Below are 144,179 nucleotides of genomic sequence, written 5' to 3'. Positions count from 1 at the left end.
TTACATGGGGTGGACCAAAGTTGCAGAAACATGTTTATTTCTGCTGAAAAACACGTTTTGACACTTTTTGCACACTGGGGTAAAAGGCTGACTCAGTGGGCTCTTCTGAGCCAGCCAGTTACATAGGGATTCAACAGTCTGAAAAAACGTGTTTATTTCGGGCTGAAAAACACGTTTTGAAAAGTGTGCTGTTCCTGACCCATAAGTTACATGGGGTTGACCAAAGTTGCAGAAACATGTTTATTTCTGCTGAAAAACACGTTTTGACACTTTCTGCACACTGGGGTTAAGGGCTGACTCAGTGGGCTCTTCTGAGCCAGGCAGATACATTGGGATTCAACAGTCTGAAAAAACGCGTTTATTTCGGGCTGAAAAACATGTTTTGAAACGGGTTCTGTTCCTGACCCATAAGTTACATGGGGTTGACCAAAGTTGCAGAAACATGTTTATTTCTGCTGAAAAACACGTTTTGACACTTTCTGCACACTGGGGTTAAGGGCTGACTCAGTGGGCTCTTCTGAGCCAGGCAGATACATTGGGATTCAACAGTCTGAAAAAACGCGTTTATTTCGGGCTGAAAAACATGTTTTGAAACGTGTTCTGTTCCTGACCCATAAGTTACATGGGGTTTACCAAAGTTGCAGAAACATGTTTATTTCTGCTGAAAAACACGTTTTGACACTTTTTGCACACTAGGGTAAAAGGCTGACTCAGTGGGCTCTTCTGAGCCAGCCAGTTACATAGGGATTCAACAGTCTGAAAAAACGTGTTTATTTCGGGCTGAAAAACACGTTTTGAAAAGTGTGCTGTTCCTGACCCATAAGTTACATGGGGTTGACCAAAGTTGCAGAAACATGTTTATTTCTGCTGAAAAACACGTTTTGACACTTTTTGCACACTGGGATAAAAGGCTGACTCAGTGGGCTCTTCTGAGCCAGCCAGTTACATAGGGATTCAACAGTCTGAAAAAACGTGTTTATTTCGGGCTGAAAGACACGTTTTGAAAACTGTGCTGCTCCTGATCTATAAGTTACATGGGGTTTACCAAAGTTGCAGAAACATGTTTATTTCTGCTGAAAAACACGTTTTGACACTTTTTGCACACTGGGATAAAAGGCTGACTCAGTGGGCTCTTCTGAGCCAGCCAGTTACATAGGGATTCAACAGTCTGAAAAAACGTGTTTATTTCGGGCTGAAAAACACGTTTTGAAAAGTGTGCTGTTCCTGACCTATAAGTTACATGGGGTTGACCAAAGTTGCAGAAACATGTTTATTTCTGCTGAAAAACACGTTTTGACACTTTTTGCACACTGGGATAAAAGGCTGACTCAGTGGGCTGTTCTGAGCCAGCCAGTTACATAGGGATTCAACAGTCTGAAAAAACGTGTTTATTTCGGGCTGAAAAACACGTTTTGAAAAGTGTGCTGTTCCTGACCTATAAGTTACATGGGGTTGACCAAAGTTGCAGAAACATGTTTATTTCTGCTGAAAAACACGTTTTGACACTTTTTGCACACTGGGGTAAAAGGCTGACCCAGTGGGCTCTTCTGAGCCAGCCAGTTACATAGGGATTCAACAGTCTGAAAAAAGACGTTTATTTCGGGCTGAAAAACACGTTTTGAAAAGTGTGCTGTTCCTGACCTATAAGTTACATGGGGTGGACCAAAGTTGCAGAAACGTTTATTTCTGCTGAAAAACACGTTATGACACTTTTTGCACACTGGGATAAAAGGCTGACTCAGTGGGCTGTTCTGAGCCAGCCAGTTACATAGGGATTCAACAGTCTGAAAAAAGACGTTTATTTCGGGCTGAAAAACACGTTTTGAAACGGGTTCTGTTCCTGACCCATAAGTTACATGGGGTTGACCAAAGTTGCAGAAACATGTTTATTTCTGCTGAAAAACACGTTATGACACTTTTTGCACACTGGGGTAAAAGGCTGACTCAGTGGGCTCTTCTGAGCCAGCCAGTTACATAGGGATTCAACAGTCTGAAAAAAGACGTTTATTTCGGGCTGAAAAACACGTTTTGAAAAGTGTGCTGTTCCTGACCTATAAGTTACATGGGGTGGACCAAAGTTGCAGAAACGTTTATTTCTGCTGAAAAACACGTTTTGACACTTTTTGCACACTAGGGTAAAAGGCTGACTCAGTGGGCTCTTCTGAATCAGCCAGTTACATAGGGATTCAACAGTCTGAAAAAACGTGTTTATTTCGGGCTGAAAAACACGTTTTGAAAAGTGTGCTGTTCCTGACCCATAAGTTACATGGGGTTGACCAAAGTTGCAGAAACATGTTTATTTCTGCTGAAAAACACGTTTTGACACTTTTTGCACACTGGGATAAAAGGCTGACCCAGTGGGCTCTTCTGAGCCAGCCAGTTACATAGGGATTCAACAGTCTGAAAAAAGACGTTTATTTCGGGCTGAAAAACACGTTTTGAAAAGTGTGCTGTTCCTGACCTATAAGTTACATGGGGTTGACCAAAGTTGCAGAAACATGTTTATTTCTGCTGAAAAACACGTTTTGACACTTTTTGCACACTGGGGTAAAAGGCTGACCCAGTGGGCTCTTCTGAGCCAGCCAGTTACATAAGGATTCAACAGTCTGAAAAAAGACGTTTATTTCGGGCTGAAAAACACGTTTTGAAAAGTGTGCTGTTCCTGACCTATAAGTTACATGGGGTGGACCAAAGTTGCAGAAACGTTTATTTCTGCTGAAAAACACGTTATGACACTTTTTGCACACTGGGATAAAAGGCTGACTCAGTGGGCTGTTCTGAGCCAGCCAGTTACATAGGGATTCAACAGTCTGAAAAAAGACGTTTATTTCGGGCTGAAAAACACGTTTTGAAAAGTGTGCTGTTCCTGACCCATAAGTTACATGGGGTGGACCAAAGTTGCAGAAACATGTTTATTTCTGCTGAAAAACACGTTTTGACACTTTTTGCACACTGGGGTAAAAGGCTGACTCAGTGGGCTCTTCTGAGCCAGCCAGTTACATAGGGATTCAACAGTCTGAAAAAAGACGTTTATTTCGGGCTGAAAAACACGTTTTGAAAAGTGTGCTGTTCCTGACCTATAAGTTACATGGGGTGGACCAAAGTTGCAGAAACGTTTATTTCTGCTGAAAAACACGTTATGACACTTTTTGCACACTGGGATAAAAGGCTGACTCAGTGGGCTGTTCTGAGCCAGCCAGTTACATAGGGATTCAACAGTCTGAAAAAAGACGTTTATTTCGGGCTGAAAAACACGTTTTGAAAAGTGTGCTGTTCCTGACCCATAAGTTACATGGGGTGGACCAAAGTTGCAGAAACATGTTTATTTCTACTGAAAAACACGTTTTGACACTTTTTGCACACTGGGGTAAAAGGCTGACTCAGTGGGCTCTTCTGAGCCAGCCAGTTACATAGGGATTCAACAGTCTGAAAAAACGTGTTTATTTCGGGCTGAAAAACACGTTTTGAAAAGTGTGCTGTTCCTGACCCATAAGTTACATGGGGTTGATCAAAGTTGCAGAAACATGTTTATTTCTGCTGAAAAACACGTTTTGACACTTTTTGCACACTGGGGTAAAAGGCTGACTCAGTGGGCTCTTCTGAGCCAGCCAGTTACATAGGGATTCAACAGTCTGAAAAAACGTGTTTATTTCGGGCTGAAAAACACGTTTTGAAAAGTGTGCTGTTCCTGACCTATAAGTTACATGGGGTGGACCAAAGTTGCAGAAACGTTTATTTCTGCTGAAAAACACGTTATGACACTTTTTGCACACTGGGATAAAAGGCTGACTCAGTGGGCTGTTCTGAGCCAGCCAGTTACATAGGGATTCAACAGTCTGAAAAAACGTGTTTATTTCGGGCTGAAAAACACGTTTTGAAAAGTGTGCTGTTCCTGACCTATAAGTTACATGGGGTTGACCAAAGTTGCAGAAACATGTTTATTTCTGCTGAAAAACACGTTATGACACTTTTTGCACACTGGGGTAAAAGGCTGACTCAGTGGGCTCTTCTGAGCCAGCCAGTTACATAGGGATTCAACAGTCTGAAAAAAGACGTTTATTTCGGGCTGAAAAACACGTTTTGAAAAGTGTGCTGTTCCTGACCTATAAGTTACATGGGGTGGACCAAAGTTGCAGAAACGTTTATTTCTGCTGAAAAACACGTTATGACACTTTTTGCACACTGGGATAAAAGGCTGACTCAGTGGGCTGTTCTGAGCCAGCCAGTTACATAGGGATTCAACAGTCTGAAAAAAGACGTTTATTTCGGGCTGAAAAACACGTTTTGAAAAGTGTGCTGTTCCTGACCCATAAGTTACATGGGGTGGACCAAAGTTGCAGAAACATGTTTATTTCTGCTGAAAAACACGTTTTGACACTTTTTGCACACTGGGGTAAAAGGCTGACTCAGTGGGCTCTTCTGAGCCAGCCAGTTACATAGGGATTCAACAGTCTGAAAAAACGTGTTTATTTCGGGCTGAAAAACACGTTTTGAAAAGTGTGCTGTTCCTGACCCATAAGTTACATGGGGTTGACCAAAGTTGCAGAAACATGTTTATTTCTGCTGAAAAACACGTTTTGACACTTTCTGCACACTGGGGTTAAGGGCTGACTCAGTGGGCTCTTCTGAGCCAGGCAGATACATTGGGATTCAACAGTCTGAAAAAACGCGTTTATTTCGGGCTGAAAAACATGTTTTGAAACGGGTTCTGTTCCTGACCCATAAGTTACATGGGGTTGACCAAAGTTGCAGAAACATGTTTATTTCTGCTGAAAAACACGTTTTGACACTTTCTGCACACTGGGGTTAAGGGCTGACTCAGTGGGCTCTTCTGAGCCAGGCAGATACATTGGGATTCAACAGTCTGAAAAAACGCGTTTATTTCGGGCTGAAAAACATGTTTTGAAACGTGTTCTGTTCCTGACCCATAAGTTACATGGGGTTTACCAAAGTTGCAGAAACATGTTTATTTCTGCTGAAAAACACGTTTTGACACTTTTTGCACACTAGGGTAAAAGGCTGACTCAGTGGGCTCTTCTGAGCCAGCCAGTTACATAGGGATTCAACAGTCTGAAAAAACGTGTTTATTTCGGGCTGAAAAACACGTTTTGAAAAGTGTGCTGTTCCTGACCCATAAGTTACATGGGGTTGACCAAAGTTGCAGAAACATGTTTATTTCTGCTGAAAAACACGTTTTGACACTTTTTGCACACTGGGATAAAAGGCTGACTCAGTGGGCTCTTCTGAGCCAGCCAGTTACATAGGGATTCAACAGTCTGAAAAAACGTGTTTATTTCGGGCTGAAAGACACGTTTTGAAAACTGTGCTGCTCCTGATCTATAAGTTACATGGGGTTTACCAAAGTTGCAGAAACATGTTTATTTCTGCTGAAAAACACGTTTTGACACTTTTTGCACACTGGGATAAAAGGCTGACTCAGTGGGCTCTTCTGAGCCAGCCAGTTACATAGGGATTCAACAGTCTGAAAAAACGTGTTTATTTCGGGCTGAAAAACACGTTTTGAAAAGTGTGCTGTTCCTGACCTATAAGTTACATGGGGTTGACCAAAGTTGCAGAAACATGTTTATTTCTGCTGAAAAACACGTTTTGACACTTTTTGCACACTGGGATAAAAGGCTGACTCAGTGGGCTGTTCTGAGCCAGCCAGTTACATAGGGATTCAACAGTCTGAAAAAACGTGTTTATTTCGGGCTGAAAAACACGTTTTGAAAAGTGTGCTGTTCCTGACCTATAAGTTACATGGGGTTGACCAAAGTTGCAGAAACATGTTTATTTCTGCTGAAAAACACGTTTTGACACTTTTTGCACACTGGGGTAAAAGGCTGACCCAGTGGGCTCTTCTGAGCCAGCCAGTTACATAGGGATTCAACAGTCTGAAAAAAGACGTTTATTTCGGGCTGAAAAACACGTTTTGAAAAGTGTGCTGTTCCTGACCTATAAGTTACATGGGGTGGACCAAAGTTGCAGAAACGTTTATTTCTGCTGAAAAACACGTTATGACACTTTTTGCACACTGGGATAAAAGGCTGACTCAGTGGGCTGTTCTGAGCCAGCCAGTTACATAGGGATTCAACAGTCTGAAAAAAGACGTTTATTTCGGGCTGAAAAACACGTTTTGAAACGGGTTCTGTTCCTGACCCATAAGTTACATGGGGTTGACCAAAGTTGCAGAAACATGTTTATTTCTGCTGAAAAACACGTTATGACACTTTTTGCACACTGGGGTAAAAGGCTGACTCAGTGGGCTCTTCTGAGCCAGCCAGTTACATAGGGATTCAACAGTCTGAAAAAAGACGTTTATTTCGGGCTGAAAAACACGTTTTGAAAAGTGTGCTGTTCCTGACCTATAAGTTACATGGGGTGGACCAAAGTTGCAGAAACGTTTATTTCTGCTGAAAAACACGTTTTGACACTTTTTGCACACTAGGGTAAAAGGCTGACTCAGTGGGCTCTTCTGAGCCAGCCAGTTACATAGGGATTCAACAGTCTGAAAAAACGTGTTTATTTCGGGCTGAAAAACACGTTTTGAAAAGTGTGCTGTTCCTGACCCATAAGTTACATGGGGTTGACCAAAGTTGCAGAAACATGTTTATTTCTGCTGAAAAACACGTTTTGACACTTTTTGCACACTGGGATAAAAGGCTGACCCAGTGGGCTCTTCTGAGCCAGCCAGTTACATAGGGATTCAACAGTCTGAAAAAAGACGTTTATTTCGGGCTGAAAAACACGTTTTGAAAAGTGTGCTGTTCCTGACCTATAAGTTACATGGGGTTGACCAAAGTTGCAGAAACATGTTTATTTCTGCTGAAAAACACGTTTTGACACTTTTTGCACACTGGGGTAAAAGGCTGACCCAGTGGGCTCTTCTGAGCCAGCCAGTTACATAAGGATTCAACAGTCTGAAAAAAGACGTTTATTTCGGGCTGAAAAACACGTTTTGAAAAGTGTGCTGTTCCTGACCTATAAGTTACATGGGGTGGACCAAAGTTGCAGAAACGTTTATTTCTGCTGAAAAACACGTTATGACACTTTTTGCACACTGGGATAAAAGGCTGACTCAGTGGGCTGTTCTGAGCCAGCCAGTTACATAGGGATTCAACAGTCTGAAAAAAGACGTTTATTTCGGGCTGAAAAACACGTTTTGAAACGGGTTCTGTTCCTGACCCATAAGTTACATGGGGTTGACCAAAGTTGCAGAAACATGTTTATTTCTGCTGAAAAACACGTTTTGACACTTTCTGCACACTGGGGTTAAGGGCTGACTCAGTGGGCTCTTCTGAGCCAGGCAGATACATTGGGATTCAACAGTCTGAAAAAACGTGTTTATTTCGGGCTGAAAAACATGTTTTGAAACGTGTTCTGTTCCTGACCCATAAGTTACATGGGGTTGACCAAAGTTGCAGAAACATGTTTATTTCTGCTGAAAAACACGTTATGACACTTTTTGCACACTGGGGTAAAAGGCTGACTCAGTGGGCTCTTCTGAGCCAGCCAGTTACATAGGGATTCAACAGTCTGAAAAAAGACGTTTATTTCGGGCTGAAAAACACGTTTTGAAAAGTGTGCTGTTCCTGACCTATAAGTTACATGGGGTGGACCAAAGTTGCAGAAACGTTTATTTCTGCTGAAAAACACGTTTTGACACTTTTTGCACACTAGGGTAAAAGGCTGACTCAGTGGGCTCTTCTGAGCCAGCCAGTTACATAGGGATTCAACAGTCTGAAAAAACGTGTTTATTTCGGGCTGAAAAACACGTTTTGAAAAGTGTGCTGTTCCTGACCCATAAGTTACATGGGGTTGACCAAAGTTGCAGAAACATGTTTATTTCTGCTGAAAAACACGTTTTGACACTTTTTGCACACTGGGATAAAAGGCTGACCCAGTGGGCTCTTCTGAGCCAGCCAGTTACATAGGGATTCAACAGTCTGAAAAAAGACGTTTATTTCGGGCTGAAAAACACGTTTTGAAAAGTGTGCTGTTCCTGACCTATAAGTTACATGGGGTTGACCAAAGTTGCAGAAACATGTTTATTTCTGCTGAAAAACACGTTTTGACACTTTTTGCACACTGGGGTAAAAGGCTGACCCAGTGGGCTCTTCTGAGCCAGCCAGTTACATAAGGATTCAACAGTCTGAAAAAAGACGTTTATTTCGGGCTGAAAAACACGTTTTGAAAAGTGTGCTGTTCCTGACCTATAAGTTACATGGGGTGGACCAAAGTTGCAGAAACGTTTATTTCTGCTGAAAAACACGTTATGACACTTTTTGCACACTGGGATAAAAGGCTGACTCAGTGGGCTGTTCTGAGCCAGCCAGTTACATAGGGATTCAACAGTCTGAAAAAAGACGTTTATTTCGGGCTGAAAAACACGTTTTGAAACGGGTTCTGTTCCTGACCCATAAGTTACATGGGGTTGACCAAAGTTGCAGAAACATGTTTATTTCTGCTGAAAAACACGTTTTGACACTTTCTGCACACTGGGGTTAAGGGCTGACTCAGTGGGCTCTTCTGAGCCAGGCAGATACATTGGGATTCAACAGTCTGAAAAAACGTGTTTATTTCGGGCTGAAAAACATGTTTTGAAACGTGTTCTGTTCCTGACCCATAAGTTACATGGGGTTTACCAAAGTTGCAGAAACATGTTTATTTCTGCTGAAAAACACGTTTTGACACTTTTTGCACACTAGGGTAAAAGGCTGACTCAGTGGGCTCTTCTGAGCCAGCCAGTTACATAGGGATTCAACAGTCTGAAAAAACGTGTTTATTTCGGGCTGAAAAACACGTTTTGAAAAGTGTGCTGTTCCTGACCCATAAGTTACATGGGGTTGACCAAAGTTGCAGAAACATGTTTATTTCTGCTGAAAAACACGTTTTGACACTTTTTGCACACTGGGATAAAAGGCTGACCCAGTGGGCTCTTCTGAGCCAGCCAGTTACATAGGGATTCAACAGTCTGAAAAAAGACGTTTATTTCGGGCTGAAAAACACGTTTTGAAAAGTGTGCTGTTCCTGACCTATAAGTTACATGGGGTTGACCAAAGTTGCAGAAACATGTTTATTTCTGCTGAAAAACACGTTTTGACACTTTTTGCACACTGGGGTAAAAGGCTGACCCAGTGGGCTCTTCTGAGCCAGCCAGTTACATAAGGATTCAACAGTCTGAAAAAAGACGTTTATTTCAGGCTGAAAAACACGTTTTGAAAAGTGTGCTGTTCCTGACCTATAAGTTACATGGGGTGGACCAAAGTTGCAGAAACGTTTATTTCTGCTGAAAAACACGTTATGACACTTTTTGCACACTGGGATAAAAGGCTGACTCAGTGGGCTCTTCTGAGCCAGCCAGTTACATAGGGATTCAACAGTCTGAAAAAACGTGTTTATTTCGGGCTGAAAAACACGTTTTGAAAAGTGTGCTGTTCCTGACCCATAAGTTACATGGGGTGGACCAAAGTTGCAGAAACATGTTTATTTCTGCTGAAAAACACGTTTTGACACTTTTTGCACACTGGGGTAAAAGGCTGACTCAGTGGGCTCTTCTGAGCCAGCCAGTTACATAGGGATTCAACAGTCTGAAAAAACGTGTTTATTTCGGGCTGAAAAACACGTTTTGAAAAGTGTGCTGTTCCTGACCCATAAGTTACATGGGGTTGACCAAAGTTGCAGAAACATGTTTATTTCTGCTGAAAAACACGTTTTGACACTTTTTGCACATTGGGGTAAAAGGCTGACTCAGTGGGCTGTTCTGAGCCAGCCAGTTACATAGGGATTCAACAGTCTGAAAAAAGACGTTTATTTCGGGCTGAAAAACACGTTTTGAAAAGTGTGCTGTTCCTGACCTATAAGTTACATGGGGTGGACCAAAGTTGCAGAAACGTTTATTTCTGCTGAAAAACACGTTATGACACTTTTTGCACACTGGGATAAAAGGCTGACTCAGTGGGCTGTTCTGAGCCAGCCAGTTACATAGGGATTCAACAGTCTGAAAAAAGACGTTTATTTCGGGCTGAAAAACACGTTTTGAAAAGTGTGCTGTTCCTGACCCATAAGTTACATGGGGTGGACCAAAGTTGCAGAAACATGTTTATTTCTGCTGAAAAACACGTTTTGACACTTTTTGCACACTGGGGTAAAAGGCTGACTCAGTGGGCTCTTCTGAGCCAGCCAGTTACATAGGGATTCAACAGTCTGAAAAAACGTGTTTATTTCGGGCTGAAAAACACGTTTTGAAAAGTGTGCTGTTCCTGACCCATAAGTTACATGGGGTTGACCAAAGTTGCAGAAACATGTTTATTTCTGCTGAAAAACACGTTTTGACACTTTTTGCACATTGGGGTAAAAGGCTGACTCAGTGGGCTGTTCTGAGCCAGCCAGTTACATAGGGATTCAACAGTCTGAAAAAACACGTTTATTTCGGGCTGAAAAACACGTTTTGAAAAGTGTGCTGTTCCTGACCTATAAGTTACATGGGGTGGACCAAAGTTGCAGAAACATGTTTATTTCTGCTGAAAAACACGTTTTGACACTTTTTGCACACTGGGATAAAAGGCTGTCTCAGTGGGCTGTTCTGAGCCAGCCAGTTACATAGGGATTCAACAGTCTGAAAAAACGTGTTTATTTCGGGCTGAAAAACACGTTTTGAAAAGTGTGCTGTTCCTGACCTATAAGTTACATGGGGTTGACCAAAGTTGCAGAAACATGTTTATTTCTGCTGAAAAACACGTTTTGACACTTTTTGCACACTAGGGTAAAAGGCTGACTCAGTGGGCTCTTCTGAGCCAGCCAGTTACATAGGGATTCAACAGTCTGAAAAAACGTGTTTATTTCGGGCTGAAAAACACGTTTTGAAAAGTGTGCTGTTCCTGACCCATAAGTTACATGGGGTTGACCAAAGTTGCAGAAACATGTTTATTTCTGCTGAAAAACACGTTTTGACACTTTTTGCACACTGGGATAAAAGGCTGACTCAGTGGGCTCTTCTGAGCCAGCCAGTTACATAGGGATTCAACAGTCTGAAAAAACGTGTTTATTTCGGGCTGAAAAACACGTTTTGAAAACTGTGCTGCTCCTGATCTATAAGTTACATGGGGTTTACCAAAGTTGCAGAAACATGTTTATTTCTACTGAAAAACACGTTTTGACACTTTTTGCACACTGGGATAAAAGGCTGACTCAGTGGGCTCTTCTGAGCCAGCCAGTTACATAGGGATTCAACAGTCTGAAAAAACGTGTTTATTTCGGGCTGAAAAACACGTTTTGAAAAGTGTGCTGTTCCTGACCTATAAGTTACATGGGGTTGACCAAAGTTGCAGAAACATGTTTATTTCTGCTGAAAAACACGTTTTGACACTTTTTGCACACTGGGGTAAAAGGCTGACCCAGTGGGCTCTTCTGAGCCAGCCAGTTACATAGGGATTCAACAGTCTGAAAAAAGACGTTTATTTCGGGCTGAAAAACACGTTTTGAAAAGTGTGCTGTTCCTGACCTATAAGTTACATGGGGTTGACCAAAGTTGCAGAAACATGTTTATTTCTGCTGAAAAACACGTTTTGACACTTTTTGCACACTGGGGTAAAAGGCTGACTCAGTGGGCTGTTCTGAGCCAGCCAGTTACATAGGGATTCAACAGTCTGAAAAAACACGTTTATTTCGGGCTGAAAAACACGTTTTGAAAAGTGTGCAGTTCCTGACCTATAAGTTACATGGGGTGGACCAAAGTTGCAGAAACGTTTATTTCTGCTGAAAAACACGTTATGACACTTTTTGCACACTGGGATAAAAGGCTGACTCAGTGGGCTGTTCTGAGCCAGCCAGTTACATAGGGATTCAACAGTCTGAAAAAACGTGTTTATTTCGGGCTGAAAAACACGTTTTGAAAAGTGTGCTGTTCCTGACCTATAAGTTACATGGGGTGGACCAAAGTTGCAGAAACGTTTATTTCTGCTGAAAAACACGTTATGACACTTTTTGCACACTGGGATAAAAGGCTGACTCAGTGGGCTGTTCTGAGCCAGCCAGTTACATAGGGATTCAACAGTCTGAAAAAACGTGTTTATTTCGGGCTGAAAAACACGTTTTGAAAAGTGTGCTGTTCCTGACCTATAAGTTACATGGGGTTGACCAAAGTTGCAGAAACATGTTTATTTCTGCTGAAAAACACGTTATGACACTTTTTGCACACTGGGGTAAAAGGCTGACTCAGTGGGCTCTTCTGAGCCAGCCAGTTACATAGGGATTCAACAGTCTGAAAAAAGACGTTTATTTCGGGCTGAAAAACACGTTTTGAAAAGTGTGCTGTTCCTGACCTATAAGTTACATGGGGTGGACCAAAGTTGCAGAAACGTTTATTTCTGCTGAAAAACACGTTATGACACTTTTTGCACACTGGGATAAAAGGCTGACTCAGTGGGCTGTTCTGAGCCAGCCAGTTACATAGGGATTCAACAGTCTGAAAAAAGACGTTTATTTCGGGCTGAAAAACACGTTTTGAAAAGTGTGCTGTTCCTGACCCATAAGTTACATGGGGTGGACCAAAGTTGCAGAAACATGTTTATTTCTGCTGAAAAACACGTTTTGACACTTTTTGCACACTGGGAAAAAATTCTGACTCAGTGGGCTGTTCTGAGCCAGCCAGTTACATAGGGATTCAACAGTCTGAGAAAAGACGTTTATTTCGGGCTGAAAAACACTTTTTGAAAAGTGTGCTGCTCCTGACCTATAAGTTACATGGGGTTGACCAAAGTTGCAGAAACATGTTTATTTCTGCTGAAAAACACGTTTTGACACTTTTTGCACACTGGGGTAAAAGGCTGACTCAGTGGGCTCTTCTGAGCCTGCCAGTTACATAGGGATTCAACAGTCTGAAAAAACGTTTTTATTTCGGGCTGAAAAACACGTTTTGAAAAGTGTGCTGTTCCTGACCCATAAGTTACATGGGGTTGACCAAAGTTGCAGAAACATGTTTATTTCTGCTGAAAAACACGTTTTGACACTTTTTGCACACTGGGATAAAAGGCTGACTCAGTGGGCTCTTCTGAGCCAGCCAGTTACATAGGGATCCAACAGTCTGAAAAAACGTGTTTATTTCGGGCTGAAAAACACGTTTTGAAAACTGTGCTGCTCCTGATCTATAAGTTACATGGGGTTTACCAAAGTTGCAGAAACATGTTTATTTCTGCTGAAAAACACGTTTTGACACTTTTTGCACACTGGGATAAAAGGCTGACCCAGTGGGCTCTTCTGAGCCAGCCAGTTACATAGGGATTCAACAGTCTGAAAAAAGACGTTTATTTCGGGCTGAAAAACACGTTTTGAAAAGTGTGCTGTTCCTGACCTATAAGTTACATGGGGTTGACCAAAGTTGCAGAAACATGTTTATTTCTGCTGAAAAACACGTTTTGACACTTTTTACACACTGGATAAAAGGCTGACTCAGTGGGCTGTTCTGAGCCAGCCAGTTACACAGGGATTCAACAGACTGAAAAAAAGTGTTTATTTCGGGCTGAAAAACACGTTTTGAAAAGTGTGCTGTTCCTGACCTATAAGTTACATGGGGTTGACCAAAGTTGCAGAAACATGTTTATTTCTGCTGAAAAACACGTTTTGACACTTTTTGCACACTGGGGTAAAAGGCTGACTCAGTGGGCTCTTCTGAGCCAGCCAGTTACATAGGGATTCAACAGTCTGAAAAAACGTGTTTATTTCGGGCTGAAAAACACGTTTTGAAAAGTGTGCTGTTCCTGACCCATAAGTTACATGGGGTTGACCAAAGTTGCAGAAACATGTTTATTTCTGCTGAAAAACACGTTTTGACACTTTTTGCACACTGGGATAAAAGGCTGACTCAGTGGGCTCTTCTGAGCCAGCCAGTTACATAGGGATTCAACAGTCTGAAAAAACGTGTTTATTTCGGGCTGAAAAACACGTTTTGAAAAGTGTGCTTTTCCTGACCCATAAGTTACATGGGGTTGACCAAAGTTGCAGAAACATGTTTATTTCTGCTGAAAAACACGTTTTGACACTTTCTGCACACTGGGGTTAAGGGCTGACTCAGTGGGCTCTTCTGAGCCAGGCAGATACATTGGGATTCAACAGTCTGAAAAAACGCGTTTATTTCGGGCTGAAAAACATGTTTTGAAACGTGTTCTGTTCCTGACCCATAAGTTACATGGGGTTTACCAAAGTTGCAGAAACATGTTTATTTCTGCTGAGAAACACGTTTTGACACTTTTTGCACACTGGGATAAAAGGCTGACTCAGTGGGCTGTTCTGAGCCAGCCAGTTACATAGGGATTCAACACTCTGAAAAAACGTGTTTATTTCGGGCTGAAAAACACTTTTTGAAAAGTGTGCTGCTCCTGACCTATAAGTTACATGGGGTTGACCAAAGTTGCAGAAACATGTTTATTTCTGCTGAAAAACACGTTTTGACACTTTTTGCACACTGGGGTAAAAGGCTGACTCAGTGGGCTCTTCTGAGCCAGCCAGTTACATAGGGATTCAACAGTCTGAAAAAAGACGTGTATTTCGGGCTGAAAAACACGTTTTGAAAAGTGTGCTGTTCCTGACCTATAAGTTACATGGGGTTGACCAAAGTTGCAGAAACATGTTTATTTCTGCTGAAAAACACGTTTTGACACTTTTTACACACTGGGATAAAAGGCTGACTCAGTGGGCTGTTCTGAGCCAGCCAGTTACATAGGGATTCAACAGACTGAAAAAACGTGTTTATTTCGGGCTGAAAAACACGTTTTGAAAAGTGTGCTGTTCCTGACCTATAAGTTACATGGGGTTGACCAAAGTTGCAGAAACATGTTTATTTCTGCTGAAAAACACGTTTTGACACTTTTTGCACACTGGGATAAAAGGCTGACCCAGTGGGCTCTTCTGAGCCAGCCAGTTACATAGGGATTCAACAGTCTGAAAAAAGACGTTTATTTCGGGCTGAAAAACACGTTTTGAAAAGTGTGCTGTTCCTGACCTATAAGTTACATGGGGTTGACCAAAGTTGCAGAAACATGTTTATTTCTGCTGAAAAACACGTTTTGACACTTTTTACACACTGGGATAAAAGGCTGACTCAGTGTGCTGTTCTGAGCCAGCCAGTTACATAGGGATCCAACAGTCTGAAAAAACGTGTTTATTTCGGGCTGAAAAACACGTTTTGAAAACTGTGCTGCTCCTGATCTATAAGTTACATGGGGTTTACCAAAGTTGCAGAAACATGTTTATTTCTGCTGAAAAACACGTTTTGACACTTTTTGCACACTGTGATAAAAGGCTGACCCAGTGGGCTCTTCTGAGCCAGCCAGTTACATAGGGATTCAACAGTCTGAAAAAAGACGTTTATTTCGGGCTGAAAAACACGTTTTGAAAAGTGTGCTGTTCCTGACCTATAAGTTACATGGGGTTGACCAAAGTTGCAGAAACATGTTTATTTCTGCTGAAAAACACGTTTTGACACTTTTTACACACTGGATAAAAGGCTGACTCAGTGGGCTGTTCTGAGCCAGCCAGTTACACAGGGATTCAACAGACTGAAAAAAAGTGTTTATTTCGGGCTGAAAAACACGTTTTGAAAAGTGTGCTGTTCCTGACCTATAAGTTACATGGGGTTGACCAAAGTTGCAGAAACATGTTTATTTCTGCTGAAAAACACGTTTTGACACTTTTTGCACACTGGGGTAAAAGGCTGACTCAGTGGGCTCTTCTGAGCCAGCCAGTTACATAGGGATTCAACAGTCTGAAAAAACGTGTTTATTTCGGGCTGAAAAACACGTTTTGAAAAGTGTGCTGTTCCTGACCCATAAGTTACATGGGGTTGACCAAAGTTGCAGAAACATGTTTATTTCTGCTGAAAAACACGTTTTGACACTTTTTGCACACTGGGATAAAAGGCTGACTCAGTGGGCTCTTCTGAGCCAGCCAGTTACATAGGGATTCAACAGTCTGAAAAAACGTGTTTATTTCGGGCTGAAAAACACGTTTTGAAAAGTGTGCTTTTCCTGACCCATAAGTTACATGGGGTTGACCAAAGTTGCAGAAACATGTTTATTTCTGCTGAAAAACACGTTTTGACACTTTCTGCACACTGGGGTTAAGGGCTGACTCAGTGGGCTCTTCTGAGCCAGGCAGATACATTGGGATTCAACAGTCTGAAAAAACGCGTTTATTTCGGGCTGAAAAACATGTTTTGAAACGTGTTCTGTTCCTGACCCATAAGTTACATGGGGTTTACCAAAGTTGCAGAAACATGTTTATTTCTGCTGAGAAACACGTTTTGACACTTTTTGCACACTGGGATAAAAGGCTGACTCAGTGGGCTGTTCTGAGCCAGCCAGTTACATAGGGATTCAACACTCTGAAAAAACGTGTTTATTTCGGGCTGAAAAACACTTTTTGAAAAGTGTGCTGCTCCTGACCTATAAGTTACATGGGGTTGACCAAAGTTGCAGAAACATGTTTATTTCTGCTGAAAAACACGTTTTGACACTTTTTGCACACTGGGGTAAAAGGCTGACTCAGTGGGCTCTTCTGAGCCAGCCAGTTACATAGGGATTCAACAGTCTGAAAAAACGTGTTTATTTCCGGCTGAAAAACACGTTTTGAAAACTGTGCTGCTCCTGATCTATAAGTTACATGGGGTTTACCAAAGTTGCAGAAACATGTTTATTTCTGCTGAAAAACACGTTTTGACACTTTTTGCACACTGGGGTAAAAGGCTGACTCAGTGGGCTCTTCTGAGCCAGCCAGTTACATAGGGATTCAACAGTCTGAAAAAAGACGTGTATTTCGGGCTGAAAAACACGTTTTGAAAAGTGTGCTGTTCCTGACCTATAAGTTACATGGGGTTGACCAAAGTTGCAGAAACATGTTTATTTCTGCTGAAAAACACGTTTTGACACTTTTTACACACTGGGATAAAAGGCTGACTCAGTGGGCTGTTCTGAGCCAGCCAGTTACATAGGGATTCAACAGACTGAAAAAACGTGTTTATTTCGGGCTGAAAAACACGTTTTGAAAAGTGTGCTGTTCCTGACCTATAAGTTACATGGGGTTGACCAAAGTTGCAGAAACATGTTTATTTCTGCTGAAAAACACGTTTTGACACTTTTTGCACACTGGGATAAAAGGCTGACCCAGTGGGCTCTTCTGAGCCAGCCAGTTACATAGGGATTCAACAGTCTGAAAAAAGACGTTTATTTCGGGCTGAAAAACACGTTTTGAAAAGTGTGCTGTTCCTGACCTATAAGTTACATGGGGTTGACCAAAGTTGCAGAAACATGTTTATTTCTGCTGAAAAACACGTTTTGACACTTTTTACACACTGGGATAAAAGGCTGACTCAGTGTGCTGTTCTGAGCCAGCCAGTTACATAGGGATCCAACAGTCTGAAAAAACGTGTTTATTTCGGGCTGAAAAACACGTTTTGAAAACTGTGCTGCTCCTGATCTATAAGTTACATGGGGTTTACCAAAGTTGCAGAAACATGTTTATTTCTGCTGAAAAACACGTTTTGACACTTTTTGCACACTGTGATAAAAGGCTGACCCAGTGGGCTCTTCTGAGCCAGCCAGTTACATAGGGATTCAACAGTCTGAAAAAAGACGTTTATTTCGGGCTGAAAAACACGTTTTGAAAAGTGTGCTGTTCCTGACCTATAAGTTACATGGGGTTGACCAAAGTTGCAGAAACATATTTATTTCTGCTGAAAAACACGTTTTGACACTTTTTACACACTGGATAAAAGGCTGACTCAGTGGGCTGTTCTGAGCCAGCCAGTTACACAGGGATTCAACAGACTGAAAAAAAGTGTTTATTTCGGGCTGAAAAACACGTTTTGAAAAGTGTGCTGTTCCTGACCTATAAGTTACATGGGGTTGACCAAAGTTGCAGAAACATGTTTATTTCTGCTGAAAAACACGTTTTGACACTTTTTGCACACTGGGGTAAAAGGCTGACTCAGTGGGCTCTTCTGAGCCAGCCAGTTACATAGGGATTCAACAGTCTGAAAAAACGTGTTTATTTCGGGCTGAAAAACACGTTTTGAAAAGTGTGCTGTTCCTGACCCATAAGTTACATGGGGTTGACCAAAGTTGCAGAAACATGTTTATTTCTGCTGAAAAACACGTTTTGACACTTTTTGCACACTGGGATAAAAGGCTGACTCAGTGGGCTCTTCTGAGCCAGCCAGTTACATAGGGATTCAACAGTCTGAAAAAACGTGTTTATTTCGGGCTGAAAAACACGTTTTGAAAAGTGTGCTTTTCCTGACCCATAAGTTACATGGGGTTGACCAAAGTTGCAGAAACATGTTTATTTCTGCTGAAAAACACGTTTTGACACTTTCTGCACACTGGGGTTAAGGGCTGACTCAGTGGGCTCTTCTGAGCCAGGCAGATACATTGGGATTCAACAGTCTGAAAAAACGCGTTTATTTCGGGCTGAAAAACATGTTTTGAAACGTGTTCTGTTCCTGACCCATAAGTTACATGGGGTTTACCAAAGTTGCAGAAACATGTTTATTTCTGCTGAGAAACACGTTTTGACACTTTTTGCACACTGGGATAAAAGGCTGACTCAGTGGGCTGTTCTGAGCCAGCCAGTTACATAGGGATTCAACACTCTGAAAAAACGTGTTTATTTCGGGCTGAAAAACACTTTTTGAAAAGTGTGCTGCTCCTGACCTATAAGTTACATGGGGTTGACCAAAGTTGCAGAAACATGTTTATTTCTGCTGAAAAACACGTTTTGACACTTTTTGCACACTGGGGTAAAAGGCTGACTCAGTGGGCTCTTCTGAGCCAGCCAGTTACATAGGGATTCAACAGTCTGAAAAAACGTGTTTATTTCCGGCTGAAAAACACGTTTTGAAAACTGTGCTGCTCCTGATCTATAAGTTACATGGGGTTTACCAAAGTTGCAGAAACATGTTTATTTCTGCTGAAAAACACGTTTTGACACTTTTTGCACACTGGGGTAAAAGGCTGACTCAGTGGGCTCTTCTGAGCCAGCCAGTTACATAGGGATTCAACAGTCTGAAAAAACGTGTTTATTTCGGGCTGAAAAACACGTTTTGAAAAGTGTGCTTTTCCTGACCCATAAGTTACATGGGGTTGACCAAAGTTGCAGAAACATGTTTATTTCTGCTGAAAAACACGTTTTGACACTTTTTGCACACTGGGATAAAAGGCTGACCCAGTGGGCTCTTCTGAGCCAGCCAGTTACATAGGGATTCAACAGTCTGAAAAAAGACGTTTATTTCGGGCTGAAAAACACGTTTTGAAAAGTGTGCTGTTCCTGACCTATAAGTTACATGGGGTTGACCAAAGTTGCAGAAACATGTTTATTTCTGCTGAAAAACACGTTTTGACACTTTTTACACACTGGATAAAAGGCTGACTCAGTGGGCTGTTCTGAGCCAGCCAGTTACACAGGGATTCAACAGACTGAAAAAAAGTGTTTATTTCGGGCTGAAAAACACGTTTTGAAAACTGTGCTGCTCCTGATCTATAAGTTACATGGGGTTTACCAAAGTTGCAGAAACGTTTATTTCTGCTGAAAAACACGTTTTGACACTTTTTGCACACTGGGATAAAAGGCTGACTCAGTGGGCTGTTCTGAGCCAGCCAGTTACACAGGGATTCAACAGACTGAAAAAACGTGTTTATTTCTGCTGAAAAACACGTTTTGACACTTTTTACACACTGGGATAAAAGGCTGACTCAGTGGGCTGTTCTGAGTTAGCCAGTTACATAGGGATTCAACAGACTGAAAAAACGTGTTTATTTCGGGCTGAAAAACACGTTTTGAAAAGTGTGCTGTTCCTGACCTATAAGTTACATGGGGTTGACCAAAGTTGCAGAAACATGTTTATTTCTGCTGAAAAACACGTTTTGACACTTTTTGCACACTGGGGTAAAAGGCTGACTCAGTGGGCTCTTCTGAGCCAGCCAGTTACATAGGGATTCAACAGTCTGAAAAAACGTGTTTATTTCGGGCTGAAAAACACGTTTTGAAAAGTGTGCTGTTCCTGACCTATAAGTTACATGGGGTTGACCAAAGTTGCAGAAACATGTTTATTTCTGCTGAAAAACACGTTTTGACACTTTTTGCACACTGGGATAAAAGGCTGACTCAGTGGGCTGTTCTGAGCCAGCCAGTTACATAGGGATTCAACACTCTGAAAAAACGTGTTTATTTCGGGCTGAAAAACACTTTTTGAAAAGTGTGCTGCTCCTGACCTATAAGTTACATGGGGTTGACCAAAGTTGCAGAAACATGTTTATTTCTGCTGAAAAACACGTTTTGACACTTTTTGCACACTGGGGTAAAAGGCTGACTCAGTGGGCTCTTCTGAGCCAGCCAGTTACATAGGGATTCAACAGTCTGAAAAAACGTGTTTATTTCCGGCTGAAAAACACGTTTTGAAAACTGTGCTGCTCCTGATCTATAAGTTACATGGGGTTTACCAAAGTTGCAGAAACATGTTTATTTCTGCTGAAAAACACGTTTTGACACTTTTTGCACACTGGGGTAAAAGGCTGACTCAGTGGGCTCTTCTGAGCCAGCCAGTTACATAGGGATTCAACAGTCTGAAAAAACGTGTTTATTTCGGGCTGAAAAACACGTTTTGAAAAGTGTGCTTTTCCTGACCCATAAGTTACATGGGGTTGACCAAAGTTGCAGAAACATGTTTATTTCTGCTGAAAAACACGTTTTGACACTTTTTGCACACTGGGATAAAAGGCTGACCCAGTGGGCTCTTCTGAGCCAGCCAGTTACATAGGGATTCAACAGTCTGAAAAAAGACGTTTATTTCGGGCTGAAAAACACGTTTTGAAAAGTGTGCTGTTCCTGACCTATAAGTTACATGGGGTTGACCAAAGTTGCAGAAACATGTTTATTTCTGCTGAAAAACACGTTTTGACACTTTTTACACACTGGATAAAAGGCTGACTCAGTGGGCTGTTCTGAGCCAGCCAGTTACACAGGGATTCAACAGACTGAAAAAAAGTGTTTATTTCGGGCTGAAAAACACGTTTTGAAAACTGTGCTGCTCCTGATCTATAAGTTACATGGGGTTTACCAAAGTTGCAGAAACGTTTATTTCTGCTGAAAAACACGTTTTGACACTTTTTGCACACTGGGATAAAAGGCTGACTCAGTGGGCTGTTCTGAGCCAGCCAGTTACACAGGGATTCAACAGACTGAAAAAACGTGTTTATTTCTGCTGAAAAACACGTTTTGACACTTTTTACACACTGGGATAAAAGGCTGACTCAGTGGGCTGTTCTGAGTTAGCCAGTTACATAGGGATTCAACAGACTGAAAAAACGTGTTTATTTCGGGCTGAAAAACACGTTTTGAAAAGTGTGCTGTTCCTGACCTATAAGTTACATGGGGTTGACCAAAGTTGCAGAAACATGTTTATTTCTGCTGAAAAACACGTTTTGACACTTTTTGCACACTGGGGTAAAAGGCTGACTCAGTGGGCTCTTCTGAGCCAGCCAGTTACATAGGGATTCAACAGTCTGAAAAAACGTGTTTATTTCGGGCTGAAAAACACGTTTTGAAAAGTGTGCTGTTCCTGACCTATAAGTTACATGGGGTTGACCAAAGTTGCAGAAACATGTTTATTTCTGCTGAAAAACACGTTTTGACACTTTTTGCACACTGGGATAAAAGGCTGACTCAGTGGGCTCTTCTGAGCCAGCCAGTTACATAGGGATTCAACAGTCTGAAAAAACGTGTTTATTTCGGGCTGAAAAACACGTTTTGAAAAGTGTGCTTTTCCTGACCCATAAGTTACATGGGGTTGACCAAAGTTGCAGAAACATGTTTATTTCTGCTGAAAAACACGTTTTGACACTTTCTGCACACTGGGGTTAAGGGCTGACTCAGTGGGCTCTTCTGAGCCAGGCAGATACATTGGGATTCAACAGTCTGAAAAAACGCGTTTATTTCGGGCTGAAAAACATGTTTTGAAACGTGTTCTGTTCCTGACCCATAAGTTACATGGGGTTTACCAAAGTTGCAGAAACATGTTTATTTCTGCTGAGAAACACGTTTTGACACTTTTTGCACACTGGGATAAAAGGCTGACTCAGTGGGCTGTTCTGAGCCAGCCAGTTACATAGGGATTCAACACTCTGAAAAAACGTGTTTATTTCGGGCTGAAAAACACTTTTTGAAAAGTGTGCTGCTCCTGACCTATAAGTTACATGGGGTTGACCAAAGTTGCAGAAACATGTTTATTTCTGCTGAAAAACACGTTTTGACACTTTTTGCACACTGGGGTAAAAGGCTGACTCAGTGGGCTCTTCTGAGCCAGCCAGTTACATAGGGATTCAACAGTCTGAAAAAACGTGTTTATTTCCGGCTGAAAAACACGTTTTGAAAACTGTGCTGCTCCTGATCTATAAGTTACATGGGGTTTACCAAAGTTGCAGAAACATGTTTATTTCTGCTGAAAAACACGTTTTGACACTTTTTGCACACTGGGGTAAAAGGCTGACTCAGTGGGCTCTTCTGAGCCAGCCAGTTACATAGGGATTCAACAGTCTGAAAAAACGTGTTTATTTCGGGCTGAAAAACACGTTTTGAAAAGTGTGCTTTTCCTGACCCATAAGTTACATGGGGTTGACCAAAGTTGCAGAAACATGTTTATTTCTGCTGAAAAACACGTTTTGACACTTTTTGCACACTGGGATAAAAGGCTGACCCAGTGGGCTCTTCTGAGCCAGCCAGTTACATAGGGATTCAACAGTCTGAAAAAAGACGTTTATTTCGGGCTGAAAAACACGTTTTGAAAAGTGTGCTGTTCCTGACCTATAAGTTACATGGGGTTGACCAAAGTTGCAGAAACATGTTTATTTCTGCTGAAAAACACGTTTTGACACTTTTTACACACTGGATAAAAGGCTGACTCAGTGGGCTGTTCTGAGCCAGCCAGTTACACAGGGATTCAACAGACTGAAAAAAAGTGTTTATTTCGGGCTGAAAAACACGTTTTGAAAAGTGTGCTGTTCCTGACCTATAAGTTACATGGGGTTGACCAAAGTTGCAGAAACATGTTTATTTCTGCTGAAAAACACGTTTTGACACTTTTTGCACACTGGGGTAAAAGGCTGACTCAGTGGGCTCTTCTGAGCCAGCCAGTTACATAGGGATTCAACAGTCTGAAAAAACGTGTTTATTTCGGGCTGAAAAACACGTTTTGAAAAGTGTGCTGTTCCTGACCCATAAGTTACATGGGGTTGACCAAAGTTGCAGAAACATGTTTATTTCTGCTGAAAAACACGTTTTGACACTTTTTGCACACTGGGATAAAAGGCTGACTCAGTGGGCTCTTCTGAGCCAGCCAGTTACATAGGGATTCAACAGTCTGAAAAAACGTGTTTATTTCGGGCTGAAAAACACGTTTTGAAAAGTGTGCTTTTCCTGACCCATAAGTTACATGGGGTTGACCAAAGTTGCAGAAACATGTTTATTTCTGCTGAAAAACACGTTTTGACACTTTCTGCACACTGGGTTTAAGGGCTGACTCAGTGGGCTCTTCTGAGCCAGGCAGATACATTGGGATTCAACAGTCTGAAAAAACGCGTTTATTTCGGGCTGAAAAACATGTTTTGAAACGTGTTCTGTTCCTGACCCATAAGTTACATGGGGTTTACCAAAGTTGCAGAAACATGTTTATTTCTGCTGAGAAACACGTTTTGACACTTTTTGCACACTGGGATAAAAGGCTGACTCAGTGGGCTGTTCTGAGCCAGCCAGTTACATAGGGATTCAACACTCTGAAAAAACGTGTTTATTTCGGGCTGAAAAACACTTTTTGAAAAGTGTGCTGCTCCTGACCTATAAGTTACATGGGGTTGACCAAAGTTGCAGAAACATGTTTATTTCTGCTGAAAAACACGTTTTGACACTTTTTGCACACTGGGGTAAAAGGCTGACTCAGTGGGCTCTTCTGAGCCAGCCAGTTACATAGGGATTCAACAGTCTGAAAAAAGACGTGTATTTCGGGCTGAAAAACACGTTTTGAAAAGTGTGCTGTTCCTGACCTATAAGTTACATGGGGTTGACCAAAGTTGCAGAAACATGTTTATTTCTGCTGAAAAACACGTTTTGACACTTTTTACACACTGGGATAAAAGGCTGACTCAGTGGGCTGTTCTGAGCCAGCCAGTTACATAGGGATTCAACAGACTGAAAAAACGTGTTTATTTCGGGCTGAAAAACACGTTTTGAAAAGTGTGCTGTTCCTGACCTATAAGTTACATGGGGTTGACCAAAGTTGCAGAAACATGTTTATTTCTGCTGAAAAACACGTTTTGACACTTTTTGCACACTGGGATAAAAGGCTGACCCAGTGGGCTCTTCTGAGCCAGCCAGTTACATAGGGATTCAACAGTCTGAAAAAAGACGTTTATTTCGGGCTGAAAAACACGTTTTGAAAAGTGTGCTGTTCCTGACCTATAAGTTACATGGGGTTGACCAAAGTTGCAGAAACATGTTTATTTCTGCTGAAAAACACGTTTTGACACTTTTTACACACTGGGATAAAAGGCTGACTCAGTGTGCTGTTCTGAGCCAGCCAGTTACATAGGGATCCAACAGTCTGAAAAAACGTGTTTATTTCGGGCTGAAAAACACGTTTTGAAAACTGTGCTGCTCCTGATCTATAAGTTACATGGGGTTTACCAAAGTTGCAGAAACATGTTTATTTCTGCTGAAAAACACGTTTTGACACTTTTTGCACACTGTGATAAAAGGCTGACCCAGTGGGCTCTTCTGAGCCAGCCAGTTACATAGGGATTCAACAGTCTGAAAAAAGACGTTTATTTCGGGCTGAAAAACACGTTTTGAAAAGTGTGCTGTTCCTGACCTATAAGTTACATGGGGTTGACCAAAGTTGCAGAAACATGTTTATTTCTGCTGAAAAACACGTTTTGACACTTTTTACACACTGGATAAAAGGCTGACTCAGTGGGCTGTTCTGAGCCAGCCAGTTACACAGGGATTCAACAGACTGAAAAAAAGTGTTTATTTCGGGCTGAAAAACACGTTTTGAAAAGTGTGCTGTTCCTGACCTATAAGTTACATGGGGTTGACCAAAGTTGCAGAAACATGTTTATTTCTGCTGAAAAACACGTTTTGACACTTTTTGCACACTGGGGTAAAAGGCTGACTCAGTGGGCTCTTCTGAGCCAGCCAGTTACATAGGGATTCAACAGTCTGAAAAAACGTGTTTATTTCGGGCTGAAAAACACGTTTTGAAAAGTGTGCTGTTCCTGACCCATAAGTTACATGGGGTTGACCAAAGTTGCAGAAACATGTTTATTTCTGCTGAAAAACACGTTTTGACACTTTTTGCACACTGGGATAAAAGGCTGACTCAGTGGGCTCTTCTGAGCCAGCCAGTTACATAGGGATTCAACAGTCTGAAAAAACGTGTTTATTTCGGGCTGAAAAACACGTTTTGAAAAGTGTGCTTTTCCTGACCCATAAGTTACATGGGGTTGACCAAAGTTGCAGAAACATGTTTATTTCTGCTGAAAAACACGTTTTGACACTTTCTGCACACTGGGGTTAAGGGCTGACTCAGTGGGCTCTTCTGAGCCAGGCAGATACATTGGGATTCAACAGTCTGAAAAAACGCGTTTATTTCGGGCTGAAAAACATGTTTTGAAACGTGTTCTGTTCCTGACCCATAAGTTACATGGGGTTTACCAAAGTTGCAGAAACATGTTTATTTCTGCTGAGAAACACGTTTTGACACTTTTTGCACACTGGGATAAAAGGCTGACTCAGTGGGCTGTTCTGAGCCAGCCAGTTACATAGGGATTCAACACTCTGAAAAAACGTGTTTATTTCGGGCTGAAAAACACTTTTTGAAAAGTGTGCTGCTCCTGACCTATAAGTTACATGGGGTTGACCAAAGTTGCAGAAACATGTTTATTTCTGCTGAAAAACACGTTTTGACACTTTTTGCACACTGGGGTAAAAGGCTGACTCAGTGGGCTCTTCTGAGCCAGCCAGTTACATAGGGATTCAACAGTCTGAAAAAACGTGTTTATTTCCGGCTGAAAAACACGTTTTGAAAACTGTGCTGCTCCTGATCTATAAGTTACATGGGGTTTACCAAAGTTGCAGAAACATGTTTATTTCTGCTGAAAAACACGTTTTGACACTTTTTGCACACTGGGGTAAAAGGCTGACTCAGTGGGCTCTTCTGAGCCAGCCAGTTACATAGGGATTCAACAGTCTGAAAAAACGTGTTTATTTCGGGCTGAAAAACACGTTTTGAAAAGTGTGCTTTTCCTGACCCATAAGTTACATGGGGTTGACCAAAGTTGCAGAAACATGTTTATTTCTGCTGAAAAACACGTTTTGACACTTTCTGCACACTGGGGTAAAAGGCTGACTCAGTGGGCTCTTCTGAGCCAGCCAGTTACATAGGGATTCAACAGTCTGAAAAAAGACGTTTATTTCGGGCTGAAAAACACGTTTTGAAAAGTGTGCTGTTCCTGACCTATAAGTTACATGGGGTTGACCAAAGTTGCAGAAACATGTTTATTTCTGCTGAAAAACACGTTTTGACACTTTTTACACACTGGGATAAAAGGCTGACTCAGTGGGCTGTTCTGAGCCAGCCAGTTACACAGGGATTCAACAGACTGAAAAAACGTGTTTATTTCGGGCTGAAAAACACGTTTTGAAAAGTGTGCTGTTCCTAACCCATAAGTTACATGGGGTTTACCAAAGTTGCAGAAACATGTTTATTTCTGCTGAAAAACACGTTTTGACACTTTTTGCACACTGGGGTAAAAGGCTGACTCAGTGGGCTGTTCTGAGCCAGCCAGTTACATAGGGATTCAACACTCTGAAAAAACGTGTTTATTTCGGGCTGAAAAACACGTTTTGAAAAGTGTGCTGTTCCTAACCCATAAGTTACATGGGGTTTACCAAAGTTGCAGAAACATGTTTATTTCTGCTGAAAAACACGTTTTGACACTTTTTGCACACTGGGGTAAAAGGCTGACTCAGTGGGCTCTTCTGAGCCTGCCAGTTACATAGGGATTCAACAGTCTGAAAAAACGTGTTTATTTCGGGCTGAAAAACACGTTTTGAAAAGTGTGCTGTTCCTGACCCATAAGTTACATGGGGTTGACCAAAGTTGCAGAAACATGTTTATTTCTGCTGAAAAACACGTTTTGACACTTTTTGCACACTGTGATAAAAGGCTGACCCAGTGGGCTCTTCTGAGCCAGCCAGTTACATAGGGATTCAACAGTCTGAAAAAAGACGTTTATTTCGGGCTGAAAAACACGTTTTGAAAAGTGTGCTGTTCCTGACCTATAAGTTACATGGGGTTGACCAAAGTTGCAGAAACATGTTTATTTCTGCTGAAAAACACGTTTTGACACTTTTTACACACTGGGATAAAAGGCTGACTCAGTGGGCTGTTCTGAGCCAGCCAGTTACACAGGGATTCAACAGACTGAAAAAAAGTGTTTATTTCGGGCTGAAAAACACGTTTTGAAAAGTGTGCTGTTCCTGACCTATAAGTTACATGGGGTTGACCAAAGTTGCAGAAACATGTTTATTTCTGCTGAAAAACACGTTTTGACACTTTTTGCACACTGGGATAAAAGGCTGACTCAGTGGGCTCTTCTGAGCCAGCCAGTTACATAGGGATTCAACAGTCTGAAAAAACGTGTTTATTTCGGGCTGAAAAACACGTTTTGAAAAGTGTGCTTTTCCTGACCCATAAGTTACATGGGGTTGACCAAAGTTGCAGAAACATGTTTATTTCTGCTGAAAAACACGTTTTGACACTTTCTGCACACTGGGGTTAAGGGCTGACTCAGTGGGCTCTTCTGAGCCAGGCAGATACATTGGGATTCAACAGTCTGAAAAAACGCGTTTATTTCGGGCTGAAAAACATGTTTTGAAACGTGTTCTGTTCCTGACCCATAAGTTACATGGGGTTTACCAAAGTTGCAGAAACATGTTTATTTCTGCTGAGAAACACGTTTTGACACTTTTTGCACACTGGGATAAAAGGCTGACTCAGTGGGCTGTTCTGAGCCAGCCAGTTACATAGGGATTCAACACTCTGAAAAAACGTGTTTATTTCGGGCTGAAAAACACTTTTTGAAAAGTGTGCTGCTCCTGACCTATAAGTTACATGGGGTTGACCAAAGTTGCAGAAACATGTTTATTTCTGCTGAAAAACACGTTTTGACACTTTTTGCACACTGGGGTAAAAGGCTGACTCAGTGGGCTCTTCTGAGCCAGCCAGTTACATAGGGATTCAACAGTCTGAAAAAACGTGTTTATTTCGGGCTGAAAAACACGTTTTGAAAACTGTGCTGCTCCTGATCTATAAGTTACATGGGGTTTACCAAAGTTGCAGAAACATGTTTATTTCTGCTGAAAAACACGTTTTGACACTTTTTGCACACTGGGATAAAAGGCTGACCCAGTGGGCTCTTCTGAGCCAGCCAGTTACATAGGGATTCAACAGTCTGAAAAAAGACGTTTATTTCGGGCTGAAAAACACGTTTTGAAAAGTGTGCTGTTCCTGACCTATAAGTTACATGGGGTTGACCAAAGTTGCAGAAACATGTTTATTTCTGCTGAAAAACACGTTTTGACACTTTTTACACACTGGGATAAAAGGCTGACTCAGTGGGCTGTTCTGAGCCAGCCAGTTACATAGGGATTCAACAGACTGAAAAAACGTGTTTATTTCGGGCTGAAAAACACGTTTTGAAAAGTGTGCTGTTCCTGACCTATAAGTTACATGGGGTTGACCAAAGTTGCAGAAACATGTTTATTTCTGCTGAAAAACACGTTTTGACACTTTTTGCACACTGGGATAAAAGGCTGACCCAGTGGGCTCTTCTGAGCCAGCCAGTTACATAGGGATTCAACAGTCTGAAAAAAGACGTTTATTTCGGGCTGAAAAACACGTTTTGAAAAGTGTGCTGTTCCTGACCTATAAGTTACATGGGGTTGACCAAAGTTGCAGAAACATGTTTATTTCTGCTGAAAAACACGTTTTGACACTTTTTACACACTGGGATAAAAGGCTGACTCAGTGGGCTGTTCTGAGCCAGCCAGTTACATAGGGATTCAACAGACTGAAAAAACGTGTTTATTTCGGGCTGAAAAACACGTTTTGAAAAGTGTGCTGTTCCTGACCTATAAGTTACATGGGGTTGACCAAAGTTGCAGAAACATGTTTATTTCTGCTGAAAAACACGTTTTGACACTTTTTGCACACTGGGGTAAAAGGCTGACTCAGTGGGCTCTTCTGAGCCAGCCAGTTACATAGGGATTCAACAGTCTGAAAAAACGTGTTTATTTCGGGCTGAAAAACACGTTTTGAAAAGTGTGCTGTTCCTGACCCATAAGTTACATGGGGTTGACCAAAGTTGCAGAAACATGTTTATTTCTGCTGAAAAACACGTTTTGACACTTTTTGCACACTGTGATAAAAGGCTGACTCAGTGGGCTCTTCTGAGCCAGCCAGTAACATAGGGATTCAACAGTCTGAAAAAACGTGTTTATTTCGGGCTGAAAAACACGTTTTGAAAACTGTGCTGCTCCTGATCTATAAGTTACATGGGGTTTACCAAAGTTGCAGAAACATGTTTATTTCTGCTGAAAAACACGTTTTGACACTTTTTGCACACTGTGATAAAAGGCTGACCCAGTGGGCTCTTCTGAGCCAGCCAGTTACATAGGGATTCAACAGTCTGAAAAAAGACGTTTATTTCGGGCTGAAAAACACGTTTTGAAAAGTGTGCTGTTCCTGACCTATAAGTTACATGGGGTTGACCAAAGTTGCAGAAACATGTTTATTTCTGCTGAAAAACACGTTTTGACACTTTCTGCACACTGGGGTTAAGGGCTGACTCAGTGGACTCTTCTGAGCCAGGCAGATACATTGGGATTCAACAGTCTGAAAAAACGCGTTTATTTCGGGCTGAAAAACATGTTTTGAAACGTGTTCTGTTCCTGACCCATAAGTTACATGGGGTTTACCAAAGTTGCAGAAACATGTTTATTTCTGCTGAAAAACACGTTTTGACACTTTTTGCACACTGGGAAAAAATTCTGACTCAGTGGGCTGTTCTGAGCCAGCCAGTTACATAGGGATTCAACAGTCTGAGAAAAGACGTTTATTTCGGGCTGAAAAACACTTTTTGAAAAGTGTGCTGCTCCTGACCTATAAGTTACATGGGGTTGACCAAAGTTGCAGAAACATGTTTATTTCTGCTGAAAAACACGTTTTGACACTTTTTGCACACTGGGGTAAAAGGCTGACTTAGTGGGCTCTTCTGAGCCTGCCAGTTACATAGGGATTCAACAGTCTGAAAAAACGTGTTTATTTCGGGCTGAAAAACACGTTTTGACACTTTTTGCACACTGGGGTAAAAGGCTGACTCAGAGGGCTCTTCTGAGCCTGCCAGTTACATAGGGATTCAACAGTCTGAAAAAACGTGTTTATTTCGGGCTGAAAAACACGTTTTGAAAAGTGTGCTGTTCCTGACCCATAAGTTACATGGGGTTGACCAAAGTTGCAGAAACATGTTTATTTCTGCTGAAAAACACGTTTTGACACTTTTTGCACACTGGGATAAAAGGCTGACTCAGTGGGCTGTTCTGAGCCAGCCAGTTACATAGGGATCCAACAGTCTGAAAAAACGTGTTTATTTCGGGCTGAAAAACACGTTTTGAAAACTGTGCTGCTCCTGATCTATAAGTTACATGGGGTTTACCAAAGTTGCAGAAACATGTTTATTTCTGCTGAAAAACACGTTTTGACACTTTTTGCACACTATGATAAAAGGCTGACCCAGTGGGCTCTTCTGAGCCAGCCAGTTACATAGGGATTCAACAGTCTGAAAAAAGACGTTTATTTTGGGCTGAAAAACACGTTTTGAAAAGTGTGCTGTTCCTGACCTATAAGTTACATGGGGTTGACCAAAGTTGCAGAAACATGTTTATTTCTGCTGAAAAACACGTTTTGACACTTTTTACACACTGGATAAAAGGCTGACTCAGTGGGCTGTTCTGAGCCAGCCAGTTACACAGGGATTCAACAGACTGAAAAAAAGTGTTTATTTCGGGCTGAAAAACACGTTTTGAAAAGTGTGCTGTTCCTGACCTATAAGTTACATGGGGTTGACCAAAGTTGCAGAAACATGTTTATTTCTGCTGAAAAACACGTTTTGACACTTTTTGCACACTGGGGTAAAAGGCTGACTCAGTGGGCTCTTCTGAGCCAGCCAGTTACATAGGGATTCAACAGTCTGAAAAAACGTGTTTATTTCGCGCTGAAAAACACGTTTTGAAAAGTGTGCTGTTCCTGACCCATAAGTTACATGGGGTTGACCAAAGTTGCAGAAACATGTTTATTTCTGCTGAAAAACACGTTTTGACACTTTTTGCACACTGGGATAAAAGGCTGACTCAGTGGGCTCTTCTGAGCCAGCCAGTTACATAGGGATTCAACAGTCTGAAAAAACGTGTTTATTTCGGGCTGAAAAACACGTTTTGAAAAGTGTGCTTTTCCTGACCCATAAGTTACATGGGGTTGACCAAAGTTGCTGAAACATGTTTATTTCTGCTGAAAAACACGTTTTGACACTTTCTGCACACTGGGGTTAAGGGCTGACTCAGTGGGCTCTTCTGAGCCAGGCAGATACATTGGGATTCAACAGTCTGAAAAAACGCGTTTATTTCGGGCTGAAAAACATGTTTTGAAACGTGTTCTGTTCCTGACCCATAAGTTACATGGGGTTTACCAAAGTTGCAGAAACATGTTTATTTCTGCTGAGAAACACGTTTTGACACTTTTTGCACACTGGGATAAAAGGCTGACTCAGTGGGCTGTTCTGAGCCAGCCAGTTACATAGGGATTCAACACTCTGAAAAAACGTGTTTATTTCGGGCTGAAAAACACTTTTTGAAAAGTGTGCTGCTCCTGACCTATAAGTTACATGGGGTTGACCAAAGTTGCAGAAACATGTTTATTTCTGCTGAAAAACACGTTTTGACACTTTTTGCACACTGGGGTAAAAGGCTGACTCAGTGGGCTCTTCTGAGCCAGCCAGTTACATAGGGATTCAACAGTCTGAAAAAACGTGTTTATTTCCGGCTGAAAAACACGTTTTGAAAACTGTGCTGCTCCTGATCTATAAGTTACATGGGGTTTACCAAAGTTGCAGAAACATGTTTATTTCTGCTGAAAAACACGTTTTGACACTTTTTGCACACTGGGATAAAAGGCTGACCCAGTGGGCTCTTCTGAGCCAGCCAGTTACATAGGGATTCAACAGTCTGAAAAAAGACGTGTATTTCGGGCTGAAAAACACGTTTTGAAAAGTGTGCTGTTCCTGACCTATAAGTTACATGGGGTTGACCAAAGTTGCAGAAACATGTTTATTTCTGCTGAAAAACACGTTTTGACACTTTTTACACACTGGGATAAAAGGCTGACTCAGTGGGCTGTTCTGAGCCAGCCAGTTACATAGGGATTCAACAGACTGAAAAAACGTGTTTATTTCGGGCTGAAAAACACGTTTTGAAAAGTGTGCTGTTCCTGACCTATAAGTTACATGGGGTTGACCAAAGTTGCAGAAACATGTTTATTTCTGCTGAAAAACACGTTTTGACACTTTTTGCACACTGGGATAAAAGGCTGACCCAGTGGGCTCTTCTGAGCCAGCCAGTTACATAGGGATTCAACAGTCTGAAAAAAGACGTTTATTTCGGGCTGAAAAACACGTTTTGAAAAGTGTGCTGTTCCTGACCTATAAGTTACATGGGGTTGACCAAAGTTGCAGAAACATGTTTATTTCTGCTGAAAAACACGTTTTGACACTTTTTACACACTGGGATAAAAGGCTGACTCAGTGGGCTGTTCTGAGCCAGCCAGTTACATAGGGATCCAACAGTCTGAAAAAACGTGTTTATTTCGGGCTGAAAAACACGTTTTGAAAACTGTGCTGCTCCTGATCTATAAGTTACATGGGGTTTACCAAAGTTGCAGAAACATGTTTATTTCTGCTGAAAAACACGTTTTGACACTTTTTGCACACTGGGGTAAAAGGCTGACTCAGTGGGCTCTTCTGAGCCAGCCAGTTACATAGGGATTCAACAGTCTGAAAAAACGTGTTTATTTCGGGCTGAAAAACACGTTTTGAAAACTGTGCTGCTCCTGATCTATAAGTTACATGGGGTTTACCAAAGTTGCAGAAACATGTTTATTTCTGCTGAAAAACACGTTTTGACACTTTTTGCACACTGGGATAAAAGGCTGACCCAGTGGGCTCGTCTGAGCCAGCCAGTTACATAGGGATTCAACAGTCTGAAAAAAGACGTGTATTTCGGGCTGAAAAACACGTTTTGAAAAGTGTGCTGTTCCTGACCTATAACTTACATGGGGTTGACCAAAATTGCAGAAACATGTTTATTTCTGCTGAAAAACACGTTTTGACACTTTTTACACACTGGGATAAAAGGCTGACTCAGTGTGCTGTTCTGAGCCAGCCAGTTACATAGGGATTCAACAGACTGAAAAAACGTCTTTATTTCGGGCTGAAAAACACGTTTTGAAAAGTGTGCTGTTCCTGACCTATAAGTTACATGGGGTTGACCAAAGTTGCAGAAACATGTTTATTTCTGCTGAAAAACACGTTTTGACACTTTTTGCACACTGGGATAAAAGGCTGACCCAGTGGGCTCTTCTGAGCCAGCCAGTTACATAGGGATTCAACAGTCTGAAAAAAGACGTTTATTTCGGGCTGAAAAACACGTTTTGAAAAGTATGCTGTTCCTGACCTATAAGTTACATGGGGTTGACCAAAGTTGCAGAAACATGTTTATTTCTGCTGAAAAACACGTTTTGACACTTTTTACTCACTGGGATAAAAGGCTGACTCAGTGGGCTGTTCTGAGCCAGCCAGTTACATAGGGATTCAACAGACTGAAAAAACGTGTTTATTTCGGGCTGAAAAACACGTTTTGAAAAGTGTGCTGTTCCTGACCTATAAGTTACATGGGGTTGACCAAAGTTGCAGAAACATGTTTATTTCTGCTGAAAAACACGTTTTGACACTTTTTGCACACTGGGGTAAAAGGCTGACTCAGTGGGCTCTTCTGAGCCAGGCAGATACATTGGGATTCAACAGCCTGAAAAAACGCGTTTATTTCGGGCTGAAAAACATGTTTTGAAACGTGTTCTGTTCCTGACCCATAAGTTACATGGGGTTTACCAAAGTTGCAGAAACATGTTTATTTCTGCTGAAAAACACGTTTTGACACTTTTTGCACACTGGGAAAAAATTCTGACTCAGTGGGCTGTTCTGAGCCAGCCAGTTACATAGGGATTCAACAGTCTGAGAAAAGACGTTTATTTCAGGCTGAAAAACACTTTTTGAAAAGTGTGCTGCTCCTGACCTATAAGTTACATGGGGTTGACCAAAGTTGCAGAAACATGTTTATTTCTGCTGAAAAACACGTTTTGACACTTTTTGCACACTGGGGTAAAAGGCTGACTCAGTGGGCTCTTCTGAGCCAGCCAGTTACATAGGGATTCAACAGTCTGAAAAAACGTGTTTATTTTGGGCTGAAAAACACGTTTTGAAAACTGTGCTGCTCCTGATCTATAAGTTACATGGGGTTTACCAAAGTTGCAGAAACATGTTTATTTCTGCTGAAAAACACGTTTTGACACTTTTTGCACACTGCGATAAAAGGCTGACCCAGTGGGCTCTTCTGAGCCAGCCAGTTACATAGGGATTCAACAGTCTGAAAAAAGACGTGTATTTCGGGCTGAAAAACACGTTTTGAAAAGTGTGCTGTTCCTGACCTATAAGTTACATGGGGTTGACCAAAGTTGCAGAAACATGTTTATTTCTGCTGAAAAACACGTTTTGACACTTTTTACACACTGGGATAAAAGGCTGACTCAGTGGGCTGTTCTGAGCCAGCCAGTTACATAGGGATTCAACAGACTGAAAAAACGTGTTTATTTCGGGCTGAAAAACACGTTTTGAAAAGTGTGCTGTTCCTGACCTATAAGTTACATGGGGTTGACCAAAGTTGCAGAAACATGTTTATTTCTGCTGAAAAACACGTTTTGACACTTTTTGCACACTGGGGTAAAAGGCTGACTCAGTGGGCTCTTCTGAGCCAGCCAGTTACATAGGGATTCAACAGTCTGAAAAAACGTGTTTATTTCGGCCTGAAAAACACGTTTTGAAAAGTGTGCTGTTCCTGACCCATAAGTTACATGGGGTTGACCAAAGTTGCAGAAACATGTTTATTTCTGCTGAAAAACACGTTTTGACACTTTTTGCACACTGGGATAAAAGGCTGACTCAGTGGGCTCTTCTGAGCCAGCCAGTTACATAGGGATTCAACAGTCTGAAAAAACGTGTTTATTTCGGGCTGAAAAACACGTTTTGAAAAGTGTGCTTTTCCTGACCCATAAGTTACATGGGGTTGACCAAAGTTGCAGAAACATGTTTATTTCTGCTGAAAAACACGTTTTGACACTTTCTGCACACTGGGGTTAAGGGCTGACTCAGTGGGCTCTTCTGAGCCAGGCAGATACATTGGGATTCAACAGTCTGAAAAAACGCGTTTATTTCGGGCTGAAAAACATGTTTTGAAACGTGTTCTGTTCCTGACCCATAAGTTACATGGGGTTTACCAAAGTTGCAGAAACATGTTTATTTCTGCTGAGAAACACGTTTTGACACTTTTTGCACACTGGGATAAAAGGCTGACTCAGTGGGCTGTTCTGAGCCAGCCAGTTACATAGGGATTCAACACTCTGAAAAAACGTGTTTATTTCGGGCTGAAAAACACTTTTTGAAAAGTGTGCTGCTCCTGACCTATAAGTTACATGGGGTTGACCAAAGTTGCAGAAACATGTTTATTTCTGCTGAAAAACACGTTTTGACACTTTTTGCACACTGGGGTAAAAGGCTGACTCAGTGGGCTCTTCTGAGCCAGCCAGTTACATAGGGATTCAACAGTCTGAAAAAACGTGTTTATTTCGGGCTGAAAAACACGTTTTGAAAACTGTGCTGCTCCTGATCTATAAGTTACATGGGGTTTACCAAAGTTGCAGAAACATGTTTATTTCTGCTGAAAAACACGTTTTGACACTTTTTGCACACTGGGATAAAAGGCTGACCCAGTGGGCTCTTCTGAGCCAGCCAGTTACATAGGGATTCAACAGTCTGAAAAAAGACGTGTATTTCGGGCTGAAAAACACGTTTTGAAAAGTGTGCTGTTCCTGACCTATAACTTACATGGGGTTGACCAAAATTGCAGAAACATGTTTATTTCTGCTGAAAAACACGTTTTGACACTTTTTACACACTGGGATAAAAGGCTGACTCAGTGTGCTGTTCTGAGCCAGCCAGTTACATAGGGATTCAACAGACTGAAAAAACGTCTTTATTTCGGGCTGAAAAACACGTTTTGAAAAGTGTGCTGTTCCTGACCTATAACTTACATGGGGTTGACCAAAGTTGCAGAAACATGTTTATTTCTGCTGAAAAACACGTTTTGACACTTTTTGCACACTGGGATAAAAGGCTGACCCAGTGGGCTCTTCTGAGCCAGCCAGTTACATAGGGATTCAACAGTCTGAAAAAAGACGTTTATTTCGGGCTGAAAAACACGTTTTGAAAAGTATGCTGTTCCTGACCTATAAGTTACATGGGGTTGACCAAAGTTGCAGAAACATGTTTATTTCTGCTGAAAAACACGTTTTGACACTTTTTACTCACTGGGATAAAAGGCTGACTCAGTGGGCTGTTCTGAGCCAGCCAGTTACATAGGGATTCAACAGACTGAAAAAACGTGTTTATTTCGGGCTGAAAAACACGTTTTGAAAAGTGTGCTGTTCCTGACCTATAAGTTACATGGGGTTGACCAAAGTTGCAGAAACATGTTTATTTCTGCTGAAAAACACGTTTTGACACTTTTTGCACACTGGGGTAAAAGGCTGACTCAGTGGGCTCTTCTGAGCCAGCCAGTTACATAGGGATTCAACAGTCTGAAAAAACGTGTTTATTTCGGGCTGAAAAACACGTTTTGAAAAGTGTGCTGTTCCTGACCCATAAGTTACATGGGGTTGACCAAAGTTGCAGAAACATGTTTATTTCTGCTGAAAAACACGTTTTGACACTTTTTGCACACTGGGGTTAAGGGCTGACTCAGTGGGCTCTTCTGAGCCAGGCAGATACATTGGGATTCAACAGTCTGAAAAAACGCGTTTATTTCGGGCTGAAAAACATGTTTTGAAACGTGTTCTGTTCCTGACCCATAAGTTACATGGGGTTTACCAAAGTTGCAGAAACATGTTTATTTCTGCTGAGAAACACGTTTTGACACTTTTTGCACACTGGGATAAAAGGCTGACTCAGTGGGCTGTTCTGAGCCAGCCAGTTACATAGGGATTCAACACTCTGAAAAAACGTGTTTATTTCGGGCTGAAAAACACTTTTTGAAAAGTGTGCTGCTCCTGACCTATAAGTTACATGGGGTTGACCAAAGTTGCAGAAACATGTTTATTTCTGCTGAAAAACACGTTTTGACACTTTTTGCACACTGGGGTAAAAGGCTGACTCAGTGGGCTCTTCTGAGCCAGCCAGTTACATAGGGATTCAACAGTCTGAAAAAACGTGTTTATTTCGGGCTGAAAAACACGTTTTGAAAACTGTGCTGCTCCTGATCTATAAGTTACATGGGGTTTACCAAAGTTGCAGAAACATGTTTATTTCTGCTGAAAAACACGTTTTGACACTTTTTGCACACTGGGATAAAAGGCTGACCCAGTGGGCTCTTCTGAGCCAGCCAGTTACATAGGGATTCAACAGTCTGAAAAAAGACGTGTATTTCGGGCTGAAAAACACGTTTTGAAAAGTGTGCTGTTCCTGACCTATAACTTACATGGGGTTGACCAAAATTGCAGAAACATGTTTATTTCTGCTGAAAAACACGTTTTGACACTTTTTACACACTGGGATAAAAGGCTGACTCAGTGTGCTGTTCTGAGCCAGCCAGTTACATAGGGATTCAACAGACTGAAAAAACGTCTTTATTTCGGGCTGAAAAACACGTTTTGAAAAGTGTGCTGTTCCTGACCTATAAGTTACATGGGGTTGACCAAAGTTGCAGAAACATGTTTATTTCTGCTGAAAAACACGTTTTGACACTTTTTGCACACTGGGATAAAAGGCTGACCCAGTGGGCTCTTCTGAGCCAGCCAGTTACATAGGGATTCAACAGTCTGAAAAAAGACGTTTATTTCGGGCTGAAAAACACGTTTTGAAAAGTATGCTGTTCCTGACCTATAAGTTACATGGGGTTGACCAAAGTTGCAGAAACATGTTTATTTCTGCTGAAAAACACGTTTTGACACTTTTTACTCACTGGGATAAAAGGCTGACTCAGTGGGCTGTTCTGAGCCAGCCAGTTACATAGGGATTCAACAGACTGAAAAAACGTGTTTATTTCGGGCTGAAAAACACGTTTTGAAAAGTGTGCTGTTCCTGACCTATAAGTTACATGGGGTTGACCAAAGTTGCAGAAACATGTTTATTTCTGCTGAAAAACACGTTTTGACACTTTTTGCACACTGGGGTAAAAGGCTGACTCAGTGGGCTCTTCTGAGCCAGCCAGTTACATAGGGATTCAACAGTCTGAAAAAAGACGTGTATTTCGGGCTGAAAAACACGTTTTGAAAAGTGTGCTGCTCCTGACCTATAAGTTACATGGGGTTTACCAAAGTTGCAGAAACATGTTTATTTCTGCTGAAAAACACGTTTTGACACTTTTTGCACACTGGGAAAAAATTCTGACTCAGTGGGCTGTTCTGAGCCAGCCAGTTACATAGGGATTCAACAGTCTGAGAAAAGACGTTTATTTCAGGCTGAAAAACACTTTTTGAAAAGTGTGCTGCTCCTGACCTATAAGTTACATGGGGTTGACCAAAGTTGCAGAAACATGTTTATTTCTGCTGAAAAACACGTTTTGACACTTTTTGCACACTGGGGTAAAAGGCTGACTCAGTGGGCTCTTCTGAGCCAGCCAGTTACATAGGGATTCAACAGTCTGAAAAAACGTGTTTATTTTGGGCTGAAAAACACGTTTTGAAAACTGTGCTGCTCCTGATCTATAAGTTACATGGGGTTTACCAAAGTTGCAGAAACATGTTTATTTCTGCTGAAAAACACGTTTTGACACTTTTTGCACACTGCGATAAAAGGCTGACCCAGTGGGCTCTTCTGAGCCAGCCAGTTACATAGGGATTCAACAGTCTGAAAAAAGACGTGTATTTCGGGCTGAAAAACACGTTTTGAAAAGTGTGCTGTTCCTGACCTATAAGTTACATGGGGTTGACCAAAGTTGCAGAAACATGTTTATTTCTGCTGAAAAACACGTTTTGACACTTTTTACACACTGGGATAAAAGGCTGACTCAGTGGGCTGTTCTGAGCCAGCCAGTTACATAGGGATTCAACAGACTGAAAAAACGTGTTTATTTCGGGCTGAAAAACACGTTTTGAAAAGTGTGCTGTTCCTGACCTATAAGTTACATGGGGTTGACCAAAGTTGCAGAAACATGTTTATTTCTGCTGAAAAACACGTTTTGACACTTTTTGCACACTGGGGTAAAAGGCTGACTCAGTGGGCTCTTCTGAGCCAGCCAGTTACATAGGGATTCAACAGTCTGAAAAAACGTGTTTATTTCGGCCTGAAAAACACGTTTTGAAAAGTGTGCTGTTCCTGACCCATAAGTTACATGGGGTTGACCAAAGTTGCAGAAACATGTTTATTTCTGCTGAAAAACACGTTTTGACACTTTTTGCACACTGGGATAAAAGGCTGACTCAGTGGGCTCTTCTGAGCCAGCCAGTTACATAGGGATTCAACAGTCTGAAAAAACGTGTTTATTTCGGGCTGAAAAACACGTTTTGAAAAGTGTGCTTTTCCTGACCCATAAGTTACATGGGGTTGACCAAAGTTGCAGAAACATGTTTATTTCTGCTGAAAAACACGTTTTGACACTTTCTGCACACTGGGGTTAAGGGCTGACTCAGTGGGCTCTTCTGAGCCAGGCAGATACATTGGGATTCAACAGTCTGAAAAAACGCGTTTATTTCGGGCTGAAAAACATGTTTTGAAACGTGTTCTGTTCCTGACCCATAAGTTACATGGGGTTTACCAAAGTTGCAGAAACATGTTTATTTCTGCTGAGAAACACGTTTTGACACTTTTTGCACACTGGGATAAAAGGCTGACTCAGTGGGCTGTTCTGAGCCAGCCAGTTACATAGGGATTCAACACTCTGAAAAAACGTGTTTATTTCGGGCTGAAAAACACTTTTTGAAAAGTGTGCTGCTCCTGACCTATAAGTTACATGGGGTTGACCAAAGTTGCAGAAACATGTTTATTTCTGCTGAAAAACACGTTTTGACACTTTTTGCACACTGGGGTAAAAGGCTGACTCAGTGGGCTCTTCTGAGCCAGCCAGTTACATAGGGATTCAACAGTCTGAAAAAACGTGTTTATTTCGGGCTGAAAAACACGTTTTGAAAACTGTGCTGCTCCTGATCTATAAGTTACATGGGGTTTACCAAAGTTGCAGAAACATGTTTATTTCTGCTGAAAAACACGTTTTGACACTTTTTGCACACTGGGATAAAAGGCTGACCCAGTGGGCTCTTCTGAGCCAGCCAGTTACATAGGGATTCAACAGTCTGAAAAAAGACGTGTATTTCGGGCTGAAAAACACGTTTTGAAAAGTGTGCTGTTCCTGACCTATAACTTACATGGGGTTGACCAAAATTGCAGAAACATGTTTATTTCTGCTGAAAAACACGTTTTGACACTTTTTACACACTGGGATAAAAGGCTGACTCAGTGTGCTGTTCTGAGCCAGCCAGTTACATAGGGATTCAACAGACTGAAAAAACGTCTTTATTTCGGGCTGAAAAACACGTTTTGAAAAGTGTGCTGTTCCTGACCTATAACTTACATGGGGTTGACCAAAGTTGCAGAAACATGTTTATTTCTGCTGAAAAACACGTTTTGACACTTTTTGCACACTGGGATAAAAGGCTGACCCAGTGGGCTCTTCTGAGCCAGCCAGTTACATAGGGATTCAACAGTCTGAAAAAAGACGTTTATTTCGGGCTGAAAAACACGTTTTGAAAAGTATGCTGTTCCTGACCTATAAGTTACATGGGGTTGACCAAAGTTGCAGAAACATGTTTATTTCTGCTGAAAAACACGTTTTGACACTTTTTACTCACTGGGATAAAAGGCTGACTCAGTGGGCTGTTCTGAGCCAGCCAGTTACATAGGGATTCAACAGACTGAAAAAACGTGTTTATTTCGGGCTGAAAAACACGTTTTGAAAAGTGTGCTGTTCCTGACCTATAAGTTACATGGGGTTGACCAAAGTTGCAGAAACATGTTTATTTCTGCTGAAAAACACGTTTTGACACTTTTTGCACACTGGGGTAAAAGGCTGACTCAGTGGGCTCTTCTGAGCCAGCCAGTTACATAGGGATTCAACAGTCTGAAAAAACGTGTTTATTTCGGGCTGAAAAACACGTTTTGAAAAGTGTGCTGTTCCTGACCCATAAGTTACATGGGGTTGACCAAAGTTGCAGAAACATGTTTATTTCTGCTGAAAAACACGTTTTGACACTTTTTGCACACTGTGATAAAAGGCTGACTCAGTGGGCTCTTCTGAGCCAGCCAGTAACATAGGGATTCAACAGTCTGAAAAAACGTGTTTATTTCGGGCTGAAAAACACGTTTTGAAAAGTGTGCTTTTCCTGACCCATAAGTTACATGGGGTTGACCAAAGTTGCAGAAACATGTTTATTTCTGCTGAAAAACACGTTTTGACACTTTCTGCACACTGGGGTTAAGGGCTGACTCAGTGGGCTCTTCTGAGCCAGGCAGATACATTGGGATTCAACAGCCTGAAAAAACGCGTTTATTTCGGGCTGAAAAACATGTTTTGAAACGTGTTCTGTTCCTGACCCATAAGTTACATGGGGTTTACCAAAGTTGCAGAAACATGTTTATTTCTGCTGAAAAACACGTTTTGACACTTTTTGCACACTGGGAAAAAATTCTGACTCAGTGGGCTGTTCTGAGCCAGCCAGTTACATAGGGATTCAACAGTCTGAGAAAAGACGTTTATTTCAGGCTGAAAAACACTTTTTGAAAAGTGTGCTGCTCCTGACCTATAAGTTACATGGGGTTGACCAAAGTTGCAGAAACATGTTTATTTCTGCTGAAAAACACGTTTTGACACTTTTTGCACACTGGGGTAAAAGGCTGACTCAGTGGGCTCTTCTGAGCCAGCCAGTTACATAGGGATTCAACAGTCTGAAAAAACGTGTTTATTTTGGGCTGAAAAACACGTTTTGAAAACTGTGCTGCTCCTGATCTATAAGTTACATGGGGTTTACCAAAGTTGCAGAAACATGTTTATTTCTGCTGAAAAACACGTTTTGACACTTTTTGCACACTGCGATAAAAGGCTGACCCAGTGGGCTCTTCTGAGCCAGCCAGTTACATAGGGATTCAACAGTCTGAAAAAAGACGTGTATTTCGGGCTGAAAAACACGTTTTGAAAAGTGTGCTGTTCCTGACCTATAAGTTACATGGGGTTGACCAAAGTTGCAGAAACATGTTTATTTCTGCTGAAAAACACGTTTTGACACTTTTTACACACTGGGATAAAAGGCTGACTCAGTGGGCTGTTCTGAGCCAGCCAGTTACATAGGGATTCAACAGACTGAAAAAACGTGTTTATTTCGGGCTGAAAAACACGTTTTGAAAAGTGTGCTGTTCCTGACCTATAAGTTACATGGGGTTGACCAAAGTTGCAGAAACATGTTTATTTCTGCTGAAAAACACGTTTTGACACTTTTTGCACACTGGGGTAAAAGGCTGACTCAGTGGGCTCTTCTGAGCCAGCCAGTTACATAGGGATTCAACAGTCTGAAAAAACGTGTTTATTTCGGCCTGAAAAACACGTTTTGAAAAGTGTGCTGTTCCTGACCCATAAGTTACATGGGGTTGACCAAAGTTGCAGAAACGTTTATTTCTGCTGAAAAACACGTTTTGACACTTTTTGCACACTGGGATAAAAGGCTGACTCAGTGGGCTGTTCTGAGCCAGGCAGATACATTGGGATTCAACAGTCTGAAAAAACGCGTTTATTTCGGTCTGAAAAACATGTTTTGAAACGTGTTCTGTTCCTCACCCATAAGTTACATGGGGTTTACCAAAGTTGCAGAAACATGTTTATTTCTGCTGAAAAACACGTTTTGACACTTTTTGCACACTGGGATAAAAGGCTGACTCAGTGAGCTCTTCTGAGCCAGCCAGTTACATAGGGATTCAACAGTCTGAAAAAACGTGTTTATTTCGGGCTGAAAAACACGTTTTGAAAAGTGTGCTGTTCCTGACCTATAAGTTACATGGGGTTGACCAAAGTTGCAGAAACATGTTTATTTCTGCTGAAAAACACGTTTTGACACTTTTTGCACACTGGGGTAAAAGGCTGACCCAGTGGGCTCTTCTGAGCCAGCCAGTTACATAGGGATTCAACAGTCTGAAAAAACATGTTCATTTCGGGCTGAAAAACACGTTTTGAAAAGTGTGCTGTTCCTGACCTATAAGTTACATGGGGTGGACCAAAGTTGCAGAAACATGTTTATTTCTGCTGAAAAACACGTTTTGACACTTTTTGCACACTGGGATAAAAGGCTGACTCAGTGGGCTGTTCTGAGCCAGCCAGTTACATAGGGATTCAACAGTCTGAAAAAACGTGTTTATTTCGGGCTGAAAAACACGTTTTGAAAAGTGTGCTGTTCCTGACCTATAAGTTACATGGGGTTGACCAAAGTTGCAGAAACATGTTTATTTCTGCTGAAAAACACGTTTTGACACTTTTTGCACACTGGGGTAAAAGGCTGACTCAGTGGGCTCTTCTGAGCCAGCCAGTTACATAGGGATTCAACAGTCTGAAAAAACGTGTTTATTTCGGCCTGAAAAACACGTTTTGAAAAGTGTGCTGTTCCTGACCCATAAGTTACATGGGGTGGACCAAAGTTGCAGAAACATGTTTATTTCTGCTGAAAAACACGTTTTGACACTTTTTGCACACTGGGGTAAAAGGCTGACTCAGTGGGCTCTTCTGAGCCAGCCAGTTACATAGGGATTCAACAGTCTGAAAAAACGTGTTTATTTCGGCCTGAAAAACACGTTTTGAAAAGTGTGCTGTTCCTGACCCATAAGTTACATGGGGTTGACCAAAGTTGCAGAAACATGTTTATTTCTGCTGAAAAACACGTTTTGACACTTTTTGCACACTGGGATAAAAGGCTGACTCAGTGGGCTCTTCTGAGCCAGCCAGTTACATAGGGATTCAACAGTCTGAAAAAACGTGTTTATTTCGGGCTGAAAAACACGTTTTGAAAAGTGTGCTTTTCCTGACCCATAAGTTACATGGGGTTGACCAAAGTTGCAGAAACATGTTTATTTCTGCTGAAAAACACGTTTTGACACTTTCTGCACACTGGGGTTAAGGGCTGACTCAGTGGGCTCTTCTGAGCCAGGCAGATACATTGGGATTCAACAGTCTGAAAAAACGCGTTTATTTCGGGCTGAAAAACATGTTTTGAAACGTGTTCTGTTCCTGACCCATAAGTTACATGGGGTTTACCAAAGTTGCAGAAACATGTTTATTTCTGCTGAGAAACACGTTTTGACACTTTTTGCACACTGGGATAAAAGGCTGACTCAGTGGGCTGTTCTGAGCCAGCCAGTTACATAGGGATTCAACACTCTGAAAAAACGTGTTTATTTCGGGCTGAAAAACACTTTTTGAAAAGTGTGCTGCTCCTGACCTATAAGTTACATGGGGTTGACCAAAGTTGCAGAAACATGTTTATTTCTGCTGAAAAACACGTTTTGACACTTTTTGCACACTGGGGTAAAAGGCTGACTCAGTGGGCTCTTCTGAGCCAGCCAGTTACATAGGGATTCAACAGTCTGAAAAAACGTGTTTATTTCGGGCTGAAAAACACGTTTTGAAAACTGTGCTGCTCCTGATCTATAAGTTACATGGGGTTTACCAAAGTTGCAGAAACATGTTTATTTCTGCTGAAAAACACGTTTTGACACTTTTTGCACACTGGGATAAAAGGCTGACCCAGTGGGCTCTTCTGAGCCAGCCAGTTACATAGGGATTCAACAGTCTGAAAAAAGACGTGTATTTCGGGCTGAAAAACACGTTTTGAAAAGTGTGCTGTTCCTGACCTATAACTTACATGGGGTTGACCAAAATTGCAGAAACATGTTTATTTCTGCTGAAAAACACGTTTTGACACTTTTTACACACTGGGATAAAAGGCTGACTCAGTGTGCTGTTCTGAGCCAGCCAGTTACATAGGGATTCAACAGACTGAAAAAACGTCTTTATTTCGGGCTGAAAAACACGTTTTGAAAAGTGTGCTGTTCCTGACCTATAACTTACATGGGGTTGACCAAAGTTGCAGAAACATGTTTATTTCTGCTGAAAAACACGTTTTGACACTTTTTGCACACTGGGATAAAAGGCTGACCCAGTGGGCTCTTCTGAGCCAGCCAGTTACATAGGGATTCAACAGTCTGAAAAAAGACGTTTATTTCGGGCTGAAAAACACGTTTTGAAAAGTATGCTGTTCCTGACCTATAAGTTACATGGGGTTGACCAAAGTTGCAGAAACATGTTTATTTCTGCTGAAAAACACGTTTTGACACTTTTTACTCACTGGGATAAAAGGCTGACTCAGTGGGCTGTTCTGAGCCAGCCAGTTACATAGGGATTCAACAGACTGAAAAAACGTGTTTATTTCGGGCTGAAAAACACGTTTTGAAAAGTGTGCTGTTCCTGACCTATAAGTTACATGGGGTTGACCAAAGTTGCAGAAACATGTTTATTTCTGCTGAAAAACACGTTTTGACACTTTTTGCACACTGGGGTAAAAGGCTGACTCAGTGGGCTCTTCTGAGCCAGCCAGTTACATAGGGATTCAACAGTCTGAAAAAACGTGTTTATTTCGGGCTGAAAAACACGTTTTGAAAAGTGTGCTGTTCCTGACCCATAAGTTACATGGGGTTGACCAAAGTTGCAGAAACGTTTATTTCTGCTGAAAAACACGTTTTGACACTTTTTGCACACTGGGGTTAAGGGCTGACTCAGTGGGCTCTTCTGAGCCAGGCAGATACATTGGGATTCAACAGTCTGAAAAAACGCGTTTATTTCGGGCTGAAAAACATGTTTTGAAACGTGTTCTGTTCCTGACCCATAAGTTACATGGGGTTTACCAAAGTTGCAGAAACATGTTTATTTCTGCTGAGAAACACGTTTTGACACTTTTTGCACACTGGGATAAAAGGCTGACTCAGTGGGCTGTTCTGAGCCAGCCAGTTACATAGGGATTCAACACTCTGAAAAAACGTGTTTATTTCGGGCTGAAAAACACTTTTTGAAAAGTGTGCTGCTCCTGACCTATAAGTTACATGGGGTTGACCAAAGTTGCAGAAACATGTTTATTTCTGCTGAAAAACACGTTTTGACACTTTTTGCACACTGGGGTAAAAGGCTGACTCAGTGGGCTCTTCTGAGCCAGCCAGTTACATAGGGATTCAACAGTCTGAAAAAACGTGTTTATTTCGGGCTGAAAAACACGTTTTGAAAACTGTGCTGCTCCTGATCTATAAGTTACATGGGGTTTACCAAAGTTGCAGAAACATGTTTATTTCTGCTGAAAAACACGTTTTGACACTTTTTGCACACTGGGATAAAAGGCTGACCCAGTGGGCTCTTCTGAGCCAGCCAGTTACATAGGGATTCAACAGTCTGAAAAAAGACGTGTATTTCGGGCTGAAAAACACGTTTTGAAAAGTGTGCTGTTCCTGACCTATAACTTACATGGGGTTGACCAAAATTGCAGAAACATGTTTATTTCTGCTGAAAAACACGTTTTGACACTTTTTACACACTGGGATAAAAGGCTGACTCAGTGTGCTGTTCTGAGCCAGCCAGTTACATAGGGATTCAACAGACTGAAAAAACGTCTTTATTTCGGGCTGAAAAACACGTTTTGAAAAGTGTGCTGTTCCTGACCTATAAGTTACATGGGGTTGACCAAAGTTGCAGAAACATGTTTATTTCTGCTGAAAAACACGTTTTGACACTTTTTGCACACTGGGATAAAAGGCTGACCCAGTGGGCTCTTCTGAGCCAGCCAGTTACATAGGGATTCAACAGTCTGAAAAAAGACGTTTATTTCGGGCTGAAAAACACGTTTTGAAAAGTATGCTGTTCCTGACCTATAAGTTACATGGGGTTGACCAAAGTTGCAGAAACATGTTTATTTCTGCTGAAAAACACGTTTTGACACTTTTTACTCACTGGGATAAAAGGCTGACTCAGTGGGCTGTTCTGAGCCAGCCAGTTACATAGGGATTCAACAGACTGAAAAAACGTGTTTATTTCGGGCTGAAAAACACGTTTTGAAAAGTGTGCTGTTCCTGACCTATAAGTTACATGGGGTTGACCAAAGTTGCAGAAACATGTTTATTTCTGCTGAAAAACACGTTTTGACACTTTTTGCACACTGGGGTAAAAGGCTGACTCAGTGGGCTCTTCTGAGCCAGCCAGTTACATAGGGATTCAACAGTCTGAAAAAACGTGTTTATTTCGGGCTGAAAAACACGTTTTGAAAAGTGTGCTGTTCCTGACCCATAAGTTACATGGGGTTGACCAAAGTTGCAGAAACATGTTTATTTCTGCTGAAAAACACGTTTTGACACTTTTTGCACACTGTGATAAAAGGCTGACTCAGTGGGCTCTTCTGAGCCAGCCAGTAACATAGGGATTCAACAGTCTGAAAAAACGTGTTTATTTCGGGCTGAAAAACACGTTTTGAAAAGTGTGCTTTTCCTGACCCATAAGTTACATGGGGTTGACCAAAGTTGCAGAAACATGTTTATTTCTGCTGAAAAACACGTTTTGACACTTTCTGCACACTGGGGTTAAGGGCTGACTCAGTGGGCTCTTCTGAGCCAGGCAGATACATTGGGATTCAACAGCCTGAAAAAACGCGTTTATTTCGGGCTGAAAAACATGTTTTGAAACGTGTTCTGTTCCTGACCCATAAGTTACATGGGGTTTACCAAAGTTGCAGAAACATGTTTATTTCTGCTGAAAAACACGTTTTGACACTTTTTGCACACTGGGAAAAAATTCTGACTCAGTGGGCTGTTCTGAGCCAGCCAGTTACATAGGGATTCAACAGTCTGAGAAAAGACGTTTATTTCAGGCTGAAAAACACTTTTTGAAAAGTGTGCTGCTCCTGACCTATAAGTTACATGGGGTTGACCAAAGTTGCAGAAACATGTTTATTTCTGCTGAAAAACACGTTTTGACACTTTTTGCACACTGGGGTAAAAGGCTGACTCAGTGGGCTCTTCTGAGCCAGCCAGTTACATAGGGATTCAACAGTCTGAAAAAACGTGTTTATTTTGGGCTGAAAAACACGTTTTGAAAACTGTGCTGCTCCTGATCTATAAGTTACATGGGGTTTACCAAAGTTGCAGAAACATGTTTATTTCTGCTGAAAAACACGTTTTGACACTTTTTGCACACTGCGATAAAAGGCTGACCCAGTGGGCTCTTCTGAGCCAGCCAGTTACATAGGGATTCAACAGTCTGAAAAAAGACGTGTATTTCGGGCTGAAAAACACGTTTTGAAAAGTGTGCTGTTCCTGACCTATAAGTTACATGGGGTTGACCAAAGTTGCAGAAACATGTTTATTTCTGCTGAAAAACACGTTTTGACACTTTTTACACACTGGGATAAAAGGCTGACTCAGTGGGCTGTTCTGAGCCAGCCAGTTACATAGGGATTCAACAGACTGAAAAAACGTGTTTATTTCGGGCTGAAAAACACGTTTTGAAAAGTGTGCTGTTCCTGACCTATAAGTTACATGGGGTTGACCAAAGTTGCAGAAACATGTTTATTTCTGCTGAAAAACACGTTTTGACACTTTTTGCACACTGGGGTAAAAGGCTGACTCAGTGGGCTCTTCTGAGCCAGCCAGTTACATAGGGATTCAACAGTCTGAAAAAACGTGTTTATTTCGGCCTGAAAAACACGTTTTGAAAAGTGTGCTGTTCCTGACCCATAAGTTACATGGGGTTGACCAAAGTTGCAGAAACATGTTTATTTCTGCTGAAAAACACGTTTTGACACTTTTTGCACACTGGGATAAAAGGCTGACTCAGTGGGCTCTTCTGAGCCAGCCAGTTACATAGGGATTCAACAGTCTGAAAAAACGTGTTTATTTCGGGCTGAAAAACACGTTTTGAAAAGTGTGCTTTTCCTGACCCATAAGTTACATGGGGTTGACCAAAGTTGCAGAAACATGTTTATTTCTGCTGAAAAACACGTTTTGACACTTTCTGCACACTGGGGTTAAGGGCTGACTCAGTGGGCTCTTCTGAGCCAGGCAGATACATTGGGATTCAACAGTCTGAAAAAACGCGTTTATTTCGGGCTGAAAAACATGTTTTGAAACGTGTTCTGTTCCTGACCCATAAGTTACATGGGGTTTACCAAAGTTGCAGAAACATGTTTATTTCTGCTGAGAAACACGTTTTGACACTTTTTGCACACTGGGATAAAAGGCTGACTCAGTGGGCTGTTCTGAGCCAGCCAGTTACATAGGGATTCAACACTCTGAAAAAACGTGTTTATTTCGGGCTGAAAAACACTTTTTGAAAAGTGTGCTGCTCCTGACCTATAAGTTACATGGGGTTGACCAAAGTTGCAGAAACATGTTTATTTCTGCTGAAAAACACGTTTTGACACTTTTTGCACACTGGGGTAAAAGGCTGACTCAGTGGGCTCTTCTGAGCCAGCCAGTTACATAGGGATTCAACAGTCTGAAAAAACGTGTTTATTTCGGGCTGAAAAACACGTTTTGAAAACTGTGCTGCTCCTGATCTATAAGTTACATGGGGTTTACCAAAGTTGCAGAAACATGTTTATTTCTGCTGAAAAACACGTTTTGACACTTTTTGCACACTGGGATAAAAGGCTGACCCAGTGGGCTCTTCTGAGCCAGCCAGTTACATAGGGATTCAACAGTCTGAAAAAAGACGTGTATTTCGGGCTGAAAAACACGTTTTGAAAAGTGTGCTGTTCCTGACCTATAACTTACATGGGGTTGACCAAAATTGCAGAAACATGTTTATTTCTGCTGAAAAACACGTTTTGACACTTTTTACACACTGGGATAAAAGGCTGACTCAGTGTGCTGTTCTGAGCCAGCCAGTTACATAGGGATTCAACAGACTGAAAAAACGTCTTTATTTCGGGCTGAAAAACACGTTTTGAAAAGTGTGCTGTTCCTGACCTATAACTTACATGGGGTTGACCAAAGTTGCAGAAACATGTTTATTTCTGCTGAAAAACACGTTTTGACACTTTTTGCACACTGGGATAAAAGGCTGACCCAGTGGGCTCTTCTGAGCCAGCCAGTTACATAGGGATTCAACAGTCTGAAAAAAGACGTTTATTTCGGGCTGAAAAACACGTTTTGAAAAGTATGCTGTTCCTGACCTATAAGTTACATGGGGTTGACCAAAGTTGCAGAAACATGTTTATTTCTGCTGAAAAACACGTTTTGACACTTTTTACTCACTGGGATAAAAGGCTGACTCAGTGGGCTGTTCTGAGCCAGCCAGTTACATAGGGATTCAACAGACTGAAAAAACGTGTTTATTTCGGGCTGAAAAACACGTTTTGAAAAGTGTGCTGTTCCTGACCTATAAGTTACATGGGGTTGACCAAAGTTGCAGAAACATGTTTATTTCTGCTGAAAAACACGTTTTGACACTTTTTGCACACTGGGGTAAAAGGCTGACTCAGTGGGCTCTTCTGAGCCAGCCAGTTACATAGGGATTCAACAGTCTGAAAAAACGTGTTTATTTCGGGCTGAAAAACACGTTTTGAAAAGTGTGCTGTTCCTGACCCATAAGTTACATGGGGTTGACCAAAGTTGCAGAAACATGTTTATTTCTGCTGAAAAACACGTTTTGACACTTTTTGCACACTGTGATAAAAGGCTGACTCAGTGGGCTCTTCTGAGCCAGCCAGTAACATAGGGATTCAACAGTCTGAAAAAACGTGTTTATTTCGGGCTGAAAAACACGTTTTGAAAAGTGTGCTTTTCCTGACCCATAAGTTACATGGGGTTGACCAAAGTTGCAGAAACATGTTTATTTCTGCTGAAAAACACGTTTTGACACTTTCTGCACACTGGGGTTAAGGGCTGACTCAGTGGGCTCTTCTGAGCCAGGCAGATACATTGGGATTCAACAGCCTGAAAAAACGCGTTTATTTCGGGCTGAAAAACATGTTTTGAAACGTGTTCTGTTCCTGACCCATAAGTTACATGGGGTTTACCAAAGTTGCAGAAACATGTTTATTTCTGCTGAAAAACACGTTTTGACACTTTTTGCACACTGGGAAAAAATTCTGACTCAGTGGGCTGTTCTGAGCCAGCCAGTTACATAGGGATTCAACAGTCTGAGAAAAGACGTTTATTTCAGGCTGAAAAACACTTTTTGAAAAGTGTGCTGCTCCTGACCTATAAGTTACATGGGGTTGACCAAAGTTGCAGAAACATGTTTATTTCTGCTGAAAAACACGTTTTGACACTTTTTGCACACTGGGGTAAAAGGCTGACTCAGTGGGCTCTTCTGAGCCAGCCAGTTACATAGGGATTCAACAGTCTGAAAAAACGTGTTTATTTTGGGCTGAAAAACACGTTTTGAAAACTGTGCTGCTCCTGATCTATAAGTTACATGGGGTTTACCAAAGTTGCAGAAACATGTTTATTTCTGCTGAAAAACACGTTTTGACACTTTTTGCACACTGCGATAAAAGGCTGACCCAGTGGGCTCTTCTGAGCCAGCCAGTTACATAGGGATTCAACAGTCTGAAAAAAGACGTGTATTTCGGGCTGAAAAACACGTTTTGAAAAGTGTGCTGTTCCTGACCTATAAGTTACATGGGGTTGACCAAAGTTGCAGAAACATGTTTATTTCTGCTGAAAAACACGTTTTGACACTTTTTACACACTGGGATAAAAGGCTGACTCAGTGGGCTGTTCTGAGCCAGCCAGTTACATAGGGATTCAACAGACTGAAAAAACGTGTTTATTTCGGGCTGAAAAACACGTTTTGAAAAGTGTGCTGTTCCTGACCTATAAGTTACATGGGGTTGACCAAAGTTGCAGAAACATGTTTATTTCTGCTGAAAAACACGTTTTGACACTTTTTGCACACTGGGGTAAAAGGCTGACTCAGTGGGCTCTTCTGAGCCAGCCAGTTACATAGGGATTCAACAGTCTGAAAAAACGTGTTTATTTCGGCCTGAAAAACACGTTTTGAAAAGTGTGCTGTTCCTGACCCATAAGTTACATGGGGTTGACCAAAGTTGCAGAAACGTTTATTTCTGCTGAAAAACACGTTTTGACACTTTTTGCACACTGGGATAAAAGGCTGACTCAGTGGGCTGTTCTGAGCCAGGCAGATACATTGGGATTCAACAGTCTGAAAAAACGCGTTTATTTCGGTCTGAAAAACATGTTTTGAAACGTGTTCTGTTCCTCACCCATAAGTTACATGGGGTTTACCAAAGTTGCAGAAACATGTTTATTTCTGCTGAAAAACACGTTTTGACACTTTTTGCACACTGGGATAAAAGGCTGACTCAGTGAGCTCTTCTGAGCCAGCCAGTTACATAGGGATTCAACAGTCTGAAAAAACGTGTTTATTTCGGGCTGAAAAACACGTTTTGAAAAGTGTGCTGTTCCTGACCTATAAGTTACATGGGGTTGACCAAAGTTGCAGAAACATGTTTATTTCTGCTGAAAAACACGTTTTGACACTTTTTGCACACTGGGGTAAAAGGCTGACCCAGTGGGCTCTTCTGAGCCAGCCAGTTACATAGGGATTCAACAGTCTGAAAAAACATGTTCATTTCGGGCTGAAAAACACGTTTTGAAAAGTGTGCTGTTCCTGACCTATAAGTTACATGGGGTGGACCAAAGTTGCAGAAACATGTTTATTTCTGCTGAAAAACACGTTTTGACACTTTTTGCACACTGGGATAAAAGGCTGACTCAGTGGGCTGTTCTGAGCCAGCCAGTTACATAGGGATTCAACAGTCTGAAAAAACGTGTTTATTTCGGGCTGAAAAACACGTTTTGAAAAGTGTGCTGTTCCTGACCTATAAGTTACATGGGGTTGACCAAAGTTGCAGAAACATGTTTATTTCTGCTGAAAAACACGTTTTGACACTTTTTGCACACTGGGGTAAAAGGCTGACTCAGTGGGCTCTTCTGAGCCAGCCAGTTACATAGGGATTCAACAGTCTGAAAAAACGTGTTTATTTCGGCCTGAAAAACACGTTTTGAAAAGTGTGCTGTTCCTGACCCATAAGTTACATGGGGTGGACCAAAGTTGCAGAAACATGTTTATTTCTGCTGAAAAACACGTTTTGACACTTTTTGCACACTGGGGTAAAAGGCTGACTCAGTGGGCTCTTCTGAGCCAGCCAGTTACATAGGGATTCAACAGTCTGAAAAAACGTGTTTATTTCGGGCTGAAAAACACGTTTTGAAAAGTGTGCTTTTCCTGACCCATAAGTTACATGGGGTTGACCAAAGTTGCAGAAACATGTTTATTTCTGCTGAAAAACACGTTTTGACACTTTCTGCACACTGGGGTTAAGGGCTGACTCAGTGGGCTCTTCTGAGCCAGGCAGATACATTGGGATTCAACAGTCTGAAAAAACGCGTTTATTTCGGGCTGAAAAACATGTTTTGAAACGTGTTCTGTTCCTGACCCATAAGTTACATGGGGTTTACCAAAGTTGCAGAAACATGTTTATTTCTGCTGAAAAACACGTTTTGACACTTTTTGCACACTGGGATAAAAGGCTGACTCAGTGGGCTGTTCTGAGCCAGCCAGTTACATAGGGATTGAACACTCTGAAAAAACGTGTTTATTTCGGGCTGAAAAACACGTTTTGAAAAGTGTGCTGTTCCTAACCCATAAGTTACATGGGGTTGACCAAAGTTGCAGAAACATGTTTATTTCTGCTGAAAAACACGTTTTGACACTTTTTGCACACTGGGATAAAAGGCTGACCCAGTGGGCTCTTCTGAGCCAGCCAGTTACATAGGGATTCAACAGTCTGAAAAAAGACGTTTATTTCGGGCTGAAAAACACGTTTTGAAAAGTGTGCTGTTCCTGACCTATAAGTTACATGGGGTTGACCAAAGTTGCAGAAACATGTTTATTTCTGCTGAAAAACACGTTTTGACACTTTTTGCACACTGGGGTAAAAGGCTGACTCAGTGGGCTGTTCTGAGTCAGCCAGTTACATAGGGATTCAACAGTCTGAAAAAACACGTTTATTTCGGGCTGAAAAACACTTTTTGAAAAGTGTGCTGCTCCTGACCTATAAGTTACATGGGGTTGACCAAAGTTGCAGAAACATGTTTATTTCTGCTGAAAAACACGTTTTGACACTTTCTGCACACTGGGGTTAAGGGCTGACTCAGTGGGCTCTTCTGAGCCAGGCAGATACATTGGGATTCAACAGTCTGAAAAAACGCGTTTATTTCGGGCTGAAAAACATGTTTTGAAATGTGTTCTGTTCCTGACCCATAAGTTACATGGGGTTTACCAAAGTTGCAGAAACATGTTTATTTCTTCTGAGAAACACGTTTTGACACTTCTTGCACACTGGGATAAAAGGCTGACTCAGTGGGCTGTTCTGAGCCAGCCAGTTACATAGGGATTCAACACTCTGAAAAAACGTGTTTATTTCGGGCTGAAAAACACTTTTTGAAAAGTGTGCTGCTCCTGACCTATAAGTTACATGGGGTTGACCAAAGTTGCAGAAACATGTTTATTTCTGCTGAAAAACACGTTTTGACACTTTTTGCACACTGGGGTAAAAGGCTGACTCAGTGGGCTCTTCTGAGCCAGCCAGTTACATAGGGATTCAACAGTCTGAAAAAACGTGTTTATTTCGGGCTGAAAAACACGTTTTGAAAACTGTGCTGCTCCTGATCTATAAGTTACATGGGGTTTACCAAAGTTGCAGAAACATGTTTATTTCTGCTGAAAAACACGTTTTGACACTTTTTGCACACTGGGATAAAAGGCTGACCCAGTGGGCTCTTCTGAGCCAGCCAGTTACATAGGGATTCAACAGTCTGAAAAAAGACGTGTATTTCGGGCTGAAAAACACGTTTTGAAAAGTGTGCTGTTCCTGACCTATAAGTTACATGGGGTTGACCAAAGTTGCAGAAACATGTTTATTTCTGCTGAAAAACACGTTTTGACACTTTTTACACACTGGGATAAAAGGCTGACTCAGTGGGCTGTTCTGAGCCAGCCAGTTACATAGGGATTCAACAGACTGAAAAAACGTGTTTATTTCGGGCTGAAAAACACGTTTTGAAAAGTGTGCTGTTCCTGACCTATAAGTTACATGGGGTTGACCAAAGTTGCAGAAACATGTTTATTTCTGCTGAAAAACACGTTTTGACACTTTTTGCACACTGGGATAAAAGGCTGACCCAGTGGGCTCTTCTGAGCCAGCCAGTTACATAGGGATTCAACAGTCTGAAAAAAGACGTTTATTTCGGGCTCAAAAACACGTTTTGAAAAGTGTGCTGTTCCTGACCTATAAGTTACATGGGGTTGACCAAAGTTGCAGAAACATGTTTATTTCTGCTGAAAAACACGTTTTGACACTTTTTACACACTGGGATAAAAGGCTGACTCAGTGGGCTGTTCTGAGCCAGCCAGTTACATAGGGATTCAACAGACTGAAAAAACGTGTTTATTTCGGGCTGAAAAACACGTTTTGAAAAGTGTGCTGTTCCTGACCTATAAGTTACATGGGGTTGACCAAAGTTGCAGAAACATGTTTATTTCTGCTGAAAAACACGTTTTGACACTTTTTGCACACTGGGGTAAAAGGCTGACTCAGTGGGCTCTTCTGAGCCAGCCAGTTACATAGGGATTCAACAGTCTGAAAAAACGTGTTTATTTCGGGCTGAAAAACACGTTTTGAAAAGTGTGCTGTTCCTGATCCATAAGTTACATGGGGTTGACCAAAGTTGCAGAAACATGTTTATTTCTGCTGAAAAACACGTTTTGACACTTTTTGCACACTGGGATAAAAGGCTGACTCAGTGGGCTCTTCTGAGCCAGCCAGTTACATAGGGATTCAACAGTCTGAAAAAACGTGTTTAGTTCGGGCTGAAAAACACGTTTTGAAAAGTGTGCTTTTCCTGACCCATAAGTTACATGGGGTTGACCAAAGTTGCAGAAACATGTTTATTTCTGCTGAAAAACACGTTTTGACACTTTTTGCACACTGGGGTTAAGGGCTGACTCAGTGGGCTCTTCTGAGCCAGGCAGATACATTGGGATTCAACAGTCTGAAAAAACGCGTTTATTTCGGTCTGAAAAACATGTTTTGAAACGTGTTCTGTTCCTCACCCATAAGTTACATGCGGTTTACCAAAGTTGCAGAAACATGTTTATTTCTGCTGAGAAACACGTTTTGACACTTTTTACACACTGGGATAAAAGTCTGACTCAGTGGGCTGTTCTGAGCCAGCCAGTTACATAGGGATTCAACACTCTGAAAAAACGTGTTTATTTCGGGCTGAAAAACACGTTTTGAAAAGTGTGCTGTTCCTAACCCATAAGTTACATGGGGTGTACCAAAGTTGCAGAAACATGTTTATTTCTGCTGAAAAACACGTTTTGACACTTTTTGCACACTGGGGTAAAAGGCTGACTCAGTGGGCTCTTCTGAGCCAGCCAGTTACATAGGGATTCAACAGTCTGAAAAAACGTGTTTATTTCGGGCTGAAAAACACGTTTTGAAAAGTGTGCTGTTCCTGACCCATAAGTTACATGGGGTTGACCAAAGTTGCAGAAACATGTTTATTTCTGCTGAAAAACACGTTTTGACACTTTTTGCACACTGGGATAAAAGGCTGACTCAGTGGGCTCTTCTGAGCCAGCCAGTTACATACGGATCCAACAGTCTGAAAAAACGTGTTTATTTCGGTCTGAAAAACACGTTTTGAAAACTGTGCTGCTCCTGATCTATAAGTTACATGGGGTTTACCAAAGTTGCAGAAACATGTTTATTTCTGCTGAAAAACACGTTTTGACACTTTTTGCACACTGGGATAAAAGGCTGACTCAGTGGGCTCCTCTGAGCCAGCCAGTTACATAGGGATTCAACAGTCTGAAAAAACGTGTTCATTTCGGGCTGAAAAACACGTTTTGAAAAGTGTGCTGTTCCTGACCTATAAGTTACATGGGGTGGACCAAAGTTGCAGAAACATGTTTATTTCTGCTGAAAAACACGTTTTGACACTTTTTGCACACTGGGATAAAAGGCTGACTCAGTGGGCTGTTCTGAGCCAGCCAGTTACATAGGGATTCAACAGTCTGAAAAAACGTGTTTATTTCGGGCTGAAAAACACGTTTTGAAAAGTGTGCTGTTCCTGACCTATAAGTTACATGGGGTTGACCAAAGTTGCAGAAACATGTTTATTTCTGCTGAAAAACACGTTTTGACACTTTTTGCACACTGGGGTAAAAGGCTGACTCAGTGGGCTCTTCTGAGCCAGCCAGTTACATAGGGATTCAACAGTCTGAAAAAACGTGTTTATTTCGGCCTGAAAAACACGTTTTGAAAAGTGTGCTGTTCCTGACCCATAAGTTACATGGGGTTGACTAAAGTTGCAGAAACATGTTAATTTCTGCTGAAAAACACGTTTTGACACTTTTTGCACACTGGGATAAAAGGCTGACTCAGTGGGCTCTTCTGAGCCAGCCAGTTACATAGGGATTCAACAGTCTGAAAAAACGTGTTTATTTTGGGCTGAAAAACACGTTTTGAAAAGTGTGCTTTTCCTGACCGATAAGTTACATGGGGTTGACCAAAGTTGCAGAAACATGTTTATTTCTGCTGAAAAACACGTTTTGACACTTTCTGCACACTGGGGTTAAGGGCTGACTCAGTGGGCTCTTCTGAGCCAGGCAGATACATTGGGATTCAACAGGCTGAAAAAACGCGTTTATTTCGGGCTGAAAAACATGTTTTGAAACGTGTTCTGTTCCTGACCCATAAGTTACATGGGGTTTACCAAAGTTGCAGAAACATGTTTATTTCTGCTGAAAAACACGTTTTGACACTTTTTGCACACTGGGATAAAAGGCTGACTCAGTGGGCTGTTCTGAGCCAGCCAGTTACATAGGGATTCAACACTCTGAAAAAACGTGTTTATTTCGGGCTGAAAAACACGTTTTGAAAAGTGTGCTGTTCCTAACCCATAAGTTACATGGGGTTGACCAAAGTTGCAGAAACATGTTTATTTCTGCTGAAAAACACGTTTTGACACTTTCTGCACACTGGGGTTAAGGGCTGACTCAGTGGGCTCTTCTGAGCCAGGCAGATACATTGGGATTCAACAGTCTGAAAAAACGTGTTTATTTCGGGCTGAAAAACACGTTTTGAAAAGTGTGCTGTTCCTGACCCATAAGTTACATGGGGTTGACCAAAGTTGCAGAAACATGTTTATTTCTGCTGAAAAACACGTTTTGACACTTTTTGCACACTGGGATAAAAGGCTGACTCAGTGGGCTCTTCTGAGCCAGCCAGTTACATAGGGATTCAACAGTCTGAAAAAAGACGTTTATTTCGGGCTGAAAAACACGTTTTGAAAAGTGTGCTGTTCCTGACCTATAAGTTACATGGGGTTGACCAAAGTTGCAGAAACATGTTTATTTCTGCTGAAAAACACGTTTTGACACTTTTTGCACACTGGGGTAAAAGGCTGACTCAGTGGGCTCTTCTGAGCCAGCCAGTTACATAGGGATTCAACAGTCTGAAAAAACGTGTTTATTTCGGGCTGAAAAACACGTTTTGAAAACGGTCCTGCTCCTGATCTATAAGTTACATGGGGTTTACCAAAGTTGCAGAAACATGTTTATTTCTGCTGAAAAACACGTTTTGACACTTTTTGCACACTGGGATAAAAGGCTGACCCAGTGGGCTCTTCTGAGCCAGCCAGTTACATAGGGATTCAATAGTCTGAAAAAAGACGTTTATTTCGGGCTGAAAAACACGTTTTGAAAAGTGTGCTGTTCCTGACCTATAAGTTACATGGGGTTTACCAAAGTTGCAGAAACATGTTTATTTCTGCTGAAAAACACGTTTTGACACTTTTTACACACTGGGATAAAAGGCTGACTCAGTGTGCTGTTCTGAGCCAGCCAGTTACATAGGGATTCAACAGACTGAAAAAACGTGTTTATTTCGGGCTGAAAAACACGTTTTGAAAAGTGTGCTTTTCCTGACCCATAAGTTACATGGGGTTGACCAAAGTTGCAGAAACATGTTTATTTCTGCTGAAAAACACGTTTTGACACTTTCTGCACACTGGGGTTAAGGGCTGACTCAGTGGGCTCTTCTGAGCCAGGCAGATACATTGGGATTCAACAGTCTGAAAAAACGCGTTTATTTCGGGCTGAAAAACATGTTTTGAAACGTGTTCTGTTCCTGACCCATAAGTTACATGGGGTTTACCAAAGTTGCAGAAACATGTTTATTTCTGCTGAAAAACACGTTTTGACACTTTTTGCACACTGGGATAAAAGGCTGACTCAGTGGGCTCTTCTGAGCCAGCCAGTTACATAGGGATTCAACAGTCTGAAAAAACGTGTTTATTTCGGGCTGAAAAACACGTTTTGAAAAGTGTGCTGTTCCTGACCCATAAGTTACATGGGTTGACCAAAGTTGCAGAAACATGTTTATTTCTGCTGAAAAACACGTTTTGACACTTTTTGCACACTGGGATAAAAGGCTGACTCAGCGGGCTCTTCTGAGCCAGCCAGTTACATAGGGATTCAACAGTCTGAAAAAACGTGTTTATTTCGGGCTGAAAAACACGTTTTGAAAACTGTGCTGCTCCTGATCTATAAGTTACATGGGGTTTACCAAAGTTGCAGAAACATGTTTATTTCTGCTGAAAAACACGTTTTGACACTTTTTGCACACTGGGATAAAAGGCTGACCCAGTGGGCTCTTATGAGCCAGCCAGTTACATAGGGATTCAACAGTCTGAAAAAAGACGTTTATTTCGGGCTGAAAAACACGTTTTGAAAAGTGTGCTGTTCCTGACCTATAAGTTACATGGGGTTGACCAAAGTTGCAGAAACATGTTTATTTCTGCTGAAAAACACGTTTTGACACTTTTTGCACACTGGGGTAAAAGGCTGACTCAGTGGGCTGTTTTGAGTCAGCCAGTTACATAGGGATTCAACAGTCTGAAAAAACACGTTTATTTCGGGCTGAAAAACACTTTTTGAAAAGTGTGCTGCTCCTGACCTATAAGTTACATGGGGTTGATCAAAGTTGCAGAAACATGTTTATTTCTGCTGAAAAACACGTTTTGACACTTTTTGCACACTGGGGTAAAAGGCTGACTCAGTGGGCTCTTCTGAGCCAGCCAGTTACATAGGGATTCAACAGTCTGAAAAAACGTGTTTATTTCGGGCTGAAAAACACGTTTTGAAAACGGTCCTGCTCCTGATCTATAAGTTACATGGGGTTTACCAAAGTTGCAGAAACATGTTTATTTCTGCTGAAAAACACGTTTTGACACTTTTTGCACACTGGGATAAAAGGCTGACCCAGTGGGCTCTTCTGAGCCAGCCAGTTACATAGGGATTCAATAGTCTGAAAAAAGACGTTTATTTCGGGCTGAAAAACACGTTTTGAAAAGTGTGCTGTTCCTGACCTATAAGTTACATGGGGTTTACCAAAGTTGCAGAAACATGTTTATTTCTGCTGAAAAACACGTTTTGACACTTTTTGCACACTGGGGTAAAAGGCTGACTCAGTGGGCTCTTCTGAGCCAGCCAGTTACATAGGGATTCAACAGACTGAAAAAACGTGTTTATTTCGGGCTGAAAAACACGTTTTGAAAAGTGTGCTGTTCCTGACCTATAAGTTACATGGGGTTGACCAAAGTTGCAGAAACATGTTTATTTCTGCTGAAAAACACGTTTTGACACTTTTTGCACACTGGGATAAAAGGCTGACCCAGTGGGCTCTTCTGAGCCAGCCAGTTACATAGGGATTCAACAGTCTGAAAAAAGACGTTTATTTCGGGCTCAAAAACACGTTTTGAAAAGTGTGCTGTTCCTGACCTATAAGTTACATGGGGTTGACCAAAGTTGCAGAAACATGTTTATTTCTGCTGAAAAACACGTTTTGACACTTTTTACACACTGGGATAAAAGGCTGACTCAGTGGGCTGTTCTGAGCCAGCCAGTTACATAGGGATTCAACAGACTGAAAAAACGTGTTTATTTCGGGCTGAAAAACACGTTTTGAAAAGTGTGCTGTTCCTGACCTATAAGTTACATGGGGTTGACCAAAGTTGCAGAAACATGTTTATTTCTGCTGAAAAACACGTTTTGACACTTTTTGCACACTGGGGTAAAAGGCTGACTCAGTGGGCTCTTCTGAGCCAGCCAGTTACATAGGGATTCAACAGTCTGAAAAAACGTGTTTATTTCGGGCTGAAAAACACGTTTTGAAAAGTGTGCTGTTCCTGATCCATAAGTTACATGGGGTTGACCAAAGTTGCAGAAACATGTTTATTTCTGCTGAAAAACACGTTTTGACACTTTTTGCACACTGGGATAAAAGGCTGACTCAGTGGGCTCTTCTGAGCCAGCCAGTTACATAGGGATTCAACAGTCTGAAAAAACGTGTTTAGTTCGGGCTGAAAAACACGTTTTGAAAAGTGTGCTTTTCCTGACCCATAAGTTACATGGGGTTGACCAAAGTTGCAGAAACATGTTTATTTCTGCTGAAAAACACGTTTTGACACTTTTTGCACACTGGGGTTAAGGGCTGACTCAGTGGGCTCTTCTGAGCCAGGCAGATACATTGGGATTCAACAGTCTGAAAAAACGCGTTTATTTCGGTCTGAAAAACATGTTTTGAAACGTGTTCTGTTCCTCACCCATAAGTTACATGCGGTTTACCAAAGTTGCAGAAACATGTTTATTTCTGCTGAGAAACACGTTTTGACACTTTTTACACACTGGGATAAAAGTCTGACTCAGTGGGCTGTTCTGAGCCAGCCAGTTACATAGGGATTCAACACTCTGAAAAAACGTGTTTATTTCGGGCTGAAAAACACGTTTTGAAAAGTGTGCTGTTCCTAACCCATAAGTTACATGGGGTGTACCAAAGTTGCAGAAACATGTTTATTTCTGCTGAAAAACACGTTTTGACACTTTTTGCACACTGGGGTAAAAGGCTGACTCAGTGGGCTCTTCTGAGCCAGCCAGTTACATAGGGATTCAACAGTCTGAAAAAACGTGTTTATTTCGGGCTGAAAAACACGTTTTGAAAAGTGTGCTGTTCCTGACCCATAAGTTACATGGGGTTGACCAAAGTTGCAGAAACATGTTTATTTCTGCTGAAAAACACGTTTTGACACTTTTTGCACACTGGGATAAAAGGCTGACTCAGTGGGCTCTTCTGAGCCAGCCAGTTACATACGGATCCAACAGTCTGAAAAAACGTGTTTATTTCGGTCTGAAAAACACGTTTTGAAAACTGTGCTGCTCCTGATCTATAAGTTACATGGGGTTTACCAAAGTTGCAGAAACATGTTTATTTCTGCTGAAAAACACGTTTTGACACTTTTTGCACACTGGGATAAAAGGCTGACTCAGTGGGCTCCTCTGAGCCAGCCAGTTACATAGGGATTCAACAGTCTGAAAAAACGTGTTCATTTCGGGCTGAAAAACACGTTTTGAAAAGTGTGCTGTTCCTGACCTATAAGTTACATGGGGTGGACCAAAGTTGCAGAAACATGTTTATTTCTGCTGAAAAACACGTTTTGACACTTTTTGCACACTGGGATAAAAGGCTGACTCAGTGGGCTCTTCTGAGCCAGCCAGTTACATAGGGATTCAACAGTCTGAAAAAACGTGTTTATTTCGGCCTGAAAAACACGTTTTGAAAAGTGTGCTGTTCCTGACCCATAAGTTACATGGGGTTGACTAAAGTTGCAGAAACATGTTAATTTCTGCTGAAAAACACGTTTTGACACTTTTTGCACACTGGGATAAAAGGCTGACTCAGTGGGCTCTTCTGAGCCAGCCAGTTACATAGGGATTCAACAGTCTGAAAAAACGTGTTTATTTCGGGCTGAAAAACACGTTTTGAAAAGTGTGCTTTTCCTGACCGATAAGTTACATGGGGTTGACCAAAGTTGCAGAAACATGTTTATTTCTGCTGAAAAACACGTTTTGACACTTTCTGCACACTGGGGTTAAGGGCTGACTCAGTGGGCTCTTCTGAGCCAGGCAGATACATTGGGATTCAACAGGCTGAAAAAACGCGTTTATTTCGGGCTGAAAAACATGTTTTGAAACGTGTTCTGTTCCTGACCCATAAGTTACATGGGGTTTACCAAAGTTGCAGAAACATGTTTATTTCTGCTGAAAAACACGTTTTGACACTTTTTGCACACTGGGATAAAAGGCTGACTCAGTGGGCTGTTCTGAGCCAGCCAGTTACATAGGGATTCAACACTCTGAAAAAACGTGTTTATTTCGGGCTGAAAAACACGTTTTGAAAAGTGTGCTGTTCCTAACCCATAAGTTACATGGGGTTGACCAAAGTTGCAGAAACATGTTTATTTCTGCTGAAAAACACGTTTTGACACTTTCTGCACACTGGGGTTAAGGGCTGACTCAGTGGGCTCTTCTGAGCCAGGCAGATACATTGGGATTCAACAGTCTGAAAAAACGTGTTTATTTCGGGCTGAAAAACACGTTTTGAAAAGTGTGCTGTTCCTGACCCATAAGTTACATGGGGTTGACCAAAGTTGCAGAAACATGTTTATTTCTGCTGAAAAACACGTTTTGACACTTTTTGCACACTGGGATAAAAGGCTGACTCAGTGGGCTCTTCTGAGCCAGCCAGTTACATAGGGATTCAACAGTCTGAAAAAAGACGTTTATTTCGGGCTGAAAAACACGTTTTGAAAAGTGTGCTGTTCCTGACCTATAAGTTACATGGGGTTGACCAAAGTTGCAGAAACATGTTTATTTCTGCTGAAAAACACGTTTTGACACTTTTTGCACACTGGGGTAAAAGGCTGACTCAGTGGGCTCTTCTGAGCCAGCCAGTTACATAGGGATTCAACAGTCTGAAAAAACGTGTTTATTTCGGGCTGAAAAACACGTTTTGAAAACGGTCCTGCTCCTGATCTATAAGTTACATGGGGTTTACCAAAGTTGCAGAAACATGTTTATTTCTGCTGAAAAACACGTTTTGACACTTTTTGCACACTGGGATAAAAGGCTGACCCAGTGGGCTCTTCTGAGCCAGCCAGTTACATAGGGATTCAATAGTCTGAAAAAAGACGTTTATTTCGGGCTGAAAAACACGTTTTGAAAAGTGTGCTGTTCCTGACCTATAAGTTACATGGGGTTTACCAAAGTTGCAGAAACATGTTTATTTCTGCTGAAAAACACGTTTTGACACTTTTTACACACTGGGATAAAAGGCTGACTCAGTGTGCTGTTCTGAGCCAGCCAGTTACATAGGGATTCAACAGACTGAAAAAACGTGTTTATTTCGGGCTGAAAAACACGTTTTGAAAAGTGTGCTTTTCCTGACCCATAAGTTACATGGGGTTGACCAAAGTTGCAGAAACATGTTTATTTCTGCTGAAAAACACGTTTTGACACTTTCTGCACACTGGGGTTAAGGGCTGACTCAGTGGGCTCTTCTGAGCCAGGCAGATACATTGGGATTCAACAGTCTGAAAAAACGCGTTTATTTCGGGCTGAAAAACATGTTTTGAAACGTGTTCTGTTCCTGACCCATAAGTTACATGGGGTTTACCAAAGTTGCAGAAACATGTTTATTTCTGCTGAAAAACACGTTTTGACACTTTTTGCACACTGGGATAAAAGGCTGACTCAGTGGGCTCTTCTGAGCCAGCCAGTTACATAGGGATTCAACAGTCTGAAAAAACGTGTTTATTTCGGGCTGAAAAACACGTTTTGAAAAGTGTGCTGTTCCTGACCCATAAGTTACATGGGTTGACCAAAGTTGCAGAAACATGTTTATTTCTGCTGAAAAACACGTTTTGACACTTTTTGCACACTGGGATAAAAGGCTGACTCAGCGGGCTCTTCTGAGCCAGCCAGTTACATAGGGATTCAACAGTCTGAAAAAACGTGTTTATTTCGGGCTGAAAAACACGTTTTGAAAACTGTGCTGCTCCTGATCTATAAGTTACATGGGGTTTACCAAAGTTGCAGAAACATGTTTATTTCTGCTGAAAAACACGTTTTGACACTTTTTGCACACTGGGATAAAAGGCTGACCCAGTGGGCTCTTATGAGCCAGCCAGTTACATAGGGATTCAACAGTCTGAAAAAAGACGTTTATTTCGGGCTGAAAAACACGTTTTGAAAAGTGTGCTGTTCCTGACCTATAAGTTACATGGGGTTGACCAAAGTTGCAGAAACATGTTTATTTCTGCTGAAAAACACGTTTTGACACTTTTTGCACACTGGGGTAAAAGGCTGACTCAGTGGGCTGTTTTGAGTCAGCCAGTTACATAGGGATTCAACAGTCTGAAAAAACACGTTTATTTCGGGCTGAAAAACACTTTTTGAAAAGTGTGCTGCTCCTGACCTATAAGTTACATGGGGTTGATCAAAGTTGCAGAAACATGTTTATTTCTGCTGAAAAACACGTTTTGACACTTTTTGCACACTGGGGTAAAAGGCTGACTCAGTGGGCTCTTCTGAGCCAGCCAGTTACATAGGGATTCAACAGTCTGAAAAAACGTGTTTATTTCGGGCTGAAAAACACGTTTTGAAAACGGTCCTGCTCCTGATCTATAAGTTACATGGGGTTTACCAAAGTTGCAGAAACATGTTTATTTCTGCTGAAAAACACGTTTTGACACTTTTTGCACACTGGGATAAAAGGCTGACCCAGTGGGCTCTTCTGAGCCAGCCAGTTACATAGGGATTCAATAGTCTGAAAAAAGACGTTTATTTCGGGCTGAAAAACACGTTTTGAAAAGTGTGCTGTTCCTGACCTATAAGTTACATGGGGTTTACCAAAGTTGCAGAAACATGTTTATTTCTGCTGAAAAACACGTTTTGACACTTTTTACACACTGGGATAAAAGGCTGACTCAGTGTGCTGTTCTGAGCCAGCCAGTTACATAGGGATTCAACAGACTGAAAAAACGTGTTTATTTCGGGCTGAAAAACACGTTTTGAAAAGTGTGCTTTTCCTGACCCATAAGTTACATGGGGTTGACCAAAGTTGCAGAAACATGTTTATTTCTGCTGAAAAACACGTTTTGACACTTTCTGCACACTGGGGTTAAGGGCTGACTCAGTGGGCTCTTCTGAGCCAGGCAGATACATTGGGATTCAACAGTCTGAAAAAACGCGTTTATTTCGGGCTGAAAAACATGTTTTGAAACGTGTTCTGTTCCTGACCCATAAGTTACATGGGGTTTACCAAAGTTGCAGAAACATGTTTATTTCTGCTGAAAAACACGTTTTGACACTTTTTGCACACTGGGATAAAAGGCTGACTCAGTGGGCTCTTCTGATCCAGCCAGTTACATAGGGATTCAACAGTCTGAAAAAACGTGTTTATTTCGGGCTGAAAAACACGTTTTGAAAAGTGTGCTGTTCCTGACCCATAAGTTACATGGGTTGACCAAAGTTGCAGAAACATGTTTATTTCTGCTGAAAAACACGTTTTGACACTTTTTGCACACTGGGATAAAAGGCTGACCCAGTGGGCTCTTATGAGCCAGCCAGTTACATAGGGATTCAACAGTCTGAAAAAAGACGTTTATTTCGGGCTGAAAAACACGTTTTGAAAAGTGTGCTGTTCCTGACCTATAAGTTACATGGGGTTTACCAAAGTTGCAGAAACATGTTTATTTCTGCTGAAAAACACGTTTTGACACTTTTTACACACTGGGATAAAAGGCTGACTCAGTGTGCTGTTCTGAGCCAGCCAGTTACATAGGGATTCAACAGACTGAAAAAACGTGTTTATTTCGGGCTGAAAAACACGTTTTGAAAAGTGTGCTGTTCCTGACCTATAAGTTACATGGGGTTGACCAAAGTTGCAGAAACATGTTTATTTCTGCTGAAAAACACGTTTTGACACTTTTTGCACACTGGGGTAAAAGGCCGACTCAGTGGGCTCTTCTGAGCCAGCCAGTTACATAGGGATTCAACAGTCTGAAAAAACGTGTTAATTTTGGGCTGAAAAACACGTTTTGAAAAGTGTGCTGTTCCTGACCCATAAGTTACATGGGGTTGACCAAAGTTGCAGAAACATGTTTATTTCTGCTGAAAAACACGTTTTGACACTTTTTGCACACTGGGATAAAAGGCTGACTCAGTGGGCTCTTCTGAGCCAGCCAGTTACATAGGGATTCAACAGTCTGAAAAAACGTGTTTATTTCGGGCTGAAAAACACGTTTTGAAAAGTGTGCTTTTCCTGACCCATAAGTTACATGGGGTTGACCAAAGTTGCAGAAACATGTTTATTTCTGCTGAAAAACACGTTTTGACACTTTCTGCACACTGGGGTTAAGGGCTGACTCAGTGGGCTCTTCTGAGCCAGGCAGATACATTGGGATTCAACAGTCTGAAAAAACGCGTTTATTTCGGGCTGAAAAACATGTTTTGAAACGTGTTCTGTTCCTGACCCATAAGTTACATGGGGTTGACCAAAGTTGCAGAAACATGTTTATTTCTGCTGAAAAACACGTTTTGACACTTTTTGCACACTGGGATAAAAGGCTGACTCAGTGGGCTCTTCTGAGCCAGCCAGTTACATAGGGATTCAACAGTCTGAAAAAACGTGTTTATTTCGGGCTGAAAAACACGTTTTGAAAAGTGTGCTTTTCCTGACCCATAAGTTACATGGGGTTGACCAAAGTTGCAGAAACATGTTTATTTCTGCTGAAAAACACGTTTTGACACTTTCTGCACACTGGGGTTAAGGGCTGACTCAGTGGGCTCTTCTGAGCCAGGCAGATACATTGGGATTCAACAGTCTGAAAAAACGCGTTTATTTCGGGCTGAAAAACATGTTTTGAAACGTGTTCTGTTCCTGACCCATAAGTTACATGGGGTTTACCAAAGTTGCAGAAACATGTTTATTTCTGCTGAAAAACACGTTTTGACACTTTTTGCACACTGGGATAAAAGGCTGACTCAGTGGGCTGTTCTGAGCCAGCCAGTTACATAGGGATTGAACACTGAAAAAACGTGTTTATTTCGGGCTGAAAAACACGTTTTGAAAAGTGTGCTGTTCCTAACCCATAAGTTACATGGGGTTGACCAAAGTTGCAGAAACATGTTTATTTCTGCTGAAAAACACGTTTTGACACTTTTTGCACACTGGGGTAAAAGGCTGACTCAGTGGGCTCTTCTGAGCCAGCCAGTTACATAGGGATTCAACAGTCTGAAAAAACGTGTTTATTTCGGGCTGAAAAACACGTTTTGAAAAGTGTGCTTTTCCTGACCCATAAGTTACATGGGGTTGACCAAAGTTGCAGAAACATGTTTATTTCTGCTGAAAAACACGTTTTGACACTTTCTGCACACTGGGGTTAAGGGCTGACTCAGTGGGCTGTTCTGAGACAGCCAGTTACATAGGGATTGAACACTCTGAAAAAACGTGTTTATTTCGGGCTGAAAAACACGTTTTGAAAAGTGTGCTGTTCCTAACCCATAAGTTACATGGGGTTGACCAAAGTTGCAGAAACATGTTTATTTCTGCTGAAAAACACGTTTTGACACTTTTTGCACACTGGGGTAAAAGGCTGACTCAGTGGGCTCTTCTGAGCCAGCCAGTTACATAGGGATTCAACAGTCTGAAAAAACGTGTTTATTTCGGGCTGAAAAACACGTTTTGAAAACTGTGCTGCTCCTGATCTATAAGTTACATGGGGTTTACCAAAGTTGCAGAAACATGTTTATTTCTGCTGAAATACACGTTTTGACACTTTTTGCACACTGGGATAAAAGGCTGACCCAGTGGGCTCTTCTGAGCCAGCCAGTTACATAGGGATTCAACAGTCTGAAAAAAGACGTTTATTTCGGGCTGAAAAACACGTTTTGAAAAGTGTGCTGTTCCTGACCTATAAGTTACATGGGGTGGAAAAAAGTTACAGAAACATGTTTATTTCTGCTGAAAAACACGTTTTGACACTTTTTGCACATTGGGATAAAAGGCTGACTCAGTGGGCTGTTCTGAGCCAGCCAGTTACATAGGGATTCAACAGTCTGAATAAACGTGTTTATTTCGGGCTGAAAAACACGTTTTGAAAAGTGTGCTGTTCCTGACCTATAAGTTACATGGGGTTGACCAAAGTTGCAGAAACATGTTTATTTCTGCTGAAAAACACGTTTTGACACTTTTTGCACACTGGGGTAAAAGGCTGACTCAGTGGGCTCTTCTGAGCCAGCCAGTTACATAGGGATTCAACAGTCTGAAAAAAGACGTTTATTTCGGGCTGAAAAACACGTTTTGAAAAGTGAGCTGCTCCTGACATATAAGTTACATGGGGTTTACCAAAGTTGCAGAAACATGTTTATTTCTGCTGAAAAACACGTTTTGACACTTTTTGCACACTGGGGTAAAAGGCTGACTCAGTGGGCTCTTCTGAGCCAGACAGTTACATAGGGATTCAACAGTCTGAAAAAAGACGTTTATTTCGGGCTGAAAAACACGTTTTGAAAAGTGTGTTGCTCCTGTCCTATAACTTACATGGGGTTTACCAAAGTTGCAGAAACATGTTTATTTCTGCTGAAAAACACGTTTTGACACTTTTTGCACACTGGGGTAAAAGGCTGACTCAGTGGGCTCTTCTGAGCCAGCCAGTTACATAGGGATTCAACAGTCTGAAAAAAGACGTTTATTTCGGGCTGAAAAACACGTTTTGAAAAGTGTGCTATTCCTGACCCATAAGTTACATGGGGTTGACCAAAGTTGCAGAAACATGTTTATTTCTGCTGAAAAACACGTTTTGACACTTTTTGCACACTGGGGTAAAAGGCTGACTCAGTGGGCTCTTCTGAGCCAGCCAGTTACATAGGGATTCAACAGTCTGAAAAAACACGTTTATTTCGGGCTGAAAAACACGTTTTGAAAAGTGTGCTATTCCTGACCCATAAGTTACATGGGGTTGACCAAAGCTGCAGAAACATGTTTATTTCTGCTGAAAAACACGTTTTGACACTTTTTGCACACTGGGGTAAAAGGCTGACTCAGTGGGCTCTTCTGAGCCAGCCAGTTACATAGGGATTCAACAGTCTGAAAAAACGTGTTGATTTCGGGCTGAAAAACACGTTTTGAAAAGTGTGCTGTTCCTGACCCATAAGTTACATGGGGTTGACCAAAGTTGCAGAAACATGTTTATTTCTGCTGAAAAACACGTTTTGACACTTTTTGCACCCTGGGGTAAAAGGCTGACTCAGTGGGCTCTTCTGAGCCAGCCAGTTACATAGGGATTCAACAGTCTGAAAAAAGACGTTTATTTCGGGCTGAAAAACACGTTTTGAAAAGTGTGCTGCTGCTGACCTATAAGTTACATGGGGTTGACCAAAGTTGCAGAAACATGTTTATTTCTGCTGAAAAACACGTTTTGACACTTTTTGCACACTGGGGTAAAAGGCTGACTCAGTGGGCTCTTCTGAGCCAGCCAGTTACATAGGGATTCAACAGTCTGAAAAAAGACGTTTATTTCGGGCTGAAAAACACGTTTTGAAAAGTGTGCTGTTCCTGACCTATAAGTTACATGGGGTTGACCAAAGTTGCAGAAACATGTTTATTTCTGCTGAAAAACACGTTTTGACACTTTTTGCACACTGGGGTAAAAGGCTGACTCAGTGGGCTCTTCTGAGCCAGCCAGTTACATAGGGATTCAACAGTCTGAAAAAAGACGTTTATTTCGGGCTGAAAAACACGTTTTGAAAAGTGTGCTGTTCCTGACCTATAAGTTACATGGGGTTGACCAAAGTTGCAGAAACATGTTTATTTCTGCTGAAAAACACGTTTTGACACTTTTTGCACACTGTGATAAAAGGCTGACTCAGTGGGCTCTTCTGAGCCAGCCAGTTACATAGGGATTCAACAGTCTGAAAAAAGACGTTTATTTCGGGCTGAAAAACACGTTTTGAAAAGTGTGCTGCTCCTGACCTATAAGCTACATGGGGTTTACCAAAGTTGCAGAAACATGTTTATTTCTGCTGAAAAACACGTTTTGACACTTTTTGCACACTGGGGTAAAAGGCTGACTCAGTGGGCTCTTCTGAGCCAGCCAGTTACATAGGGATTCAACAGTCTGAAAAAACGTGTTTATTTCGGGCTGAAAAACACGTTTTGAAAAGTGTGCTGTTCCTGACCTATAAGTTACATGGGGTTGACCAAAGTTGCAGAAACATGTTTATTTCTGCTGAAAAACACGTTTTGACACTTTTTGCACACTGGGGTAAAAGGCTGACTCAGTGGGCTCTTCTGAGCCAGCCAGTTACATAGGGATTCAACAGTCTGAAAAAAGACGTTTATTTCGGGCTGAAAAACACGTTTTGAAAAGTGTGCTGTTCCTGACCCATAAGTTACATGGGGTTGACCAAAGTTGCAGAAGCATGTTTATTTCTGCTGAAAAACACGTTTTGACACTTTTTGCACCCTGGGGTAAAAGGCTGACTCAGTGGGCTCTTCTGAGCCAGCCAGTTACATAGGGATTCAACAGTCTGAAAAAAGACGTTTATTTCGGGCTGAAAAACACGTTTTGAAAAGTGTGCTGTTCCTGACCTATAAGTTACATGGGGTTGACCAAAGTTGCAGAAACATGTTTATTTCTGCTGAAAAACATGTTTTGACACTTTTTGCACACTGGGGTAAAAGGCTGACTCAGTGGGCTCTTCTGAGCCAGCCAGTTACATAGGGATTCAACAGTCTGAAAAAACGTGTTTATTTCGGGCTGAAAAACACGTTTTGAAAAGTGTGCTGTTCCTGACCCATAAGTTACATGGGGTTGACCAAAGTTGCAGAAACATGTTTATTTCTGCTGAAAAACACGTTTTGACACTTTTTGCACCCTGGGGTAAAAGGCTGACTCAGTGGGCTCTTCTGAGCCAGCCAGTTACATAGGGATTCAACAGTCTGAAAAAAGACGTTTATTTCGGGCTGAAAAACACGTTTTGAAAAGTGTGCTGTTCCTGACCTATAAGTTACATGGGGTTGACCAAAGTTGCAGAAACATGTTTATTTCTGCTGAAAAACACGTTTTGACACTTTTTGCACACTGGGGTAAAAGGCTGACTCAGTGGGCTCTTCTGAGCCAGCCAGTTACATAGGGATTCAACAGTCTGAAAAAACGTGTTTATTTCGGGCTGAAAAACACGTTTTGAAAAGTGTGCTGTTCCTGACCTATAAGTTACATGGGGTTGACCAAAGTTGCAGAAACATGTTTATTTCTGCTGAAAAACACGTTTTGACACTTTTTGCACACTGGGGTAAAAGGCTGACTCAGTGGGCTCTTCTGAGCCAGCCAGTTACATAGGGATTCAACAGTCTGAAAAAAGACGTTTATTTCGGGCTGAAAAACACGTTTTGAAAAGTGTGCTGCTCCTGACCTATAAGTTACATGAGGTTTACCAAAGTTGCAGTAACATGTTTATTTCTGCTGAAAAACACGTTTTGACACTTTTTGTACACTGGGGTAAAAGGCTGACTCAGTGGGCTCTTCTGAGCCAGCCAGTTACATAGGGATTCAACAGTCTGAAAAAACGTGTTTATTTCGGGCTGAAAAACACGTTTTGAAAAATGTGCTGTTCCTGACCCATAAGTTACATGGGGTTGACCAAAGTTGCAGAAACATGTTTATTTCTGCTGAAAAACACGTTTTGACACTTTTTGCACACTGGGATAAAAGGCTGACTCAGTGGGCTCTTCTGAGCCAGCCAGTTACATAGGGATTCAACAGTCTGAAAAAAGACGTTTATTTCGGGCTGAAAAACACGTTTTGAAAAGTGTGCTGCTCCTGACCTATAAGTTACATGAGGTTTACCAAAGTTGCAGAAACATGTTTATTTCTGCTGAAAAACACATTTTGACACTTTTTGCACACTGGGGTAAAAGGCTGACTCAGTGGGCTCTTCTGAGCCAGTCAGTTACATAGGGATTCAACAGTCTGAAAAAAGACGTTTATTTCGGGCTGAAAAACACGTTTTGAAAAGTGTGTTGCTCCTGTCCTATAACTTACATGGGGTTGACCAAAGTTGCAGAAACATGTTTATTTCTGCTGAAAAACACGTTTTGACACTTTTTGCACACTGGGGTAAAAGGCTGACTCAGTGGGCTCTTCTGAGCCAGCCAGTTACATAGGGATTCAACAGTCTGAAAAAACGTGTTTATTTCGGGCTGAAAAACACGTTTTGAAAAGTGTGCTGCTCCTGACCTATAAGTTACATGGGGTTGACCAAAGTTGCAGAAACATGTTTATTTCTGCTGAAAAACACGTTTTGACACTTTTTGCACACTGGGATAAAAGGCTGACTCAGTGGGCTCTTCTGAGCCAGCCAGTTACATAGGGATTCAACAGTCTGAAAAAAGACGTTTATTTCGGGCTGAAAAACACGTTTTGAAAAGTGTGCTGCTCCTGACCTATAAGTTACATGAGGTTTACCAAAGTTGCAGAAACATGTTTATTTCTGCTGAAAAACACGTTTTGACACTTTTTGCACACTGGGGTAAAAGGCTGACTCAGTGGGCTCTTATGAGCCAGCCAGTTACATAGGGATTCAACAGTCTGAAAAAAGACGTTTATTTCGGGCTGAAAAACACGTTTTGAAAACTGTGCTGCTCCTGATCTATAAGTTACATGGGGTTTACCAAAGTTGCAGAAACATGTTTATTTCTGCTGAAAAACACGTTTTGACACTTTTTGCACACTGGGATAAAAGGCTGACCCAGTGGGCTCTTATGAGCCAGCCAGTTACATAGGGATTCAACAGTCTGAAAAAAGACGTTTATTTCGGGCTGAAAAACACGTTTTGAAAAGTGTGCTGTTCCTGACCTATAAGTTACATGGGGTTGACCAAAGTTGCAGAAACATGTTTATTTCTGCTGAAAAACACGTTTTGACACTTTTTGCACACTGGGGTAAAAGGCTGACTCAGTGGGCTGTTTTGAGTCAGCCAGTTACATAGGGATTCAACAGTCTGAAAAAACACGTTTATTTCGGGCTGAAAAACACTTTTTGAAAAGTGTGCTGCTCCTGACCTATAAGTTACATGGGGTTGATCAAAGTTGCAGAAACATGTTTATTTCTGCTGAAAAACACGTTTTGACACTTTTTGCACACTGGGGTAAAAGGCTGACTCAGTGGGCTCTTCTGAGCCAGCCAGTTACATAGGGATTCAACAGTCTGAAAAAACGTGTTTATTTCGGGCTGAAAAACACGTTTTGAAAACGGTCCTGCTCCTGATCTATAAGTTACATGGGGTTTACCAAAGTTGCAGAAACATGTTTATTTCTGCTGAAAAACACGTTTTGACACTTTTTGCACACTGGGATAAAAGGCTGACCCAGTGGGCTCTTCTGAGCCAGCCAGTTACATAGGGATTCAATAGTCTGAAAAAAGACGTTTATTTCGGGCTGAAAAACACGTTTTGAAAAGTGTGCTGTTCCTGACCTATAAGTTACATGGGGTTTACCAAAGTTGCAGAAACATGTTTATTTCTGCTGAAAAACACGTTTTGACACTTTTTACACACTGGGATAAAAGGCTGACTCAGTGTGCTGTTCTGAGCCAGCCAGTTACATAGGGATTCAACAGACTGAAAAAACGTGTTTATTTCGGGCTGAAAAACACGTTTTGAAAAGTGTGCTGTTCCTGACCTATAAGTTACATGGGGTTGACCAAAGTTGCAGAAACATGTTTATTTCTGCTGAAAAACACGTTTTGACACTTTTTGCACACTGGGGTAAAAGGCTGACTCAGTGGGCTCTTCTGAGCCAGCCAGTTACATAGGGATTCAACAGTCTGAAAAAACGTGTTAATTTCGGGCTGAAAAACACGTTTTGAAAAGTGTGCTGTTCCTGACCCATAAGTTACATGGGGTTGACCAAAGTTGCAGAAACATGTTTATTTCTGCTGAAAAACACGTTTTGACACTTTCTGCACACTGGGGTTAAGGGCTGACTCAGTGGGCTCTTCTGAGCCAGGCAGATACATTGGGATTCAACAGTCTGAAAAAACGCGTTTATTTCGGGCTGAAAAACATGTTTTGAAACGTGTTCTGTTCCTGACCCATAAGTTACATGGGGTTGACCAAAGTTGCAGAAACATGTTTATTTCTGCTGAAAAACACGTTTTGACACTTTTTGCACACTGGGATAAAAGGCTGACTCAGTGGGCTCTTCTGAGCCAGCCAGTTACATAGGGATTCAACAGTCTGAAAAAACGTGTTTATTTCGGGCTGAAAAACACGTTTTGAAAAGTGTGCTTTTCCTGACCCATAAGTTACATGGGGTTGACCAAAGTTGCAGAAACATGTTTATTTCTGCTGAAAAACACGTTTTGACACTTTCTGCACACTGGGGTTAAGGGCTGACTCAGTGGGCTATTCTGAGCCAGGCAGATACATTGGGATTCAACAGTCTGAAAAAACGCGTTTATTTCGGGCTGAAAAACATGTTTTGAAACGTGTTCTGTTCCTGACCCATAAGTTACATGGGGTTTACCAAAGTTGCAGAAACATGTTTATTTCTGCTGAAAAACACGTTTTGACACTTTTTGCACACTGGGATAAAAGGCTGACTCAGTGGGCTGTTCTGAGCCAGCCAGTTACATAGGGATTGAACACTCTGAAAAAACGTGTTTATTTCGGGCTGAAAAACACGTTTTGAAAAGTGTGCTGTTCCTAACCCATAAGTTACATGGGGTTGACCAAAGTTGCAGAAACATGTTTATTTCTGCTGAAAAACACGTTTTGACACTTTTTGCACACTGGGGTAAAAGGCTGACTCAGTGGGCTCTTCTGAGCCAGCCAGTTACATAGGGATTCAACAGTCTGAAAAAACGTGTTTATTTCGGGCTGAAAAACACGTTTTGAAAAGTGTGCTTTTCCTGACCCATAAGTTACATGGGGTTGACCAAAGTTGCAGAAACATGTTTATTTCTGCTGAAAAACACGTTTTGACACTTTTTGCACACTGGGGTAAAAGGCTGACTCAGTGGGCTGTTCTGAGTCAGCCAGTTACATAGGGATTCAACAGTCTGAAAAAACACGTTTATTTCGGGCTGAAAAACACGTTTTGAAAAGTGTGCTGTTCCTGACCTATAAGTTACATGGGGTGGAAAAAAGTTACAGAAACATGTTTATTTCTGCTGAAAAACACGTTTTGACACTTTTTGCACATTGGGATAAAAGGCTGACTCAGTGGGCTGTTCTGAGCCAGCCAGTTACATAGGGATTCAACAGTCTGAATAAACGTGTTTATTTCGGGCTGAAAAACACGTTTTGAAAAGTGTGCTGTTCCTGACCTATAAGTTACATGGGGTTGACCAAAGTTGCAGAAACATGTTTATTTCTGCTGAAAAACACGTTTTGACACTTTTTGCACACTGGGGTAAAAGGCTGACTCAGTGGGCTCTTCTGAGCCAGCCAGTTACATAGGGATTCAACAGTCTGAAAAAACGTGTTTATTTCGGGCTGAAAAACACGTTTTGAAAAGTGTGCTGTTCCTGACCCATAAGTTACATGGGGTTGACCAAAGTTGCAGAAGCATGTTTATTTCTGCTGAAAAACACGTTTTGACACTTTTTGCACCCTGGGGTAAAAGGCTGACTCAGTGGGCTCTTCTGAGCCAGCCAGTTACATAGGGATTCAACAGTCTGAAAAAAGACGTTTATTTCGGGCTGAAAAACACGTTTTGAAAAGTGTGCTGTTCCTGACCTATAAGTTACATGGGGTTGACCAAAGTTGCAGAAACATGTTTATTTCTGCTGAAAAACATGTTTTGACACTTTTTGCACACTGGGGTAAAAGGCTGACTCAGTGGGCTCTTCTGAGCCAGCCAGTTACATAGGGATTCAACAGTCTGAAAAAACGTGTTTATTTCGGGCTGAAAAACACGTTTTGAAAAGTGTGCTGTTCCTGACCCATAAGTTACATGGGGTTGACCAAAGTTGCAGAAACATGTTTATTTCTGCTGAAAAACACGTTTTGACACTTTTTGCACCCTGGGGTAAAAGGCTGACTCAGTGGGCTCTTCTGAGCCAGCCAGTTACATAGGGATTCAACAGTCTGAAAAAACGTGTTTATTTCGGGCTGAAAAACACGTTTTGAAAAGTGTGCTGTTCCTGACCTATAAGTTACATGGGGTTGACCAAAGTTGCAGAAACATGTTTATTTCTGCTGAAAAACACGTTTTGACACTTTTTGCACACTGGGGTAAAAGGCTGACTCAGTGGGCTCTTCTGAGCCAGCCAGTTACATAGGGATTCAACAGTCTGAAAAAAGACGTTTATTTCGGGCTGAAAAACACGTTTTGAAAAGTGTGCTGCTCCTGACCTATAAGTTACATGAGGTTTACCAAAGTTGCAGTAACATGTTTATTTCTGCTGAAAAACACGTTTTGACACTTTTTGTACACTGGGGTAAAAGGCTGACTCAGTGGGCTCTTCTGAGCCAGCCAGTTACATAGGGATTCAACAGTCTGAAAAAACGTGTTTATTTCGGGCTGAAAAACACGTTTTGAAAAGTGTGCTGCTCCTGACCTATAAGTTACATGGGGTTGACCAAAGTTGCAGAAACATGTTTATTTCTTCTGAAAAACACGTTTTGACACTTTTTGCACACTGGGATAAAAGGCTGACTCAGTGGGCTCTTCTGAGCCAGCCAGTTACATAGGGATTCAACAGTCTGAAAAAAGACGTTTATTTCGGGCTGAAAAACACGTTTTGAAAAGTGTGCTGCTCCTGACCTATAAGTTACATGAGGTTTACCAAAGTTGCAGAAACATGTTTATTTCTGCTGAAAAACACGTTTTGACACTTTTTGCACACTGGGGTAAAAGGCTGACTCAGTGGGCTCTTCTGAGCCAGCCAGTTACATAGGGATTCAACAGTCTGAAAAAAGACGTTTATTTCGGGCTGAAAAACACGTTTTGAAAACTGTGCTGCTCCTGATCTATAAGTTACATGGGGTTTACCAAAGTTGCAGAAACATGTTTATTTCTGCTGAAAAACACGTTTTGACACTTTTTGCACACTGGGATAAAAGGCTGACCCAGTGGGCTCTTATGAGCCAGCCAGTTACATAGGGATTCAACAGTCTGAAAAAAGACGTTTATTTCGGGCTGAAAAACACGTTTTGAAAAGTGTGCTGTTCCTGACCTATAAGTTACATGGGGTTGACCAAAGTTGCAGAAACATGTTTATTTCTGCTGAAAAACACGTTTTGACACTTTTTGCACACTGGGGTAAAAGGCTGACTCAGTGGGCTGTTTTGAGTCAGCCAGTTACATAGGGATTCAACAGTCTGAAAAAACACGTTTATTTCGGGCTGAAAAACACTTTTTGAAAAGTGTGCTGCTCCTGACCTATAAGTTACATGGGGTTGATCAAAGTTGCAGAAACATGTTTATTTCTGCTGAAAAACACGTTTTGACACTTTTTGCACACTGGGGTAAAAGGCTGACTCAGTGGGCTCTTCTGAGCCAGCCAGTTACATAGGGATTCAACAGTCTGAAAAAACGTGTTTATTTCGGGCTGAAAAACACGTTTTGAAAACGGTCCTGCTCCTGATCTATAAGTTACATGGGGTTTACCAAAGTTGCAGAAACATGTTTATTTCTGCTGAAAAACACGTTTTGACACTTTTTGCACACTGGGATAAAAGGCTGACCCAGTGGGCTCTTCTGAGCCAGCCAGTTACATAGGGATTCAATAGTCTGAAAAAAGACGTTTATTTCGGGCTGAAAAACACGTTTTGAAAAGTGTGCTGTTCCTGACCTATAAGTTACATGGGGTTTACCAAAGTTGCAGAAACATGTTTATTTCTGCTGAAAAACACGTTTTGACACTTTTTACACACTGGGATAAAAGGCTGACTCAGTGTGCTGTTCTGAGCCAGCCAGTTACATAGGGATTCAACAGACTGAAAAAACGTGTTTATTTCGGGCTGAAAAACACGTTTTGAAAAGTGTGCTGTTCCTGACCTATAAGTTACATGGGGTTGACCAAAGTTGCAGAAACATGTTTATTTCTGCTGAAAAACACGTTTTGACACTTTTTGCACACTGGGGTAAAAGGCTGACTCAGTGGGCTCTTCTGAGCCAGCCAGTTACATAGGGATTCAACAGTCTGAAAAAACGTGTTAATTTCGGGCTGAAAAACACGTTTTGAAAAGTGTGCTGTTCCTGACCCATAAGTTACATGGGGTTGACCAAAGTTGCAGAAACATGTTTATTTCTGCTGAAAAACACGTTTTGACACTTTTTGCACCCTGGGGTAAAAGGCTGACTCAGTGGGCTCTTCTGAGCCAGCCAGTTACATAGGGATTCAACAGTCTGAAAAAACGTGTTTATTTCGGGCTGAAAAACACGTTTTGAAAAGTGTGCTGTTCCTGACCTATAAGTTACATGGGGTTGACCAAAGTTGCAGAAACATGTTTATTTCTGCTGAAAAACACGTTTTGACACTTTTTGCACACTGGGGTAAAAGGCTGACTCAGTGGGCTCTTCTGAGCCAGCCAGTTACATAGGGATTCAACAGTCTGAAAAAAGACGTTTATTTCGGGCTGAAAAACACGTTTTGAAAAGTGTGCTGCTCCTGACCTATAAGTTACATGAGGTTTACCAAAGTTGCAGTAACATGTTTATTTCTGCTGAAAAACACGTTTTGACACTTTTTGTACACTGGGGTAAAAGGCTGACTCAGTGGGCTCTTCTGAGCCAGCCAGTTACATAGGGATTCAACAGTCTGAAAAAACGTGTTTATTTCGGGCTGAAAAACACGTTTTGAAAAGTGTGCTGCTCCTGACCTATAAGTTACATGGGGTTGACCAAAGTTGCAGAAACATGTTTATTTCTGCTGAAAAACACGTTTTGACACTTTTTGCACACTGGGATAAAAGGCTGACTCAGTGGGCTCTTCTGAGCCAGCCAGTTACATAGGGATTCAACAGTCTGAAAAAAGACGTTTATTTCGGGCTGAAAAACACGTTTTGAAAAGTGTGCTGCTCCTGACCTATAAGTTACATGAGGTTTACCAAAGTTGCAGAAACATGTTTATTTCTGCTGAAAAACACGTTTTGACACTTTTTGCACACTGGGGTAAAAGGCTGACTCAGTGGGCTCTTCTGAGCCAGCCAGTTACATAGGGATTCAACAGTCTGAAAAAAGACGTTTATTTCGGGCTGAAAAACACGTTTTGAAAACTGTGCTGCTCCTGATCTATAAGTTACATGGGGTTTACCAAAGTTGCAGAAACATGTTTATTTCTGCTGAAAAACACGTTTTGACACTTTTTGCACACTGGGATAAAAGGCTGACCCAGTGGGCTCTTATGAGCCAGCCAGTTACATAGGGATTCAACAGTCTGAAAAAAGACGTTTATTTCGGGCTGAAAAACACGTTTTGAAAAGTGTGCTGTTCCTGACCTATAAGTTACATGGGGTTGACCAAAGTTGCAGAAACATGTTTATTTCTGCTGAAAAACACGTTTTGACACTTTTTGCACACTGGGGTAAAAGGCTGACTCAGTGGGCTGTTTTGAGTCAGCCAGTTACATAGGGATTCAACAGTCTGAAAAAACACGTTTATTTCGGGCTGAAAAACACTTTTTGAAAAGTGTGCTGCTCCTGACCTATAAGTTACATGGGGTTGATCAAAGTTGCAGAAACATGTTTATTTCTGCTGAAAAACACGTTTTGACACTTTTTGCACACTGGGGTAAAAGGCTGACTCAGTGGGCTCTTCTGAGCCAGCCAGTTACATAGGGATTCAACAGTCTGAAAAAACGTGTTTATTTCGGGCTGAAAAACACGTTTTGAAAACGGTCCTGCTCCTGATCTATAAGTTACATGGGGTTTACCAAAGTTGCAGAAACATGTTTATTTCTGCTGAAAAACACGTTTTGACACTTTTTGCACACTGGGATAAAAGGCTGACCCAGTGGGCTCTTCTGAGCCAGCCAGTTACATAGGGATTCAATAGTCTGAAAAAAGACGTTTATTTCGGGCTGAAAAACACGTTTTGAAAAGTGTGCTGTTCCTGACCTATAAGTTACATGGGGTTTACCAAAGTTGCAGAAACATGTTTATTTCTGCTGAAAAACACGTTTTGACACTTTTTACACACTGGGATAAAAGGCTGACTCAGTGTGCTGTTCTGAGCCAGCCAGTTACATAGGGATTCAACAGACTGAAAAAACGTGTTTATTTCGGGCTGAAAAACACATTTTGAAAAGTGTGCTGTTCCTGACCTATAAGTTACATGGGGTTGACCAAAGTTGCAGAAACATGTTTATTTCTGCTGAAAAACACGTTTTGACACTTTTTGCACACTGGGGTAAAAGGCTGACTCAGTGGGCTCTTCTGAGCCAGCCAGTTACATAGGGATTCAACAGTCTGAAAAAAGACGTTTATTTCGGGCTGAAAAACACGTTTTGAAAAGTGTGCTGTTCCTGACCTATAAGTTACATGGGGTTGACCAAAGTTGCAGAAACATGTTTATTTCTGCTGAAAAACACGTTTTGACACTTTTTGCACACTGGGGTAAAAGGCTGACTCAGTGGGCTCTTCTGAGCCAGCCAGTTACATAGGGATTCAACAGTCTGAAAAAACGTGTTGATTTCGGGCTGAAAAACACGTTTTGAAAAGTGTGCTGTTCCTGACCCATAAGTTACATGGGGTTGACCAAAGTTGCAGAAACATGTTTATTTCTGCTGAAAAACACGTTTTGACACTTTTTGCACACTGGGGTAAAAGGCTGACTCAGTGGGCTGTTCTGAGTCAGCCAGTTACATAGGGATTCAACAGTCTGAAAAAACACGTTTATTTCGGGCTGAAAAACACGTTTTGAAAAGTGTGCTGTTCCTGACCTATAAGTTACATGGGGTGGAAAAAAGTTACAGAAACATGTTTATTTCTGCTGAAAAACACGTTTTGACACTTTTTGCACCCTGGGGTAAAAGGCTGACTCAGTGGGCTCTTCTGAGCCAGCCAGTTACATAGGGATTCAACAGTCTGAAAAAAGACGTTTATTTCGGGCTGAAAAACACATTTTGAAAAGTGTGCTGTTCCTGACCTATAAGTTACATGGGGTTGACCAAAGTTGCAGAAACATGTTTATTTCTGCTGAAAAACACGTTTTGACACTTTTTGCACACTGGGGTAAAAGGCTGACTCAGTGGGCTCTTCTGAGCCAGCCAGTTACATAGGGATTCAACAGTCTGAAAAAACGTGTTTATTTCGGGCTGAAAAACACGTTTTGAAAAGTGTGCTGTTCCTGACCTATAAGTTACATGGGGTTGACCAAAGTTGCAGAAACATGTTTATTTCTGCTGAAAAACACGTTTTGACACTTTTTGCACACTGGGGTAAAAGGCTGACTCAGTGGGCTCTTCTGAGCCAGCCAGTTACATAGGGATTCAACAGTCTGAAAAAACGTGTTTATTTCGGGCTGAAAAACACGTTTTGAAAACGGTCCTGCTCCTGATCTATAAGTTACATGGGGTTTACCAAAGTTGCAGAAACATGTTTATTTCTGCTGAAAAACACGTTTTGACACTTTTTGCACACTGGGATAAAAGGCTGACCCAGTGGGCTCTTCTGAGCCAGCCAGTTACATAGGGATTCAATAGTCTGAAAAAAGACGTTTATTTCGGGCTGAAAAACACGTTTTGAAAAGTGTGCTGTTCCTGACCTATAAGTTACATGGGGTTTACCAAAGTTGCAGAAACATGTTTATTTCTGCTGAAAAACACGTTTTGACACTTTTTACACACTGGGATAAAAGGCTGACTCAGTGTGCTGTTCTGAGCCAGCCAGTTACATAGGGATTCAACAGACTGAAAAAACGTGTTTATTTCGGGCTGAAAAACACATTTTGAAAAGTGTGCTGTTCCTGACCTATAAGTTACATGGGGTTGACCAAAGTTGCAGAAACATGTTTATTTCTGCTGAAAAACACGTTTTGACACTTTTTGCACACTGGGGTAAAAGGCTGACTCAGTGGGCTCTTCTGAGCCAGCCAGTTACATAGGGATTCAACAGTCTGAAAAAAGACGTTTATTTCGGGCTGAAAAACACGTTTTGAAAAGTGTGCTGTTCCTGACCTATAAGTTACATGGGGTTGACCAAAGTTGCAGAAACATGTTTATTTCTGCTGAAAAACACGTTTTGACACTTTTTGCACACTGGGGTAAAAGGCTGACTCAGTGGGCTCTTCTGAGCCAGCCAGTTACATAGGGATTCAACAGTCTGAAAAAACGTGTTGATTTCGGGCTGAAAAACACGTTTTGAAAAGTGTGCTGTTCCTGACCCATAAGTTACATGGGGTTGACCAAAGTTGCAGAAACATGTTTATTTCTGCTGAAAAACACGTTTTGACACTTTTTGCACACTGGGGTAAAAGGCTGACTCAGTGGGCTGTTCTGAGTCAGCCAGTTACATAGGGATTCAACAGTCTGAAAAAACACGTTTATTTCGGGCTGAAAAACACGTTTTGAAAAGTGTGCTGTTCCTGACCTATAAGTTACATGGGGTGGAAAAAAGTTACAGAAACATGTTTATTTCTGCTGAAAAACACGTTTTGACACTTTTTGCACCCTGGGGTAAAAGGCTGACTCAGTGGGCTCTTCTGAGCCAGCCAGTTACATAGGGATTCAACAGTCTGAAAAAAGACGTTTATTTCGGGCTGAAAAACACATTTTGAAAAGTGTGCTGTTCCTGACCTATAAGTTACATGGGGTTGACCAAAGTTGCAGAAACATGTTTATTTCTGCTGAAAAACACGTTTTGACACTTTTTGCACACTGGGGTAAAAGGCTGACTCAGTGGGCTCTTCTGAGCCAGCCAGTTACATAGGGATTCAACAGTCTGAAAAAACGTGTTTATTTCGGGCTGAAAAACACGTTTTGAAAAGTGTGCTGTTCCTGACCTATAAGTTACATGGGGTTGACCAAAGTTGCAGAAACATGTTTATTTCTGCTGAAAAACACGTTTTGACACTTTTTGCACACTGGGGTAAAAGGCTGACTCAGTGGGCTCTTCTGAGCCAGCCAGTTACATAGGGATTCAACAGTCTGAAAAAAGACGTTTATTTCGGGCTGAAAAACACGTTTTGAAAAGTGTGCTGTTCCTGACCTATAAGTTACATGGGGTTGACCAAAGTTGCAGAAACATGTTTATTTCTGCTGAAAAACACGTTTTGACACTTTTTGCACACTGGGGTAAAAGGCTGACTCAGTGGGCTCTTCTGAGCCAGCCAGTTACATAGGGATTCAACAGTCTGAAAAAACGTGTTGATTTCGGGCTGAAAAACACGTTTTGAAAAGTGTGCTGTTCCTGACCCATAAGTTACATGGGGTTGACCAAAGTTGCAGAAACATGTTTATTTCTGCTGAAAAACACGTTTTGACACTTTTTGCACCCTGGGGTAAAAGGCTGACTCAGTGGGCTCTTCTGAGCCAGCCAGTTACATAGGGATTCAACAGTCTGAAAAAAGACGTTTATTTCGGGCTGAAAAACACGTTTTGAAAAGTGTGCTGTTCCTGACCTATAAGTTACATGGGGTTGACCAAAGTTGCAGAAACATGTTTATTTCTGCTGAAAAACACGTTTTGACACTTTTTGCACACTGGGGTAAAAGGCTGACTCAGTGGGCTCTTCTGAGCCAGCCAGTTACATAGGGATTCAACAGTCTGAAAAAACGTGTTTATTTCGGGCTGAAAAACACGTTTTGAAAAGTGTGCTGTTCCTGACCTATAAGTTACATGGGGTTGACCAAAGCTGCAGAAACATGTTTATTTCTGCTGAAAAACACGTTTTGACACTTTTTGCACACTGGGGTAAAAGGCTGACTCAGTGGGCTCTTCTGAGCCAGCCAGTTACATAGGGATTCAACAGTCTGAAAAAACGTGTTTATTTCGGGCTGAAAAACACGTTTTGAAAAGTGTGCTGTTCCTGACCCATAAGTTACATGGGGTTGACCAAAGTTGCAGAAACATGTTTATTTCTGCTGAAAAACACGTTTTGACACTTTTTGCACCCTGGGGTAAAAGGCTGACTCAGTGGGCTCTTCTGAGCCAGCCAGTTACATAGGGATTCAACAGTCTGAAAAAAGACGTTTATTTCGGGCTGAAAAACACATTTTGAAAAGTGTGCTGTTCCTGACCTATAAGTTACATGGGGTTGACCAAAGTTGCAGAAACATGTTTATTTCTGCTGAAAAACACGTTTTGACACTTTTTGCACACTGGGGTAAAAGGCTGACTCAGTGGGCTCTTCTGAGCCAGCCAGTTACATAGGGATTCAACAGTCTGAAAAAAGACGTTTATTTCGGGCTGAAAAACACGTTTTGAAAAGTGTTCTGTTCCTGACCTATAAGTTACATGGGGTTGACCAAAGTTGCAGAAACATGTTTATTTCTGCTGAAAAACACGTTTTGACACTTTTTGCACACTGGGGTAAAAGGCTGACTCAGTGGGCTCTTCTGAGCCAGCCAGTTACATAGGGATTCAACAGTCTGAAAAAAGACGTTTATTTCGGGCTGAAAAACACGTTTTGAAAAGTGTGCTGTTCCTGACCTATAAGTTACATGGGGTTGACCAAAGTTGCAGAAACATGTTTATTTCTGCTGAAAAACACGTTTTGACACTTTTTGCACACTGGGGTAAAAGGCTGACTCAGTGGGCTCTTCTGAGCCAGCCAGTTACATAGGGATTCAACAGTCTGAAAAAAGACGTTTATTTCGGGCTGAAAAACACGTTTTGAAAAGTGTGCTGTTCCTGACCTATAAGTTACATGGGGTTGACCAAAGTTGCAGAAACATGTTTATTTCTGCTGAAAAACACGTTTTGACACTTTTTGCACACTGGGGTAAAAGGCTGACTCAGTGGGCTCTTCTGAGCCAGCCAGTTACATAGGGATTCAACAGTCTGAAAAAAGACGTTTATTTCGGGCTGAAAAACACGTTTTGAAAAGTGTGCTGTTCCTGACCTATAAGTTACATGGGGTTGACCAAAGTTGCAGAAACATGTTTATTTCTGCTGAAAAACACGTTTTGACACTTTTTGCACACTGGGGTAAAAGGCTGACTCAGTGGGCTCTTCTGAGCCAGCCAGTTACATAGGGATTCAACAGTCTGAAAAAAGACGTTTATTTCGGGCTGAAAAACACGTTTTGAAAAGTGTGCTGTTCCTGACCTATAAGTTACATGGGGTTGACCAAAGTTGCAGAAACATGTTTATTTCTGCTGAAAAACACGTTTTGACACTTTTTGCACACTGGGGTAAAAGGCTGACTCAGTGGGCTCTTCTGAGCCAGCCAGTTACATAGGGATTCAACAGTCTGAAAAAAGACGTTTATTTCGGGCTGAAAAACACGTTTTGAAAAGTGTGCTGTTCCTGACCTATAAGTTACATGGGGTTGACCAAAGTTGCAGAAACATGTTTATTTCTGCTGAAAAACACGTTTTGACACTTTTTGCACACTGGGGTAAAAGGCTGACTCAGTGGGCTCTTCTGAGCCAGCCAGTTACATAGGGATTCAACAGTCTGAAAAAACGTGTTGATTTCGGGCTGAAAAACACGTTTTGAAAAGTGTGCTGTTCCTGACCCATAAGTTACATGGGGTTGACCAAAGTTGCAGAAACATGTTTATTTCTGCTGAAAAACACGTTTTGACACTTTTTGCACCCTGGGGTAAAAGGCTGACTCAGTGGGCTCTTCTGAGCCAGCCAGTTACATAGGGATTCAACAGTCTGAAAAAAGACGTTTATTTCGGGCTGAAAAACACGTTTTGAAAAGTGTGCTGTTCCTGACCTATAAGTTACATGGGGTTGACCAAAGTTGCAGAAACATGTTTATTTCTGCTGAAAAACACGTTTTGACACTTTTTGCACACTGGGGTAAAAGGCTGACTCAGTGGGCTCTTCTGAGCCAGCCAGTTACATAGGGATTCAACAGTCTGAAAAAACGTGTTTATTTCGGGCTGAAAAACACGTTTTGAAAAGTGTGCTGTTCCTGACCTATAAGTTACATGGGGTTGACCAAAGCTGCAGAAACATGTTTATTTCTGCTGAAAAACACGTTTTGACACTTTTTGCACACTGGGGTAAAAGGCTGACTCAGTGGGCTCTTCTGAGCCAGCCAGTTACATAGGGATTCAACAGTCTGAAAAAACGTGTTTATTTCGGGCTGAAAAACACGTTTTGAAAAGTGTGCTGTTCCTGACCCATAAGTTACATGGGGTTGACCAAAGTTGCAGAAACATGTTTATTTCTGCTGAAAAACACGTTTTGACACTTTTTGCACCCTGGGGTAAAAGGCTGACTCAGTGGGCTCTTCTGAGCCAGCCAGTTACATAGGGATTCAACAGTCTGAAAAAAGACGTTTATTTCGGGCTGAAAAACACATTTTGAAAAGTGTGCTGTTCCTGACCTATAAGTTACATGGGGTTGACCAAAGTTGCAGAAACATGTTTATTTCTGCTGAAAAACACGTTTTGACACTTTTTGCACACTGGGGTAAAAGGCTGACTCAGTGGGCTCTTCTGAGCCAGCCAGTTACATAGGGATTCAACAGTCTGAAAAAAGACGTTTATTTCGGGCTGAAAAACACGTTTTGAAAAGTGTTCTGTTCCTGACCTATAAGTTACATGGGGTTGACCAAAGTTGCAGAAACATGTTTATTTCTGCTGAAAAACACGTTTTGACACTTTTTGCACACTGGGGTAAAAGGCTGACTCAGTGGGCTCTTCTGAGCCAGCCAGTTACATAGGGATTCAACAGTCTGAAAAAAGACGTTTATTTCGGGCTGAAAAACACGTTTTGAAAAGTGTGCTGTTCCTGACCTATAAGTTACATGGGGTTGACCAAAGTTGCAGAAACATGTTTATTTCTGCTGAAAAACACGTTTTGACACTTTTTGCACACTGTGATAAAAGGCTGACTCAGTGGGCTCTTCTGAGCCAGCCAGTTACATAGGGATTCAACAGTCTGAAAAAAGACGTTTATTTCGGGCTGAAAAACACGTTTTGAAAAGTGTGCTGTTCCTGACCTATAAGTTACATGGGGTTGACCAAAGTTGCAGAAACATGTTTATTTCTGCTGAAAAACACGTTTTGACACTTTTTGCACACTGGGGTAAAAGGCTGACTCAGTGGGCTCTTCTGAGCCAGCCAGTTACATAGGGATTCAACAGTCTGAAAAAGGACGTTTATTTCGGGCTGAACAACACGTTTTGAAAAGTGTGCTGTTCCTGACCTATAAGTTACATGGGGTTGACCAAAGTTGCAGAAACATGTTTATTTCTGCTGAAAAACACGTTTTGACACTTTTTGCACACTGGGATAAAAGGCTGACTCAGTGGGCTCTTCTGAGCCAGCCAGTTACATAGGGATTCAACAGTCTGAAAAAACGTGTTTATTTCGGGCTGAAAAACACGTTTTGAAAAGTGTGCTGCTCCTGACCTATAAGCTACATGGGGTTTACCAAAGTTGCAGAAACATGTTTATTTCTGCTGAAAAACACGTTTTGACACTTTTTGCACACTGGGGTAAAAGGCTGACTCAGTGGGCTCTTCTGAGCCAGCCAGTTACATAGGGATTCAACAGTCTGAAAAAAGACGTTTATTTCGGGCTGAAAAACACGTTTTGAAAAGTGTGCTGCTCCTGACCTATAAGTTACATGAGGTTTACCAAAGTTGCAGTAACATGTTTATTTCTGCTGAAAAACACGTTTTGACACTTTTTGCACACTGGGGTAAAAGGCTGACTCAGTGGGCTCTTCTGAGCCAGCCAGTTACATAGGGATTCAACAGTCTGAAAAAACGTGTTTATTTCGGGCTGAAAAACACGTTTTGAAAAATGTGCTGTTCCTGACCCATAAGTTACATGGGGTTGACCAAAGTTGCAGAAACATGTTTATTTCTGCTGAAAAACACGTTTTGACACTTTTTGCACACTGGGGTAAAAGGCTGACTCAGTGGGCTGTTCTGAGTCAGCCAGTTACATAGGGATTCAACAGTCTGAAAAAACACGTTTATTTCGGGCTGAAAAACACGTTTTGAAAAGTGTGCTGTTCCTGACCTATAAGTTACATGGGGTGGAAAAAAGTTACAGAAACATGTTTATTTCTGCTGAAAAACACGTTTTGACACTTTTTGCACCCTGGGGTAAAAGGCTGACTCAGTGGGCTCTTCTGAGCCAGCCAGTTACATAGGGATTCAACAGTCTGAAAAAAGACGTTTATTTCGGGCTGAAAAACACATTTTGAAAAGTGTGCTGTTCCTGACCTATAAGTTACATGGGGTTGACCAAAGTTGCAGAAACATGTTTATTTCTGCTGAAAAACACGTTTTGACACTTTTTGCACACTGGGGTAAAAGGCTGACTCAGTGGGCTCTTCTGAGCCAGCCAGTTACATAGGGATTCAACAGTCTGAAAAAAGACGTTTATTTCGGGCTGAAAAACACGTTTTGAAAAGTGTGCTGTTCCTGACCTATAAGTTACATGGGGTTGACCAAAGTTGCAGAAACATGTTTATTTCTGCTGAAAAACACGTTTTGACACTTTTTGCACACTGGGGTAAAAGGCTGACTCAGTGGGCTCTTCTGAGCCAGCCAGTTACATAGGGATTCAACAGTCTGAAAAAACGTGTTGATTTCGGGCTGAAAAACACGTTTTGAAAAGTGTGCTGTTCCTGACCCATAAGTTACATGGGGTTGACCAAAGTTGCAGAAACATGTTTATTTCTGCTGAAAAACACGTTTTGACACTTTTTGCACCCTGGGGTAAAAGGCTGACTCAGTGGGCTCTTCTGAGCCAGCCAGTTACATAGGGATTCAACAGTCTGAAAAAAGACGTTTATTTCGGGCTGAAAAACACGTTTTGAAAAGTGTGCTGTTCCTGACCTATAAGTTACATGGGGTTGACCAAAGTTGCAGAAACATGTTTATTTCTGCTGAAAAACACGTTTTGACACTTTTTGCACACTGGGGTAAAAGGCTGACTCAGTGGGCTCTTCTGAGCCAGCCAGTTACATAGGGATTCAACAGTCTGAAAAAACGTGTTTATTTCGGGCTGAAAAACACGTTTTGAAAAGTGTGCTGTTCCTGACCTATAAGTTACATGGGGTTGACCAAAGCTGCAGAAACATGTTTATTTCTGCTGAAAAACACGTTTTGACACTTTTTGCACACTGGGGTAAAAGGCTGACTCAGTGGGCTCTTCTGAGCCAGCCAGTTACATAGGGATTCAACAGTCTGAAAAAACGTGTTTATTTCGGGCTGAAAAACACGTTTTGAAAAGTGTGCTGTTCCTGACCCATAAGTTACATGGGGTTGACCAAAGTTGCAGAAACATGTTTATTTCTGCTGAAAAACACGTTTTGACACTTTTTGCACCCTGGGGTAAAAGGCTGACTCAGTGGGCTCTTCTGAGCCAGCCAGTTACATAGGGATTCAACAGTCTGAAAAAAGACGTTTATTTCGGGCTGAAAAACACATTTTGAAAAGTGTGCTGTTCCTGACCTATAAGTTACATGGGGTTGACCAAAGTTGCAGAAACATGTTTATTTCTGCTGAAAAACACGTTTTGACACTTTTTGCACACTGGGGTAAAAGGCTGACTCAGTGGGCTCTTCTGAGCCAGCCAGTTACATAGGGATTCAACAGTCTGAAAAAAGACGTTTATTTCGGGCTGAAAAACACGTTTTGAAAAGTGTTCTGTTCCTGACCTATAAGTTACATGGGGTTGACCAAAGTTGCAGAAACATGTTTATTTCTGCTGAAAAACACGTTTTGACACTTTTTGCACACTGGGGTAAAAGGCTGACTCAGTGGGCTCTTCTGAGCCAGCCAGTTACATAGGGATTCAACAGTCTGAAAAAACGTGTTTATTTCGGGCTGAAAAACACGTTTTGAAAAGTGTGCTGTTCCTGACCCATAAGTTACATGGGGTTGACCAAAGTTGCAGAAACATGTTTATTTCTGCTGAAAAACACGTTTTGACACTTTTTGCACCCTGGGGTAAAAGGCTGACTCAGTGGGCTCTTCTGAGCCAGCCAGTTACATAGGGATTCAACAGTCTGAAAAAAGACGTTTATTTCGGGCTGAAAAACACATTTTGAAAAGTGTGCTGTTCCTGACCTATAAGTTACATGGGGTTGACCAAAGTTGCAGAAACATGTTTATTTCTGCTGAAAAACACGTTTTGACACTTTTTGCACACTGGGGTAAAAGGCTGACTCAGTGGGCTCTTCTGAGCCAGCCAGTTACATAGGGATTCAACAGTCTGAAAAAAGACGTTTATTTCGGGCTGAAAAACACGTTTTGAAAAGTGTTCTGTTCCTGACCTATAAGTTACATGGGGTTGACCAAAGTTGCAGAAACATGTTTATTTCTGCTGAAAAACACGTTTTGACACTTTTTGCACACTGGGGTAAAAGGCTGACTCAGTGGGCTCTTCTGAGCCAGCCAGTTACATAGGGATTCAACAGTCTGAAAAAAGACGTTTATTTCGGGCTGAAAAACACGTTTTGAAAAGTGTGCTGTTCCTGACCTATAAGTTACATGGGGTTGACCAAAGTTGCAGAAACATGTTTATTTCTGCTGAAAAACACGTTTTGACACTTTTTGCACACTGTGATAAAAGGCTGACTCAGTGGGCTCTTCTGAGCCAGCCAGTTACATAGGGATTCAACAGTCTGAAAAAAGACGTTTATTTCGGGCTGAAAAACACGTTTTGAAAAGTGTGCTGTTCCTGACCTATAAGTTACATGGGGTTGACCAAAGTTGCAGAAACATGTTTATTTCTGCTGAAAAACACGTTTTGACACTTTTTGCACACTGGGGTAAAAGGCTGACTCAGTGGGCTCTTCTGAGCCAGCCAGTTACATAGGGATTCAACAGTCTGAAAAAGGACGTTTATTTCGGGCTGAACAACACGTTTTGAAAAGTGTGCTGTTCCTGACCTATAAGTTACATGGGGTTGACCAAAGTTGCAGAAACATGTTTATTTCTGCTGAAAAACACGTTTTGACACTTTTTGCACACTGGGATAAAAGGCTGACTCAGTGGGCTCTTCTGAGCCAGCCAGTTACATAGGGATTCAACAGTCTGAAAAAACGTGTTTATTTCGGGCTGAAAAACACGTTTTGAAAAGTGTGCTGCTCCTGACCTATAAGCTACATGGGGTTTACCAAAGTTGCAGAAACATGTTTATTTCTGCTGAAAAACACGTTTTGACACTTTTTGCACACTGGGGTAAAAGGCTGACTCAGTGGGCTCTTCTGAGCCAGCCAGTTACATAGGGATTCAACAGTCTGAAAAAAGACGTTTATTTCGGGCTGAAAAACACGTTTTGAAAAGTGTGCTGCTCCTGACCTATAAGTTACATGAGGTTTACCAAAGTTGCAGTAACATGTTTATTTCTGCTGAAAAACACGTTTTGACACTTTTTGCACACTGGGGTAAAAGGCTGACTCAGTGGGCTCTTCTGAGCCAGCCAGTTACATAGGGATTCAACAGTCTGAAAAAACGTGTTTATTTCGGGCTGAAAAACACGTTTTGAAAAATGTGCTGTTCCTGACCCATAAGTTACATGGGGTTGACCAAAGTTGCAGAAACATGTTTATTTCTGCTGAAAAACACGTTTTGACACTTTTTGCACACTGGGGTAAAAGGCTGACTCAGTGGGCTGTTCTGAGTCAGCCAGTTACATAGGGATTCAACAGTCTGAAAAAACACGTTTATTTCGGGCTGAAAAACACGTTTTGAAAAGTGTGCTGTTCCTGACCTATAAGTTACATGGGGTGGAAAAAAGTTACAGAAACATGTTTATTTCTGCTGAAAAACACGTTTTGACACTTTTTGCACCCTGGGGTAAAAGGCTGACTCAGTGGGCTCTTCTGAGCCAGCCAGTTACATAGGGATTCAACAGTCTGAAAAAAGACGTTTATTTCGGGCTGAAAAACACATTTTGAAAAGTGTGCTGTTCCTGACCTATAAGTTACATGGGGTTGACCAAAGTTGCAGAAACATGTTTATTTCTGCTGAAAAACACGTTTTGACACTTTTTGCACACTGGGGTAAAAGGCTGACTCAGTGGGCTCTTCTGAGCCAGCCAGTTACATAGGGATTCAACAGTCTGAAAAAAGACGTTTATTTCGGGCTGAAAAACACGTTTTGAAAAGTGTGCTGTTCCTGACCTATAAGTTACATGGGGTTGACCAAAGTTGCAGAAACATGTTTATTTCTGCTGAAAAACACGTTTTGACACTTTTTGCACACTGGGGTAAAAGGCTGACTCAGTGGGCTCTTCTGAGCCAGCCAGTTACATAGGGATTCAACAGTCTGAAAAAACGTGTTGATTTCGGGCTGAAAAACACGTTTTGAAAAGTGTGCTGTTCCTGACCCATAAGTTACATGGGGTTGACCAAAGTTGCAGAAACATGTTTATTTCTGCTGAAAAACACGTTTTGACACTTTTTGCACCCTGGGGTAAAAGGCTGACTCAGTGGGCTCTTCTGAGCCAGCCAGTTACATAGGGATTCAACAGTCTGAAAAAAGACGTTTATTTCGGGCTGAAAAACACGTTTTGAAAAGTGTGCTGTTCCTGACCTATAAGTTACATGGGGTTGACCAAAGTTGCAGAAACATGTTTATTTCTGCTGAAAAACACGTTTTGACACTTTTTGCACACTGGGGTAAAAGGCTGACTCAGTGGGCTCTTCTGAGCCAGCCAGTTACATAGGGATTCAACAGTCTGAAAAAACGTGTTTATTTCGGGCTGAAAAACACGTTTTGAAAAGTGTGCTGTTCCTGACCTATAAGTTACATGGGGTTGACCAAAGCTGCAGAAACATGTTTATTTCTGCTGAAAAACACGTTTTGACACTTTTTGCACACTGGGGTAAAAGGCTGACTCAGTGGGCTCTTCTGAGCCAGCCAGTTACATAGGGATTCAACAGTCTGAAAAAACGTGTTTATTTCGGGCTGAAAAACACGTTTTGAAAAGTGTGCTGTTCCTGACCCATAAGTTACATGGGGTTGACCAAAGTTGCAGAAACATGTTTATTTCTGCTGAAAAACACGTTTTGACACTTTTTGCACCCTGGGGTAAAAGGCTGACTCAGTGGGCTCTTCTGAGCCAGCCAGTTACATAGGGATTCAACAGTCTGAAAAAAGACGTTTATTTCGGGCTGAAAAACACATTTTGAAAAGTGTGCTGTTCCTGACCTATAAGTTACATGGGGTTGACCAAAGTTGCAGAAACATGTTTATTTCTGCTGAAAAACACGTTTTGACACTTTTTGCACACTGGGGTAAAAGGCTGACTCAGTGGGCTCTTCTGAGCCAGCCAGTTACATAGGGATTCAACAGTCTGAAAAAAGACGTTTATTTCGGGCTGAAAAACACGTTTTGAAAAGTGTTCTGTTCCTGACCTATAAGTTACATGGGGTTGACCAAAGTTGCAGAAACATGTTTATTTCTGCTGAAAAACACGTTTTGACACTTTTTGCACACTGGGGTAAAAGGCTGACTCAGTGGGCTCTTCTGAGCCAGCCAGTTACATAGGGATTCAACAGTCTGAAAAAAGACGTTTATTTCGGGCTGAAAAACACGTTTTGAAAAGTGTGCTGTTCCTGACCTATAAGTTACATGGGGTTGACCAAAGTTGCAGAAACATGTTTATTTCTGCTGAAAAACACGTTTTGACACTTTTTGCACACTGTGATAAAAGGCTGACTCAGTGGGCTCTTCTGAGCCAGCCAGTTACATAGGGATTCAACAGTCTGAAAAAAGACGTTTATTTCGGGCTGAAAAACACGTTTTGAAAAGTGTGCTGTTCCTGACCTATAAGTTACATGGGGTTGACCAAAGTTGCAGAAACATGTTTATTTCTGCTGAAAAACACGTTTTGACACTTTTTGCACACTGGGGTAAAAGGCTGACTCAGTGGGCTCTTCTGAGCCAGCCAGTTACATAGGGATTCAACAGTCTGAAAAAGGACGTTTATTTCGGGCTGAACAACACGTTTTGAAAAGTGTGCTGTTCCTGACCTATAAGTTACATGGGGTTGACCAAAGTTGCAGAAACATGTTTATTTCTGCTGAAAAACACGTTTTGACACTTTTTGCACACTGGGATAAAAGGCTGACTCAGTGGGCTCTTCTGAGCCAGCCAGTTACATAGGGATTCAACAGTCTGAAAAAACGTGTTTATTTCGGGCTGAAAAACACGTTTTGAAAAGTGTGCTGCTCCTGACCTATAAGCTACATGGGGTTTACCAAAGTTGCAGAAACATGTTTATTTCTGCTGAAAAACACGTTTTGACACTTTTTGCACACTGGGGTAAAAGGCTGACTCAGTGGGCTCTTCTGAGCCAGCCAGTTACATAGGGATTCAACAGTCTGAAAAAAGACGTTTATTTCGGGCTGAAAAACACGTTTTGAAAAGTGTGCTGCTCCTGACCTATAAGTTACATGAGGTTTACCAAAGTTGCAGTAACATGTTTATTTCTGCTGAAAAACACGTTTTGACACTTTTTGCACACTGGGGTAAAAGGCTGACTCAGTGGGCTCTTCTGAGCCAGCCAGTTACATAGGGATTCAACAGTCTGAAAAAACGTGTTTATTTCGGGCTGAAAAACACGTTTTGAAAAATGTGCTGTTCCTGACCCATAAGTTACATGGGGTTGACCAAAGTTGCAGAAACATGTTTATTTCTGCTGAAAAACACGTTTTGACACTTTTTGCACACTGGGGTAAAAGGCTGACTCAGTGGGCTGTTCTGAGTCAGCCAGTTACATAGGGATTCAACAGTCTGAAAAAACACGTTTATTTCGGGCTGAAAAACACGTTTTGAAAAGTGTGCTGTTCCTGACCTATAAGTTACATGGGGTGGAAAAAAGTTACAGAAACATGTTTATTTCTGCTGAAAAACACGTTTTGACACTTTTTGCACATTGGGATAAAAGGCTGACTCAGTGGGCTGTTCTGAGCCAGCCAGTTACATAGGGATTCAACAGTCTGAATAAACGTGTTTATTTCGGGCTGAAAAACACGTTTTGAAAAGTGTGCTGTTCCTGACCTATAAGTTACATGGGGTTGACCAAAGTTGCAGAAACATGTTTATTTCTGCTGAAAAACACGTTTTGACACTTTTTGCACACTGGGGTAAAAGGCTGACTCAGTGGGCTCTTCTGAGCCAGCCAGTTACATAGGGATTCAACAGTCTGAAAAAACGTGTTTATTTCGGGCTGAAAAACACGTTTTGAAAAGTGTGCTGCTCCTGACCTATAAGTTACATGGGGTTGACCAAAGTTGCAGAAACATGTTTATTTCTGCTGAAAAACACGTTTTGACACTTTTTGCACACTGGGATAAAAGGCTGACTCAGTGGGCTCTTCTGAGCCAGCCAGTTACATAGGGATTCAACAGTCTGAAAAAAGACGTTTATTTCGGGCTGAAAAACACGTTTTGAAAAGTGTGCTGCTCCTGACCTATAAGTTACATGGGGTTTACCAAAGTTGCAGAAACATGTTTATTTCTGCTGAAAAACACGTTTTGACACTTTTTGCACACTGGGGTAAAAGGCTGACTCAGTGGGCTCTTCTGAGCCAGCCAGTTACATATTGATTCAACAGTCTGAAAAAAGACGTTTATTTCGGGCTGAAAAACACGTTTTGAAAAGTGAGCTGCTCCTGACATATAAGTTACATGGGGTTTACCAAAGTTGCAGAAACATGTTTATTTCTGCTGAAAAACACGTTTTGACACTTTTTGCACACTGGGGTAAAAGGCTGACTCAGTGGGCTCTTCTGAGCCAGCCAGTTACATAGGGATTCAACAGTCTGAAAAAAGACGTTTATTTCGGGCTGAAAAACACGTTTTGAAAAGTGTGTTGCTCCTGTCCTATAACTTACATGGGGTTTACCAAAGTTGCAGAAACATGTTTATTTCTGCTGAAAAACACGTTTTGACACTTTTTGCACACTGGGGTAAAAGGCTGACTCAGTGGGCTCTTCTGAGCCAGACAGTTACATAGGGATTCAACAGTCTGAAAAAAGACGTTTATTTCGGGCTGAAAAACACGTTTTGAAAAGTGTGTTGCTCCTGTCCTATAACTTACATGGGGTTTACCAAAGTTGCAGAAACATGTTTATTTCTGCTGAAAAACACGTTTTGACACTTTTTGCACACTGGGGTAAAAGGCTGACTCAGTGGGCTCTTCTGAGCCAGCCAGTTACATAGGGATTCAACAGTCTGAAAAAAGACGTTTATTTCGGGCTGAAAAACACGTTTTGAAAAGTGTGCTATTCCTGACCCATAAGTTACATGGGGTTGACCAAAGTTGCAGAAACATGTTTATTTCTGCTGAAAAACACGTTTTGACACTTTTTGCACACTGGGGTAAAAGGCTGACTCAGTGGGCTCTTCTGAGCCAGCCAGTTACATAGGGATTCAACAGTCTGAAAAAACACGTTTATTTCGGGCTGAAAAACACGTTTTGAAAAGTGTGCTATTCCTGACCCATAAGTTACATGGGGTTGACCAAAGCTGCAGAAACATGTTTATTTCTGCTGAAAAACACGTTTTGACACTTTTTGCACACTGGGGTAAAAGGCTGACTCAGTGGGCTCTTCTGAGCCAGCCAGTTACATAGGGATTCAACAGTCTGAAAAAACGTGTTGATTTCGGGCTGAAAAACACGTTTTGAAAAGTGTGCTGTTCCTGACCCATAAGTTACATGGGGTTGACCAAAGTTGCAGAAACATGTTTATTTCTGCTGAAAAACACGTTTTGACACTTTTTGCACCCTGGGGTAAAAGGCTGACTCAGTGGGCTCTTCTGAGCCAGCCAGTTACATAGGGATTCAACAGTCTGAAAAAAGACGTTTATTTCGGGCTGAAAAACACGTTTTGAAAAGTGTGCTGTTCCTGACCTATAAGTTACATGGGGTTGACCAAAGTTGCAGAAACATGTTTATTTCTGCTGAAAAACACGTTTTGACACTTTTTGCACACTGGGGTAAAAGGCTGACTCAGTGGGCTCTTCTGAGCCAGCCAGTTACATAGGGATTCAACAGTCTGAAAAAACGTGTTTATTTCGGGCTGAAAAACACGTTTTGAAAAGTGTGCTGTTCCTGACCTATAAGTTACATGGGGTTGACCAAAGCTGCAGAAACATGTTTATTTCTGCTGAAAAACACGTTTTGACACTTTTTGCACACTGGGGTAAAAGGCTGACTCAGTGGGCTCTTCTGAGCCAGCCAGTTACATAGGGATTCAACAGTCTGAAAAAACGTGTTTATTTCGGGCTGAAAAACACGTTTTGAAAAGTGTGCTGTTCCTGACCCATAAGTTACATGGGGTTGACCAAAGTTGCAGAAACATGTTTATTTCTGCTGAAAAACACGTTTTGACACTTTTTGCACCCTGGGGTAAAAGGCTGACTCAGTGGGCTCTTCTGAGCCAGCCAGTTACATAGGGATTCAACAGTCTGAAAAAAGACGTTTATTTCGGGCTGAAAAACACATTTTGAAAAGTGTGCTGTTCCTGACCTATAAGTTACATGGGGTTGACCAAAGTTGCAGAAACATGTTTATTTCTGCTGAAAAACACGTTTTGACACTTTTTGCACACTGGGGTAAAAGGCTGACTCAGTGGGCTCTTCTGAGCCAGCCAGTTACATAGGGATTCAACAGTCTGAAAAAAGACGTTTATTTCGGGCTGAAAAACACGTTTTGAAAAGTGTGCTGTTCCTGACCTATAAGTTACATGGGGTTGACCAAAGTTGCAGAAACATGTTTATTTCTGCTGAAAAACACGTTTTGACACTTTTTGCACACTGGGGTAAAAGGCTGACTCAGTGGGCTCTTCTGAGCCAGCCAGTTACATAGGGATTCAACAGTCTGAAAAAAGACGTTTATTTCGGGCTGAAAAACACGTTTTGAAAAGTGTGCTGTTCCTGACCTATAAGTTACATGGGGTTGACCAAAGTTGCAGAAACATGTTTATTTCTGCTGAAAAACACGTTTTGACACTTTTTGCACACTGTGATAAAAGGCTGACTCAGTGGGCTCTTCTGAGCCAGCCAGTTACATAGGGATTCAACAGTCTGAAAAAAGACGTTTATTTCGGGCTGAAAAACACGTTTTGAAAAGTGTGCTGTTCCTGACCTATAAGTTACATGGGGTTGACCAAAGTTGCAGAAACATGTTTATTTCTGCTGAAAAACACGTTTTGACACTTTTTGCACACTGGGGTAAAAGGCTGACTCAGTGGGCTCTTCTGAGCCAGCCAGTTACATAGGGATTCAACAGTCTGAAAAAGGACGTTTATTTCGGGCTGAACAACACGTTTTGAAAAGTGTGCTGTTCCTGACCTATAAGTTACATGGGGTTGACCAAAGTTGCAGAAACATGTTTATTTCTGCTGAAAAACACGTTTTGACACTTTTTGCACACTGGGATAAAAGGCTGACTCAGTGGGCTCTTCTGAGCCAGCCAGTTACATAGGGATTCAACAGTCTGAAAAAAGACGTTTATTTCGGGCTGAAAAACACGTTTTGAAAAGTGTGCTGCTCCTGACCTATAAGCTACATGGGGTTTACCAAAGTTGCAGAAACATGTTTATTTCTGCTGAAAAACACGTTTTGACACTTTTTGCACACTGGGGTAAAAGGCTGACTCAGTGGGCTCTTCTGAGCCAGCCAGTTACATAGGGATTCAACAGTCTGAAAAAAGACGTTTATTTCGGGCTGAAAAACACGTTTTGAAAAGTGTGCTGCTCCTGACCTATAAGTTACATGAGGTTTACCAAAGTTGCAGTAACATGTTTATTTCTGCTGAAAAACACGTTTTGACACTTTTTGCACACTGGGGTAAAAGGCTGACTCAGTGGGCTCTTCTGAGCCAGCCAGTTACATAGGGATTCAACAGTCTGAAAAAACGTGTTTATTTCGGGCTGAAAAACACGTTTTGAAAAATGTGCTGTTCCTGACCCATAAGTTACATGGGGTTGACCAAAGTTGCAGAAACATGTTTATTTCTGCTGAAAAACACGTTTTGACACTTTTTGCACGCTGGGGTAAAAGGCTGACTCAGTGGGCTCTTCTGAGCCAGCCAGTTACATAGGGATTCAACAGTCTGAAAAAACGTGTTTATTTCGGGCTGAAAAACACGTTTTGAAAAGTGTGCTGTTCCTGACCCATAAGTTACATGGGGTTGACCAAAGTTGCAGAAGCATGTTTATTTCTGCTGAAAAACACGTTTTGACACTTTTTGCACCCTGGGGTAAAAGGCTGACTCAGTGGGCTCTTCTGAGCCAGCCAGTTACATAGGGATTCAACAGTCTGAAAAAAGACGTTTATTTCGGGCTGAAAAACACGTTTTGAAAAGTGTGCTGTTCCTGACCTATAAGTTACATGGGGTTGACCAAAGTTGCAGAAACATGTTTATTTCTGCTGAAAAACATGTTTTGACACTTTTTGCACACTGGGGTAAAAGGCTGACTCAGTGGGCTCTTCTGAGCCAGACAGTTACATAGGGATTCAACAGTCTGAAAAAAGACGTTTATTTCGGGCTGAAAAACACGTTTTGAAAAGTGTGTTGCTCCTGTCCTATAACTTACATGGGGTTTACCAAAGTTGCAGAAACATGTTTATTTCTGCTGAAAAACACGTTTTGACACTTTTTGCACACTGGGGTAAAAGGCTGACTCAGTGGGCTCTTCTGAGCCAGCCAGTTACATAGGGATTCAACAGTCTGAAAAAAGACGTTTATTTCGGGCTGAAAAACACGTTTTGAAAAGTGTGCTATTCCTGACCCATAAGTTACATAGGGTTGACCAAAGTTGCAGAAACATGTTTATTTCTGCTGAAAAACACGTTTTGACACTTTTTGCACACTGGGGTAAAAGGCTGACTCAGTGGGCTCTTCTGAGCCAGCCAGTTACATAGGGATTCAACAGTCTGAAAAAACACGTTTATTTCGGGCTGAAAAACACGTTTTGAAAAGTGTGCTATTCCTGACCCATAAGTTACATGGGGTTGACCAAAGCTGCAGAAACATGTTTATTTCTGCTGAAAAACACGTTTTGACACTTTTTGCACACTGGGGTAAAAGGCTGACTCAGTGGGCTCTTCTGAGCCAGCCAGTTACATAGGGATTCAACAGTCTGAAAAAACGTGTTGATTTCGGGCTGAAAAACACGTTTTGAAAAGTGTGCTGTTCCTGACCCATAAGTTACATGGGGTTGACCAAAGTTGCAGAAACATGTTTATTTCTGCTGAAAAACACGTTTTGACACTTTTTGCACCCTGGGGTAAAAGGCTGACTCAGTGGGCTCTTCTGAGCCAGCCAGTTACATAGGGATTCAACAGTCTGAAAAAAGACGTTTATTTCGGGCTGAAAAACACGTTTTGAAAAGTGTGCTGTTCCTGACCTATAAGTTACATGGGGTTGACCAAAGTTGCAGAAACATGTTTATTTCTGCTGAAAAACACGTTTTGACACTTTTTGCACACTGGGGTAAAAGGCTGACTCAGTGGGCTCTTCTGAGCCAGCCAGTTACATAGGGATTCAACAGTCTGAAAAAACGTGTTTATTTCGGGCTGAAAAACACGTTTTGAAAAGTGTGCTGTTCCTGACCTATAAGTTACATGGGGTTGACCAAAGCTGCAGAAACATGTTTATTTCTGCTGAAAAACACGTTTTGACACTTTTTGCACACTGGGGTAAAAGGCTGACTCAGTGGGCTCTTCTGAGCCAGCCAGTTACATAGGGATTCAACAGTCTGAAAAAACGTGTTTATTTCGGGCTGAAAAACACGTTTTGAAAAGTGTGCTGTTCCTGACCCATAAGTTACATGGGGTTGACCAAAGTTGCAGAAACATGTTTATTTCTGCTGAAAAACACGTTTTGACACTTTTTGCACCCTGGGGTAAAAGGCTGACTCAGTGGGCTCTTCTGAGCCAGCCAGTTACATAGGGATTCAACAGTCTGAAAAAAGACGTTTATTTCGGGCTGAAAAACACATTTTGAAAAGTGTGCTGTTCCTGACCTATAAGTTACATGGGGTTGACCAAAGTTGCAGAAACATGTTTATTTCTGCTGAAAAACACGTTTTGACACTTTTTGCACACTGGGGTAAAAGGCTGACTCAGTGGGCTCTTCTGAGCCAGCCAGTTACATAGGGATTCAACAGTCTGAAAAAAGACGTTTATTTCGGGCGGAAAAACACGTTTTGAAAAGTGTTCTGTTCCTGACCTATAAGTTACATGGGGTTGACCAAAGTTGCAGAAACATGTTTATTTCTGCTGAAAAACACGTTTTGACACTTTTTGCACACTGGGATAAAAGGCTGACTCAGTGGGCTCTTCTGAGCCAGCCAGTTACATAGGGATTCAACAGTCTGAAAAAAGACGTTTATTTCGGGCTGAAAAACACGTTTTGAAAAGTGTGCTGCTCCTGACCTATAAGCTACATGGGGTTTACCAAAGTTGCAGAAACATGTTTATTTCTGCTGAAAAACACGTTTTGACACTTTTTGCACACTGGGGTAAAAGGCTGACTCAGTGGGCTCTTCTGAGCCAGCCAGTTACATAGGGATTCAACAGTCTGAAAAAAGACGTTTATTTCGGGCTGAAAAACACGTTTTGAAAAGTGTGCTGCTCCTGACCTATAAGTTACATGAGGTTTACCAAAGTTGCAGTAACATGTTTATTTCTGCTGAAAAACACGTTTTGACACTTTTTGCACACTGGGGTAAAAGGCTGACTCAGTGGGCTCTTCTGAGCCAGCCAGTTACATAGGGATTCAACAGTCTGAAAAAACGTGTTTATTTCGGGCTGAAAAACACGTTTTGAAAAATGTGCTGTTCCTGACCCATAAGTTACATGGGGTTGACCAAAGTTGCAGAAACATGTTTATTTCTGCTGAAAAACACGTTTTGACACTTTTTGCACGCTGGGGTAAAAGGCTGACTCAGTGGGCTCTTCTGAGCCAGCCAGTTACATAGGGATTCAACAGTCTGAAAAAACGTGTTTATTTCGGGCTGAAAAACACGTTTTGAAAAGTGTGCTGTTCCTGACCCATAAGTTACATGGGGTTGACCAAAGTTGCAGAAGCATGTTTATTTCTGCTGAAAAACACGTTTTGACACTTTTTGCACCCTGGGGTAAAAGGCTGACTCAGTGGGCTCTTCTGAGCCAGCCAGTTACATAGGGATTCAACAGTCTGAAAAAAGACGTTTATTTCGGGCTGAAAAACACGTTTTGAAAAGTGTGCTGTTCCTGACCTATAAGTTACATGGGGTTGACCAAAGTTGCAGAAACATGTTTATTTCTGCTGAAAAACATGTTTTGACACTTTTTGCACACTGGGGTAAAAGGCTGACTCAGTGGGCTCTTCTGAGCCAGACAGTTACATAGGGATTCAACAGTCTGAAAAAAGACGTTTATTTCGGGCTGAAAAACACGTTTTGAAAAGTGTGTTGCTCCTGTCCTATAACTTACATGGGGTTTACCAAAGTTGCAGAAACATGTTTATTTCTGCTGAAAAACACGTTTTGACACTTTTTGCACACTGGGGTAAAAGGCTGACTCAGTGGGCTCTTCTGAGCCAGCCAGTTACATAGGGATTCAACAGTCTGAAAAAAGACGTTTATTTCGGGCTGAAAAACACGTTTTGAAAAGTGTGCTATTCCTGACCCATAAGTTACATAGGGTTGACCAAAGTTGCAGAAACATGTTTATTTCTGCTGAAAAACACGTTTTGACACTTTTTGCACACTGGGGTAAAAGGCTGACTCAGTGGGCTCTTCTGAGCCAGCCAGTTACATAGGGATTCAACAGTCTGAAAAAACACGTTTATTTCGGGCTGAAAAACACGTTTTGAAAAGTGTGCTATTCCTGACCCATAAGTTACATGGGGTTGACCAAAGCTGCAGAAACATGTTTATTTCTGCTGAAAAACACGTTTTGACACTTTTTGCACACTGGGGTAAAAGGCTGACTCAGTGGGCTCTTCTGAGCCAGCCAGTTACATAGGGATTCAACAGTCTGAAAAAACGTGTTGATTTCGGGCTGAAAAACACGTTTTGAAAAGTGTGCTGTTCCTGACCCATAAGTTACATGGGGTTGACCAAAGTTGCAGAAACATGTTTATTTCTGCTGAAAAACACGTTTTGACACTTTTTGCACCCTGGGGTAAAAGGCTGACTCAGTGGGCTCTTCTGAGCCAGCCAGTTACATAGGGATTCAACAGTCTGAAAAAAGACGTTTATTTCGGGCTGAAAAACACGTTTTGAAAAGTGTGCTGTTCCTGACCTATAAGTTACATGGGGTTGACCAAAGTTGCAGAAACATGTTTATTTCTGCTGAAAAACACGTTTTGACACTTTTTGCACACTGGGGTAAAAGGCTGACTCAGTGGGCTCTTCTGAGCCAGCCAGTTACATAGGGATTCAACAGTCTGAAAAAACGTGTTTATTTCGGGCTGAAAAACACGTTTTGAAAAGTGTGCTGTTCCTGACCTATAAGTTACATGGGGTTGACCAAAGCTGCAGAAACATGTTTATTTCTGCTGAAAAACACGTTTTGACACTTTTTGCACACTGGGGTAAAAGGCTGACTCAGTGGGCTCTTCTGAGCCAGCCAGTTACATAGGGATTCAACAGTCTGAAAAAACGTGTTTATTTCGGGCTGAAAAACACGTTTTGAAAAGTGTGCTGTTCCTGACCCATAAGTTACATGGGGTTGACCAAAGTTGCAGAAACATGTTTATTTCTGCTGAAAAACACGTTTTGACACTTTTTGCACCCTGGGGTAAAAGGCTGACTCAGTGGGCTCTTCTGAGCCAGCCAGTTACATAGGGATTCAACAGTCTGAAAAAAGACGTTTATTTCGGGCTGAAAAACACATTTTGAAAAGTGTGCTGTTCCTGACCTATAAGTTACATGGGGTTGACCAAAGTTGCAGAAACATGTTTATTTCTGCTGAAAAACACGTTTTGACACTTTTTGCACACTGGGGTAAAAGGCTGACTCAGTGGGCTCTTCTGAGCCAGCCAGTTACATAGGGATTCAACAGTCTGAAAAAAGACGTTTATTTCGGGCTGAAAAACACGTTTTGAAAAGTGTGCTGTTCCTGACCTATAAGTTACATGGGGTTGACCAAAGTTGCAGAAACATGTTTATTTCTGCTGAAAAACACGTTTTGACACTTTTTGCACACTGGGGTAAAAGGCTGACTCAGTGGGCTCTTCTGAGCCAGCCAGTTACATAGGGATTCAACAGTCTGAAAAAAGACGTTTATTTCGGGCTGAAAAACACGTTTTGAAAAGTGTGCTGTTCCTGACCTATAAGTTACATGGGGTTGACCAAAGTTGCAGAAACATGTTTATTTCTGCTGAAAAACACGTTTTGACACTTTTTGCACACTGTGATAAAAGGCTGACTCAGTGGGCTCTTCTGAGCCAGCCAGTTACATAGGGATTCAACAGTCTGAAAAAAGACGTTTATTTCGGGCTGAAAAACACGTTTTGAAAAGTGTGCTGTTCCTGACCTATAAGTTACATGGGGTTGACCAAAGTTGCAGAAACATGTTTATTTCTGCTGAAAAACACGTTTTGACACTTTTTGCACACTGGGGTAAAAGGCTGACTCAGTGGGCTCTTCTGAGCCAGCCAGTTACATAGGGATTCAACAGTCTGAAAAAGGACGTTTATTTCGGGTCTGAACAACACGTTTTGAAAAGTGTGCTGTTCCTGACCTATAAGTTACATGGGGTTGACCAAAGTTGCAGAAACATGTTTATTTCTGCTGAAAAACACGTTTTGACACTTTTTGCACACTGGGATAAAAGGCTGACTCAGTGGGCTCTTCTGAGCCAGCCAGTTACATAGGGATTCAACAGTCTGAAAAAACGTGTTTATTTCGGGCTGAAAAACACGTTTTGAAAAGTGTGCTGCTCCTGACCTATAAGCTACATGGGGTTTACCAAAGTTGCAGAAACATGTTTATTTCTGCTGAAAAACACGTTTTGACACTTTTTGCACACTGGGGTAAAAGGCTGACTCAGTGGGCTCTTCTGAGCCAGCCAGTTACATAGGGATTCAACAGTCTGAAAAAAGACGTTTATTTCGGGCTGAAAAACACGTTTTGAAAAGTGTGCTGCTCCTGACCTATAAGTTACATGAGGTTTACCAAAGTTGCAGTAACATGTTTATTTCTGCTGAAAAACACGTTTTGACACTTTTTGCACACTGGGGTAAAAGGCTGACTCAGTGGGCTCTTCTGAGCCAGCCAGTTACATAGGGATTCAACAGTCTGAAAAAACGTGTTTATTTCGGGCTGAAAAACACGTTTTGAAAAATGTGCTGTTCCTGACCCATAAGTTACATGGGGTTGACCAAAGTTGCAGAAACATGTTTATTTCTGCTGAAAAACACGTTTTGACACTTTTTGCACGCTGGGGTAAAAGGTTGACTCAGTGGGCTCTTCTGAGCCAGCCAGTTACATAGGGATTCAACAGTCTGAAAAAACGTGTTTATTTCGGGCTGAAAAACACGTTTTGAAAAGTGTGCTGTTCCTGACCCATAAGTTACATGGGGTTGACCAAAGTTGCAGAAGCATGTTTATTTCTGCTGAAAAACACGTTTTGACACTTTTTGCACCCTGGGGTAAAAGGCTGACTCAGTGGGCTCTTCTGAGCCAGCCAGTTACATAGGGATTCAACAGTCTGAAAAAAGACGTTTATTTCGGGCTGAAAAACACGTTTTGAAAAGTGTGCTGTTCCTGACCTATAAGTTACATGGGGTTGACCAAAGTTGCAGAAACATGTTTATTTCTGCTGAAAAACACGTTTTGACACTTTTTGCACACTGGGGTAAAAGGCTGACTCAGTGGGCTCTTCTGAGCCAGCCAGTTACATAGGGATTCAACAGTCTGAAAAAACGTGTTTATTTCGGGCTGAAAAACACGTTTTGAAAAGTGTGCTGTTCCTGACCTATAAGTTACATGGGGTTGACCAAAGCTGCAGAAACATGTTTATTTCTGCTGAAAAACACGTTTTGACACTTTTTGCACACTGGGGTAAAAGGCTGACTCAGTGGGCTCTTCTGAGCCAGCCAGTTACATAGGGATTCAACAGTCTGAAAAAACGTGTTTATTTCGGGCTGAAAAACACGTTTTGAAAAGTGTGCTGTTCCTGACCCATAAGTTACATGGGGTTGACCAAAGTTGCAGAAACATGTTTATTTCTGCTGAAAAACACGTTTTGACACTTTTTGCACCCTGGGGTAAAAGGCTGACTCAGTGGGCTCTTCTGAGCCAGCCAGTTACATAGGGATTCAACAGTCTGAAAAAAGACGTTTATTTCGGGCTGAAAAACACATTTTGAAAAGTGTGCTGTTCCTGACCTATAAGTTACATGGGGTTGACCAAAGTTGCAGAAACATGTTTATTTCTGCTGAAAAACACGTTTTGACACTTTTTGCACACTGGGGTAAAAGGCTGACTCAGTGGGCTCTTCTGAGCCAGCCAGTTACATAGGGATTCAACAGTCTGAAAAAAGACGTTTATTTCGGGCTGAAAAACACGTTTTGAAAAGTGTTCTGTTCCTGACCTATAAGTTACATGGGGTTGACCAAAGTTGCAGAAACATGTTTATTTCTGCTGAAAAACACGTTTTGACACTTTTTGCACACTGGGGTAAAAGGCTGACTCAGTGGGCTCTTCTGAGCCAGCCAGTTACATAGGGATTCAACAGTCTGAAAAAACACGTTTATTTCGGGCTGAAAAACACGTTTTGAAAAGTGTGCTATTCCTGACCCATAAGTTACATGGGGTTGACCAAAGCTGCAGAAACATGTTTATTTCTGCTGAAAAACACGTTTTGACACTTTTTGCACACTGGGGTAAAAGGCTGACTCAGTGGGCTCTTCTGAGCCAGCCAGTTACATAGGGATTCAACAGTCTGAAAAAACACGTTTATTTCGGGCTGAAAAACACGTTTTGAAAAGTGTGCTATTCCTGACCCATAAGTTACATGGGGTTGACCAAAGCTGCAGAAACATGTTTATTTCTGCTGAAAAACACGTTTTGACACTTTTTGCACACTGGGGTAAAAGGCTGACTCAGTGGGCTCTTCTGAGCCAGCCAGTTACATAGGGATTCAACAGTCTGAAAAAACGTGTTGATTTCGGGCTGAAAAACACGTTTTGAAAAGTGTGCTGTTCCTGACCCATAAGTTACATGGGGTTGACCAAAGTTGCAGAAACATGTTTATTTCTGCTGAAAAACACGTTTTGACACTTTTTGCACCCTGGGGTAAAAGGCTGACTCAGTGGGCTCTTCTGAGCCAGCCAGTTACATAGGGATTCAACAGTCTGAAAAAAGACGTTTATTTCGGGCTGAAAAACACGTTTTGAAAAGTGTGCTGTTCCTGACCTATAAGTTACATGGGGTTGACCAAAGTTGCAGAAACATGTTTATTTCTGCTGAAAAACACGTTTTGACACTTTTTGCACACTGGGGTAAAAGGCTGACTCAGTGGGCTCTTCTGAGCCAGCCAGTTACATAGGGATTCAACAGTCTGAAAAAACGTGTTTATTTCGGGCTGAAAAACACGTTTTGAAAAGTGTGCTGTTCCTGACCTATAAGTTACATGGGGTTGACCAAAGCTGCAGAAACATGTTTATTTCTGCTGAAAAACACGTTTTGACACTTTTTGCACACTGGGGTAAAAGGCTGACTCAGTGGGCTCTTCTGAGCCAGCCAGTTACATAGGGATTCAACAGTCTGAAAAAACGTGTTTATTTCGGGCTGAAAAACACGTTTTGAAAAGTGTGCTGTTCCTGACCCATAAGTTACATGGGGTTGACCAAAGTTGCAGAAACATGTTTATTTCTGCTGAAAAACACGTTTTGACACTTTTTGCACCCTGGGGTAAAAGGCTGACTCAGTGGGCTCTTCTGAGCCAGCCAGTTACATAGGGATTCAACAGTCTGAAAAAAGACGTTTATTTCGGGCTGAAAAACACATTTTGAAAAGTGTGCTGTTCCTGACCTATAAGTTACATGGGGTTGACCAAAGTTGCAGAAACATGTTTATTTCTGCTGAAAAACACGTTTTGACACTTTTTGCACACTGGGGTAAAAGGCTGACTCAGTGGGCTCTTCTGAGCCAGCCAGTTACATAGGGATTCAACAGTCTGAAAAAAGACGTTTATTTCGGGCTGAAAAACACGTTTTGAAAAGTGTGCTGTTCCTGACCTATAAGTTACATGGGGTTGACCAAAGTTGCAGAAACATGTTTATTTCTGCTGAAAAACACGTTTTGACACTTTTTGCACACTGGGGTAAAAGGCTGACTCAGTGGGCTCTTCTGAGCCAGCCAGTTACATAGGGATTCAACAGTCTGAAAAAAGACGTTTATTTCGGGCTGAAAAACACGTTTTGAAAAGTGTGCTGTTCCTGACCTATAAGTTACATGGGGTTGACCAAAGTTGCAGAAACATGTTTATTTCTGCTGAAAAACACGTTTTGACACTTTTTGCACACTGTGATAAAAGGCTGACTCAGTGGGCTCTTCTGAGCCAGCCAGTTACATAGGGATTCAACAGTCTGAAAAAAGACGTTTATTTCGGGCTGAAAAACACGTTTTGAAAAGTGTGCTGTTCCTGACCTATAAGTTACATGGGGTTGACCAAAGTTGCAGAAACATGTTTATTTCTGCTGAAAAACACGTTTTGACACTTTTTGCACACTGGGGTAAAAGGCTGACTCAGTGGGCTCTTCTGAGCCAGCCAGTTACATAGGGATTCAACAGTCTGAAAAAGGACGTTTATTTCGGGCTGAACAACACGTTTTGAAAAGTGTGCTGTTCCTGACCTATAAGTTACATGGGGTTGACCAAAGTTGCAGAAACATGTTTATTTCTGCTGAAAAACACGTTTTGACACTTTTTGCACACTGGGATAAAAGGCTGACTCAGTGGGCTCTTCTGAGCCAGCCAGTTACATAGGGATTCAACAGTCTGAAAAAACGTGTTTATTTCGGGCTGAAAAACACGTTTTGAAAAGTGTGCTGCTCCTGACCTATAAGCTACATGGGGTTTACCAAAGTTGCAGAAACATGTTTATTTCTGCTGAAAAACACGTTTTGACACTTTTTGCACACTGGGGTAAAAGGCTGACTCAGTGGGCTCTTCTGAGCCAGCCAGTTACATAGGGATTCAACAGTCTGAAAAAAGACGTTTATTTCGGGCTGAAAAACACGTTTTGAAAAGTGTGCTGCTCCTGACCTATAAGTTACATGAGGTTTACCAAAGTTGCAGTAACATGTTTATTTCTGCTGAAAAACACGTTTTGACACTTTTTGCACACTGGGGTAAAAGGCTGACTCAGTGGGCTCTTCTGAGCCAGCCAGTTACATAGGGATTCAACAGTCTGAAAAAACGTGTTTATTTCGGGCTGAAAAACACGTTTTGAAAAATGTGCTGTTCCTGACCCATAAGTTACATGGGGTTGACCAAAGTTGCAGAAACATGTTTATTTCTGCTGAAAAACACGTTTTGACACTTTTTGCACGCTGGGGTAAAAGGTTGACTCAGTGGGCTCTTCTGAGCCAGCCAGTTACATAGGGATTCAACAGTCTGAAAAAACGTGTTTATTTCGGGCTGAAAAACACGTTTTGAAAAGTGTGCTGTTCCTGACCCATAAGTTACATGGGGTTGACCAAAGTTGCAGAAGCATGTTTATTTCTGCTGAAAAACACGTTTTGACACTTTTTGCACCCTGGGGTAAAAGGCTGACTCAGTGGGCTCTTCTGAGCCAGCCAGTTACATAGGGATTCAACAGTCTGAAAAAAGACGTTTATTTCGGGCTGAAAAACACGTTTTGAAAAGTGTGCTGTTCCTGACCTATAAGTTACATGGGGTTGACCAAAGTTGCAGAAACATGTTTATTTCTGCTGAAAAACATGTTTTGACACTTTTTGCACACTGGGGTAAAAGGCTGACTCAGTGGGCTCTTCTGAGCCAGCCAGTTACATAGGGATTCAACAGTCTGAAAAAACGTGTTTATTTCGGGCTGAAAAACACGTTTTGAAAAGTGTGCTGTTCCTGACCCATAAGTTACATGGGGTTGACCAAAGTTGCAGAAACATGTTTATTTCTGCTGAAAAACACGTTTTGACACTTTTTGCACCCTGGGGTAAAAGGCTGACTCAGTGGGCTCTTCTGAGCCAGCCAGTTACATAGGGATTCAACAGTCTGAAAAAAGACGTTTATTTCGGGCTGAAAAACACGTTTTGAAAAGTGTGCTGTTCCTGACCTATAAGTTACATGGGGTTGACCAAAGTTGCAGAAACATGTTTATTTCTGCTGAAAAACACGTTTTGACACTTTTTGCACACTGGGGTAAAAGGCTGACTCAGTGGGCTCTTCTGAGCCAGCCAGTTACATAGGGATTCAACAGTCTGAAAAAACGTGTTTATTTCGGGCTGAAAAACACGTTTTGAAAAGTGTGCTGTTCCTGACCTATAAGTTACATGGGGTTGACCAAAGTTGCAGAAACATGTTTATTTCTGCTGAAAAACACGTTTTGACACTTTTTGCACACTGGGGTAAAAGGCTGACTCAGTGGGCTCTTCTGAGCCAGCCAGTTACATAGGGATTCAACAGTCTGAAAAAAGACGTTTATTTCGGGCTGAAAAACACGTTTTGAAAAGTGTGCTGCTCCTGACCTATAAGTTACATGAGGTTTACCAAAGTTGCAGTAACATGTTTATTTCTGCTGAAAAACACGTTTTGACACTTTTTGTACACTGGGGTAAAAGGCTGACTCAGTGGGCTCTTCTGAGCCAGCCAGTTACATAGGGATTCAACAGTCTGAAAAAACGTGTTTATTTCGGGCTGAAAAACACGTTTTGAAAAATGTGCTGTTCCTGACCCATAAGTTACATGGGGTTGACCAAAGTTGCAGAAACATGTTTATTTCTGCTGAAAAACACGTTTTGACACTTTTTGCACACTGGGATAAAAGGCTGACTCAGTGGGCTCTTCTGAGCCAGCCAGTTACATAGGGATTCAACAGTCTGAAAAAAGACGTTTATTTCGGGCTGAAAAACACGTTTTGAAAAGTGTGCTGCTCCTGACCTATAAGTTACATGAGGTTTACCAAAGTTGCAGAAACATGTTTATTTCTGCTGAAAAACACATTTTGACACTTTTTGCACACTGGGGTAAAAGGCTGACTCAGTGGGCTCTTCTGAGCCAGTCAGTTACATAGGGATTCAACAGTCTGAAAAAAGACGTTTATTTCGGGCTGAAAAACACGTTTTGAAAAGTGTGTTGCTCCTGTCCTATAACTTACATGGGGTTGACCAAAGTTGCAGAAACATGTTTATTTCTGCTGAAAAACACGTTTTGACACTTTTTGCACACTGGGGTAAAAGGCTGACTCAGTGGGCTCTTCTGAGCCAGCCAGTTACATAGGGATTCAACAGTCTGAAAAAAGACGTTTATTTCGGGCTGAAAAACACGTTTTGAAAAGTGTGCTGCTCCTGACCTATAAGTTACATGAGGTTTACCAAAGTTGCAGAAACATGTTTATTTCTGCTGAAAAACACGTTTTGACACTTTTTGCACACTGGGGTAAAAGGCTGACTCAGTGGGCTCTTCTGAGCCAGCCAGTTACATATTGATTCAACAGTCTGAAAAAAGACGTTTATTTCGGGCTGAAAAACACTTTTTGAAAAGTGTGCTATTCCTGACCCATAAGTTACATGGGGTTGACCAAAGTTGCAGAAACATGTTTATTTCTGCTGAAAAACACGTTTTGACACTTTTTGCACACTGGGGTAAAAGGCTGACTCAGTGGGCTCTTCTGAGCCAGCCAGTTACATAGGGATTCAACAGTCTGAAAAAACACGTTTATTTCGGGCTGAAAAACACGTTTTGAAAAGTGTGCTATTCCTGACCCATAAGTTACATGGGGTTGACCAAAGCTGCAGAAACATGTTTATTTCTGCTGAAAAACACGTTTTGACACTTTTTGCACACTGGGGTAAAAGGCTGACTCAGTGGGCTCTTCTGAGCCAGCCAGTTACATAGGGATTCAACAGTCTGAAAAAACGTGTTGATTTCGGGCTGAAAAACACGTTTTGAAAAGTGTGCTGTTCCTGACCCATAAGTTACATGGGGTTGACCAAAGTTGCAGAAACATGTTTATTTCTGCTGAAAAACACGTTTTGACACTTTTTGCACCCTGGGGTAAAAGGCTGACTCAGTGGGCTCTTCTGAGCCAGCCAGTTACATAGGGATTCAACAGTCTGAAAAAAGACGTTTATTTCGGGCTGAAAAACACGTTTTGAAAAGTGTGCTGTTCCTGACCTATAAGTTACATGGGGTTGACCAAAGTTGCAGAAACATGTTTATTTCTGCTGAAAAACACGTTTTGACACTTTTTGCACACTGGGGTAAAAGGCTGACTCAGTGGGCTCTTCTGAGCCAGCCAGTTACATAGGGATTCAACAGTCTGAAAAAACGTGTTTATTTCGGGCTGAAAAACACGTTTTGAAAAGTGTGCTGTTCCTGACCTATAAGTTACATGGGGTTGACCAAAGCTGCAGAAACATGTTTATTTCTGCTGAAAAACACGTTTTGACACTTTTTGCACACTGGGGTAAAAGGCTGACTCAGTGGGCTCTTCTGAGCCAGCCAGTTACATAGGGATTCAACAGTCTGAAAAAACGTGTTTATTTCGGGCTGAAAAACACGTTTTGAAAAGTGTGCTGTTCCTGACCCATAAGTTACATGGGGTTGACCAAAGTTGCAGAAACATGTTTATTTCTGCTGAAAAACACGTTTTGACACTTTTTGCACACTGGGGTAAAAGGCTGACTCAGTGGGCTCTTCTGAGCCAGCCAGTTACATAGGGATTCAACAGTCTGAAAAAACGTGTTTATTTCGGGCTGAAAAACACGTTTTGAAAAGTGTGCTGCTCCTGACCTATAAGTTACATGGGGTTTACCAAAGTTGCAGAAACATGTTTATTTCTGCTGAAAAACACGTTTTGACACTTTTTGCACACTGGGGTAAAAGGCTGACTCAGTGGGCTCTTCTGAGCCAGCCAGTTACATATTGATTCAACAGTCTGAAAAAAGACGTTTATTTCGGGCTGAAAAACACGTTTTGAAAAGTGAGCTGCTCCTGACCTATAACTTACATGGGGTTTACCAAAGTTGCAGAAACATGTTTATTTCTGCTGAAAAACACGTTTTGACACTTTTTGCACACTGGGGTAAAAGGCTGACTCAGTGGGCTCTTCTGAGCCAGCCAGTTACATAGGGATTCAACAGTCTGAAAAAAGACGTTTATTTCGGGCTGAAAAACACGTTTTGAAAAGTGTGTTGCTCCTGTCCTATAACTTACATGGGGTTTACCAAAGTTGCAGAAACATGTTTATTTCTGCTGAAAAACACGTTTTGACACTTTTTGCACACTGGGGTAAAAGGCTGACTCAGTGGGCTCTTCTGAGCCAGCCAGTTACATAGGGATTCAACAGTCTGAAAAAAGACGTTTATTTCGGGCTGAAAAACACGTTTTGAAAAGTGTGCTATTCCTGACCCATAAGTTACATGGGGTTGACCAAAGTTGCAGAAACATGTTTATTTCTGCTGAAAAACACGTTTTGACACTTTTTGCACACTGGGGTAAAAGGCTGACTCAGTGGGCTCTTCTGAGCCAGCCAGTTACATAGGGATTCAACAGTCTGAAAAAACACGTTTATTTCGGGCTGAAAAACACGTTTTGAAAAGTGTGCTATTCCTGACCCATAAGTTACATGGGGTTGACCAAAGCTGCAGAAACATGTTTATTTCTGCTGAAAAACACGTTTTGACACTTTTTGCACACTGGGGTAAAAGGCTGACTCAGTGGGCTCTTCTGAGCCAGCCAGTTACATAGGGATTCAACAGTCTGAAAAAAGACGTTTATTTCGGGCTGAAAAACACGTTTTGAAAAGTGTGCTGTTCCTGACCTATAAGTTACATGGGGTTGACCAAAGTTGCAGAAACATGTTTATTTCTGCTGAAAAACACGTTTTGACACTTTTTGCACACTGGGGTAAAAGGCTGACTCAGTGGGCTCTTCTGAGCCAGCCAGTTACATAGGGATTCAACAGTCTGAAAAAAGACGTTTATTTCGGGCTGAAAAACACGTTTTGAAAAGTGTGCTGTTCCTGACCTATAAGTTACATGGGGTTGACCAAAGTTGCAGAAACATGTTTATTTCTGCTGAAAAACACGTTTTGACACTTTTTGCACACTGTGATAAAAGGCTGACTCAGTGGGCTCTTCTGAGCCAGCCAGTTACATAGGGATTCAACAGTCTGAAAAAAGACGTTTATTTCGGGCTGAAAAACACGTTTTGAAAAGTGTGCTGTTCCTGACCTATAAGTTACATGGGGTTGACCAAAGTTGCAGAAACATGTTTATTTCTGCTGAAAAACACGTTTTGACACTTTTTGCACACTGGGATAAAAGGCTGACTCAGTGGGCTCTTCTGAGCCAGCCAGTTACATAGGGATTCAACAGTCTGAAAAAAGACGTTTATTTCGGGCTGAAAAACACGTTTTGAAAAGTGTGCTGTTCCTGACCTATAAGTTACATGGGGTTGACCAAAGTTGCAGAAACATGTTTATTTCTGCTGAAAAACAGGTTTTGACACTTTTTGCACACTGGGGTAAAAGGCTGACTCAGTGGGCTCTTCTGAGCCAGCCAGTTACATAGGGATTCAACAGTCTGAAAAAGGACGTTTATTTCGGGCTGAACAACACGTTTTGAAAAGTGTGCTGTTCCTGACCTATAAGTTACATGGGGTTGACCAAAGTTGCAGAAACATGTTTATTTCTGCTGAAAAACACGTTTTGACACTTTTTGCACACTGGGATAAAAGGCTGACTCAGTGGGCTCTTCTGAGCCAGCCAGTTACATAGGGATTCAACAGTCTGAAAAAAGACGTTTATTTCGGGCTGAAAAACACGTTTTGAAAAGTGTGCTGTTCCTGACCTATAAGTTACATGGGGTTGACCAAAGTTGCAGAAACATGTTTATTTCTGCTGAAAAACAGGTTTTGACACTTTTTGCACACTGGGGTAAAAGGCTGACTCAGTGGGCTCTTCTGAGCCAGCCAGTTACATAGGGATTCAACAGTCTGAAAAAGGACGTTTATTTCGGGCTGAAAAACACGTTTTGAAAAGTGTGCTGTTCCTGACCTATAAGTTACATGGGGTTGACCAAAGTTGCAGAAACATGTTTATTTCTGCTGAAAAACACGTTTTGACACTTTTTGCACACTGGGGTAAAAGGCTGACTCAGTGGGCTCTTCTGAGCCAGCCAGTTACATATTGATTCAACAGTCTGAAAAAAGACGTTTATTTCGGGCTGAAAAACACTTTTTGAAAAGTGTGCTATTCCTGACCCATAAGTTACATGGGGTTGACCAAAGTTGCAGAAACATGTTTATTTCTGCTGAAAAACACGTTTTGACACTTTTTGCACACTGGGGTAAAAGGCTGACTCAGTGGGCTCTTCTGAGCCAGCCAGTTACATAGGGATTCAACAGTCTGAAAAAACACGTTTATTTCGGGCTGAAAAACACGTTTTGAAAAGTGTGCTATTCCTGACCCATAAGTTACATGGGGTTGACCAAAGCTGCAGAAACATGTTTATTTCTGCTGAAAAACACGTTTTGACACTTTTTGCACACTGGGGTAAAAGGCTGACTCAGTGGGCTCTTCTGAGCCAGCCAGTTACATAGGGATTCAACAGTCTGAAAAAACGTGTTGATTTCGGGCTGAAAAACACGTTTTGAAAAGTGTGCTGTTCCTGACCCATAAGTTACATGGGGTTGACCAAAGTTGCAGAAACATGTTTATTTCTGCTGAAAAACACGTTTTGACACTTTTTGCACCCTGGGGTAAAAGGCTGACTCAGTGGGCTCTTCTGAGCCAGCCAGTTACATAGGGATTCAACAGTCTGAAAAAAGACGTTTATTTCGGGCTGAAAAACACGTTTTGAAAAGTGTGCTGTTCCTGACCTATAAGTTACATGGGGTTGACCAAAGTTGCAGAAACATGTTTATTTCTGCTGAAAAACACGTTTTGACACTTTTTGCACACTGGGGTAAAAGGCTGACTCAGTGGGCTCTTCTGAGCCAGCCAGTTACATAGGGATTCAACAGTCTGAAAAAACGTGTTTATTTCGGGCTGAAAAACACGTTTTGAAAAGTGTGCTGTTCCTGACCTATAAGTTACATGGGGTTGACCAAAGCTGCAGAAACATGTTTATTTCTGCTGAAAAACACGTTTTGACACTTTTTGCACACTGGGGTAAAAGGCTGACTCAGTGGGCTCTTCTGAGCCAGCCAGTTACATAGGGATTCAACAGTCTGAAAAAACGTGTTTATTTCGGGCTGAAAAACACGTTTTGAAAAGTGTGCTGTTCCTGACCCATAAGTTACATGGGGTTGACCAAAGTTGCAGAAACATGTTTATTTCTGCTGAAAAACACGTTTTGACACTTTTTGCACACTGGGGTAAAAGGCTGACTCAGTGGGCTCTTCTGAGCCAGCCAGTTACATAGGGATTCAACAGTCTGAAAAAACGTGTTTATTTCGGGCTGAAAAACACGTTTTGAAAAGTGTGCTGCTCCTGACCTATAAGTTACATGGGGTTTACCAAAGTTGCAGAAACATGTTTATTTCTGCTGAAAAACACGTTTTGACACTTTTTGCACACTGGGGTAAAAGGCTGACTCAGTGGGCTCTTCTGAGCCAGCCAGTTACATATTGATTCAACAGTCTGAAAAAAGACGTTTATTTCGGGCTGAAAAACACGTTTTGAAAAGTGAGCTGCTCCTGACCTATAACTTACATGGGGTTTACCAAAGTTGCAGAAACATGTTTATTTCTGCTGAAAAACACGTTTTGACACTTTTTGCACACTGGGGTAAAAGGCTGACTCAGTGGGCTCTTCTGAGCCAGCCAGTTACATAGGGATTCAACAGTCTGAAAAAAGACGTTTATTTCGGGCTGAAAAACACGTTTTGAAAAGTGTGTTGCTCCTGTCCTATAACTTACATGGGGTTTACCAAAGTTGCAGAAACATGTTTATTTCTGCTGAAAAACACGTTTTGACACTTTTTGCACACTGGGGTAAAAGGCTGACTCAGTGGGCTCTTCTGAGCCAGCCAGTTACATAGGGATTCAACAGTCTGAAAAAAGACGTTTATTTCGGGCTGAAAAACACGTTTTGAAAAGTGTGCTATTCCTGACCCATAAGTTACATGGGGTTGACCAAAGTTGCAGAAACATGTTTATTTCTGCTGAAAAACACGTTTTGACACTTTTTGCACACTGGGGTAAAAGGCTGACTCAGTGGGCTCTTCTGAGCCAGCCAGTTACATAGGGATTCAACAGTCTGAAAAAACACGTTTATTTCGGGCTGAAAAACACGTTTTGAAAAGTGTGCTATTCCTGACCCATAAGTTACATGGGGTTGACCAAAGCTGCAGAAACATGTTTATTTCTGCTGAAAAACACGTTTTGACACTTTTTGCACACTGGGGTAAAAGGCTGACTCAGTGGGCTCTTCTGAGCCAGCCAGTTACATAGGGATTCAACAGTCTGAAAAAAGACGTTTATTTCGGGCTGAAAAACACGTTTTGAAAAGTGTGCTGTTCCTGACCTATAAGTTACATGGGGTTGACCAAAGTTGCAGAAACATGTTTATTTCTGCTGAAAAACACGTTTTGACACTTTTTGCACACTGGGGTAAAAGGCTGACTCAGTGGGCTCTTCTGAGCCAGCCAGTTACATAGGGATTCAACAGTCTGAAAAAAGACGTTTATTTCGGGCTGAAAAACACGTTTTGAAAAGTGTGCTGTTCCTGACCTATAAGTTACATGGGGTTGACCAAAGTTGCAGAAACATGTTTATTTCTGCTGAAAAACACGTTTTGACACTTTTTGCACACTGTGATAAAAGGCTGACTCAGTGGGCTCTTCTGAGCCAGCCAGTTACATAGGGATTCAACAGTCTGAAAAAAGACGTTTATTTCGGGCTGAAAAACACGTTTTGAAAAGTGTGCTGTTCCTGACCTATAAGTTACATGGGGTTGACCAAAGTTGCAGAAACATGTTTATTTCTGCTGAAAAACACGTTTTGACACTTTTTGCACACTGGGATAAAAGGCTGACTCAGTGGGCTCTTCTGAGCCAGCCAGTTACATAGGGATTCAACAGTCTGAAAAAAGACGTTTATTTCGGGCTGAAAAACACGTTTTGAAAAGTGTGCTGTTCCTGACCTATAAGTTACATGGGGTTGACCAAAGTTGCAGAAACATGTTTATTTCTGCTGAAAAACAGGTTTTGACACTTTTTGCACACTGGGGTAAAAGGCTGACTCAGTGGGCTCTTCTGAGCCAGCCAGTTACATAGGGATTCAACAGTCTGAAAAAGGACGTTTATTTCGGGCTGAACAACACGTTTTGAAAAGTGTGCTGTTCCTGACCTATAAGTTACATGGGGTTGACCAAAGTTGCAGAAACATGTTTATTTCTGCTGAAAAACACGTTTTGACACTTTTTGCACACTGGGATAAAAGGCTGACTCAGTGGGCTCTTCTGAGCCAGCCAGTTACATAGGGATTCAACAGTCTGAAAAAAGACGTTTATTTCGGGCTGAAAAACACGTTTTGAAAAGTGTGCTGTTCCTGACCTATAAGTTACATGGGGTTGACCAAAGTTGCAGAAACATGTTTATTTCTGCTGAAAAACAGGTTTTGACACTTTTTGCACACTGGGGTAAAAGGCTGACTCAGTGGGCTCTTCTGAGCCAGCCAGTTACATAGGGATTCAACAGTCTGAAAAAGGACGTTTATTTCGGGCTGAAAAACACGTTTTGAAAAGTGTGCTGTTCCTGACCTATAAGTTACATGGGGTTGACCAAAGTTGCAGAAACATGTTTATTTCTGCTGAAAAACACGTTTTGACACTTTTTGCACACTGGGATAAAAGGCTGACTCAGTGGGCTCTTCTGAGCCAGCCAGTTACATAGGGATTCAACAGTCTGAAAAAACGTGTTTATTTCGGGCTGAAAAACACGTTTTGAAAAGTGTGCTGCTCCTGACCTATAAGCTACATGGGGTTTACCAAAGTTGCAGAAACATGTTTATTTCTGCTGAAAAACACGTTTTGACACTTTTTGCACACTGGGGTAAAAGGCTGACTCAGTGGGCTCTTCTGAGCCAGCCAGTTACATAGGGATTCAACAGTCTGAAAAAAGACGTTTATTTCGGGCTGAAAAACACGTTTTGAAAAGTGTGCTGCTCCTGACCTATAAGCTACATGGGGTTTACCAAAGTTGCAGAAACATGTTTATTTCTGCTGAAAAACACGTTTTGACACTTTTTGCACACTGGGGTAAAAGGCTGACTCAGTGGGCTCTTCTGAGCCAGCCAGTTACATAGGGATTCAACAGTCTGAAAAAACACGTTTATTTCGGGCTGAAAAACACGTTTTGAAAAGTGTGCTGTTCCTGACCTATAAGTTACATGGGGTTGACCAAAGTTGCAGAAACATGTTTATTTCTGCTGAAAAACACGTTTTGACACTTTTTGCACACTGGGGTAAAAGGCTGACTCAGTGGGCTCTTCTGAGCCAGCCAGTTACATAGGGATTCAACAGTCTGAAAAAACACGTTTATTTCGGGCTGAAAAACACGTTTTGAAAAGTGTGCTGTTCCTGACCTATAAGTTACATGGGGTTGACCAAAGTTGCAGAAACATGTTTATTTCTGCTGAAAAAGACGTTTTGACAATTTTTTTCACACTGGGGTAAAAGGCTGACTCAGTGGGCTCTTCTGAGCCAGCCAGTTACATAGGGATTCAACAGTCTGAAAAAGGACGTTTATTTCGGGCTGAAAAACACATTTTGAAAAGTGTGCTGTTCCTGACCTATAAGTTACATGGGGTTGACCAAAGTTGCAGAAACATGTTTATTTCTGCTGAAAAACACGTTTTGACACTTTTTGCACACTGGGATAAAAGGCTGACTCAGTGGGCTCTTCTGAGCCAGCCAGTTACATAGGGATTCAACAGTCTGAAAAAAGACGTTTATTTCGGGCTGAAAAACACGTTTTGAAAAGTGTGCTGCTCCTGACCTATAAGTTACATGGGGTTTACCAAAGTTGCAGAAACATGTTTATTTCTGCTGAAAAACACGTTTTGACACTTTTTGCACACTGGGGTAAAAGGCTGACTCAGTGGGCTCTTCTGAGCCAGCCAGTTACATATTGATTCAACAGTCTGAAAAAAGACGTTTATTTCGTGCTGAAAAACACGTTTTGAAAAGTGAGCTGCTCCTGACCTATAAGTTACATGGGGTTTACCAAAGTTGCAGAAACATGTTTATTTCTGCTGAAAAACACGTTTTGACACTTTTTGCACACTGGGGTAAAAGGCTGACTCAGTGGGCTCTTCTGAGCCAGCCAGTTACATAGGGATTCATCAGTCTGAAAAAAGACGTTTATTTCGGGCTGAAAAACACGTTTTGAAAAGTGTGTTGCTCCTGTCCTATAACTTACATGGGGTTGACCAAAGTTGCAGAAACATGTTTATTTCTGCTGAAAAACACGTTTTGACACTTTTTGCACACTGGGGTAAAAGGCTGACTCAGTGGGCTCTTCTGAGCCAGCCAGTTACATAGGGATTCAACAGTCTGAAAAAAGACGTTTATTTCGGGCTGAAAAACACGTTTTGAAAAGTGTGTTGCTCCTGTCCTATAACTTACATGGGGTTTACCAAAGTTGCAGAAACATGTTTATTTCTGCTGAAAAACACGTTTTGACACTTTTTGCACACTGGGGTAAAAGGCTGACTCAGTGGGCTCTTCTGAGCCAGCCAGTTACATAGGGATTCAACAGTCTGAAAAAAGACGTTTATTTCGGGCTGAAAAACACGTTTTGAAAAGTGTGCTATTCCTGACCCATAAGTTACATGGGGTTGACCAAAGTTGCAGAAACATGTTTATTTCTGCTGAAAAACACGTTTTGACACTTTTTGCACACTGGGGTAAAAGGCTGACTCAGTGGGCTCTTCTGAGCCAGCCAGTTACATAGGGATTCAACAGTCTGAAAAAACGTATTTATTTCAGGCTGAAAAACACGTTTTGAAAAGTGTGCTATTCCTGACCCATAAGTTACATGGGGTTGACCAAAGCTGCAGAAACATGTTTATTTCTGCTGAAAAACACGTTTTGACACTTTTTGCACACTGGGGTAAAAGGCTGACTCAGTGGGCTCTTCTGAGCCAGCCAGTTACATAGGGATTCAACAGTCTGAAAAAACGTGTTTATTTCGGGCTGAAAATCACGTTTTGAAAAGTGTGCTGCTCCTGACCTATAAGTTACATGGGGTTTACCAAAGTTGCAGAAACATGTTTATTTCTGCTGAAAAACACGTTTTGACACTTTTTGCACACTGGGGTAAAAGGCTGACTCAGTGGGCTCTTCTGAGCCAGCCAGTTACATAGGGATTCAACAGTCTGAAAAAAGACGTTTATTTCGGGCTGAAAAACACGTTTTGAAAAGTGTGCTGCTCCTGACCTATAAGTTACATGGGGTTTACCAAAGTTGCAGAAACATGTTTATTTCTGCTGAAAAACACGTTTTGACACTTTTTGCACACTGGGGTAAAAGGCTGACTCAGTGGGCTCTTCTGAGCCAGCCAGTTACATAGGGATTCAACAGTCTGAAAAAAGACGTTTATTTCGGGCTGAAAAACATGTTTTGAAAAATGTGCTGTTCCTGACCTATAAGTTACATGGGGTTGACCAAAGTTGCAGAAACATGTTTATTTCTGCTGAAAAACACGTTTTGACACTTTTTGCACACTGGGGTAAAAGGCTGACTCAGTGGGCTCTTCTGAGCCAGCCAGTTACATAGGGATTCAACAGTCTGAAAAAAGACGTTTATTTCGGGCTGAAAAACACGTTTTGAAAAGTGTGCTGTTCCTGACCTATAAGTTACATGGGGTTGACCAAAGTTGCAGAAACGTTTATTTCTGCTGAAAAACACGTTTTGACACTTTTTGCACACTGGGATAAAAGGCTGACTCAGTGGGCTCTTCTGAGCCAGCCAGTTACATAGGGATTCAACAGTCTGAAAAAACGTGTTTATTTCGGGCTGAAAAACACGTTTTGAAAAGTGTGCTATTCCTGACCCATAAGTTACATGGGGTTGACCAAAGTTGCAGAAACATGTTTATTTCTGCTGAAAAACACGTTTTGACACTTTTTGCACACTGGGATAAAAGGCTGACTCAGTGGGCTCTTCTGAGCCAGCCAGTTACATAGGGATTCAACAGTCTGAAAAAAACGTGTTTATTTCGGGCTGAAAAACACGTTTTGAAAAATGTGCTGTTCCTGACCCATAAGTTACATGGGGTTGACCAAAGTTGCAGAAACATATTTATTTCTGCTGAAAAACACGTTTTGACACTTTTTGCACACTGGGGTAAAAGGCTGACTCAGTGGGCTCTTCTGAGCCAGCCAGTTACATAGGGATTCAACAGTCTGAAAAAAGACGTTTATTTCGGGCTGAAAAACACATTTTGAAAAGTGTGCTGTTCCTGACCTATAAGTTACATGGGGTTGACCAAAGTTGCAGAAACATGTTTATTTCTGCTGAAAAACACGTTTTGACACTTTTTGCACACTGGGGTAAAAGGCTGACTCAGTGGGCTCTTCTGAGCCAGGCAGTTACATAGGGATTCAACAGTCTGAAAAAAGACGTTTATTTCGGGCTGAAAAACACGTTTTGAAAAGTGTGCTGCTCCTGACCTATAAGTTACATGGGGTTTACCAAAGTTGCAGAAACATGTTTATTTCTGCTGAAAAACACGTTTTGACACTTTTTGCACACTGGGATAAAAGGCTGACTCAGTGGGCTCTTCTGAGCCAGCCAGTTACATAGGGATTCAACAATCTGAAAAAAGACATTTATTTCGGGCTGAAAAACACATTTTGAAAAGTGTGCTGTTCCTGACCTATAAGTTACATGGGGTTGACCAAAGTTGCAGAAACATGTTTATTTCTGCTGAAAAACACGTTTTGACACTTTTTGCACACTGGGGTAAAAGGCTGACTCAGTGGGCTCTTCTGAGCCAGGCAGTTACATAGGGATTCAACAGTCTGAAAAAAGACGTTTATTTCGGGCTGAAAAACACGTTTTGAAAAGTGTGCTGCTCCTGACCTATAAGTTACATGGGGTTTACCAAAGTTGCAGAAACATGTTTATTTCTGCTGAAAAACACGTTTTGACACTTTTTGCACACTGGGATAAAAGGCTGACTCAGTGGGCTCTTCTGAGCCAGCCAGTTACATAGGGATTCAACAGTCTGAAAAAACGTGTTTATTTCGGGCTGAAAAACACGTTTTGAAAAGTGTGCTATTCCTGACCCATAAGTTACATGGGGTTTACCAAAGCTGCAGAAATATGTTTATTTCTGCTGAAAAACACGTTTTGACACTTTTTGCACACGGGTAAAAGGCTGACTCAGTGGGCTCTTCTGAGCCAGCCAGTTACATAGGGATTCAACAGTCTGGAAAAACGTGTTTATTTCAGGCTGAAAAACACGTTTTGAAAAGTGTGCTATTCCTGACCCATAAGTTACATGGGGTTGACCAAAGCTGCAGAAACATGTTTATTTCTGCTGAAAAACACGTTTTGACACTTTTTGCACACTGGGGTAAAAGGCTGACTCAGTGGGCTCTTCTGAGCCAGCCAGTTACATAGGGATTCAACAGTCTGAAAAAACGTGTTTATTTCGGGCTGAAAAACACGTTTTGAAAAATGTGCTGTTCCTGACCCATAAGTTACATGGGGTTGACCAAAGTTGCAGAAACATGTTTATTTCTGCTGAAAAACACGTTTTGACATTTTTTGCACACTGGGGTAAAAGGCTGACTCAGTGGGCTCTTCTGAGCCAGCCAGTTACATAGGGATTCAACAGTCTGAAAAAAGACGTTTATTTCGGGCTGAAAAACACGTTTTGAAAAGTGTGCTGTTCCTGACCTATAAGTTACATGGGGTTGACCAAAGTTGCAGAAACATGTTTATTTCTGCTGAAAAACACGTTTTGACACTTTTTGCACACTGGGATAAAAGGCTGACTCAGTGGGCTCTTCTGAGCCAGCCAGTTACATAGGGATTCAACAGTCTGAAAAAAGACATTTATTTCGGGCTGAAAAACACATTTTGAAAAGTGTGCTGTTCCTGACCTATAAGTTACATGGGGTTGACCAAAGTTGCAGAAACATGTTTATTTCTGCTGAAAAACACGTTTTGACACTTTTTGCACACTGGGGTAAAAGGCTGACTCAGTGGGCTCTTCTGAGCCAGGCAGTTACATAGGGATTCAACAGTCTGAAAAAGGACGTTTATTTCGGGCTGAAAAACACGTTTTAAAAAGTGTGCTGTTCCTGACCTATAAGTTACATGGGGTTGACCAAAGTTGCAGAAACATGTTTATTTCTGCTGAAAAACACGTTTTGACACTTTTTGCACACTGGGATAAAAGGCTGACTCAGTGGGCTCTTCTGAGCCAGCCAGTTACATAGGGATTCAACAGTCTGAAAAAAGACGTTTATTTCGGGCTGAAAAACACGTTTTGAAAAGTGTGCTGTTCCTGACCTATAAGTTACATGGGGTTGACCAAAGTTGCAGAAACATGTTTATTTCTGCTGAAAAACACGTTTTGACACTTTTTGCACACTGGGATAAAAGGCTGACTCAGTGGGCTCTTCTGAGCCAGCCAGTTACATAGGGATTCAACAGTCTGAAAAAAGACATTTATTTCGGGCTGAAAAACACATTTTGAAAAGTGTGCTGTTCCTGACCTATAAGTTACATGGGGTTGACCAAAGTTGCAGAAACATGTTTATTTCTGCTGAAAAACACGTTTTGACACTTTTTGCACACTGGGGTAAAAGGCTGACTCAGTGGGCTCTTCTGAGCCAGGCAGTTACATAGGGATTCAACAGTCTGAAAAAGGACGTTTATTTCGGGCTGAAAAACACGTTTTGAAAAGTGTGCTGTTCCTGACCTATAAGTTACATGGGGTTGACCAAAGTTGCAGAAACATGTTTATTTCTGCTGAAAAACACGTTTTGACACTTTTTGCACACTGGGATAAAAGGCTGACTCAGTGGGCTCTTCTGAGCCAGCCAGTTACATAGGGATTCAACAGTCTGAAAAAAGACGTTTTTTTCGGGCTGAAAAACACGTTTTGAAAAGTGTGCTGTTCCTGACCTATAAGTTACATGGGGTTGACCAAAGTTGCAGAAACATGTTTATTTCTGCTGAAAAACACGTTTTGACACTTTTTGCACACTGGGATAAAAGGCTGACTCAGTGGGCTCTTCTGAGCCAGCCAGTTACATAGGGATTCAACAGTCTGAAAAAAGACATTTATTTCGGGCTGAAAAACACATTTTGAAAAGTGTGCTGTTCCTGACCTATAAGTTACATGGGGTTGACCAAAGTTGCAGAAACATGTTTATTTCTGCTGAAAAACACGTTTTGACACTTTTTGCACACTGGGATAAAAGGCTGACTCAGTGGGCTCTTCTGAGCCAGCCAGTTACATAGGGATTCAACAGTCTGAAAAAAGACGTTTATTTCGGGCTGAAAAACACGTTTTGAAAAGTGTGCTGCTCCTGACCTATAAGTTACATGGGGTTTACCAAAGTTGCAGAAACATGTTTATTTCTGCTGAAAAACACGTTTTGACACTTTTTGCACACTGGGGTAAAAGGCTGACTCAGTGGGCTCTTCTGAGCCAGCCAGTTGCATAGGGATTCAACAGTCTGAAAAAAGACGTTTATTTCGGGCTGAAAAACACGTTTTGAAAAGTGTGTTATTCCTGACCCATAAGTTACATATGGTTGACCAAAGTTGCAGAAACATGTTTATTTCTGCTGAAAAACACGTTTTGACACTTTTTGCACACTGGGGTAAAAGGCTGACTCAGTGGGCTCTTCTGAGCCAGCCAGTTACATAGGGATTCAACAGTCTGAAAAAACGTGTTTATTTCGGGCTGAAAAACACGTTTTGAAAAGTGTGCTGCTCCTGACCTATAAGTTACATGGGGTTTACCAAAGATGCAGAAACATGTTTATTTCTGCTGAAAAACACGTTTTGACACTTTTTGCACACTGGGGTAAAAGGCTGACTCAGTGGGCTCTTCTGAGCCAGCCAGTTACATAGGGATTCAACAGTCTGAAAAAAGACGTTTATTTGGGGCTGAAATACACGTTTTGAAAAGTGTGCTGCTCCTGACCTATAAGTTACATGGGGTTGACCAAAGTTGCAGAAACATGTTTATTTCTGCTGAAAAACACGTTTTGACACTTTTTGCACACTGGGGTAAAAGGCTGACTCAGTGGGCTCTTCTGAGCCAGCCAGTTACATATTGATTCAACAGTCTGAAAAAAGACGTTTATTTCGGGCTGAAAAACACGTTTTGAAAAGTGAGCTGCTCCTGACCTATAAGTTACATGGGGTTTACCAAAGTTGCAGAAACATGTTTATTTCTGCTGAAAAACACGTTTTGACACTTTTTGCACACTGGGGTAAAAGGCTGACTCAGTGGGCTGTTCTGAGCCAGCCAGTTACATAGGGATTCAACAGTCTGAAAAAAAGACGTTTATTTCGGGCTGAAAAACACGTTTTGAAAAGTGTGCTATTCCTGACCCATCAGTGACATGGGGTTGACCAAAGTTGCAGAAACATGTTTATTTCTGCTGAAAAACACGTTTTGACACTTTTTGCACACTGGGGTAAAAGGCTGACTCAGTGGGCTCTTCTGAGCCAGCCAGTTACATAGGGATTCAACAGTCTGAAAAAAGACGTTTATTTCGGGCTGAAAAACACGTTTTGAAAAGTGTGTTGCTTCTGTCCTGTAACTTACATGGGGTTTACCAAAGTTGCAGAAACATGTTTATTACTGCTGAAAAACACGTTTTGACACTTTTTGCACACTGGGGTAAAAGGCTGACTCAGTGGGCTCTTCTGAGCCAGCCAGTTACATAGGGATTCAACAGTCTGAAAAAACGTATTTATTTCAGGCTGAAAAACACGTTTTGAAAAGTGTGCTATTCCTGACCCATAAGTTACATGGGGTTGACCAAAGCTGCAGAAACATGTTTATTTCTGCTGAAAAACACGTTTTGACACTTTTTGCACACTGGGGTAAAAGGCTGACTCAGTGGGCTCTTCTGAGCCAGCCAGTTACATAGGGATTCAACAGTCTGAAAAAACGTGTTTATTTCGGGCTGAAAATCACGTTTTGAAAAGTGTGCTGCTCCTGACCTATAAGTTACATGGGGTTTACCAAAGTTGCAGAAACATGTTTATTTCTGCTGAAAAACACGTTTTGACACTTTTTGCACACTGGGGTAAAAGGCTGACTCAGTGGGCTCTTCTGAGCCAGCCAGTTACATAGGGATTCAACAGTCTGAAAAAAGACGTTTATTTCGGGCTGAAAAACACGTTTTGAAAAGTGTGCTGCTCCTGACCTATAAGTTACATGGGGTTTACCAAAGTTGCAGAAACATGTTTATTTCTGCTGAAAACCACGTTTTGACACTTTTTGCACACTGGGGTAAAAGGCTGACTCAGTGGGCTCTTCTGAGCCAGCCAGTTACATAGGGATTCAACAGTCTGAAAAAAGACGTTTATTTCGGGCTGAAAAACATGTTTTGAAAAATGTGCTGTTCCTGACCTATAAGTTACATGGGGTTGACCAAAGTTGCAGAAACATGTTTATTTCTGCTGAAAAACACGTTTTGACACTTTTTGCACACTGGGGTAAAAGGCTGACTCAGTGGGCTCTTCTGAGCCAGCCAGTTACATAGGGATTCAACAGTCTGAAAAAAGACGTTTATTTCGGGCTGAAAAACACGTTTTGAAAAGTGTGCTGTTCCTGACCTATAAGTTACATGGGGTTGACCAAAGTTGCAGAAACGTTTATTTCTGCTGAAAAACACGTTTTGACACTTTTTGCACACTGGGATAAAAGGCTGACTCAGTGGGCTCTTCTGAGCCAGCCAGTTACATAGGGATTCAACAGTCTGAAAAAACGTGTTTATTTCGGGCTGAATAACACGTTTTGAAAAGTGTGCTATTCCTGACCCATAAGTTACATGGGGTTGACCAAAGTTGCAGAAACATGTTTATTTCTGCTGAAAAACACGTTTTGACACTTTTTGCACACTGGGATAAAAGGCTGACTCAGTGGGCTCTTCTGAGCCAGCCAGTTACATAGGGATTCAACAGTCTGAAAAAAACGTGTTTATTTCGGGCTGAAAAACACGTTTTGAAAAGTGTGCTATTCCTGACCCATAAGTTACATGGGGTTGACCAAAGTTGCAGAAACATGTTTATTTCTGCTGAAAAACACGTTTTGACACTTTTTGCACACTGGGATAAAAGGCTGACTCAGTGGGCTCTTCTGAGCCAGCCAGTTACATAGGGATTCAACAGTCTGAAAAAAGACGTTTATTTCGGGCTGAAAAACACGTTTTGAAAAGTGTGCTGTTCCTGACCTATAAGTTACATGGGGTTGACCAAAGTTGCAGAAACATGTTTATTTCTGCTGAAAAACACGTTTTGACACTTTTTGCACACTGGGGTAAAAGGCTGACTCAGTGGGCTCTTCTGAGCCAGCCAGTTACATAGGGATTCAACAGTCTGAAAAAGGACGTTTATTTCGGGCTGAAAAACACGTTTTAAAAAGTGTGCTGTTCCTGACCTATAAGTTACATGGGGTTGACCAAAGTTGCAGAAACATGTTTATTTCTGCTGAAAAACACGTTTTGACACTTTTTGCACACTGGGGTAAAAGGCTGACTCAGTGGGCTCTTCTGAGCCAGCCAGATACATAGGGATTCAACAGTCTGAAAAAACGTGTTTATTTCGGGCTGAAAAACACGTTTTGAAAAATGTGATGTTCCTGACCCATAAGTTACATGGGGTTGACCAAAGTTGCAGAAACATATTTATTTCTGCTGAAAAACACGTTTTGACACTTTTTGCACACTGGGGTAAAAGGCTGACTCAGTGGGCTCTTCTGAGCCAGCCAGTTACATAGGGATTCAACAGTCTGAAAAAAGACGTTTATTTGGGGCTGAAATACACGTTTTGAAAAGTGTGCTGCTCCTGACCTATAAGTTACATGGGGTTTACCAAAGTTGCAGAAACATGTTTATTTCTGCTGAAAAACACGTTTTGACACTTTTTGCACACTGGGGTAAAAGGCTGACTCAGTGGGCTCTTCTGAGCCAGCCAGTTACATAGGGATTCAACAGTCTGAAAAAAGACGTTTATTTCGGGCTGAAAAACATGTTTTGAAAAATGTGCTGTTCCTGACCTATAAGTTACATGGGGTTGACCAAAGTTGCAGAAACATGTTTATTTCTGCTGAAAAACACGTTTTGACACTTTTTGCACACTGGGGTAAAAGGCTGACTCAGTGGGCTCTTCTGAGCCAGCCAGTTACATAGGGATTCAACAGTCTGAAAAAAGACGTTTATTTCGGGCTGAAAAACACGTTTTGAAAAGTGTGCTGTTCCTGACCTATAAGTTACATGGGGTTGACCAAAGTTGCAGAAACGTTTATTTCTGCTGAAAAACACGTTTTGACACTTTTTGCACACTGGGATAAAAGGCTGACTCAGTGGGCTCTTCTGAGCCAGCCAGTTACATAGGGATTCAACAGTCTGAAAAAACGTGTTTATTTCGGGCTGAAAAACACGTTTTGAAAAGTGTGCTATTCCTGACCCATAAGTTACATGGGGTTGACCAAAGTTGCAGAAACATGTTTATTTCTGCTGAAAAACACGTTTTGACACTTTTTGCACACTGGGATAAAAGGCTGACTCAGTGGGCTCTTCTGAGCCAGCCAGTTACATAGGGATTCAACAGTCTGAAAAAAACGTGTTTATTTCGGGCTGAAAAACACGTTTTGAAAAATGTGCTGTTCCTGACCCATAAGTTACATGGGGTTGACCAAAGTTGCAGAAACATATTTATTTCTGCTGAAAAACACGTTTTGACACTTTTTGCACACTGGGGTAAAAGGCTGACTCAGTGGGCTCTTCTGAGCCAGCCAGTTACATAGGGATTCAACAGTCTGAAAAAAGACGTTTATTTCGGGCTGAAAAACACATTTTGAAAAGTGTGCTGTTCCTGACCTATAAGTTACATGGGGTTGACCAAAGTTGCAGAAACATGTTTATTTCTGCTGAAAAACACGTTTTGACACTTTTTGCACACTGGGGTAAAAGGCTGACTCAGTGGGCTCTTCTGAGCCAGGCAGTTACATAGGGATTCAACAGTCTGAAAAAAGACGTTTATTTCGGGCTGAAAAACACGTTTTGAAAAGTGTGCTGCTCCTGACCTATAAGTTACATGGGGTTTACCAAAGTTGCAGAAACATGTTTATTTCTGCTGAAAAACACGTTTTGACACTTTTTGCACACTGGGATAAAAGGCTGACTCAGTGGGCTCTTCTGAGCCAGCCAGTTACATAGGGATTCAACAATCTGAAAAAAGACATTTATTTCGGGCTGAAAAACACATTTTGAAAAGTGTGCTGTTCCTGACCTATAAGTTACATGGGGTTGACCAAAGTTGCAGAAACATGTTTATTTCTGCTGAAAAACACGTTTTGACACTTTTTGCACACTGGGGTAAAAGGCTGACTCAGTGGGCTCTTCTGAGCCAGGCAGTTACATAGGGATTCAACAGTCTGAAAAAAGACGTTTATTTCGGGCTGAAAAACACGTTTTGAAAAGTGTGCTGCTCCTGACCTATAAGTTACATGGGGTTTACCAAAGTTGCAGAAACATGTTTATTTCTGCTGAAAAACACGTTTTGACACTTTTTGCACACTGGGATAAAAGGCTGACTCAGTGGGCTCTTCTGAGCCAGCCAGTTACATAGGGATTCAACAGTCTGAAAAAACGTGTTTATTTCGGGCTGAAAAACACATTTTGAAAAGTGTGCTATTCCTGACCCATAAGTTACATGGGGTTTACCAAAGCTGCAGAAATATGTTTATTTCTGCTGAAAAACACGTTTTGACACTTTTTGCACACGGGTAAAAGGCTGACTCAGTGGGCTCTTCTGAGCCAGCCAGTTACATAGGGATTCAACAGTCTGGAAAAACGTGTTTATTTCGGGCTGAAAAACACGTTTTGAAAAGTGTGCTATTCCTGACCCATAAGTTACATGGGGTTGACCAAAGCTGCAGAAACATGTTTATTTCTGCTGAAAAACACGTTTTGACACTTTTTGCACACTGGGGTAAAAGGCTGACTCAGTGGGCTCTTCTGAGCCAGCCAGTTACATAGGGATTCAACAGTCTGAAAAAACGTGTTTATTTCGGGCTGAAAAACACGTTTTGAAAAATGTGCTGTTCCTGACCCATAAGTTACATGGGGTTGACCAAAGTTGCAGAAACATGTTTATTTCTGCTGAAAAACACGTTTTGACATTTTTTGCACACTGGGGTAAAAGGCTGACTCAGTGGGCTCTTCTGAGCCAGCCAGTTACATAGGGATTCAACAGTCTGAAAAAAGACGTTTATTTCGGGCTGAAAAACACGTTTTGAAAAGTGTGCTGTTCCTGACCTATAAGTTACATGGGGTTGACCAAAGTTGCAGAAACATGTTTATTTCTGCTGAAAAACACGTTTTGACACTTTTTGCACACTGGGATAAAAGGCTGACTCAGTGGGCTCTTCTGAGCCAGCCAGTTACATAGGGATTCAACAGTCTGAAAAAAGACATTTATTTCGGGCTGAAAAACACATTTTGAAAAGTGTGCTGTTCCTGACCTATAAGTTACATGGGGTTGACCAAAGTTGCAGAAACATGTTTATTTCTGCTGAAAAACACGTTTTGACACTTTTTGCACACTGGGGTAAAAGGCTGACTCAGTGGGCTCTTCTGAGCCAGGCAGTTACATAGGGATTCAACAGTCTGAAAAAGGACGTTTATTTCGGGCTGAAAAACACGTTTTAAAAAGTGTGCTGTTCCTGACCTATAAGTTACATGGGGTTGACCAAAGTTGCAGAAACATGTTTATTTCTGCTGAAAAACACGTTTTGACACTTTTTGCACACTGGGATAAAAGGCTGACTCAGTGGGCTCTTCTGAGCCAGCCAGTTACATAGGGATTCAACAGTCTGAAAAAAGACGTTTATTTCGGGCTGAAAAACACGTTTTGAAAAGTGTGCTGTTCCTGACCTATAAGTTACATGGGGTTGACCAAAGTTGCAGAAACATGTTTATTTCTGCTGAAAAACACGTTTTGACACTTTTTGCACACTGGGATAAAAGGCTGACTCAGTGGGCTCTTCTGAGCCAGCCAGTTACATAGGGATTCAACAGTCTGAAAAAAGACATTTATTTCGGGCTGAAAAACACATTTTGAAAAGTGTGCTGTTCCTGACCTATAAGTTACATGGGGTTGACCAAAGTTGCAGAAACATGTTTATTTCTGCTGAAAAACACGTTTTGACACTTTTTGCACACTGGGGTAAAAGGCTGACTCAGTGGGCTCTTCTGAGCCAGGCAGTTACATAGGGATTCAACAGTCTGAAAAAGGACGTTTATTTCGGGCTGAAAAACACGTTTTGAAAAGTGTGCTGTTCCTGACCTATAAGTTACATGGGGTTGACCAAAGTTGCAGAAACATGTTTATTTCTGCTGAAAAACACGTTTTGACACTTTTTGCACACTGGGATAAAAGGCTGACTCAGTGGGCTCTTCTGAGCCAGCCAGTTACATAGGGATTCAACAGTCTGAAAAAAGACGTTTTTTTCGGGCTGAAAAACACGTTTTGAAAAGTGTGCTGTTCCTGACCTATAAGTTACATGGGGTTGACCAAAGTTGCAGAAACATGTTTATTTCTGCTGAAAAACACGTTTTGACACTTTTTGCACACTGGGATAAAAGGCTGACTCAGTGGGCTCTTCTGAGCCAGCCAGTTACATAGGGATTCAACAGTCTGAAAAAAGACATTTATTTCGGGCTGAAAAACACATTTTGAAAAGTGTGCTGTTCCTGACCTATAAGTTACATGGGGTTGACCAAAGTTGCAGAAACATGTTTATTTCTGCTGAAAAACACGTTTTGACACTTTTTGCACACTGGGATAAAAGGCTGACTCAGTGGGCTCTTCTGAGCCAGCCAGTTACATAGGGATTCAACAGTCTGAAAAAAGACGTTTATTTCGGGCTGAAAAACACGTTTTGAAAAGTGTGCTGCTCCTGACCTATAAGTTACATGGGGTTTACCAAAGTTGCAGAAACATGTTTATTTCTGCTGAAAAACACGTTTTGACACTTTTTGCACACTGGGGTAAAAGGCTGACTCAGTGGGCTCTTCTGAGCCAGCCAGTTGCATAGGGATTCAACAGTCTGAAAAAAGACGTTTATTTCGGGCTGAAAAACACGTTTTGAAAAGTGTGTTATTCCTGACCCATAAGTTACATATGGTTGACCAAAGTTGCAGAAACATGTTTATTTCTGCTGAAAAACACGTTTTGACACTTTTTGCACACTGGGGTAAAAGGCTGACTCAGTGGGCTCTTCTGAGCCAGCCAGTTACATAGGGATTCAACAGTCTGAAAAAACGTGTTTATTTCGGGCTGAAAAACACGTTTTGAAAAGTGTGCTGCTCCTGACCTATAAGTTACATGGGGTTTACCAAAGATGCAGAAACATGTTTATTTCTGCTGAAAAACACGTTTTGACACTTTTTGCACACTGGGGTAAAAGGCTGACTCAGTGGGCTCTTCTGAGCCAGCCAGTTACATAGGGATTCAACAGTCTGAAAAAAGACGTTTATTTGGGGCTGAAATACACGTTTTGAAAAGTGTGCTGCTCCTGACCTATAAGTTACATGGGGTTGACCAAAGTTGCAGAAACATGTTTATTTCTGCTGAAAAACACGTTTTGACACTTTTTGCACACTGGGGTAAAAGGCTGACTCAGTGGGCTCTTCTGAGCCAGCCAGTTACATATTGATTCAACAGTCTGAAAAAAGACGTTTATTTCGGGCTGAAAAACACGTTTTGAAAAGTGAGCTGCTCCTGACCTATAAGTTACATGGGGTTTACCAAAGTTGCAGAAACATGTTTATTTCTGCTGAAAAACACGTTTTGACACTTTTTGCACACTGGGGTAAAAGGCTGACTCAGTGGGCTGTTCTGAGCCAGCCAGTTACATAGGGATTCAACAGTCTGAAAAAAAGACGTTTATTTCGGGCTGAAAAACACGTTTTGAAAAGTGTGCTATTCCTGACCCATCAGTGACATGGGGTTGACCAAAGTTGCAGAAACATGTTTATTTCTGCTGAAAAACACGTTTTGACACTTTTTGCACACTGGGGTAAAAGGCTGACTCAGTGGGCTCTTCTGAGCCAGCCAGTTACATAGGGATTCAACAGTCTGAAAAAAGACGTTTATTTCGGGCTGAAAAACACGTTTTGAAAAGTGTGTTGCTTCTGTCCTGTAACTTACATGGGGTTTACCAAAGTTGCAGAAACATGTTTATTACTGCTGAAAAACACGTTTTGACACTTTTTGCACACTGGGGTAAAAGGCTGACTCAGTGGGCTCTTCTGAGCCAGCCAGTTACATAGGGATTCAACAGTCTGAAAAAACGTATTTATTTCAGGCTGAAAAACACGTTTTGAAAAGTGTGCTATTCCTGACCCATAAGTTACATGGGGTTGACCAAAGCTGCAGAAACATGTTTATTTCTGCTGAAAAACACGTTTTGACACTTTTTGCACACTGGGGTAAAAGGCTGACTCAGTGGGCTCTTCTGAGCCAGCCAGTTACATAGGGATTCAACAGTCTGAAAAAACGTGTTTATTTCGGGCTGAAAATCACGTTTTGAAAAGTGTGCTGCTCCTGACCTATAAGTTACATGGGGTTTACCAAAGTTGCAGAAACATGTTTATTTCTGCTGAAAAACACGTTTTGACACTTTTTGCACACTGGGGTAAAAGGCTGACTCAGTGGGCTCTTCTGAGCCAGCCAGTTACATAGGGATTCAACAGTCTGAAAAAAGACGTTTATTTCGGGCTGAAAAACACGTTTTGAAAAGTGTGCTGCTCCTGACCTATAAGTTACATGGGGTTTACCAAAGTTGCAGAAACATGTTTATTTCTGCTGAAAACCACGTTTTGACACTTTTTGCACACTGGGGTAAAAGGCTGACTCAGTGGGCTCTTCTGAGCCAGCCAGTTACATAGGGATTCAACAGTCTGAAAAAAGACGTTTATTTCGGGCTGAAAAACATGTTTTGAAAAATGTGCTGTTCCTGACCTATAAGTTACATGGGGTTGACCAAAGTTGCAGAAACATGTTTATTTCTGCTGAAAAACACGTTTTGACACTTTTTGCACACTGGGGTAAAAGGCTGACTCAGTGGGCTCTTCTGAGCCAGCCAGTTACATAGGGATTCAACAGTCTGAAAAAAGACGTTTATTTCGGGCTGAAAAACACGTTTTGAAAAGTGTGCTGTTCCTGACCTATAAGTTACATGGGGTTGACCAAAGTTGCAGAAACGTTTATTTCTGCTGAAAAACACGTTTTGACACTTTTTGCACACTGGGATAAAAGGCTGACTCAGTGGGCTCTTCTGAGCCAGCCAGTTACATAGGGATTCAACAGTCTGAAAAAACGTGTTTATTTCGGGCTGAATAACACGTTTTGAAAAGTGTGCTATTCCTGACCCATAAGTTACATGGGGTTGACCAAAGTTGCAGAAACATGTTTATTTCTGCTGAAAAACACGTTTTGACACTTTTTGCACACTGGGATAAAAGGCTGACTCAGTGGGCTCTTCTGAGCCAGCCAGTTACATAGGGATTCAACAGTCTGAAAAAAACGTGTTTATTTCGGGCTGAAAAACACGTTTTGAAAAGTGTGCTATTCCTGACCCATAAGTTACATGGGGTTGACCAAAGTTGCAGAAACATGTTTATTTCTGCTGAAAAACACGTTTTGACACTTTTTGCACACTGGGATAAAAGGCTGACTCAGTGGGCTCTTCTGAGCCAGCCAGTTACATAGGGATTCAACAGTCTGAAAAAAGACGTTTATTTCGGGCTGAAAAACACGTTTTGAAAAGTGTGCTGTTCCTGACCTATAAGTTACATGGGGTTGACCAAAGTTGCAGAAACATGTTTATTTCTGCTGAAAAACACGTTTTGACACTTTTTGCACACTGGGGTAAAAGGCTGACTCAGTGGGCTCTTCTGAGCCAGCCAGTTACATAGGGATTCAACAGTCTGAAAAAGGACGTTTATTTCGGGCTGAAAAACACGTTTTAAAAAGTGTGCTGTTCCTGACCTATAAGTTACATGGGGTTGACCAAAGTTGCAGAAACATGTTTATTTCTGCTGAAAAACACGTTTTGACACTTTTTGCACACTGGGGTAAAAGGCTGACTCAGTGGGCTCTTCTGAGCCAGCCAGATACATAGGGATTCAACAGTCTGAAAAAACGTGTTTATTTCGGGCTGAAAAACACGTTTTGAAAAATGTGCTGTTCCTGACCCATAAGTTACATGGGGTTGACCAAAGTTGCAGAAACATATTTATTTCTGCTGAAAAACACGTTTTGACACTTTTTGCACACTGGGGTAAAAGGCTGACTCAGTGGGCTCTTCTGAGCCAGCCAGTTACATAGGGATTCAACAGTCTGAAAAAAGACGTTTATTTCGGGCTGAAAAACACGTTTTGAAAAGTGTGCTGTTCCTGACCTATAAGTTACATGGGGTTGACCAAAGTTGCAGAAACATGTTTATTTCTGCTGAAAAACACGTTTTGACACTTTTTGCACACTGGGATAAAAGGCTGACTCAGTGGGCTCTTCTGAGCCAGCCAGATACATAGGGATTCAACAGTCTGAAAAAACGTGTTTATTTCGGGCTGAAAAACACGTTTTGAAAAATGTGATGTTCCTGACCCATAAGTTACATGGGGTTGACCAAAGTTGCAGAAACATATTTATTTCTGCTGAAAAACACGTTTTGACACTTTTTGCACACTGGGGTAAAAGGCTGACTCAGTGGGCTCTTCTGAGCCAGCCAGTTACATAGGGATTCAACAGTCTGAAAAAAGACGTTTATTTGGGGCTGAAATACACGTTTTGAAAAGTGTGCTGCTCCTGACCTATAAGTTACATGGGGTTTACCAAAGTTGCAGAAACATGTTTATTTCTGCTGAAAAACACGTTTTGACACTTTTTGCACACTGGGGTAAAAGGCTGACTCAGTGGGCTCTTCTGAGCCAGCCAGTTACATAAGGATTCAACAGTCTGAAAAAAGACGTTTATTTCGGGCTGAAAAACACGTTTTGAAAAATGTGCTGTTCCTGACCTATAAGTTACATGGGGTTGACCAAAGTTGCAGAAACATGTTTATTTCTGCTGAAAAACACGTTTTGACACTTTTTGCACACTGGGGTAAAAGGCTGACTCAGTGGGCTCTTCTGAGCCAGCCAGTTACATATTGATTCAACAGTCTGAAAAAAGACGTTTATTTCGGGCTGAAAAACACGTTTTGAAAAGTGAGCTGCTCCTGACCTATAAGTTACATGGGGTTTACCAAAGTTGCAGAAACATGTTTATTTCTGCTGAAAAACACGTTTTGACACTTTTTGCACACTGGGGTAAAAGGCTGACTCAGTGGGCTGTTCTGAGCCAGCCAGTTACATAGGGATTCAACAGTCTGAAAAAAAGACGTTTATTTCGGGCTGAAAAACACGTTTTGAAAAGTGTGCTATTCCTGACCCATAAGTGACATGGGGTTGACCAAAGTTGCAGAAACATGTTTATTTCTGCTGAAAAACACGTTTTGACACTTTTTGCACACTGGGGTAAAAGGCTGACTCAGTGGGCTCTTCTGAGCCAGCCAGTTACATATTGATTCAACAGTCTGAAAAAAGACGTTTATTTCGGGCTGAAAAACACGTTTTGAAAAGTGAGCTGCTCCTGACCCATAAGTTACATGGGGTTGACCAAAGTTGCAGAAACATGTTTATTTCTGCTGAAAAACACGTTTTGACACTTTTTGCACACTGGGGTAAAAGGCTGACTCAGTGGGCTCTTCTGAGCCAGCCAGTTACATAGGGATTCAACAGTCTGAAAAAAGACGTTTATTTCGGGCTGAAAAACACGTTTTGAAAAGTGTGTTGCTTCTGTCCTGTAACTTACATGGGGTTTACCAAAGTTGCAGAAACATGTTTATTACTGCTGAAAAACACGTTTTGACACTTTTTGCACACTGGGGTAAAAGGCTGACTCAGTGGGCTCTTCTGAGCCAGCCAGTTACATAGGGATTCAACAGTCTGAAAAAACGTATTTATTTCAGGCTGAAAAACACGTTTTGAAAAGTGTGCTATTCCTGACCCATAAGTTACATGGGGTTGACCAAAGCTGCAGAAACATGTTTATTTCTGCTGAAAAACACGTTTTGACACTTTTTGCACACTGGGGTAAAAGGCTGACTCAGTGGGCTCTTCTGAGCCAGCCAGTTACATAGGGATTCAACAGTCTGAAAAAAGACGTTTATTTCGGGCTGAAAAACACGTTTTGAAAAGTGTGCTGCTCCTGACCTATAAGTTACATGGGGTTTACCAAAGTTGCAGAAACATGTTTATTTCTGCTGAAAACCACGTTTTGACACTTTTTGCACACTGGGGTAAAAGGCTGACTCAGTGGGCTCTTCTGAGCCAGCCAGTTACATAGGGATTCAACAGTCTGAAAAAAGACGTTTATTTCGGGCTGAAAAACATGTTTTGAAAAATGTGCTGTTCCTGACCTATAAGTTACATGGGGTTGACCAAAGTTGCAGAAACATGTTTATTTCTGCTGAAAAACACGTTTTGACACTTTTTGCACACTGGGGTAAAAGGCTGACTCAGTGGGCTCTTCTGAGCCAGCCAGTTACATAGGGATTCAACAGTCTGAAAAAAGACGTTTATTTCGGGCTGAAAAACACGTTTTGAAAAGTGTGCTGTTCCTGACCTATAAGTTACATGGGGTTGACCAAAGTTGCAGAAACGTTTATTTCTGCTTAAAAACACGTTTTGACACTTTTTGCACACTGGGATAAAAGGCTGACTCAGTGGGCTCTTCTGAGCCAGCCAGTTACATAGGGATTCAACAGTCTGAAAAAACGTGTTTATTTCGGGCTGAATAACACGTTTTGAAAAGTGTGCTATTCCTGACCCATAAGTTACATGGGGTTGACCAAAGTTGCAGAAACATGTTTATTTCTGCTGAAAAACACGTTTTGACACTTTTTGCACACTGGGATAAAAGGCTGACTCAGTGGGCTCTTCTGAGCCAGCCAGTTACATAGGGATTCAACAGTCTGAAAAAAGACGTTTATTTCGGGCTGAAAAACACGTTTTGAAAAGTGTGCTGTTCCTGACCTATAAGTTACATGGGGTTGACCAAAGTTGCAGAAACATGTTTATTTCTGCTGAAAAACACGTTTTGACACTTTTTGCACACTGGGGTAAAAGGCTGACTCAGTGGGCTCTTCTGAGCCAGCCAGATACATAGGGATTCAACAGTCTGAAAAAACGTGTTTATTTCGGGCTGAAAAACACGTTTTGAAAAATGTGCTGTTCCTGACCCATAAGTTACATGGGGTTGACCAAAGTTGCAGAAACATATTTATTTCTGCTGAAAAACACGTTTTGACACTTTTTGCACACTGGGGTAAAAGGCTGACTCAGTGGGCTCTTCTGAGCCAGCCAGTTACATAGGGATTCAACAGTCTGAAAAAAGACGTTTATTTCGGGCTGAAAAACACGTTTTGAAAAGTGTGCTGTTCCTGACCTATAAGTTACATGGGGTTGACCAAAGTTGCAGAAACATGTTTATTTCTGCTGAAAAACACGTTTTGACACTTTTTGCACACTGGGATAAAAGGCTGACTCAGTGGGCTCTTCTGAGCCAGCCAGATACATAGGGATTCAACAGTCTGAAAAAACGTGTTTATTTCGGGCTGAAAAACACGTTTTGAAAAATGTGATGTTCCTGACCCATAAGTTACATGGGGTTGACCAAAGTTGCAGAAACATATTTATTTCTGCTGAAAAACACGTTTTGACACTTTTTGCACACTGGGGTAAAAGGCTGACTCAGTGGGCTCTTCTGAGCCAGCCAGTTACATAGGGATTCAACAGTCTGAAAAAAACGTGTTTATTTCGGGCTGAAAAACACGTTTTGAAAAGTGTGCTATTCCTGACCCATAAGTTACATGGGGTTGACCAAAGTTGCAGAAACATGTTTATTTCTGCTGAAAAACACGTTTTGACACTTTTTGCACACTGGGATAAAAGGCTGACTCAGTGGGCTCTTCTGAGCCAGCCAGTTACATAGGGATTCAACAGTCTGAAAAAAGACGTTTATTTCGGGCTGAAAAACACGTTTTGAAAAGTGTGCTGTTCCTGACCTATAAGTTACATGGGGTTGACCAAAGTTGCAGAAACATGTTTATTTCTGCTGAAAAACACGTTTTGACACTTTTTGCACACTGGGGTAAAAGGCTGACTCAGTGGGCTCTTCTGAGCCAGCCAGTTACATAGGGATTCAACAGTCTGAAAAAGGACGTTTATTTCGGGCTGAAAAACACGTTTTGAAAAGTGTGCTGTTCCTGACCTATAAGTTACATGGGGTTGACCAAAGTTGCAGAAACATGTTTATTTCTGCTGAAAAACACGTTTTGACACTTTTTGCACACTGGGGTAAAAGGCTGACTCAGTGGGCTCTTCTGAGCCAGCCAGATACATAGGGATTCAACAGTCTGAAAAAACGTGTTTATTTCGGGCTGAAAAACACGTTTTGAAAAATGTGCTGTTCCTGACCCATAAGTTACATGGGGTTGACCAAAGTTGCAGAAACATATTTATTTCTGCTGAAAAACACGTTTTGACACTTTTTGCACAGTGGGGTAAAAGGCTGACTCAGTGGGCTCTTCTGAGCCAGCCAGTTACATAGGGATTCAACAGTCTGAAAAAAGACGTTTATTTCGGGCTGAAAAACACGTTTTGAAAAGTGTGCTGTTCCTGACCTATAAGTTACATGGGGTTGACCAAAGTTGCAGAAACATGTTTATTTCTGCTGAAAAACACGTTTTGACACTTTTTGCACACTGGGATAAAAGGCTGACTCAGTGGGCTCTTCTGAGCCAGCCAGTTACATAGGGATTCAACAGTCTGAAAAAACGTGTTTATTTCGGGCTGAAAAACACGTTTTGAAAAATGTGCTGTTCCTGACCCATAAGTTACATGGGGTTGACCAAAGTTGCAGAAACATATTTATTAATGCTGAAAAACACGTTTTGACACTTTTTGCACACTGGGGTAAAAGGCTGACTCAGTGGGCTCTTCTGAGCCAGCCACTTACATAGGGATTCAACAGTCTGAAAAAAGACGTTTATTTCGGGCTGAAAAACACGTTTTGAAAAGTGTGCTGTTCCTGACCTATAAGTTACATGGGGTTGACCAAAGTTGCAGAAACGTTTATTTCTGCTGAAAAACACGTTTTGACACTTTTTGCACACTGGGATAAAAGGCTGACTCAGTGGGCTCTTCTGAGCCAGCCAGATACATAGGGATTCAACAGTCTGAAAAAACGTGTTTATTTCGGGCTGAAAAACACGTTTTGAAAAATGTGATGTTCCTGACCCATAAGTTACATGGGGTTGACCAAAGTTGCAGAAACATATTTATTTCTGCTGAAAAACACGTTTTGACACTTTTTGCACACTGGGGTAAAAGGCTGACTCAGTGGGCTCTTCTGAGCCAGCCAGTTACATAGGGATTCAACAGTCTGAAAAAAGACGTTTATTTCGGGCTGAAAAACACGTTTTGAAAAGTGTGCTGTTCCTGACCTATAAGTTACATGGGGTTGACCAAAGTTGCAGAAACATGTTTATTTCTGCTGAAAAACACGTTTTGACACTTTTTGCACACTGGGATAAAAGGCTGACTCAGTGGGCTCTTCTGAGCCAGCCAGATACATAGGGATTCAACAGTCTGAAAAAACGTGTTTATTTCGGGCTGAAAAACACGTTTTGAAAAATGTGATGTTCCTGACCCATAAGTTACATGGGGTTGACCAAAGTTGCAGAAACATGTTTATTTCTGCTGAAAAACACGTTTTGACACTTTTTGCACACTGGGGTAAAAGGCTGACTCAGTGGGCTCTTCTGAGCCAGCCAGTTACATAGGGATTCAACAGTCTGAAAAAAGACATTTATTTCGGGCTGAAAAACACGTTTTGAAAAGTGTGCTGTTCCTGACCTATAAGTTACATGGGGTTGACCAAAGTTGCAGAAACATGTTTATTTCTGCTGAAAAACACGTTTTGACACTTTTTGCACACTGGGATAAAAGGCTGACTCAGT

The sequence above is a fragment of the Lepisosteus platostomus genome, chromosome 20 (assembly GCF_059453375.1).
Source record: "Lepisosteus platostomus isolate fLepPlt1 chromosome 20, fLepPlt1.hap1, whole genome shotgun sequence".
In the NCBI taxonomy this organism is placed as follows: domain Eukaryota; kingdom Metazoa; phylum Chordata; class Actinopteri; order Semionotiformes; family Lepisosteidae; genus Lepisosteus; species Lepisosteus platostomus.
Note: the sequence above shows the minus strand (reverse complement) of the source record.